The sequence below is a fragment of the Delphinapterus leucas genome, chromosome 17 (genome assembly GCF_059928025.1).
Source record: "Delphinapterus leucas isolate spDelLeu-1000000601 "Yukka" chromosome 17, BTC_Dleu_Yukka2, whole genome shotgun sequence".
Taxonomy (NCBI): domain Eukaryota; kingdom Metazoa; phylum Chordata; class Mammalia; order Artiodactyla; family Monodontidae; genus Delphinapterus; species Delphinapterus leucas.
This window is the reverse complement of record NC_143145.1, coordinates 81,324,393-81,468,571: the sequence shown is the minus strand read 5'-3', so window position 1 is coordinate 81,468,571 and position 144,179 is coordinate 81,324,393. Positions and strand designations below refer to the sequence as shown.

Sequence of the window (144,179 nt, the reverse complement as noted above, 5' to 3'; positions counted from 1 at the left end):
GCGCAGCGGCTGGGCCCGTGAGCCATGGCCGCTGAGCCTGCGCGTCCGGAGCCTGTGCTCCGCAACGGGAGGGGCCACAACAGTGAGAGGCCCGCGTACCGCAGAAAAAAAATACAATAATAATAATAGTAAATATGATAGGGTAGTTGTGAGGATTTAATTTGATATATACGTAAAATACTTTACAGTCCCTGGTACTTTATGCTCAGTAAATTTTAGCTCTGATGATGATGACTTTTCTGAGCAGCAAAGATAGTAATTGCAAGAGTGACGAGCGCTGTGAAGGAGACAGAGAGTGGAATCTGGATGTTCATCAGATGGATGCAACTTAACCTGCGCACGTTTTAGTCTTTTTCCTTCAAAGGCCACAGCCCAGTCAGCTGCTCTCTGCTTTGAACCCGAGAAAGGTCAGACAGAAATGAATTTCCCGGCACAGTGAAAAGCATGTTTACCATGATTTAGCGGGCCCGAGGAAAGCTGGCTGAAGGTAATGACAGGGCTTTTATGTACCCGAGACAGGAGCTATTGGAAGAGAGGATTCAAGGTGGTTTAAGGAACACTTGTGCACATTGAGGTTTGACTTCATTTTTAAATATTTGTTACTGTTGAATTCTATTAGTTTTGAATAGGCAATACATTCATAGGGTTCAAACATCAAATTACTATAGAAGATATGAAGCGTAAACTCTCAAGAATATTCCCACCTCACCCACCTCGTTTCCTACCGATAACCACTTTTATTTCATTTTTGTTTTTCCTTCTAAAGTTCTTATGCCAATACAAACAAATATGAACATGTATCCTTATTTTCCTTCTTTCTTTCACGAAAGGAAGCATAGTGTAGCATACTCACTTTCCTTCACCACTGTCTTACACGTTGCTTTTAATTTTAAAAATACATTATGCAGCTTTTTCCATAACAGTAAAAGCCTTATTTATTCTCTGTGTTCATGTGCACTGTGTTTTATTATATGGACGTCTTGTCATCTAACCAGCTCTGATTGATGGCTACTTGACTTGCTTTCAATCTTTTGCTGCTACAGAAATGCTGCAGTGAATGAACGTGTGCATATACCCATGAGTATATCAACAGGACAAATTTCCAGAAGTAGAATTACTGGATCACAGGATAAATGATTTTGTAATTTAAATAGATGTAACCAAATTACTTTCCATAAACTTTATAGCAACTTGTATTGTAATTAGCAATATCTGGGAGGGCCTAATTCCCCATGTCTCACCAATTATACCTGTCAAATTTAAATAGATGTAACCAAATTACTTTCCATAAAGTTTATAGCAACTTGTATTGTAATTAGCAATATCTGGGAGGGCCTAATTCCCCATGTCTCACCAATTATACCTGTCAAATTTTTAGACTTTGGTGATGTTTTCATTTTCCGTAATGGATAATAGTATCTCTAATTAGTAGTTCTTATCTATTTAAGGATTATTCATGTTTCTGTTTCTGTGAACTCATTGTTCGTGCTTTGTCTTTTCCTTATCAAATTCTAAGAGCTCTTTTTATATTAGGGAGATTTGCTTTTTGCTATGATTTGAAGTACAAATAGTCTTCCCCTAGTTTGTCGTTTCTCTTTGACCTTACTCGTACTGTTAATTTTTCTCCATGCAAATATATTCCCTCTTTTTGTAGTTGAGACTATCAATTGTTTCTTTTATGACTTTGGAAAGATTTTCCCACTCTAATGTTAAAAAGAAATTTCCACTTTTCTTCTGGTACTTCCCATGACTTCATTTTTACACTTAAATCTTTGACCTGTTGAGAACTTATCCTAGTGTATGTTGTGAGACCTAATTTTGGTTCCAGTTGGCCACACAGGTGTCCCAACATAATGCCATTGAAAAGTTCATCTTTTCTCCACTGTCTTTCTTATATACTAATTCCCATATTTGAGTGTTTGAGTCTTTTTTCTGAACATTCTATTCTGTTTCAATGCCCTGTGTATTCATTTCCATTACTTAGTTTTTATACTACATATATATACTACATATTAATATCTGATAGAGTTATGCACCTTTATTGCTCACCTCTTTCTGAATTTTTCTGGCTCTGTTTCTTTATTTTCCATATAAATTTTAGAGTCAGTTTGTCTGGTTTCCAATTAGAGGTATATTTTACATATACATATATAGTTTTACATATATATAAAATTGGAATTTTTTTGTTCTTTTCCTAACTTTGACTCATATTAATTCATTTGTTTTTATTCTTTCTTTTTTCAGTTTTACTCGAGACTACACATTTTCTTTGACTTTGTTCTCCCATGGGTTCCAATATAAGTGTTTTCATTATTGTTGCTCTGGAGAGGACCTGCAGTTCTGATAGCATTTCATTTTGACACACAGTTACTTAAGAGTTTTAAAATCTCCAGAAAAAGGATCTTCTTCTTTTCTTATTTTGTTAAAAGTTTAATTTTATTTCTGTCTACTATTTTTAGGTTTTGGAATTTGAGGTTTTGTTCATGGTATAGGTCAGTTTTTGATGGGTGCTTGAAAAGAAGCTATAGTTATCTTTGTAGGGTCTTGAATGTCACATGTATCCTGTTGATTTTGTAACAATCACATGTATCCTATTGATTTTGTCAGTCTTCTGCATCATCCCTTATTTCATGCCCATCTAATCTGTTTTGGACAGAATGAAGGAAATTAGTCTCCTACGAACAGTGTTTCCATTTGCCCTTACACTGCTTGTTATTTCTAGTCTTTGAAAATTGTTACTATGGTATTTGGTTCACAGTTATTCCTTTTATGCCTTTATTGTGAATTGCATTCTTTAACATTATTAACTCTCCTTCTTTGGCTTCAATTCCATTTCATCTTAGGATAAAATCGTGGCTCCTACTTTTGGAGTAAAAGGAGTTTATCTCACAGCACAGAGCTTTTCTTTTAATAGGTGAGTTAAGCCATTTACAGTTAATGAAATCTGACATTTTGTACTATTGTGTTTATGGTTTATAGTGTTGTCTTTCAGTCTGTGTTTGGTTCTTTTGCCTTTTGTTTTGGTACTTCTGCTTTTGAGGAAGCATGTTTGTTGTATTTTTGTTCTGTTATTTCCCTGTCTGTAATGTCCTCAGACTTAGACCATCTCTGCGGGCTTACTTGTATGGACAGTGACAACATTGATGACTCGTGTCTGTTTCCCTCTCCCCTCCTCCACCCCAGTTTAAGTCAGTGGTATTTTTAATACTTATCTTTGTTCTGTTAAATATGCTTTTACCTCTGACTTGATTTGTCTACTTTAGATAATTTCCTGTGACTCTTAGCATTTCCAAATGCACAGTCCATGGGCTTATTCTACGTCCTATCTGGGTAGTCTTCCTACACCTCAAAGACCTCCTTTCTCTGCAACCACAAAGACCATATTTGTTTCCTTGAAAAATGGCCTTTTTGTGGGTTTCTCCAGGCAGCCACACCTTTTTCTCCCTCCAAGCTAACTGGGCTCAGGAGGCTTCTGTGTCTCGTGCCTCCTGCCCCACACCTGGTGACCCTCTCATTTTGCTACATGTTTCCGAGTTCTGCCGTGGCTAGACCCTCCTCAGCACTTTGTTCCTTCTTTCCCTCCCAACTCTCGTAAGCTCAGCCCTGTTTGATCTCAGGAGTTTCACCCCAACTTTTGCACTCCACGTGGCCATCTGCTCTTCAGAGAATCTATTTTGCTACGTCCTTCTGGGATCTGCCACTGATAGGTCCCTGGGTCCTCCCCTGAGCTACGCACACGGCTCCCTGCGTTCTTTCCCTACAGGGTGTCTCCAGTCATTAGGCATCACTACTGACATTTGGAACCTGTACATTTTCTGCGTCTCCTAGTGTCCCTGACTATGTGGTTTACAAGGTCCCTTCCCTTGTTCTCTTTGTCACTCTGAATGGTTCCCAGGAGAAGGGAAGATATTTGAGTCTAAGCTTTGGCCACATTCATTCAGGGAAGTGAATTCTGGACTTTAATATTTTTAGTAGGGATCCTTCTATAGCTGTCAGTCTGGAATGAGGTATTCAGCATAGTTAGAATCTTCTTTTAACACACCTGGTAGAACAAACTGACCCACTGTGATTTTTTTTTTTTTTTTTTATCCATTGTATTTTAAACTTGCCAACATGAACTCCTGTTGCTACTGTACACAGAGGGAAGCATTTGTTGGTGTTGGTCTATGGCTGGTTTGTCCCCAGCTTCATAGACAGAGCTGGCAGCACTGTACCAATATTATACACAGTCATGACGGCTCCCTTTTGCTTCCCTCAAGAACAGTTCTAAATCATGACCTCACTCTGTAGACCCTCTACCCTTAATCACTCTTAACTGAAAAAAAATAGAAGTCCACAAATGAGAACTTCCCCAGTCCCCTTCTTCCTGCTTACAATCTTACCTGTGGTAGCAGTTGTCCTGCCCTCTTTTGCTCACATCCAGGAGGAGATGCTTTCTCTCCAAGGCTACAGTCTCTTTCCCTGGGCATTACTTTTCATTTCTTCCACAAGTTCTTAAACTTCATCAGTTATCTGTCTCCTCTTGCTTCTTTCACAGATAAATTCACTGCCTTTATCCTAAAAGTAAACTAAACCAAATCAACAATTTCAAAACATTTCTGTGTACCTTACCCTTTTAAAGGTTTCTGCTTCTCTCTTCTCCTTAACAGTCCAAACACAGCTTCTACATCAAGCCCTTACTGAAAGTGCTGTTGCCCAGTGGAAGTCAGCTTTGTTCTAATGACAAGGTCCAGGCACCTCATTCTTTTAAACCCGTGTACCAGCAGCCATGGCCTTGATTTCTTGGATGGGCAGTCTGGCTCTCCTTGTCTGCTCTCCTCCATCCCAATGTTAAATTTTACTGTTCCTCGGGGGTCATCATTTCTTCTCACATCATATAATCTTTCTTTGTTGTGTCATCTACTTTTGTGTCCAAATAACAGGAAAAGGGACTCAGTTTCGAAGTATTTTAAAGTATATTTAAGTATTTTATTTTAGCAAAATGTTTCTACTCATGGAATGTACAAGTGCAAAATATCCCAAGAACTCATTTAAAACATTATTCCTTTAAAAATAAATTTATCTCAATTTGTAAATTGTTATGTGTGAAGGTCATTACAAACAAGTAGCTGTTTTGGGGGGGGAGGAGGAGGGAAACAAATCTTTTTTTAAAAAAGTTTTTACTTATTTGGTATGGGAGCAAGTAAACTGTTAATCGTTTTAGTTTAGGTATGGAGCATATTATTTGAACTTACAGAAAATTTTGGCATTTTCCAATTCAGTTCTGTTTTGGACAAAGTGGTTTTTATCAATAACAGATTTGAATAAGTGCAATACTATGGGACTGTTGAAGTATCTGTAAAGGGATAAGGTTAGGTCCTAAGTACCACCAGGACTACTAGACTTGTAGCTCTGCTGTTTGTCTCAGAAAAAGAATTTGAGACGAAAGGAGTTTTTAGGAACTTTATTTTCTAAAAATTCATCCTACCTATATGTTTTTTCGTACATCTTGACTTCGTTAAAAATGAGTAGAAACAAAGACAAAGGCTTATCTGGATGCAGGTTTAGAATCAGCCCAATTCAGCTTTTAAAGCGCGAAGGTCCACCAGCAGGAGTTCGGCACTTGGCCGCTGCGAAGCCCTGGCCCCCCAGCAGCGCTGTATGACGTTCTCCAGCCTCTTTCCGGGGATGGAGGCGGTGAAGACGGCCGCTGAGAGGGCCGGGCGAAGGTCGTAGGCCACCACGGCGTAGAGCACGTGCTGTCGCTCCCCCGAGTAGGGCGCCTCCCGGGTGGTCATCTGCCAGAGCGTGATGGCGAAGGAATAGATGTCCGCTCGGGGCGTGACGGGCTCTCCTTTCAGGAGCTCCGGCGCTCGGTGGGTGTAGGTGCCGCCCAGGTGGTGAGGGGCCCGCAAGCACAGCACATCTTCCAGCCTCACGGAGCAGCCGAAGTCACCGATTTTGCAGACGTCCTGCTCGCTGATCAGAATGTTGGCCGGCTTGAGGTCCAAGTGCACGATGCTCTGTGAGTGAAGGAAGAGCAGGCCGCTGACCACATCCAGGGAGTACTTGAGACACTTTTCCAGCCCCAGCTGCTCCCCGGCGCCGCAGGCAGGCCCCTGGTCCTCGGGGCAGCCGGTGGCGCCGTAGATGACCTGGTGCAGAGTGACGTCGCCCCCGAACTCCATGATGATGGTCCCCAGGCTGTCGAAGCCCGCGGGCGCGCGCGTGCTGGCCGCCACCACGCGCACTATGTTGGCGTGGCGGAGCCGAGCGATGTTGAGCTCGGCCCAGAAGCTGCGCCGGGAGGCCAGGCGGTTCTTGGTGCGCTTGCTCACATGCTTGATGGCCACGGGCACGCCGTGGTAGGTGGCCTTGTACACGGAGCCGAAGCCGCCGGCTCCCAGCCTGCGCAGCAGGCACACCTGCTCCCAGTCGATGGAGCACCAGGCCAGCCGGCGCGGGAGGCGGGGGGCCCGGGGCGGGGTGCCCCCAGCCAAGAGCCTGCCTGCCGGCCCCGGGAGCTCGCAGGGGCTGCTGCAGGGCCGCGAGTCCCCCGACGGGGACAGGTCGCCCGGCAGGCGAGGGCGCCGCGGGAGAGGCGAGGGCATCCCTCCGGCCGCGTGGACCCCGCCGGGGCGCCGGTGAGCGGGCAGGGCAGAGGAGACCCCGCGGGCCTGCAGGCGTCGCTGGCTGCCGCCGCCTCTGCTCCACCCCAGCGTTTGTCTCCTCTGCCTCCTCTGTCTTCCCCAAATGAGCCCCATCTGTGCTGGTACTCAGCGAGGGATTTTATCAGATGGGGAAACAGTCTGAACGAAGCACGACAATCCCATTCAGATGAAAGCATTTCCCTTCAACGCTTAAAGTGCATTCGTATAAAAAGAAGCCCTGGAGAAGGGTGCACCGGATAAACCGCCCCGAGCGGCCCCAGGCCTCACCCCTCTTTTACACAATTTCTTTAATTATTATAAAGCAGGCTTCTTCCCCCCAAGTCTCATCCGCTGAGCGTCATCAGTCCTCAGACTAAAGAGACCACAACAGTGCAATGAAATGTTTTCACACTTTGCAGGCTATAATGATTGTCAGTTTATTCTCCAGCTGCATTAAATCACTTCCAGCAGTTATCGGCAGGAAGAATTGAAACACGAACAGCTGACATTTGTTGAACCGATTACCGGGAAAATTAGGTGCAACGTTCATATAGGGATAAAAAATGGTAATCTGAAAGTAATCGATCCAAACAGAATCACTGATACAGGTCAAAACACAAGCCCCCTAAATTCATCGGAGAAAGGAAAATGCAGCTTACGTAGCAAATTAGCAAGATTTTTTTTTTCACATCTTTATTGGAGTATAAATCCTTTACAATGTTGTGTTAGTTTCCACTATACAACAAAGTGAATCAGCTATATTCTTAGCAACCTATCAACTCCCTAGCAGTCCTTCAGGTCCACCCAGCCAGCTCACTTGCAGAAGAGATTCTAGGCTTCTCAACAAATGACTTACAGAAGTTTTGAAGCAGTTTTGAAGGTAGAGGAGGAAAAAGCACAAAAATGATTCAGAGCCGTGACCAGAGCTTCAAATAATAACAAATATGAGAGAATCCCAGGAGAGGAAAAATCCGAAAAAATAAGAGCGGCACAGAATCATATAATGTGCCTCCCTATAATGTGGAAAAACAGATGTTGAAATTAAATCCAGGGTCGTGCTGTCCAGCTGTAAGTTCTTCCGTTCTAATTTTTATAATAAAAAAACAATTTTCATTCCATACCTTTGGAACAAAGACTGACAATGTTACGCTGTTCGAGAAAAAACAAAGGAAAATGAAAGGATCTGCCTTTTGAAAAATCAAATGGTAAAGTTCTGTCCTGACTTACTGCACTTAGAGCATGTAGGTGATGTGTAACCACATTTTTCTAATGATAGGTCTATGCTTCTGAGGATAGGTCTATGCTTCTGAAGTATATTTGTTCCAAGAAGATGTTAATAAACACAATCCATTTACATAAGCCATTGAAAGTCCTTTGAGCCCTAGGATAAGATTTCTGTTCTATCAATATATTACCCCTCTGACTTAGCATGTGTTATCACGTATAATATTCAACCTGTTTGAGCCTCAACCTTTTTACTTAAGAAATTAGGATAATTATTAAAGTAAACTTTTTTATTTTGGAACAAAGTTTGGGGAGCCCTGTCTGGAGTAATAACAAAAATCTAAAAAATGTAAACTATGAAATATTTTAGTAGAAATGCAGTTGTGTCAAACCTGACATATGAAAGGATGGCAGTGAATAGAGAAAAATAAGAAAGTAACAAAATTATATTCTATAAGTCTATACTGCAAACTCTATTTAATAGCCATCGTATAGTTGGAATTATAATCTAGGGCTCTGAAACTGTTATATGGTATCGGGAATACTGTGAATATTAGCCAGATAAGAGCAGTAGAGTGCCTTAACCTTCATGGTATTATACACAATGCAAAATGATGTGACTTATTATAATGTAATCTTTATTTTTAAGATAACAGCATAAACAATTCATTCTTCACAGTTTGACTTTATTATTTACATAAAATGTAAGGTATTAATGAAAATAATGGTATTCTGTCCATTCACAAATCCCAAGTTCATTAGATCCATCTTCTGCCAATACGCCCAGGAGTATTTAATTGAATATCCAATCTCTGGGGCCAAATGGCCTGGGTTTCTTACTGTCCCCCGGTTTCCTTGTCTGCAAAATGAGGAAAATATGACTACCTCAGGATTGTTGTCAAGATTAACAGAGTTCCAAATACTATCAGGGCCTGATTAGTAATACCTAAATGCTAATTATTATTTATGAAACTCATAAAAAGATGTATGTGGGATTATAACAATAAGATCTGTCAGACAGTATTGGTTTAAAATGTACCCTACCAGGGCTGAAGTAACATCATTTTATCATGTTAAACCAATTTAAAGTTTAATTAGAGTATTTTTTTCTGCACTTAAGTTTTGTTTGAGGTTAAAGGCATAAGGGCATGTGGCCTTATTGTTATACACTAGAGATTTGGAGGGTTCACACTGATCTGATCAAATGCGGTAACTTTGTCATCCTGAAATAAATTAGGCAAAGAATAAGACGTGTTGAAAACAGAGGATGCACTGTCTCCCCTAGAATTGCAGATGAAACACAGGGAAGTCGAGGGACTGGGCACCTACAGGTAAGAAAAGGCTCTCAGGTTCTAAGAGTAAATGGAGGCTTGACATTTTCTGCTCTTTGACTGACAGCCTGGCTGTGAAGAGATCCTTCAGCATCTGGCAAGCGACAGCATATTTATCACAAGATGTGACAACAGGTGACAGAATTAATAGCTTATTGAATTTCATTTCAATCACAGAGACTGAGGGCAGCGCTGTTGGAGGAGTGTCTGCATACAAGTATTACATGCTTTAAAGATTTTGTTTGAGAGCCTCTACTTGGGGTAAAAATTCTGATATCATTTTGTAATAATAGTTATTATATATTATCTTATTTTTTTTTAAAAATTATTTATTTGTTTATTTATTTATTTATTTATCTGGCTGCTCTGGGTCTTACTTTCGGCATGCAGGATTTTTGTTTCCACCTGTTGAATCTTTAGTTGTGGCATTCGGGATCTAGTTCCCTGACCAGGAATAGAACCCGGGCCCCGTGCACTGGGAGCGCAGAGTCTCTTTTTTTTGAATTTTTTGAATTTAATTTTATTTATTTTTTTATACAGGAGGTTCTTATTAGTTATCCATTTTATACATATTGGTGTACATATGTCAATCCCAATCTCCCTATTCATCACACCACCACCACCGCACCACTTTCCCCCCTTGGTGTCCATATGTTTGTTCTCTACATCTGTGTCTATTTCTGCCCTGCAAACCGGTTCATCTGTACCATTTTTCTAGGTTCCACATATATGTGTTAATATACGATATTTGTTTTTCTCTTTCCGACTTCACTCTGTATGACAGTCTCTAGATCCATCCACGTCTCTACAAATGACCCAATTTTGTTCCTTTTTATGGCTGAGTAATATTCCATTGTATATATGTACCATATCTTCTTTATCCATTCGTCTGTCAATGGGCATTTAGGTTGCTTCCATGTCCTGGCTATTGTAAATAGTGCTGCAATGAACATTGGGGTCCATGTTTCTTTTTTTTCTTTCTTTTTTTTTTTTTGTGGTATGTGGGCCTCCCACTGTTGTGGCCTCTCCCATTGCGGAGCACAGGCTCCAGACGCGCAGGACCAGTGGCCATGGCTCACGGGCCCAGCCGCTCCGCGGCATGTGGGATCCTCCCAGACCAGGGCACGAACCCACGCTCCCTGCGTCAGCAGGCGGACTCCCAACCACTGCGCCACCAGGGAAGTCCCCCATGTTTCTTTTTGAATTATGGTTTTCTCTGGGTATATGCCCAGTAGTGGGATTGCTGGTTCATATGGTAATTCTATTTTTAGTCTTTTAAGGAACCTCCATACTATTCTCCTAAGTGGCTGTATCAGTTTCCATTCCCACCAGCAGTGCAAGAGGGTTCCCTTTTCTCCACACCCTCTCCAGCGTTTGTTGTTTGTAGATTTTCTGATGATGCCCATTCTAACTGGTGTGAGGTGATACCTCATTGCAGTTTTGATTTGCATTTCTCTAATGATTAGTGATGTTGGAGCATCCTTTCATGTGTTTGTTGGCAATCTGTATATCTTCTTTGGAGAAATGTCTATTTAGGTCTTCTGCCCATTTTTTGATTGGATTGTTTGTTTTTTTAATATTGACCTGCATGCGCTGTTTATATATTTTGAAGATTAATCCTTTGTCCGTTGATTCGTTTGCAAATATTTCCTCCCATTCTGAGGGTTGTCTTTTTGTCTTGTTTGTAGTTTCCTTTGCTTTGCAAAAGGCTTTAAGTTTCATTAGGTCCCATTTGTTTATTTTTGTTCTTATTTCCATTACTCTAGGAGGTGGATCAAAAAAGATCTTGCTGTGATTTATGTCAAAGAGTGTTCTTCCTATGTTTTCCTCTAAGAGTTTTATAGTGTCCGGTCTTATATTTAGGTCTCTAATCCATTTTGAGTTTATTTTTGTGTATGGTGTTAGGGAGTGTTCTAATTTCATTCTTTTACATGTAGCTGTCCAGTTTTCCCAGCACCACTTATTGAAGAGACTGTCTTTTCTCCATTGTATTTCCTTGCCTCCTTTGTCATAGAATAGTTGCCCATAGGTGTGTGGGTTTATCTCTGGGCTTTCTGTCCTGTTCCATTGATCTATATTTCTGTTTTCATGCCAATACCACATTGTCTTGATTACTGTAGCTTTGTAGTATATAATGAAGTCAGGGAGTCTGATTCCTCCAGCTCCGTTTTTTTCCCTCAAGACTGCTTGGGCTATTTGGAGTCTTTTGTGTCTCCATACAAATTTTATGATTTTTTTGTTCTAGTTCTGTAAAAAATGCCATTGGTAATTTGAAAGGGATTGCATTGAATCTGTCGATTGCTTTGGGTAGTATAGTCATTTTCACAATATTGATTCTTCCAATCCAAGAGCATGGTATATCTCTCCATCTGTTTGTATCATCTTTAATTTCTTTCATCAGTGTCTTATAGTTTTCTTCATACAGGTCTTTTGTCTCCCTAGGTAGGTTTATTCCTAGGTATTTTATTCTTTTTGTTGCAATGGTAAATGGGGGTGTTTCCATAATTTCTCTTTCAGATTTTTCATGATTAGTATATAGGAATGCAAGAGATTTCTGTGCATTAATTTTGTATCCTGCAACTTTACCAAATTCATTGATTAGCTCTAGTGGTTTTCTGGGTGTCATCTTTAGGATTCTCTATGTATAGTGTCATGTCATCTGCAAACAGTGACAGTTTTACTTCTTCTCTTCCAATTTGTATTCCTTTTATTTCTTTTTCTTCCCTGATTGCCGTGGCTAGGACAAAGTTATGTTGAATAATAGAGGCGAGAGTGGACATCCTTGTCTTGTTCCTGATCCTAGAGGAAATGCTTTCAGGTTTTCACCATTGAGAATGATATTTTCTGTGGGTTTGTCGTATATGGCCTTTATTATGTTGATGTAGTTTCCCTCTATGCCCACTTTCTGGAGAGCTTTTATCATAAATGGGTGTTGCATTTTGTCAAAAGCTTTTTCTGCCTCTATTGAGATGATCATTTGATTTTTATTCTTCAATTTATTAATATGGTTTATCACATTGATTGATTTGCATATATTGAAGAATCCTTGCATCCCTGGGATAAATCCCAATCGATCATGTTGTATGATCCTTTTAATGTGTTGTTGGATTCTGTTTGCTAGTATTTTGTGGAGGATTTTTGCATCTATATTCATCAGTGATATTGGTCTGTAATTTTCTTTTCTTGTAGTATCTTTTTCTGGTTTTGGCATCATGGTGATGGTGGCCTCATAGAATGAGTTTGGGAGTGTTTCTTCCTCTGCAATTTTTTGGAAGAGTTTGAGAAGGATGGGTGTTAGCTCTTCTCAACGTTCGATAGAATTCACCTGTGAAGCCATCTGGTCCTGGACTTTCATTTTTTGGAAGATTTTTTTTTTTTTTTTCCGGTATGTGGGCCTCTCACTGTTGTGGCCTCTCCTGTTGTGGAGCACAGGCTCCGGACGCGCAGGCTCAGTGGCCATGGCTCACGGGCCCAGCCGCTCCGCGGCATGTGGGATCTTCCCGGACCAGGGCACGAACCCGTGTCCCTGGCACCGGCAGGCGGACTCTCAACCACTGCACCACCAGGGAAGCCCTGTTGGAAGATTTTTAATCACAGTTTCAATTTCATTCCTTGTGATTGGTCTGTTCATATTTTCTATTTCTTCCTGGTTTAGTCTTGGAAGGTTATCCCTTTCTAAGAATTTGTCTGTTTCTTCCAGGTTGTCCATTTTATTGGCATAGAGTTGATTGTAGTAGTCTCTTAGGATGCTTTGTATTTCTGCGGTGTCTGTTTTAACTTCTCCTTTTTCATTTCTAATTTTATTGATTTGAGTCCTCTCCCTCTTTTTCTTTCTGGCTAATGGTTTATCAATTTTGTTTATCTTCTCAAAGAACCAGCTTTTAGTTTTATTGATCTTTGTTTCTATTTCATTGAGTTCTGCTCTGATCTTTATGATTCCTTTCCTTCTACTTACTTTGGGTTTTGTTTGTTCTTCTTTCTCTAGTTTCTTTAGGTGTAAGGTTAGATTGTTTATTTGAGATTTTTCTTGTTTCTTGAGGTAGGCTTGTATTGCTATAAACATCCCTCTTAGAACTGCTTTTGCTGCATCCATAGGTTTTGGATTGCCATGTTTTCATTGTAATTCATCTCTAGGTATTTTTTGATTTCCTCAGTGAACTCTTGGTTATTTAGTAACGTGTTGTTTAGCCTCCATGTGTTTGTGTTTTTTACGTTTTTTTCTCTGTGATTGATTTCTAATCTCATAGCATTGTGGTCAGAAAAGATGCTTGATATGATTTCAATTTTCTTAAATTTGCTGAGGCTTGATCTGTGACCCAAGATGTGATCTATCCTGGAGAATATCCATGTGCACTTGAGAAGAAAGTGTAATCTGTTTCTGGATGGAATGTCCCGTAAGTATCAGTTAAATCTATGTGGTCTATTGTGTCATTTAAAGCTTGTGTTTCCTTATTAATTTTCTGTCTGGATGATCTGTCCATTGGTGTAAGTGAGGTGTTCAAATCCCCCACTATTATTGTGTTACTGTCGATTTCCTTTTTTGTAGCTGTTAGCAGTTGCCTTATGTACTGAGGGGCTCCTAAGTTGGATGCATATATATTTATAATTGTTATATCTTCTTCTTGTTTTGATCCCTTGATCATTATTTAGTGTCCTTCCTTGTCTCTTGTAACAGTCTTTATTTTAAAGTCTATTTTATCTGATATGAGTATTGCTACTCCAACTTTCTTTTGATTTCCATTTGCATGGAGTATCTTTTTCCATCCCCTCACTTTCAGTCTGTGTGTGTCCCTAGGTCTGAAGTGGGTCTCTTGTGGACAGCATATATATGGGTCTTGTTTTTGCATCCATTCAGCGAGCCTGTGTCTTTTGGTTGGAGCATTTAATCTATTCACGTTTAAGGTAATTATCAATATGTATGTTCCTGTTACCATTTTCTTAATTGTTATAGGTTTGTTTTTGTAGGTCCTTTTCTTGTCTTGTGTTTCCCACTTAGCAAAGTTCCTTTAGCATTTGTTGTAGAGCTGGTTTGGTGGTGCTGAATTCTCTTAGCTTTTGCTTGTCTGTAAAGCTTTTGATTTCTCCATAAAATCTGAATGAGATCCTTGCCAGGTAGAGTAATCTTGGTTGTAGGTTCTTCCCTTTCATCACTTAAATATATCATGCCACTTCCTTCTGGCTTGTAGAGTTTCTGCTGAGAAATCAGCTGTTAACTTTATGGGAGTTCCCTTGTATGTTATTTGTCATTTTTCCCTTGTTGCTTTCAATAATTTTTCTCTGTTTTTAATTTTTGTCAGTTTGATTACTATGTGTCTCAGCATATTTCTCCTTGGGTTTATCTTGCCTGGGACTCTCTGTGCCTCCTGGACTTGGGTGGCTGTTTCCTTTCCCACGTTAGGGAAGTTTTCGACTATAATCTCTTCAAATATTTTCTCGGGTCCTTCCTCTCTCTCTTTTCCTTCTGGGAGCCCTATAATGCAAATGTTGTTGTGTTTAATGTTGTCCCAGAGGTCTCTTAGGCTGTCTTCATTTCTTTTCATTCTTTTTTCTTTATTCTGTTTTCCTGGCACTGAGTTCCACAATTCTGTCTTCAAGATCACTTATCCGTTCTTCTGCCTCAGTTTTTCTGCCATTGATTCCTTCTAGTGTAGTTTTTTATTTCAGTTATTGTATTGTTCATCTCTGTTTGTTTGTTCTTTAATTCTTCTAGGTCTTTGTTAAACATTTCTTGCATCTTCTCGATCTTTGCCTCCATTCTTTTTCCGAGGTCCTGGATCATCTTCACTATCATTATTCTGTATTCTTTTCTGGAAGGTTGCCTCTCTCTGCTTCATTTAGTTGTTTTTCTGGGACTTTATCTTGTTCCTTCATCTGGTACATAGCCCTCTGCCTTTTCATCTTGTCTGTCTTTCTGTGAATGTGCTGCAGGATTGTAGTTCTTCTTACTTCTGCTGTCTGCCTTCTGGTGGATGAGGCTATCTAAGAGGCTTGTGCAAGTTTCCTGATGGGAGGGACTGGTGGTGGGTAGAGCTGTGTGTTGCTCTGGTGGGCCGAGCTCAGTAAAACTTTAATCCACTTGTCTGCTGATGGGTGGGGCTGGGTTCCCTCCCTGTTGGTTGTTTGGCCTGAGGCCACCCAACACTGGAGCCTACCCGGCTCTTTGGTGTGGCTAATGGTGGACTCCAGGAGGCCTCATGCCAAGGAGTACTTCCCAGAACTTCTGCTGCCAGTGTTCTTGTCCCCACGGTGAGCCACAGCCACCCCCTGCCTCTGCAGGAGACCCTCCAGCACTAGCAGGTAGGTTTGGTTCAGTCTGGGAGCACAGAGTGTTAACCACTGGATCACCAGGGACGTCACTATCCTAATGCTTAATTACAGTGTAGAATTCCAATTTTAAGCCTTTGGGTGTTATATTTCTTTTTGAGCTTGACTATGCTTTAAAAAATTAGGTGTATTTGCTTAAAACCCATTCTTATAATTTTAGCTTTATACGAATACATATATAGTTATATACATTCCACCAAAGGAGTAAACACAAAGTTGTGTTTTACAGCGCCCCAGTGCTTTTTGGAAGTAAGGCAGTTTTTAAGTTGGTAAAAACAGAATTGCTTACAGTCTTGTGTGTGTGTCTGGATGGATGAATGGATAGATGATAGGTTTTGTATATATACATGTAATTCTTTTTAGTGATTAAAAATTGCCTTACTCGCTATCTCTTATTAGATTAAAACTTTAAAAATATGACTTTCTAATCTATTTATATCTATATAAAATATATAATATGTCTTCTCAATGCCTCTTATTAGATTGAGACCTTTTAAATTTGAAATGCAAACAATTCCTTTCTCACCTGACCTTCTGCAATCTAGACTAATCTGAGGAGAGATTTACTTCATGTTCATGTATTCTGAAAGACTTAACTGTTCTATAATGGACAAAAAGAATGTTCTCATTATTTCTAGGGCATGCCTCCTCAACAGCATGAGGATTTCAGTGCTAATGCTTTAAAGCTTAATCTTACATGAGATAAAGAACTAGTGCTCTTATAGTGACGATCCTGGCACCACTGGCCCACATGTTTGGAAGTGGAACATCAGGAAACTTGGAACTCCACACAAGATGATTTTAGATGAATCTGGCGGAGGAGGAGCCCAAGTATTAGAAGGTCTTTAGGGCTTGTTGAGATCGGGGAGCCTGGGGTACAGTCTCAGTGGGTCCTATTTGGGCAGGAGGTGGAGAAAGAACCTTCTGGAGGGCTTCCCCTCAATATTTCTCTCAACGTGTTTAGTGTGGTTTTGGCCGCTTTCTTGGTAGCTTGTGTCAGAGCCTCGTCTCCTCTTTCCGTGATACTGTGAATCAATCTGGTTGTCATGGTGATTTCCCTGGTTTTCTTTCAGATGTTTCAGTATATCATAGTCCCAGGATTCATAAAGGGGAAATTAAAATTTGGGGTCACCTCTAGTGTGACTTGTGGATTTTAGAGACCACTCACTGTGATGGGCTGGTACTAGCAGAAGAAAGCTGGAAAATCCTTTCTTACATTCAGACATAGTGGTGCCCATGTTGTGTCAATCTAGCCTAGGAAGGAAAACAGGATATTAAATCCCTTTATTGGCTGTCACAGGAAAGATATAAAAAGGGTGTGTGTGTGTGTGTGTGTGTGTGTGTGTGTGTGTGTGTGTGAAACAGAGGCTAGACAAAAAGATTTAATTTCTGATTCTTACCTGAGGCTAGAGGCTGCTGAACTCAACAGAGTTGAGTACTGGGTCCTTACGTGGTGACCTAAGACAGCAAAGGGCAGGTGGGGAGGGGAAGACAGAGGCTTCTAAAGGTCAATTCTGCAGCCTCACGGCTGAGCTCAGGCCCCCTGCTGCAACAAGTTCTGCTGACCATGCTGAATTCTTGTGGAAATAAAGATCACGGTCTCAGACTTTAAGATTCCATCACTTACTACTAATCTGTACTCAGAACGAAGAAATAGAGAAGCATACACACATCAGGGGCTTAACTCCATGGCCTTCTCTGGACCTTTTGCTTGCTCTTTTAATCACCTTTTTGTGAAACAAATGCGAGGAACTTAATTTAGCAACTTCAGCAACCCACTTACTTGGGCAACTCAGAACATTTCTGAGAATTATTTTTGCGTGTGTGCAAGGGTCGCCTATGAAACAATGAAGTATGTGAAAGGGGGTCCCTGTGTCATACGGGAGTTGTGGGTGCTTCTGGGAGGAATGAGTAGAATCTTTACCTAAACATTTCCTAGAGCTTCAACTCAGGATACCAGCGAGCACTTACTAAATGCAGTTGACCCCTGAATAGCATGGCTTTTTGGATGTGCAGGTCCACGTAAATGTGGATTTTTCCCAATAAATACATTCTACAATACTACATGATTCATAGTTGGTTGAATCTGAGAACGTGGAACCTCAGATATGGAGGGATGACTGTAAAGTTATACGCGGAGTTTTGGCTGCATGGGGGTTGTTGCCCCTCACCCCACGACGTCCAAGGGTCAAGTGTATATGTTCCTTTATTCACAGAAACATTTGATTTTAGGCTTTTGTATGTATTAGATCACTACTGTATAATTTTAAACTGTCCGTGGACCGATCGACTGGAGGCTGATTTGGGGTTTATATGTCCCAATTAACACTGACACATTTCAAAGACCATTAATTTACAAATTACCAAAAAAGAACAGCATGGTCTCTTCCAAAATTGAGTGTGATCCCAGCTCTCGCCTACAGACAATGTCCAATTACATGACCAGATGTTATTAATAACTTGCCGTCATATTGGCCCCCGCATTCAGCCCAACCCAAGGAAGGGGGTGGCTACACAATAATTTGTCCCAGATGACCCCATAGAAGATAGCAGACAGGCGGTAACTTGTGTTATTTTCCACCAAAAGGAATAGTGTTGAGTTGGCACGTTAGCAAGCGTGTTGATCCAGGTGAAGTAGAATCGTGGCTCCAACTTTGAACAACAGCTAAAGTCAGAAGAAGCAGGGTCAGGGAAGCATAGTAGAAGATATGAAATTACTATAAATCTTCATTTTGTTCAATTTTTGTTTTTGTTTTCTGGCCATGCCGTGTGGCATGTGGGATCTTATTTCCCCGACTAGGGATCGAACCCTTACCCGCTGCAGTGGAAGCGCCGAGCCCTAACCACTGGACCGCCAGGGAAGGCCCATATAAATCTTCATTTTAAATGGCTTTGGGTTTTAGATTGTATTGTCCCTTGCTCAGTTCTATGTTTCCAATGCTTTTAACTTATGCTTTCCTATTGTTTGGTTTGTTGCATAATTAACCCTACACTCTATTTTCCATGTTTGTACACTGACCCCCAATCAATATATTATCAATGTAATAGATAATTATAATACTTGAATCTAGTTTAGGACATAAGTTTATTTATTTTAAGATTTTTTAAATATTTATTTTATTTATTATCATTTATTTTTGGCTGCATTGGGTCTTCGTTGCTGCGCACTGGCTTTCTTTAGTTGTGGTGAGCTGGGGCTATTCTTCGTTGCAGTGCGGGAGCTTCTCATTGCGGTGGCTTCTCTTGTTGCGGATCACGGGCTCTAGGCGCATGGGCTTCAGTAGTTGTGGCACGCAGGCTCAGTAGTTGTGGCTCCTGGGCTCTAGAGCGCAGGCTCAGGAGTTGTGGTGCACAGGCTTAGCTGCTCCACGGCATGTGGGATCTTCCTGGACCAGGGCTCCAACCCATGTCTCCTGCATGGGCAGGCGAATTCTTAACCGCTGCGCCACCAGGAAAGCCCTAGGACATAAGTTTAAATTCCATTGCACCACCTTATGACACAAACTGGGGAGTGTATACATCAAATTATCATTGCTTTTGGTGGTGTTACAGGGAGAGAGAAGATTGCATTAGCCGGATTCATAAAAGCTTACAAAAATTAGGGGGATTTAGGATAATCTTTCAATACAGAAACAAAATTAGGCATAACATTGACACAGCAGGAATAGCCTCATTCAATTTACTACAATACACAGTTAACCACTGTATTAGTTGGCCTTCTCAGGTTCCCCAAAGTAGTAGAAACCAACTTAAGCAAAAAGAAGTCTATTGGAAAGATTTTGCAGGGTCACGGACTCAGTAGGAACCTGCAGAAGCATGCTCAGCAGTGGGCAAGAACCAGGACTTTTCTGCAGAACCAGGAAACATGAAGCACTGTATCAGCCTGGGCAGGAAAGCAGGGCCAGACACCAACTGTTGGGCTGAGTGTCCCTCAGTCATTTTTGTAGTCTTAGGATGGAGCAGTCCACAGGTCAATTTTGTTCACTTTTCTCCCCTCCTGGTGGTACAGCATGGGGAAAACTAGAACATGAGGCTTTGGTTCCCTCTGCGGGAAGCAGGCACCTGGATATACTGTTTCAATCAGACCATGAAACATTGTGGGGAGAAGTAATTTCTCAAAAGGAAAAGAAACAAACTTATGGTTGCCAAGGGGGGAGCAGGGGTGGGGTGGATTGGGAGATTGGGGTTGAGGTATATACACTACTATGTATAAAATAGATAACCGGGCTTCCCTGGTGGCGCAGTGGGTTGGGGGTCCACCTGCCGATTCAGGGGACACGGGTTCGTGCCCCGGTCCGGGAAGATCCCACATGCCGCGGAGCGGCTGGGCCCGTGAGCCGTGGCCGCTGGGCCTGTGTGTCCGGAGCCTGTGCTCCACAACGGGAGAGGCCACAACAGTGAGAGGCCCGCGTACAGCAAAAAAAAAAAAAAAAAAAAAAAAAGATAACTAATGAGAACCTGCTGTATAGCACAGGGAACTCTACTCAGTGCTCTGTGGTGACCTCAATGGAAAGGAAATCTAAAAAAGAGGGGATGTATGTATACGTATAGCCGATTCACTTTGCTGTACGACAGAAACTAACACAACATTGTAAAGCAACCATACTCCAGTAAAATTAATTCAAAAAAGGAAACCAATGTGTTGTTAGGAAAGTCTAGATATTGTGCAGCCAAAAGGTGACAGGTTTCCTCTACACTCTCCAGGGGACCTGTCTCTGGCAAACCCAGGGCAATAAGGGGGGCACGGAGGTAAAAACTACCCTAGTGTGTCTACGTCCTATGTTCAGCTGTGATGATGCTCAGTCCTCTGGCACCCTCGTGCTGTTTCATGTTTATAGTTTGGGTTGCGGGAGAGGATTCTAAAGACTGTTGCTCTAATAACGATCCCTTCCAACTGTGCTCTCCACCCATTCAGACTTTTCAAGGGTAGTCCTTCAGGATTATAATAAATCAGTTCTTATGCTACTCTTGGGAAGGGGAAGACTATCACAGGGTAGCCACCAGGCATGTCTGAGCCACTTGGAGTGTTAGCACAATTTAGTCATTTGGGGCACCTACTTCTCCATAAGTTCCAATGGTTAAGGGGTTCTTTTTATTTGTTAGGGTCTCCAGGCCTTTCTAATCATCATATTCTCTTTCTCTTGGCCATAATGATTGATTCAGTGAGTCTCAGTTTAGGGAATTTTCTAGAGCAGTGAAGAAATAGTACCTTTGAGAGAATGCTTACCTGAGAGAGAAGTGAATGCAGAATAAAGCAGAGATGGAGGTCTATGAACAATGTTTGAATGCTTACGAGTAATTCTGCATGAAGCAAGCACTTCTCATGGACACCTCATTTATGTGATTCAGAAAATAAATTACATTTGGGGAAATGGTGGGTGTCAGGATGTCCCAGGAGTGATTGAGATAGAATTTCCCTAAAGGTCGGTGAGATGTGAGTTCACCACCATCTCGCTTTCTCACTTGCTACCCAGGGGCAACCCTGTTCAACTTGTAAAACTGTGTATTTGGGATTCGCCTCCTGTTCTGGCATACACTGCCGCAGCTGTACTAGGCTGGAGTGGATGGTTGGTCTAGCCTAGCACATAGCTACCGTCTTGGGTTTGCATTTTACTTTTCTTCTTGGAATTCTCTTTGCCTCTCTCTTGGTTTGGATGGACTTTTTCCTGAATCCTATGCCTTCGTCATCTGCTTTATTTTCTTGTTTTGGTGGAACACATCCTCCAGTAACTTACTGAGGAAGCTTACGTGGGAGACAAATTTTTTCAGTCCCTATGTGTCTCATGATGTATTTTACCCTGACATTTGATTAATAATTTGTCTGGTCCAAATTGTATATTGAAATAGATTTTCTCTCACACTTTTGAAAGCAGCTGTTAAGATGTCCAATGCTTTTTTTCTGGGTGCTCTGCCTGTAACTGATTGTTGTTTGTGGAAGTTTTTAGGATATTCTTTGAATTAGATATCTATTGTTGCATAAGAGATTACCCCCAAACTTCGTGGCATTTATATCTTACACGTATTATCTCACAGTTTCTGTGTGGTTAGTAATCTAAGTGCAGTTTAGCTGGGCCCTCTGGCTCAGAGGCTCTCAAAACAATCAGTGTTTCAGCTGGGGCTGTAGTAACGTTTGTGATAATCAACATAATTTTCTTCTGCTTTCACAGATTTCTCATCAGAAAGTATGCAGTCTAGAAGGTAGGGGAACAATCTTTAAATTGCTGAGAATAAAATTAGGCATCAATCTATTAATCTTTAGCAAAAACTGCTCAAAATGTATAAGAATAGATGTTTTCAGGCAAACAAATTGGAGAGGTTTTGCTTCCTGTAGACCTGCACTATAAAAAGTGTTGATGGAAGTACATTAAGCAAAAGGAAGAGGATACCATATGGAAACCTGGACATGCATAAGGGAGTAAAGATGATCAGAACTGGTAAATATGTGGCTAAATGTAAAAGATTCTTCTTATTTAAAAAAAGTTTCTTTAAAATACAATTGAGGGTTTCCCTGGTGACGCAGTGGTTAAGAATCCGCCTGCCAATGCAGGGGACACAGGTTTGAGCCCTGGTCCGGGAAGATCCCACGTGCCGTGGAGCAACTAAGTCCATGCACCACGACTACTGAGCCTGTGCTCTAGAGCCCGTGAGCCACAACTACTGAGCCCGTGTGCCACAACTACTGAAGCCCGCGTGCCTAGAGCCCATGCTCCGCAACAAGAGAAAGCTCGCGCGCAGAGACGAAGACCCAACGCAGCCAAAGATAAATAAGTATTTGAAACAAACACTACAATTGAATGTTTAAATTTGAATAGATATATAGGGAGAAAATCTTAATCTGCAAAAAGAAAGAAATGGAAAAATAGTAAATGAATTCAGCAAGGTGGCAGTTGCAAGGTCAGTATACGAGCAACTCTTTTACAATAGCATCAGCAAACGTGTCGATGGTGATAAGTTTACCAAAATGTGTGTAAGATCTCACACTAAAAACTACAAAGTGTTGCTTAGAGATACTAAAGGAGACCTAAATGAATGGAGAGATGTACTGTGTTCATTGATTGGAAGACTAAATACTAACATGTCAGTCACTGTTCCTTTTTACATTGATTCAGTGCAATACTAATCAAATTCCCAGCACTTGTGTTTAGAAATCGATCGTCTGATTTTATTTATTTATTTAATTTTGGGCCACGTTGGGTCTTTGTTGCAGCCCATGGTCTTTCTCTAGTTGCGGTGAGCGGGGGCTGCTCTTCCTTGCGGTGCACGGGCTTCTCATTGTGGTGGCTTCTCTTGTGGCGGAGCACAGGCTCTAGGCACATGGGCTCAGTAGTTGTGGCATGTGGGCTCAGTAGTTGCAGCACGCAGGCTCAGTAATTGTGGCTCGCAGGCTCTAGAGCACAGGCTCAGTAGTTGTGGCACACGGGCTTCGTTGCTCCGCGGCATGTGGGATCTTCCTGGACCAGGGCTCAAACCCATGTCCCCGGCACTGGCAGGTGGATTCTTAACCACTGCTCCACCAGGGAAGCTCCTGATCATCTGATTTTAAAAAGTATCTATGGAAATGCAAAAGATCTAGAATAGCCAACATAACTTTGACAGAGAAGAACACAGTTGGACAGTTGACACTGTCTAATTTCAAGACTTACCAGAAAGCAAAGTAATCCTGACTGTGGTACTGGCATAAGGACGGAATATGGATCAACGGAACATAATAACAAACTCAGAAATAGGTCCAGCTACGTAGAGTCAATTGATTTTTGACGAAGTATCCAAGGTAATTCAAGGGTGGAAAAGGTAGTGTTTTTAAAACATGGTATTGGAACAACTGGATATCCATACAGAAAAAATGTGACTTTGATCCTTATTTTACACCGTCCACAAAAATGAAATGGAAATGAATCACACTGTTCCTACTGGGTTTGCTGTGGTAAATAAAATAAGTAAGCTTTCTGCCCTTGTGGAGCCTGTGGTCACCGCTGTAGTCACGTCAGCACCTGGCTTCTACTTTCGCTTCTTTTATCTCAACCCTCCTCAGTAGGAGACCCTACTACTCAAGGCAGTTAAGCAACTGCTGTAATGGAACTTTGGAGCTACCTCTAATACTGTGCTATGAAAACAAAATAGGATTTTACCAACACTGAATGTTGGTCAAGAGAGCCACCCATTTTTAAAATGACTTTTGTTTTAGGTCCCTTTAGAAAGACATTGCAGTGAAGAATGCTCATCTAAAGTTAATACATAGATTCAGGGAAGGCTTCCTTTTTTTTTTTTAATTTTTATTTTATACTGCGGTGTGGTTGATTTACAATGTTGTGTTGCTTTCAGGTGTGCGGCGGGGTGATTCAGTTATACATATGCGTGTATCTATTCTTTTTCACATTCCTTTCCCATTTAGGTTGTTGCAGAATACTGAGCAGAGTTCCCTGTGCTCTACAGTAGGTCCTTGTTGGCTATCTGTTTTGTATATGGTAGTGTGTTTATGTCAACCCCAAACTCCCAATTTATCCCTCCCCCTCACCTTTCCCTTTTGGTACCTATAAGCCTGTGAATCTGTTTCTCTTTGTAAATAAGTTCATTTGTATCAGTTTTTTTTGGATTCCGCATATAAGCAATATCATATGATATTTGTCTTTCTGAACCACCTTTGCCATACTGGATGGCATGTTGCCGTCTTCATCAATGGGAGTCTGTAAACTGTGCAGTCAAGGTGAGAAAGGAAGTCAGATTCAGAGTGGGCTCAAGGTAACAGGTGGCTTTGGGCATGTTCAGGGCTCATACGTAGGTTTCACTGTCCTTGTCCAAAAAGGAAGAATGGCCCTTGACGATATCTGTGGTCCTCTAGCAGGAACGTTTACTGGGGCTATGTCAATAAAAATAAAATATGAAAAAAAATGAATCACAGACCTCAGTATAAGCACTAAAAATTTTATAAGAAAATATAGGATAAAATCTTCACAGTCTTAGGCTAGACAAAGATAGGACAAGGAAATCAGGAGTCAATTCAAAAGATACCATTAAGAAGATAAAAATGCAAGCCCTACAGTGGGGAAAAAAGGTATTTGCAATAAATATGTGCGGTATCCTTCTGGCTGTAGGAGATGAGTGTTTTTATTCTACTTAGGGAGCCCCAGGCCTTCACACTTACAGAGTTCAATTGCTGCTGAAGCAATCCCAGACGCTTCATCTTTTGTCAAAGAGTCCACTGCCTTTAGCAACTGCCACCCGATTCAACTATTCGTATAGTTACCATTTACTCCGTATTTCGGACAGGATACTGGCAGGGTACCCAGGACCATCCCAGTTCATCACAGGTAAAAGTTTTAACAGTTGCTCTGCTACCGTATACAGGAGCCCATCTGCCTCTCGCTCTTACCAGGAGTCCTAACTCGTTGCATTTTGAGGGGGGAGGGCCCAGTGCCAGGAGACCACTACTGACTCAACTGTGGCAGGGTGGGCTCCCTGGGAGACGGGCTGACATGGAGATTGTTGTGCAGGATGTTCTTTATAGAGGGTTCTTTGGACCCGTGGAAGCAGGAGGGGCCCGAGAGATAAGCTGGGCTGTGAGGCAGTCACATGAGGTTGCTCCAGAGCTGGGATGATCCTGCAGAAGTGTCCCAAGTTGAGGAAAGGGGGGCCAGGGACTTGTTCACATACACTGACCAGTTACTGAGTAAGGACTCCCCTCGTGGAAGGGGTGTGATGGTGGGCAAGCGGGGGCTTTTCCACTGAGGCGGTCCTGAAAGAAGGCTGACAGTAGAGGGGTCTCCTGGCACATTCCGAGTCCTGAAGAGGGCTACAGGCAGTGCCTTAGTGTCCCCTAGACACCACGCATGACAGATGCGCTCTGTGGAAGACACACGTTCTTCCAACCTGGTTGTCAGGTCATCCCACCAAGTCTTCTAGAAGTGGAGGGATTCTTGAGCACAGCCTGAGTGCTGAGTTACCTGCACTCTGTTCATTCATTCAAAGTGTCCTGGGCCCCACAGAGTCCATAACTAGGCACATATCTTGAAGACATCAGTTTCACCAATGATTTCTTTCCTTGTATCCCTTAACAAACCTTTGGATGTATATTTCCATCATAATCTTGATGTGCTAGTTCTCTAACTCTGCAATGTGAATTCCGGATTAGGGTACTCCAAATTCTAACTGTCCCTAAGGAGAAAATTGGTGTTTTTATAACCCTGTGCTGTACCGCACTCTCTAGATATGAAACTCACAGTTTATGCATTAGCAGTTTGGAGTGAATTCCCCTACAGTAATGTGATGGCAGATCTACAGGCCTTCAGAAGTTAGAGTCAGGGAGATGCTTCCTTGGCACCCTTTCCCCCAGTGACAGCTGATTGTATGGAGTTCTCAGGACTCTGCTGAGTAGGGCTCCACCTTTACCTGGCTAGTTGGATCAGGGGCAGGTCCCTAGGCCTTACACCTTAGAAGGATGGAACCATTAGGAACAAGGGGGGAATGACGCAGGTGCCCAATAGCCGAGTTTTCTCCTGGAGCTGACAAAGTAAACTTAGGTGGGTTGCTTAGCAGGTGTCCACGTATGGTGGCTGCTGGTTACTCGATGGTGGTGGCTGGGAAAACAGGAAATTTGAAACTCGGTGGTTACAGAGAGTGTTCTTAAGAGCCCGGGATTCATTTTATAAGAAGCATCTCATCATCTCTCCTGATAGAGCTTGGAAGTGTTGGCTCTCCAACTGCTGGATTATGTGCTTAGATTGGAACTTCCCAAGGGATAATGCAGATCCGTGAGGAGATAACGCCAGAATTGCTCATCCAGCTAAAGAGGCATTTGAACAGTGCTGGCACCAACTGGAACAATTCTCAACCTTTGAATAGTGGTGGCCCAATAATGTGGCCAGCAGGGAGTGCCAAAGATCTGGCAATCCACCCTCTTCCTGTTCTGAAAGCAAATGCCTATGGGGCGTTAGAGGCTGAGCAGAAGCCCAGATCCAGGAGCTCTGACTTCAGAAAATCTCTGCTTCTGAGGAGTAGAAGGGGACTGTAAATGTAACACTTGACCCGGGAGGGTTGTCTGCTCACTGATGAATAAAACTCCTGTTTTCTCCACGATGCTCAACAATTATTTGAATTGAATTTCTGTAGACTTTTCGAGAGGTCTCAGAAAGATGATTAAGTCTAAGACTCATGAAATCTCATTAGAGAGTGATCAGCTAATGATATGGCATGTAAAACTTAGAGCCTTTATCCATCCCCCTCGCCCTGCACTGTAGTGATGAGGAAGAATCAGGAAAATGAGTGTGCCTAGACCCTCGCACTCAGAACAGGAGCCTACAGTAGATGAATCCATTGTAGCAATTTGTTAGTTCTCAGTATTGGACTTGATGAGTAGGTATTAACTTATACATAGAGCTGGGGAGGGCAAAGCCAGAGCTGCCTTTATGTGTAGTCTGTGGTTTAAACAAATTTTTTTAAGAAACAAAGTTTATTTCTCATTCAGGCAAAGTCCAGGGGACTCTCAAAGATAGATTTCCTCCTTCCAGGATGTTTCAATATTATGGCATTTAAAAAAAATGGAAGTATAGTGGATTTACAGTGTTATATTAGATTCAGGTATACAGCATCGTGTTGCTTATACTCCATTAAAAGAAGTTATTAAGGGATAATGGCTATAATTCCCTGTGCTATACAATATATCCTTGTTGCTTCTCTATTTTATACATAGTAGCTTGTATGTCTTAATCCCATACCCCTAATTTTCCCTCACCCTTCCCTCTCCCCTTTGGTAACCGCTAGTTTGTTTTCTATGTCTTTGAGCCTGTTTCTGTTTTGCATATATATTTGTTTGTTTAAGTGCTATCATACAGTATTTGTCTTTCTCTGACATATCACTAAGCATAATAATCTCTAAGCCCATCCAAGTTGCTGCAGATGGCAGAATTTCATTCTTTTTTATGACTGAGTAATATTATATATATATATATATATATATATATATATATATATATATATATATATATAGTTTTAACTTTTGAATGAACGTCCCAAGATATTTCTGGGGCATCTACCAGATTTTATAAGTGAATGGAAAAGTAATGGGGGCTATTCATTATCTAGAGTTGCTGGTTTAGCACAAGAAACACAAAGACTGAGGAGCGTGACCCCTTAGGGCGGGTCCAGGAGGCACACAGTTGTCCCTGGACAAACACCGATTCTGTCAAACATCCATGTGACGCATGAGGTTTTAGTGCTACGCCACTGACTGACGCTGAAAAAGGGCCACCACCACCAACTGGTCCTTAGTTTTATTAATGACAGGAAGTTTATGATTTAATAGCAATTATAAGAGGTTTTAAAAGGATTATTCCCCAACTTTTACACCACTCAGAACTTCACTGGGATTCATCACACAAGGGTGGTGACACTACAGACACAGCAGTGCACACTCCCCCTCTGCTCTTTGACCTGGGGGGAAGACTGGGGGCGGGGGGAGAACCACGGAGGATGCTCAGGGCGCTGTCCTGTTGAGTGCAAATCCTGAATTTAGCCTCCCTGATTCTGTAAGTCCTTATTACCCATGTGGATATCAGCTTTGAGGGGTCCTAAAACGAGGAAGGAGAAGGAAGAGAATTCAAGTTCATCCAATCAGAATTGTGCAACTCCCACATTAGAATTCTTGTCCCTTTGAGGATCCTGAGTTACCTGTTCCCAGATATGTGAGGTCATGTATCAGCATGAAATGCTTTTTACTGCAGGTAACAGAATAGCTAATTAACATCGGTCTAAGTAACGAAGGATTATTTCATGTAACGTGAAATATAGAAGGAGATGGTCAGAGCTGTCAGAGGACTTAATGTTACGTTAGTGTGCCAGCTTCAGCATCACAGCTATATCCGGGCAGGATGTTGGAAAAGGCCAGCCATGTCTGTCATTTTGCTAGGAAAGCAGAAGCTTTCCCAGAGGGAGCTTGGCTTTTATCCTTACATGCCTCTCATTTGCCACAAACAGTGTTGCCTGACTACCATTAACTGCAAGAAAACACCCACCCCTCAAAAACAACAACAACAAACAAAAAAAAAAAAAACAAAGCAAAAAAACCCAAGCCAAAACAAAAATGGATCCATAGCTTTTTTTTCTTTGCCTCTACTCCAGGAGTAGAATTTTTGTTTAATAAAAAACAACTATTTTGCAAAGCATAACAGTTTAGTGAGAAGAGTGGCATTGTTTAACATTTTTGCAAGTACATTTAACTGAAGGTCAGGCTTAATAGAAGACAACCAGATTCTCACACCTGCTTCTGCATTCAGTGTGTTGTGAGATGTGGTTTTGGATGAAATACATGGAGAAAACTAGTGTCACAGAGATGTGCACAGTTGCATTTTTTATTAGTGTTTTCAAATAATTGTGGATATTCTACTTTGATACTGTATCCAAACTTAGCAAGTGGTAGTTTCTTACATGTTAGTTGCCATGTGGAATTTGAAACTGTAACAATGTACTTTTTGTACTGTATTACATTAAAATCCAATGGTATCTCTCGAACACTGAATGGATCTTTCACCCAGGCATGAGCTTGTAACATTGGTCATTTGAAAAAAATAAGAGTTCACTGAGTTATGCAAACCTTACAAATGTTGACACATTTCATTACATAATACCAAAAAATCACGTTTGTTAATATCACCCCCGATCTCATCATACTGGGAAGCCACCAAATCAAGGTGGTAGATAAAACGTTTCCAAAATTTCACTTTTCTCTTGAAAGCAAATTTTATCAGAAGAAACAAATGCCGTCAGTTGTTTTTCTGGATGTGACAGGCTTGCTTCATTCGGTCTTAAAGACAGTGTCTGACAAATACCCAGGATCCCATGCAGGAAACATTGCATTTAGTTGTCATGGCCACTTAGGCTTCCCTTGCCTGTGGCAGTTCCTCAGACTTCCCTTGTTTCTGATGACCTTGACTGTTTTGAGGAGTACTGGTTAAGTATTTTATACAATGTCCCCCATTTGGGATTTGCCTGGTGTTTTTCTCATGATTAGATTGGGATGACGGGTTTCTGAAAGGAAGACCACAGAAGTCAACTGCCATTTTCATCACATCATTTTGAGGGTACGTAATATCAACACGACTTCCCCCTTTCGATGCTGTTCTTTATCATTGGCTGAGGTCGTATTTGTCAGGTTTCTCTACTATAAAGTTTTTATTTTTACCCCCTTTTCCATACTATACTTATTAGAAAGAAGTCCCTAGGTGCAGCCCTTTCTTAAGGGGCAGGGAATAATGTGGTTGTGTTTGGATTTTTCTCTCCAAGAGATATGTCTATTCTCCCCCACTTATTTTTCATTCACTCATTTATTTATATCAGTAGGTAGTCATGGATATTTACTTTATACTTCGGGTTATAATCCAATACTACTTTATCTTCTTGCTAAAATTGTTCCGGCTTTTTGGCCATTGGAAACTCCTTCAATTGGCTACTGTTTCCCTTTGACATACCCCCATCATCATGGAGCTTTTCTTTCTATTTTTGAGCACTAATTTACTTTCTGACCCTACAAGATGCTCTAGGTTCATTTTAAATATTTCCCGTTCCAGTCCTAGAATCAGCCACTTATCCAGTGCAATTTATTTCTCTAAATTTATTTTTTTATCTTTTTAACTTTAAAATATTCAGAAAAAATAAATGTACAGTTCAGTGAATTATTGTAAGGCACACACCCTTCCAGTGTTGCGCTGGAACTGGCTCATACAGCCTCCTAAGAGCTGTTTGTGTAATCTCTTCCCAGATCCACATAAAATGACATCATGTTGGTAGCTTGAAATTGGCCATGGTGGTAGTATTTACATGATGGAAATCAGAAACTGCTACAAGTCAGGGCTTTCTTTTCCCCTTGGAGAGTCAGTTGTTAAATACCAGCATACCACTGCTCGTAACCACCACCCCAGGAAAGAAATAAAACCACAAGCTAATAAATAAAACTTTGCCTGCCACCCCAGTAACCCTCCATGTTTTCCATCACAGCCCTCTCTCTCCATAAGTAACCACTACCCTGACTTTACAGTAAGCACTTCCTTGTGTGTGTCTGTGTGTGTGTGTGTTTTAATACTTTTTATCATCCATGTATCCATCCCTAGACACTATGGTTAATATCACACATTATTAGGACTTCCCTGCTGGTGCAGTGGTTAAGAATCCGCCTGCCAATGCAGGGGACACGGGTTCGAGCCCTGGTCCGGGAAGATCCCACATGCCGTGGAGCAACGAAGCCCGTGCGCCACAACTACTGAGCCTGCGCTCTAGAGCCCGCGGGCCACAACTTCTGAGCCCACGTGCCACAACTACTGAAGCCCGCGCGCCTAGAGCCTGTGCTCCGCAACAAGAGAAGCCACCGCAGTGAGAAGCCCGCGCACCGCAACGAAGAGTAGCCCCCGCTCGCCTCAACTAGAGAAAGCCCGTGCGCAGCAACGAAGACCCAACGCAGCCAAAAATAAATAATAAATAAACAAATTAAATAAAAATCACACGTTATTTACACTGATGTATATTTAAGGCCTGTAATCTACAGACTGACTCTCCATCACTTTCTTTTCTTTACAATTTATCTGTTGAAGCAAGTGGGCCACTTTATCAGTAGACATTCCCCCATCTGGATTTTCCTGATGGCATACTTATGGGTGTATTTCAACCTGTTTCTTTGTCCTCTATTATTTACCACATCAGATTGACATTGATAGGGTATCCCACCTAACACATTCTCTTCAAGTGTCCATGAAATATATCAAGACCACATCCAAAAAACAAACCTCAACAAAGAACTGAAACCAAACAGAGTGTGTTCTCTGATCACAATGGCATTAAACTAGAAAGGAATAACAGAAAGGTAACAGGAGAATCTCCAAACACCTGGAAACTAAGTTACACACTTCAAAATAACCCAGGTGTCAAGCGGGAAATCTCAAAGGAAACTAAAAACAACAACAACATTGAACTGATATGCATATAGCATATGAAAATTTGTGGGACACAACTAAAGCAGTGCTAAGAAGGAATTTTTTTTTTTTTCTGGTAATGCCACGCAGCTTGTGGGAATCTTAATTCCCTGACCAGGGATCAGACCGAGGCTCCAGCAGTGAAAGCACTGAGTCCTGACCGCTGGACCACCAGGGAATTTCCAGAAGGAAATTTTTAACACCAAACGCTCACATTAGGAGAAAAGTCTCAGATCAGTAGTCTACATCCTCACCTCAAGAACTTAGAAAAAGAAGGGCAAAATAAATTCAAAAGAATCTTAAGGAAGGAAATAATAGAGAGAAAAAAGCAGTGAAATGGTGAGCAGAAAAGCAATGGAGAACATCAATGGAACAAAATCTAGCTCTTTGAAAAGATCAACAAAATTGACAAACCTCTAGCAAGACTGTCATATAAGAGAGAAGACACAGATTACCAATGTTAAGATTGAAACAGGGAGTATTACTATAGACTCTGCAAGCATTAAAAAATAAGAGATACTGCAAACAACTCTCTCTATGTAAATTTGGCAAATTAGATGAAATAAACCAATTCCTCAAAAAAATACAAACGACCATAATTCACTCAATATGAAGTACATAATTTGAATCTGGAATACATCAAAAACTCCTCAAAACCCAGCAGTTAAAGAACCAAACAATCTACCTTAAAAATGGGGAGAAGACAAGAAGAGACATTTCACCTAAGAGGATATGCAGATAACAGACAATCGCATTCAAAAACATGCCATTAGGGAAACTCAGTGTCAGGACAAGTGCTCACTATATCTCCCCACCCTGCTTTGCTTTTCCCCACAGCATTTACCATCACAATATGCAACATGTATTTATTTGTGTGTTTATTTATTGTCTGTCTCCCTCCAGTAAAATGTCATCTCTGTGTGAGTGGGGACTATGTTTTGTTCACTGATTTTCACTGGCTAGAATTGTGTCTGGCAGGTGGTAAGCACTCAGTAGATATTTATAGAATGAATGAATACATGCTTTTGCAAGTTTAGATGGAACTAAGCTATGAGTTTTATCCATGGGATGCTGGTCTTTTCAAACAGTAGTTTTAATCACTTTTCCATTCTTGTATATGGTATTTGATTTAGTCCAATTTTCTGCTCCTTCTTGAGTCTTAGTAATTAATATTTTGTTAGAAAATCATCCATTTCCTCTAAATTTTTTGTTAGAAAATCATCCATTTCCTCTAAACCTTCAAAATAACTTCATTAGATTTAGATGTATTAGTCTCCTACAATCCTTTTATTCTCTTATCTCTTTTTTTCTTTAGCAAGGATCACCAAGGGTTTATCTACCTTATTGATTTTCTTTTGTTGCAGAGCATTAATTTTGCATGTATGTTTTGCTAATTTTTACCTCATTGAATTCACCTTTAACTTATTTTATCTATTTACTCTCTTCTGACTTACTTTATTGTCCTTTTCCCCCAAATCTCTTAAGTTGATATATTAGTTAGGATGAAGGCTAAATTGCTGTAGCAAGGGGGTCCCAAAACTTCTTTGTTATTTTTCTTTCATGGAACAGTCCTGGGTAGGTAAGTGGTCTGTTCCATAAAGTCACTCAGGACACAAGCAAGTGGGAAAACCCTGCCATTCTCTAGGGCAGGGGTCAGCATACTACAACAGAGGGACAATTCTGCCTGTTGCTTGTTTCTGTAAGTAAAGTTTAACGGCAACACAAAAATGCTGATTGCTCTACATTTTGTCTATGGCTGCTTTTGAGATACAGTGGCCACCATGAGTAGTTATGACAGAGATCAGATGACCCACAAAACATAAATTATTTTCTCTTTGACCTTTTTCAGAAAGTTTGTTGACACAGCTCTAATGCAGTGTCCTGTGTGCACAATCAAAACTGGGTCACCACCCTGCCCTCATTCCAGCTGGTGGGGAGGGGAAAGGAAATGTGGAGAAGTCAAGCCCCCCCGTAGCTACACGTGGCACTTAACACTGTCACTCATATTTTATTGGTGAGAACTTGGTTACATGGCCACATCTAGCTGCAAGGGAGTCTTGCGGGTGTAGTGTAGTTGGGCACTAACTAGACACGCCACGTTCCTGGCTACTGTTCTTTTACTGTGGCAAAAGGAGAGAATGGATTTTGGAGGCTAGCTACCAGTTTTCCCCATAGATAAACACCGAGTTCCTTTATTTTCTATCTTTCTCTTTCAATAATGAAGAATTTTCAAGTCATAATTTTTCCCCTGCACAACTTCAACTTTGACTCGGGGCTTTGGATATGACACATTCTTCTTTTTCACTGGCCTTTTTTGGGTAGTTCGTAATTTCAGTTTGGATTTCTTTGTTAAGTTCAAGGGATATTTAGGATGACGTTTCTTAGTTTTCAAGTAGTTACATATTTTTTCAAGTCATATTTTTGTTATTTATTTCTAATTTTATTAACAGAATGTGGCCCTAATATTTATCCTTTTGAAAATGCGTTTACACTTTATTTATGATCACTTGCATAAGAGATTTTGTAATACCTGGACATACATATGAGGGTGTATGTATTCCTTTTGCAAATGACAAAGTTTTTTTTAATATATACATCAAGTTTGATTATATTATTTTATGTCCTTATTTTTTTCTTTTATATTTCATTCTGAAAGAATTACTAATCTCTCTCATTGTAATAGGATTTTTGGAATTAAGTTCCTGCATTTCGAATAGTTTCCATTTATATATTTAGCTGCCATGATTTTTGGTGCAACAAATTTATAGCTATTACATCTTCCTTTTAAAATTGTGCATTTCATATTACTTTCTCTTCTTTTTCCTTTTTGAATGTTTTAATCTTAAGTCTATGTGTTCTGATATTAATAATGCTACTTGTGATGTCCTTTTTGCTTGTATTTATTTAGTACCTATTTCTCATCTATTTTTTTCCTAAGAGTTACTTCTTTTTTTGTATTTATTTAGTATCTATTTCTCATCTATTTTTTTCCTAAGAGTTACTTCTCTACTCTGTAAAATGAAGATAAAAAAAAAAATGCCCTTCCTTTTGTGAGGATAAAAGAAGATAATGGCTGTGTGAGTGTTTGTAAACTGTAAAGAACTATACATATGAGTAGTATTCTTTCTGCTCCTGGGCCTAATAATCTGCCTATGTTACTGGGAGAGTCAGATCCACTCTATCTATCTATCTATTTACCTATCTATCTATGTTTTTCATCTTTCTATCTTTCCATCCTGGTTATCATTCTAACCAATTTAATCATTAACTAGTGGACTCTCTCTACTATTCCAACATATATAGATAACTGTACCAGGCACTTGCCAATTTTCATTGCCGACACAAGGAAGAATATTTATACTAATACTATTTTTCTATATGGCAACTTCTAGGCAGCCAGACGTCTACAAGCCAGCCCAGGGCACTCAAAGTTGTGTGTCCAAAGAGAGGGACTGAGCCAGGGAAGGTTTATCATTTCACAACCTAGCCTTATAGGTCTCACAGCAGCATTTATGCTGCATTCTTTTTCTTAGACGTGAGTCATTGAGGTCAGTCCATATTCTAGGGAAGGGGAATTAGACAGCATCATTGGATGGGAGGAATATCAAAGATGTTGTGGACATGTTTTAAATTTGCTATAATCTTCTCTCTGGTCTCAAATTATTTACTTTTTCCCCATATGCAGATTACATATAACCTTCCCAATATCCCTAAAAATTACAGCACAGACTCAGGTTTGAGGTCAAGAATCTTGTTATTGGAACTTCCCTGGTGGCACAGCGGTTAAGAAAGAATCTGCCTGCCAATGCAAGGGACACAGGTTCCTTCCCCAGTCTGGGAAGATCCCACATGCCATGGAGCAACTAAGCCCGTGCACCAGAACTACTGAAGCCTATGCTCCTAGAGCCTGTGCTTCGCAACAAGAGCAGCCACCGCAATGAGAAGCCTGCGCACCGCAATGAAGAGTAGCCCCCACTCGCCGCAACTAGAGAAAGCCTGAGCACAGCAACAAAAAGACCAACACGGCCAAAGATAAATAAATAAATTAATTAATTAAAAAAAAAAAGAATCCTGTTATCTAAATCTGGTCCAGGTATGTATGTGGCTCCCTGGGGACGGTGTCTCAAATGCAGCTCCTTGATACAAGTCTCCACGTACAGCTCCTCTCAATCTGAGATCTGAGAACTAAAACGACTAATGATCAGCACCCCAAACCTCCAACATACAATGGAGGGACGGGCGTAATAACTGCTATATGGGAGAACAATTCTCATTCATAAAGGGAAAAATAGGAGGCACACAAGGAATCACCGGTCTATACAGTTCTGAAATCCAGCTAGGCACATGTTGCTTTCATTAGGGCTCAGCCCACCATCTGGGGTGATTCAGCATGGCTCTAGGTTCTTGGTCCTGCCTTCTGAATTAGTCTTCCTTTTTCATAAAACGTAGCTATGTTGGCAGCGGAGGAAATTTTGTAGCCTGCTTCTTGCCCAAATTGATTTGAGGGTAAAAATCCCTTTTCATTTCTACTGCCCCTGTCCCTTTCAGTCACATTGATACTATTTCTTTTAAACCTTTGTGGGTTTCCTATGAATCAATTCATTAAAACATTCACACCCTGAAACCTTGTTGGCTGGGCTGCAAGTGAGGCTGCTGAGAGACAACAAACTTAAGATTCTTAGAAGCCCTTCTGTTTAATGGAGAAGGTCTGTGAGACACGCACTTCTCCATTTTGTATTGTCTCTGTCCCTTTCATGTCATGCTGATACAATTCCTTTAAAAACGTTGTGGGTTTTCTATAAATCAATTTACAAATCCATTCCATGAAAAAACACTCCATCCACAAGAGTCACTGAGTTCCAGTCAGGCTGTTTAGAGACAACAAACTTAAGATTCTTAGAAGCCCTATTGTTTAGTGCAAAGGATCTTTCAGGCATGCCCTTGAGAGCCGTCGAGGGCATTTTGTCTGGCTGAATGGTTCTCTGAGGTACCGTCTTAGATCTTTCTGAGATATTAACAATGGAATTATAGTCCTACTTTGAATTTGATCTTCTCTCTGAGCCCTTTGTCAAATTGAATATCTTGGAACGAATGAAAATAATAATAGTTTTATTTTGAAGCCAGCAAGTCCTGGATCTTGTAGATCTTTCCTGAGCTTATCTCTCTTTTCTCTTATTTTGTGGTAGTTCGTTATAGCAGCAACAGAAAACTCATCCAGTTACCAAGGCTCTTTAGTTTTCTTTAATATGAAACAGTTCCTCAGTCTTTCTTTGTCTTTCATGACTTTGACACTTTTGAAGAATATTTTATAGAATATTCCTCAATTTAGGTTTGTTTGATATTTCCTCATGACTAAATTCAGGTTATGAAATGTTGGCAGGAATACCAGTGAAGTGAATGCTGTTGTGTTCTTCCCAGCGTAGCACATTAGGAGGTCTATTGACTTGTCCGATTACCGACGAGGTTCACTTTGATCAGTTGTTTAAATAGGTGTCCACTGGTTTTTCTAATGCAAAGTTACTCTTTTTGTAATTAATAAGTATTTTGTGGGAAGATACTTTAATCCTATGTAAATATCCTGGTTTTCATCGTAGCTGAGCCCCCACTACTTCACACCCATGGATGATTCTCATCTGAAGTAATTATTACTCCGATAGTTGCCAATGCATAGTTCTCTAATTTCATTATTCTTTCTCTGCAGTTATTACTTGTTATTACTTCTCTAGTTATTTATATTTAATCATTTTATTTTTATCACCATAACCTCATATATTCTTGTCAGTCCATGGATTATAATTTATTACTGTAACTATTTATTAATGCCCAAGTTTCCCAAATTAGGCCACTGGGTACCCATTCACGTTGGCTCCTGTGTCATTTTTCACATGGTCTTTATCATTCTTTGAACATTTCCTTATTTTCTGGTAAAAGATATTCCAGGATCATCTTGTATTTTCCTAGCCCCAGGTCGTAGAAGCAGCCATTTTTCCAAGGAGCTCCAAACGTTCTGGTGGAGAATGGTACTTAGAAACCAAGATCTGGGTGTTACTGTGCTCATTGCTGTAAGTATCACTACTTCTAAGCCCTCTCAGGAGGCAAGTTAGGAAACATATGCGTGAGTGTGTGTGTATTTACATATACATACATCTACCTGTATACCACACACACATACACTCTACAGAGTTTGTTGTGTTTTCCTTGTCTTGGTGGAACAGACATTTTGGTAGTCCTGTCCCAGGAGAACTTCTCATGTTATTTTGGGAGTATAGTCTCCCGAACTCTCAATTTCTGCTTTCTTCTCTCCTGTGGGTGCCCGGATACTGGCTCTCCTGAAACTACAGTGATAAAGGGCACAGGCCCTGGAGTCAAATAACCTGGTTTAAATCCTATCACTTCCTAGCAAGTCAATCTCACTGAGCCTTAGTTTCTTCATCTGTAAAATAAGGACAGTAATAGTACTGACAAGGGAGGCAAAGACACATGATTTTCATTATCTTCCCAGAATTTGAAATTTTGAGGTAACACATGAAACTTTAAAGAAATTTCTGCTTGTAGCCTTGCACGTTAAATTATGCCTCTTCCTTCCAACAGAGCTGGCTCCGGTGGGAAAACTTCAGATACCTGAAAGCAGAAGGAGCCCGGGATTGTGTCGGGAGGCCTGGGCCCTGGTCTTAGTTGTGTGGCTCTGTATAGCAGCTGTAACTGCCTGGTCCCATCTGTAGGAATGGGGGGAAAACCTTAGAGGTCTATTTTGGTTTTGATTTTTTTTTTTTTTTTAAAAATTGATTTTCACTGTGTGTGTAGAATAAGCAAACAAAAAGGTTCCCCTTCAGTGGTTTTTTACTCATTGGCCTAACTGCTAAGGAGAAAAGGCAAATTAAAATTTAAATAAGATCTAAGGAGATTTCAAAATGATAATTTCTGTTAATGAGAACTTACCCTAGTACTTGATGAAATAAAATCTTAAGAACCCTACCAGGCTTCCGTGGTGGCATAGTGGTTAAGAATCCGCCTGCCAATGCAGGGGACACCGGTTCGAGCCCTGGTCCGGGAAGATCCCACAGGCTGTGGAGCAAGTATGCCCGTGCGCCACAACTACTGAGCCTGTGCTCTAGAGCCCGTGAGCCACAACTACTTAAGCCCGTGTGCCACAGCTACTGAAGCCCGTGTGCCTAGAGCCCATGCTCCGCAACAAGAGAAGCCACCGCAATGAGAAGCCTGCACACCGTGAGGAAGAGTAGCCCCCGCTCGCCGCAACTAGAGAAAGCCCACAGGCAGCAACAAAGACCCAAGGCAGCCAGAAATAAATAAATAAGTAAATAAACTTTTAAGAAAAAAAAAAAAAGAACCCTACCTACTGATGCTTATCTCTAGTCACTCAAGTTCCAGGAAGTTTAAACAGAGCTAAAGACTCCATAGTTAGAAGTGTTAAAGTACAAAGTTACAAGAATTGGGATCCTCAAAAGCTCTCTAGGGCTTCCCTGGTGGCGCAGTGGTTGAGAGGCCGCCTGCCAATGCAGGGGACACGGGTTCGTGCCCCAGTCCGGGAAGATCCCACGTGTCGCAGAGTGGCTGGGCCCATGAGCCATGGCCGCTGAGCCTGCGCGTCCAGAGCCTGTGCTCCACAACGGGAGAGGCCACGGCGGTGAGAGGCCTGCGTACCACAAAAAAAAAAAAAAAAAAAAAGCTCTCTAATTTTGGTCCATTGCAGTGAAAGCATTTAGAGTGGTTTATTTCTGAAGAAATGGCACTGTATTGTAGAATTTGCTCATTTTGATGCAGGAGGGCAGAACAAAATGTAAGGTTTAAGTATGATCACACAATCTTTTTGGCCGCGCCCTGCGGCATTTGGGATTTTAGTTCCCCAACCAGGGATGGAACCCGTGGCCCCTGCATTGGAAGCGCGGAGCCTTAACCACTGGACTGCCAGGGAAGTCCCCACGCAATCTTTAGTATGTCAAATAAGACTTTCTATAGAACAAAGATAACCCAAGCATTAAAATTATCCTGTAAAATTTTTTCTAGGTTCAACTTCTAAAAGAGTATTTCTTTTAAACTATGTGTCCTAATTGTTAAGATGGTTGAGAAAGGTAAGAGCCATCATTGCCTTTCAGGCAACAAATATGTGTTGATTTTCTGCCGTGTGCAGGGAACCACGTGGACAGGGCTTTCACCTCCAGGGCTTAAAAGAACTAAAAAGGACAGACACATCCCTGAGAAGATCTAATAAACGTTCATAGGGAAAATAATATACTTTTCAGTGGGTGAGAGCAGAGAAGGTATTGTGAATGGAAGAGCTATCATCAAGAAAGGGCTAGAGGATGCTAAGCTCTTGGCATGTGGCATTCACAGGCAGGAACAGAGAAAGCAGGCATTCCAGGGATGGAGAACAGGACAGAGGGATGCGTCAGCACAAGGAACAGCGAGTGACTTAACATGAAAATGACAGAAAGAGGAAGAGGACCAAACGGGCGGACGCTGTCAAGAATGGAAGAGAATTTTCAGGGTCCTTCAAATCACTGACTAGTACTAACCTGAAGCTCTTTTAGTAAACATCCAATTTAGGAATAACTATGGAAATAGCATATGAAAGAATTTATCATAGAAAATACAACAGTAAGTGCACTTTACTCCCGTGAGAGATAATGTAACTTAGAAAACTAGGGATGAGGTGAACTCAGCTGCCTGTAGTCTGTAAACAAAATGGTCTTCGAGATGCTTATAAGGGTGTATATTACAGCCGATGATCACCACTAATTCTGGGTGGGAAAAGCTGACATAGCTTAAAATCTTAAATAGGGCATAGCTTAGGCTATTAACCTACTTCCACAATGAACATTCCTAGGGCATGAAAGTCTGGTTACAGGAGCCGTCTTAGAAATGTCACCAGGTGTGTGTGGATACTAATAACAGATCAATTATGTGTTTGTAGAAACAGAGCAGTTTTGCAAGAACGACACTTTGAAAGGGGCCCCAAGAAAAAGATTAAAGTTCTCTAATTACAGCTAGAATAAACCAAAAGTTAAACCTTTGCAAAAATTCTACTACCATAAAACAGGAAACTTCCACAGCTTATGTGAGGAGCCATGGCACTTCCAACTCTCATCTCCCTCAGGATCTCAAGACCTTGACTAAGGTATTACTATAAATGGACCATGTTTTCAAAAAAGATTCAATCTACAAACGCTTCCACTTGTGCATTTAGAATAAACATTGGTTTACATGCCAAGTATGCCTCTCTTGGGCAGAACAAGATTAGCCTGTTTACATTTTTTTTTTTTTTTAAAGAAAACTTGCTCAGTAGGAGAAAACCATTTTCATCTGCAGTGATGGCAACCGACAACAAGGTCCTACAGTACAGCACAGGGAACTATATTCAGTACCCTGTGATAAACCATAATGGAAAAGAATATGAAGAATGTATTGGGTTGGCCAAAAAGTTCGCTTGGGTTTTACGGAAGATGTTACAGAAAAACCCGAACGAACTTTTTGGCTAACCCAATATATACATGTATAACTGAATGACTTTGCTGTACAGCAGAAATTAACACAACATCATAAGTCAACTACACTCCAATAAATAAATTTAAAAAATAATTGCAGTCAAAATAACAGTATGGAAAAGGAGAGTCTGAGAAACCCTTTATAGGTACCATCTCCATTAAGCACTGTGCTCGTTTTCTCTTTCTTTTCTAAAGCAGTCGGAAGCTGGGAATTTATGTTCTCTGCTATAACAGCATATCAGAGCGAAAGATGTTTCTACTTCTTCCAAGGTAAAACCAGCACCTCTAAAGAACGGCAATTGGAACTAGCTGTGGTAGTGTTTTCCAGAGAAACTGAAGCAACGGGGTATGTATACCACAGAGATAGAGATTTATTTTAAGAAATTGGCTCACATGACTGTCGAGGCTGACAAGTCCGACACCTGCAGGGCAGGCCAGCAGGCTGGGGACCGGGGGAGAGCTGGATCTTGCAGCTCGAGTCCCCAAAGGCCGTTTGGAGACAGAATTCCCTTTTGCTTCGGGGAGCTCACTTTTTTCTCTTAAGGCCTCCAACTGATAGGATGAGGTCCACCCACATTATGGAGGGCAGTCTGTCTTATTTGAAGTAAGCTGATTATAAGTCACACCTGAAAAAACGCCTCCACAGCCGCATCTAGACCAGTGTTTGACTAGACCGGGCATCCAGTCTGGGTACCATGGCCTAGCCGAGTGGACACATTAACCATCACATTAGCCAAGAGTCAAACCTCCGCAGGATGGACAGATTTATTATTGACCTTGTGTTGAATAGAATGCAGTCAAGACCTTCTGGGTCTTCTTGTTGTTTTGTTTTAGTTTTAGGCTGAATCGCCAATATTTGACCATTTTTGATCTACAGAAATGGGTAACTGGGTACAACTCAATACAATATTTACACTTTCCCACAGCTGCAGTGATGCTGTCCTCTTCACTCTGATGTTTGATCAGGAAACAGCCTTCTTTCCGTAAAGCTGATGACTTCTTTGGAACAGCCCTAGGGCTCAGCATGAGGCAGTGCCTTTTGCTTAAGAAATGCTTAATTAAGGAAAAGTGGCAGCAAAACTCAAGCCGTCTATAGCCAGACTGAACCTTTTCCTCCCCTTAATGGTGAACCATCAGTAGGAACTTTTCAGTTAACAAAAACATGAATGAAAAAGTCTTTTAGACCCACTGGGGTCTCTGGTGCAGTAAGCAAACTGCATTTCTAATTACTTTTCCATAAGTGAGAATATTCCTTAAGTGAATTAATCCCAAACATCCTTTTTCAGAGTATTCTAACTACAAAAAGCGATAGCATTTTTCTTTCTATAAATAGTCCTTGAAATATTTCATATGTGTGCATTTAAATGAAAATGTATTTAGTGTTAATGCCAAGAATTAACAAAGTAATGCTTTTAGATTTGCTGGAATTAAGTATGTAAAAAGAGGAACTGCAAAATTTGGGGTCACTGTGCATTTTCTTTACCTCTCTGAAGGTAGACAGCCTTAAGACAGGAAAGCCAAAGGTAAAGAAAGAATTTTTTCCTATCATACTGAAAAAGGCGCTATGAGATACCAAAAAAACAAAAAAAATTCTACAGTTGGTTCCTGGCCAGATTATTAACTGAATTTTCAGAATTAATGTCTCTCTTTCGAAGCTGCGTGACTGTTTGATGAATTTTAGATGAAATTGTGTGCTCATGATTTTGGTCCAGATGAATATAGTCAAGGGAAGCTTTTCAGCAAAATTTTAGACAAGTAGCCCAAAGGGAACTTCTAAAAAGATAATTTACAGGCAGGACTGACAGACAATAAGGGCTAAAGGAATGCTGAATGCCAGTTTTATCTCAGGTGAACAAGAAACATGATCAATTTATACATTCCTACAGCCTTTGGGGGGTTTTTTGAGTTCTCACCTGGATTAAAGTTTTGATGCATGATGTTTTGACTTTTTTATTTACAGTTTCTGTCCTTCCTTTAAAGGTACAAAAGTTATAAAACGAAAGAAACCCTAGAACTTTACGTTTCATTTCAGCAACCAAGTATTGTCCTAGAGGCAGCTATTAGAATCTTACATTTATCGAATGAGAAAATATTTAAAATTCAAAGGGAAAAACTGTTATACCAAATAGAAATTTATCATCTATTAAAATTTCAGGAAGATCTACATTATCTAAAGCCATTCTATAATTTTTATTCATACATTTTGTGGAGTTCACATATCTTTTTCTTACAGCAAACATAACACTGTAGGCCACAAGAAGCGGCAGCACTCTTGTTTAATTAGCAGCAAATTAATATTTTATATCTGGGTAACTGGACAATAAATAGCTACCCCTTTGGGTGTGGATGTTTAAAATGTACTTATCGCTGCAGCTTCATAATGTGACTGCTAATTTACAGAGCTTATACACACACACAAAATACGATCTTTGTCTATATTTTATACAAATACAACAGTAGTTTGTGAATACATTTTAAGTACATGATATACATGATAAGCCACTTGATTTCCCATATCACAGAATAGCGATTTGAAATGCAATAAAAATATACAAAATTCAGCCTGGAATGCAGAGTTTTTCTTTTCTATTTTGACTCAAAACTTTATCATTAGAACATTTTTAGAGTACTAGTCCAAACACTTTTTCCATCAGCTAAAAATACAATCTCAGCAGTCCAGCTTATGTTCAGGCATGATGCAATCCATTTCCGAATGGATTCCCAGTTTTCGTTAAATTCAAAGGGCTGTTAGTAACATACAGCATGTTCTTCACGCCACACCATATCATAAAGCCCACGTTTCGTTCTGAGTTATAGTCACCTTGTGGACAAAGCTGGGTTTTGCTCTGGTAACATCTGCATGTCCGAGATTTCCTTTTGCAAGTGCACATGAATACATTGTTGTGGGTGGTGTAAAAGTCTTGTTAAAGACAAATGAAGTCACAGTATAAAAATATATTGTACACCTTTACGCCTAATGTAGTCCTTTTTTTCCTATGGATAAAAAAGACACGACTGAATGAGACAGAGAAGTTTGTAGCACCATGAAGAGTTGTATCCCAAGTTACATTAGCAGCATATGATCCAACAGAATATTGAAGGAGTGCTTCTGAGAAGATACACATTCATTCTGGTTCATCTGTACCACTGAAGCTTATACAATGAAGTGTTTTATACATTAGCAATAGTTCTGTTATTTCTAAGCTAGATAACTTATCAAAAGACACTGCCTTCCATCCTCAGAGGGCTGACAACGTTGGAGAAGGGCCTGGGGGGTGATCTGAGCGTGCCTTTACCATTGTGGGTGGGATCATCTCGATTTAGATGATCAGAAAGGAGCTCTGTATGGGTTTTTAGCACAGAACTACACAACACAACTTATGTGGCTCTATGGGATCACAGCAGACTATCTGTGTGGTAGACAGCTGCTGACGCAGTATGAGAAAAATAAGACAAGGTCAACGTAGGCACTCATTTCTCAGAGATAACAGTCTGCCACTGCTAATGAAGAATACTCAGTATCTGAAAGATCTCCAACGCCACATGGATCTCAGTAGGCTAGAAGCAACTTGGGTGAACTGGTTTTTTTTTTTTAATTTACATACTGGGAAGACAGTGTGTTTTGAGACACGTAAACCTTGTAAAAAAATAAACCATTGTAAAACCTTATGAAAAGACACACACTGATTCTGTGCAATATAGCAAATTGATAAGAAAACACTGTAAAAATGTACCTGTTTAAAATACCATCTACCATTTTTGAACACAAAGCATTATATATCAAAGGCCTACATATATATCATCTAATGGCACTTGAAACAAATTATAATAAGTCTTAAAATAAAAGGCATAACCTATAAGAAAGTTTCTGTAAAGGTTTAGATTCGTTTTGAAAGTGCTATATCTTGTAATATGTGTAGTATAGAGGTTGACCAAGCTCTATTTTGTAAAAAAATATTGGCCTATATATGTGTATTGCTTTCTAGATGAATGATCCTGAAAATATGTACTCTTTAACATTCATTATTAGCTTCATAAAGCAATCAGCTCTGGCTCATGTTTCAGTCAGTATATGGTTTTTAAAAACCGCTACTGTCCAAATTAACACAATATGTCACTATATTCCACAAGTGACTAAGAATAGTAAAAGCACAAGCAACAATTAGGCAAAAATACACAGCTTGGAAGAAACACGAAATGAAATGAAAAAGCTGCACGAAGAGTAGTGCATGATCAGCCAGGACAACGTTCTGAAAAATGGAACCTGCTAATAGGATTTTAAGATGCACATTGTAACAGTGACCAACAGCTATAAAGATGGTATTTGCATCCATCGGTGGAGAATATTGCTTACGGTGTCAAGATCCTTCCACACTCATGCTTTCTGTGTCTGGTGATCTAATTTGTACAAACACATGGAAGGTCAAACTGAATGAGGTTCAATATCTTGTCTGAGGTCCAAATTCTAAACTGAAATATTTTTACTTAATGATAATCCCTTTTTTTTTTTTTTTTTTTTAAACCAAGCAAAGGCACTGCTAGAAATTCCAGGGATGATGATTCTGGCCACCGGAGAATGAAAACAGCATTGGCAACGATTATTTTTAATCACATCCAGTTGACATAAAAATGTGTCAATTTTTTTTTTTTTTTTTTAGGAAAACAAACAAAAAAAAGAGCCAGTTCGGTGTTACAGCCTTGTCAGACCATTGTGCAATTAAAATAAATGAGTCAGCCTCATGTTTAATATAGATTCTCTCAAAAGGGGTTTAGTGACCGCTACAGTCAATTTAAAAAACAAATTAGCTGAATTCCCTCTTACTTGGAAGTGTTATTTCAAGTCTGTGGGGCAGCAACAGGCAAAGGGGTGTACATATGAAAATATGAGTCCACAATTTTAGCACTGGTGCCCTGGAAGATATGCCTCCACGTATTTGAATTCCATGCAGGGCGAGAATTAGGCTAAAAATATACATACCTACGTGGCGCCATTCCCCATTTCCAAAATGCTTTATTTAATAAATCATGGTACTCCCTTTTTAATTTTTTTTTAATTAGCAGTGAAATACAGCCTACTAAGGCCAACGTCTCAGTTCGTTATTCTGACTTCTCTTTAAGCAAATTTTAGACAAAATAAAGTAGTGCTTCCACACTTGTATTTGTGATTTCTATTTAAAAATAGGTTTTCTATTTATTTGTGCTCTGTCACCAGATTTCTTTCTCCTGTTTTTTTTTTCAATGGTGATTAAAGCAATATTGAACACTAATCATTCAACTAGTGATTTAAGTAAGCAATCTGTTTCATAGAAACTAAAGGAGGCGGAAACAAAGCAGAGCTAAACGCCTACTTTCAGAGCAAATATTCCCCTAATCAAAAGCTTAGGAGCAGTTTGAAAAATTTAAAAATGTATTTCCTTATTAACATATATAATTTTAATGCCTTTGGAACACACTTTTTTTTAATAAAATGTAACTTTTAATAATAAAATTTAAATACATACGTATAAAAACTACTGCTCCTAGGATTAAAAAAAACAAACAAACAAACATAGGAGCATGATAAAATAACAGGAGCCCAAGCTCCTTAAGAGCCACTTTGATTCTATGAAGTGCGACGTGTGTGTACATACATATAATATATATAGTGAAACCCCCATTTACATTATTACAATTTACATGTCTCCACAAATTATACTACTCCCCAATATTTTAAATAGTGTATTCTATTCAGTAATCCGCACTCATTTTTAGGAATTCTTGGTAAACATCGAAATCTGCAGTGATAATTGGCCCTATAAAAGGGAAAAGAAGCTTCCACATAGGGCAGATGAGTGCTCAGAAATATTTTTCTCTCTCTTTTTTTTAAAGAGATATATACTCTTCTATAAACCCTCCCTCCTCATACCCACCCCAACAGACAGGGTCCCCAAATAAGGTGTTAACAAGTGCTTACTAGATATGTTTCTTAGGTTGATGCCCCAACTGATTATTAGCAAAACAGAATAATAATTCGACCTCTGGGAACATATGCTGGTTGCCTAACATGAAGAAAGCCCATAGTAACTGCTGTATTCATTGAACACAATGTTCTCGATTGTTCTTTTCACAATCACTAAGATAGTGCTTGTTTTGCTTTACTTTTCTCCCTCCCTCTACAAATTCAACTTATTTGCAACGTTCCTCCTATTTCCCAGGGACGTGTAAAAGTGGGGTTTTACTGTATATATTTTTAGTCGCTTAAGACTTTGTGGTCATTCCTCAAATAGTTTTCGAATGCATTTAACATTAAAGTCTCCGTCCAAAAATAGCAAGGAAAGATGAATTAACACTGAATAAGAAAGATGCCATGGGAGCAGGGCTGTTGTTTTGTTTTCTGTTTTTGGTGCTTAGGGACCGCGAACTGCCTCAAATTCAGCAAGAAGTGACATAAGCGATGTGCTTTGACTTGACTCCTAAGGGATCTCGTTTCCACCCTGGCGACAGGGGACACGATCCCCAGACAAGTTCCCAGGCAGAGCTGCAGGTCTCTCATCCGTCTCCCTGCCTAGGGTCTCTCACCCTAGAAGCGGAGACACGTCCCCTCCGCCCCCCTCCCCCCATCCCCTACCGGGATAAACACACCTGTGTTCCCCAGCGGCTCTGGACTCTGGACCGACTGTACAATGACAATCCAAGGAAAACCGCTGGCTGTGCTTGACCTACCCTCTGGCCATGTAAGGTGGAAAAGACGAAAGAGATCCATCCAGAGACTGACTGAAGACTCTGACGCCATACACTATTAGTGTGAATCGAACGAAAAGAGAGCAAGAAGTATAAAACGTGGCAAACATCCTGTGTAATAAATTAAGGCCAACTCTTAAGTAACGTGGAACGCCGTGTCACCTTACTAGGGGTCTCTTTTTGCTACAGATACTGGTGCTTTGTGTTTCGGTTTTGTTTTCCTTATATGTGCATAATAAAGACGGCAAACATTTGAGCCAGACGATAGCAAGTCTTCAAAATATACTGACCTGAAATTATGGTCTATCTAAGAAACATATGTCATGTCCCCAGACTGGATTCTTAATTCATTTGAAGCTTTTGATTATTAATCCATTTAGAGGCTAGTAGAAATTTTACAACTCTCAGGTCATTCATATACATTTTAGAAAATTTAACTCTCTTGCAAAATTTTTTAATGAGCCAAATGTCAAAAGGTAGAGCCATTGTTATTGGACAAAAAATGAAAAATTTAAGATCTAACAGTAATTGGAACACGGGGTTGGTAAGACTTTACTACTAATAATGGCTTTCCTGTATGAGAAATCATCTTAAATTGTGACAGTTGGCAGTGAGTCAGGACAAAATACCCAGGTAAACATAACTGAACACAAATGGTTCCCAAGCTCATTTAAAAAGCTAGTTTCTATTTTATACTGGCTTAATGAAAACTGGTACTATACAGAAGCAGAAATTTTTATACTGTCTGCAAGTAGGCACTAAAATAAAAATGGTCACGGAAGGCAGGGCTACACACACACTGCTGTAACGGAGCCGCATCGTGGAACCTACTGAAAAGCTTGGTGGAAACGTGGCAGCGTTGTGCTTGTGCTTAAACTACTGGTGAAAGCTGCTGACAGCGAGTGCAGAGAGCCCAGACCTACGGTGCCGGCAGGATCCGGAAGTTCCTGGGTTTGTGGCGGGAGCTGAGCCACAGAAGAATGTGCCTCCTCCTGCGGAGAGCTCACCCCAAGGCTCCCCACCGATATGGGGTTATAGGGGGGACCGCTTAATGGTATGAAATTAAACAGCTGAGAAAAGTCCAACGCTGCTGTGTTCAGGGGCTCGCTGATAGAAATCGAGCTTTTTGACAGGGAGAGGTCCCCCGTGCCGTCATCCAGCGACCCGATCTGCGGCTCCAACGCTAGTTTAGACGACGATGCTTGAGAGTCCTGGGAAGAGGGGGGCACGCTGCCTTGCAGTTCCATCAGGTAGCTCTCGATCTCCCCCTTCAGCGGCTGTTCCTTTTCGGGGATGGAAATGGCGTATGAGGTAGAACTGAACGGGTATTTGAAAGAAAGGTGGTGAGAGGGGTGGACAGCATCCATGTCTATTGGGCACGTCATGCCCAAAGGCAGGGTTGTGATCATCTGGTGGGCAGATCCCGAGCTCTGCATGGACTGGAACGGAGTGTTGTAGAGGTTCAGCTGCAGTGTGTTTGTGAACGGCTTTGACAACAGTTCGCTGGAAGGCAAGGACATCACCGGGAGGAGCTCGTCCTTGATGGGCACGGAGACGTTGCAGGTAAAGGGATCCAGGAAGTCCACGGGCTCCGTCTTGACCTTCCGGAGTTCCTGGTTGTGACTCTTCTTCATGTGCCGTGTCAGGTGGTCCTTGCGCCCGAACCTCTGTGCACAGTACTGGCAGAGGAAGTCCTTCCTTCCCGTGTGCACCACCATGTGTCTGCGCACGTCTTTGCGCGTGTAGAAGCGGCGGTCGCAGTGCTCGCACTGGTGTTTCTTCTCCTTCACGCCCCCCGACGACTTGCCCGCGTGGGACTTCAGGTGCTCCAGCAGCACGCCCGTGCTCTCGAACGTCTGCAGGCAGACCTTGCAGGTGAGGTCGCCGCTCGTGGCCGCGTGCAAGGCCAGGTGCCGCTTGAACCCGAGCTTGGTGTTGTAGTTCTTGCCGCACTCTTCGCACGTGAACGTCTCTTTGTTGGGGTCGTGTGTGTGCAGGTGATTCTTCAGGTGGTCCTTCCGGTGAAACATTTTCTCACAGTAATTACACTTGTGGGTTTTCTCGGGAGAGTGCGTGGCCATGTGCCTTGAACACAGACATATTCTGTCAGCATCACGACAAAAACCGCCCGACCTCACTGTTCAAACGGAAGCTAAGCTGCTAGGCTAACCCAGAACTTCCCTCGGCTCGGACACTCTTTTAACTTAATACGCATCTGCTACGAGGGTAGTTACCACACCTAAACACTGCAGAGCTGGAGCCGTCTAAGTCGCCACTTTAGTTTTCACTGGTTTTTAGCGATTACGAACGTTAACGAGCAAGGCTGAATATACTCACGTTAATGTCCACACCCTTTTCTTGCAATTTCTTTTTTGTACAAACGGAAATTCTACTCTCATTAAGCATTGCATTAAAAAAAAAAAATCCAAAAACACTAACACATAAAAGTCTGTGACTCAGAATGCTAAAACTAGCCAACGTCTAATCTACTTAACATTTCTCTCTGCAAATCAGCGGAAAGATGTGGATACAAATATATACGTTTACAATGGCTTCAAATGGCCAACATAATAGAAAATAGAATCTGAAAGACAAATAGAGTTTAATACCTTTGTAATTTGTACTTAGAAACAAAGGCTTTCGTGCAGTCTTGTTGTATGCACTTGTAGGGCCTCTCTCCTGTGTGAGAGTAGGAGTGGACCTTTAATTTCTCAACACTGTTAAAGGCCTTGTCACACAGTTGGCAAGGAAAGTTTTTTCTTGGTTTGGTTTCACCACGCTTACGTTTCCCTGAAGGGACTTTCTGGGTATCTCTTACTTCTGACAAATCACCAGGAATGACAGTGGCCATCGCAGCCTAAACCAGGCCTTCTTGTTGGACACTTGGGAACTGCCCAACTCCACTAAATGATTTAGCTTTAGGTGGCTTCTCAAGTTTCATGTGGTCGTAAAAGAAAGCAAAAAGGGACTGGAAAAAAAAAAATAAGAAACAACTAGTTTGTAACTAGATTTAATTTTTAAAAGTTTTATTTGCTATGTGATGCTTTTGAATTAAAAAAAAAAAAGAAACCATAAAATGGATTCAGCTGGTCTAATGTAATATCTGTAGGCTTCTTTATATTTGTCAAAACACATATTAACGCATTGCTCAGAATGAACAGTTCACAGATCCCCTGAAATCCCACCTGACAAACGTCGTACTCAGGGAAAGCAGTCAGGAACTCTCGGGAAGCATCAAGACATGACACTAAAAGTGGCATTATTAAAGCTTCACTTTTTACAAGGGACTAGAGAACATAAATCTCGCTAAGAACATAAAAATGTTTCCGCAAATATTTTAATGTCTAAAAATCATTTGTGCAATAATTTGTGCAAGCCAGGTCTAGTCACGCTCTGTGTTATAGGAAAATATAGATTAGCAGCCGAAAACTCTTTCAGGCACCTTGTGAACCATTTAGTCCAGGGAAGGAGTACTCAAGGCACAGACACCAGAGGCCTGAAAGAGTTGAACGCATCGCCCAAATTGAAAATTGATTCTTTATACCAGTGTCATCACACACAGAGGGATTTCTGAGTCAAGAGCAGAAATGACTTGTCTTCGTAACAAACATGCATTCTTGAAATGGTAAAACCTTTTGGTGTCACATTAGATGAGGATCAGGGTTCCCTGTCTCTTGGGTGGAAGCAATGATTTGGCTGAAGTAATTTTCCCCATCGTTTTTCACATCACAGAAAACGATGCTGTTCTTTGGGCACCCGAGGTGAGTGGAAGAGCCAGAGCTGGGGGACCAGAGTCTCTGACACACCTGTGACCCGTGTGAGTGTGAGCACACCAGTGGGCCTTGTGGCTTAGAGCACAATACCTGTGCAGGGATGCATCAGTGTAGAGGTGTGTCAGGTTGTAAAAGGTGTGTCAGAGTTTCAATTCATTATCGGTGCTGTGAGAAGGAAGGAAATGTATATATTGTATGGCAAAGAGTATGTCTACCTAGACAAAAACTTAAATTGACTGAAACCTTTGAAAATTTGTGGACAAGAGATAGGAAATATTATCAACTGTATTTCTCAGAGGAAGAAACCAACTCCCCAAAGATCCAATTGATATAAACAAGTTAAATGGTTCCTCAAGGTTCATGAATGCTAGTTTTTAGCAAGGTATTTATTTTTTAAGAGACACAGAAATAATACCAGCAACCTCTTTGAAAAAGGTCTGATTTTAAATTGAAAACTGGCATGTGGCTAAATGACTGTCATCAACTGCTAATCAATTGGATTCCTCATCCTATTACATATTCAGAAAACAAGGAAAACCAATTTCTTTGTTTCACGTGTGTTTTGGCATCAGACTGACACTTGCCCCCGCGAGCTAGATGGATGATCTGACTTTTGCAGATTCCAGTTATCCTTTTGCAGGAGCTCCAAATTTAACCTACATTTTTGTAAAATTAAGTGTACATTACAACAGATCCTATTGCATTTTAATGTAGAGGCTATCGTTAAACAGGCAAAATATAGCAATTATCCACTCATTTGATTAAAGTGTACAGCATATGGGTAAATTAATTGGTGTCTGGTTCACACAGCCTTTCTTCTTCAGTAGGTAGATACAGGCAAGGCCTTGCTACACGCTGTTCAAATTGCCTACGTCTCCTTTGCAGTTTAAAACTGACATTAACACAATTAATGCAACTGACATTACTACTGCTAACACAGTATGTTCCCTCTGGTTTTAGATTTTTCTGCATCTCAAGGACTTGTTCTTTTCCTGTTATATTTTCATTCAAGAGACAGCTTCTCTGCCTCTCTCAGAAATATCTATACAGCTCTTCTGCTGTAACCAGTAATGACACTGTAAATTGGTATAAAGCATTCTGCCAAAGCAGGAAGAAAGAATAATTTTGACTCTCTTGTTTCCTAACATGATGCTTCTGTGCACCTACTTAGAACACTGGGAAATAAGCTGATAAATTTTTCAACTGTAAAATCAACATGGAATGCGAAGTATCTAAATCCCTGTATACAGCTAATATCTGAAAATATTTCAAAGACTGGTCGTATTTTGCCATTATTGTGTTCTGAGACCCAACCATAATTGGGCAGAGAATTCCAGTTGAGAAAAATAACAACTTCTAAGTTATTGAAAAGAATGTACTAAAAGTGCACCATGAAACAACAAACATTTGATCATATGAAAATTGGTGATCCTCAATATGGAGTAACAAATGAATTCTGTTATCTTTGGATGTACAGACTGAGCAATGAAGAATTGCAGATTTCAAATATTACACTTTTCTAAGACCAGCTGAAATTTTTTCATGGCTAACAATATCTTTTATCTCAGTATATTACAAAACTCAAATTACTTATAGGTGCATTTAAGAACTACAGGATAAACATAAAGTTGCGAGCTCAACATTGAATAAAAATCCAAATTCATAATATTCATAGCAATCAAATACTTTAAAGATACGTGCATAAAACTATAGTGATTTCTGTTCAATGCATACCTGATGACAGATGGAAAAAGCGTCAGACCTTGATCTTAGCCAGTTCCATTGACTCTTCGTGGAAGAGAGCGGAATCCAGTCCTTCCCATTTTGGCCAATCTATGAAACAAAAAATAAGAATGGACTACACTCTAAACGGAACCAGTCCGCAAGTGATGGAAAATACAGGATCAAAGAATGGCAATTTCATGACACATGCTTTCATTCCGTACTCTGCTGAAGAGTCATGCATTAATTTTCACCAATTGCAAATCTTTATTAGTTCAAAGCACATTTACATGACCAAATTAAGGCAGAAACAAAAAGTAAAACAGTATTACCTAGATAAATGGCATTTGGTGATGCTGAATGACTCCCCACTTCTTTCCCAAATTCAATTTAATTTTTTAAACCTAACTCACCTACTGAGAGAAATGGATGTTAGGGTTACTATTTGTAAACCAAACGGATCCAGTTTTCATTAAGCTAAATAATATTCGGGAAGAGACAAGCGCAGTTCTCTCCCGGGGAGAGCACACCTGTAGCCTGACAGCAGCCAGCAGGCTCCAGAGGACAGCACCTCCCAGGCTCACACGGCACGCGCCGGTGCAACGTGGGCTTCTCTGGGCTACACCTGTGTTACCTGCGATACCCGCCAATTTATTTCTCAGAAAGCTGCAAGCGCTGCTGAAATGTAGCAATAACTCTGTGCTCCTTAGATTTCAAAAGCATGCAAGGGAAGTTAAATATAGGTTTGCTACAGGAGAAGGGGCGTCAGGAAGAAAGCATCATTTGGTTTTAAGAGATCATTGTTGAGAAATCTTAAAATATCTTAAAAAATGCTATTAGTAGCATGATCCTCAGTAGACTAAGAACGCGCATAGAAAAAAAATCTAACAATTCTGACTGTACACGTAAATGTGAAAAGAATAATGGTCAAAAAGCGGAAAAAATCAGAATTATCTGTTATAGAGAGTACAGGGTAGTAAACCCTGAATAGTTTGAAGATGACCATTCAGAAATCATGATTATGACAACTTGAGAGGGATAATACAAATCAAATAGTTAGAATAAGATTCACCAATGACAGGTTAAATGAAAACAATTTTATTTAACATTCTAAACACGAATCTAATTAATTTCCCCTGAAATCAAATTTTCACATACTTTAAGAATTTGATGATGTGTAAATAAAATATTTAATAGAGGGCATTCAAGCATCATTACAAAAATACTAAGGGTATATTTGAAAGCAGCATTATTCTCATAGTTTAAAAGACAAGAAAAATAAAAATTTAGACTAATAAAGGATGTTTAAAAAGTTAAAGCAAAAGCTCAATTTTTTTTGTAAAGCACAGGACATGCATAAATGGAAGAACTGAATTCTGCACATCAAAATTGCAAAATAATAAAATTAACTTTGTAAATACTTACTTGCCCAGGGCACATACTAAGTTTTGGGTAGGCTAATTAAGAATACGAAAGCCTATTTTGTGCATTATGTTATTTTGATAATGTAAATACCTTACAAGTGGAGGGTGTTTTCATCTCTATTACCTCCCTGGAATTCAATGGACCTGAGAGGTGGATGCTTTTATCACCATATCCATTTTAAGGTGAGAGGCCCAGAGAAGCTGACCATCTCGACAGCATATATGTGGTCAAGAAGGGGCTAGTGCCCTACGTCACTCTTATCCTACTGCATTCTAGGAGGAGGGCTGATTGGCAAACCAATTTGAGAGTGGATAAATCCTGTCATTGCACCTAAAAGGCGAGAACAGGTGACAGTACCTATTTCTCTATCAGAGCTGCCAATACGATCCCCAAAGAGAAACACATTTAAGATTTAAAAAGCTTCTTTTAAATAAAGACAGTTGGTAAAGTAATCTTTAAGTAATTTAAATAGCAGTTAAAAGAACAACTAGTATATCTGTCTTAGTGGCTAGTGATTTGGGTAGAAAAAAATCTAAAACCAAAGTTGACTAGTGAACAATAAACTTACATATTTTTTTCTTTTTTCCCCTGACCAATATAAATTTTATTGCATCTCAAATATATCCATAAAAATTTTATTTACGCTTACTGTTCAATGGCGTTTGTAATAAAAATCCTTTAGAGTCAAAATGTTTCAGTACAGTTTAAAATTGTATGTCTCTCGATTTGAAATGTTACAATAGTCTACAAATTACCCCAGTTACATATTTTATAGCTTGAAATAAAATAATAGATACCACTTTCATTCATTTTATCACAAAACATAATTCCAAAGTCATGGTTAATTTCCCTAAATTCAGCCTAATTATTCTGAGTTCTTATGAGTGGCTAATTATTTTCCCAAACAAAGGAAACCAGAAGCTGTTTAGAGTTCATTATTATTTGGCTTGGTATAATAAACATAAATACAGTTTCCATTCATGGAATCCTAACTAAAATGTCAACTAAAATTACCTGTGTCTTCTCTTTTATACTGTTAAGAAAAACTTTTCTTTCATTTATTTTTAACATCTTTATTGGAGTATGATTGCTTTATACTGTTGTGTTAGTTTTTGCAGTATAACAAAGTGAATCAGTTATATGTATACGTATATCCCCATATCCCCTCCCTCTTGCGTCTCCCTCCCACCCTCCCTATCCCACCCCCCTAGGTGGTCACAAAGCACCGAGCTGATCTCCCTGTGCTATGCGGCTGCTTCCCACTAGCTATCTATTTTACAGTTGGTAGTGTATATATGTCCATGCCACTCTCTCACTTCGTCCCAGCTTACCCTTCCCCCTCCCCGTGTCCTCAAGTCCATTCTCTATGTCTGCGTCTTTATTCCTGTCCTGCCCCTGGGTTCTTCAGAACCATTTTTTTTTTTTTTTGTAGATTCCATATACATGTGTTAGCATACAGAATTTTTTTTCTCTTTCTGACTTACTTCACTCTGTATGACACACCTTAGGTCCATCCACCTCACTACAAATAACTCAATTTCGTTTCCTTTTATGGCTGAGTGATATTCCATTGTATATATGTGCCACATCTTCTTTATCCATTCATCTGTTGATGGACATTTAGGTTGCTTCCATGTCCTGGCTATTGTAAATAGAGCTGCAATGAACATTTTGGTACATGACTCTTTTTGAATTAGGGTTTTCTCAGGGTACATGCCCAGTAGTGGGATTGCTGGGTCATATGGTAATTCTATTTTTAGTTTTTTAAGGAGCCTCCATACTGTTCTCTATAGTGGCTGTATCAATTTACATTCCCACCAACAGTGCAAGAGGGTTCCCTTTTCTCCACACCTTCTCCAGCATTTATTGTTTGTAGATTTTTAAGAAAAACTTTTAAAAAGCATTGTGACTACTATTCTGAAAAGTCTGCAACAAAATTTGTACTCCAGTTTTTCTTTTTTACATATCGAAGACTGGTTACTATGCTTTTTCAAATAATTAAAGTTCTTTGTCTTGATCTAAAGAATCATGAAGCAACATAGAAAATATACATCTACCCATTTCAAACTGCTCTAAGATGAAGTAACACTTCAGAATACCTGCCCAGTTTTTGCTGGTACCAGAACAGATGTTTTTTTCCTAGGGCAACTTTGCATACACAAAAACAATAATTAAAGGGGATACAGTGTGTGTACGCGCACACACACAGGTTTATTATCTCCGTGTTTTACATGCTAAAACGGTGACTCACACACAAAAAAATAACAAGGAAAATGAATCATACATCAGAGCGTCTACTAAAACGAATTCCCATGAGGATGCTGGCAACAGAACAGGCCTGAATTAAAACTGTTTCTGTACTTAAAATTTCACAGTTCTAAAAGTCGTTTCTCTAAGAGCTGTGAAGTTTTACAACACTTACCTGCGTCAATAATTCTTTCATATTTAAGTTAAAACTCAAGCATATACTTTGCAAATTAAGGGCAAGTGCCATCATACTCAAAGCTTTATTCTCCTTCATGCTAATCATAAAACACCATTAGTAAACAATTCACAAAATGTCAACATTCGATTAAAACATGCTTTTCATATAGAGTAGATAGGTGGGTTGCAAAAGGAAATTTACCAGTAGTTAATACTTTACTTTACATGTATAAAATACAATAAAGCTTTGAATAATGCGAAAGAAATTATTTAACACGATAACATAACTGCAGTCAATTCTGAAGGGCAACAACACACTTAGAACGCTTCTTTGATCCTGTACGATAATGTGGACATTTTTACAGCATTCAATTTTTGTAGGTCTGTAAAATCACTTATTAATGAAAGGAAAAAACATATCTTGCAAGTATACAAATCTAAGACAGCATTAAAAGTAGACTGTAGGCAGCGTTGGGGCAGGAGCTGTGTTAGTTTCATCATTCACTATTGTTTCCCATAAAAGGAAGTCGAATTTTTGTTGAGTGAATGAAAATAATTAAAGCAGGACAAGTGCTTTCCAGCAAGGAAGTGAACTATAGGCTCAATCCCCACAGTAGACACAGGACAGAACACATATATCTAAGTTCAAGTAAAAAATAATACAGTGTGGATACAATTTGGTCCAACACACTAAATTAAGTCACTAGAAAGGGACTCCCTAAACCTAACAGCTATTTGTAAGGCCTTAGATTAAAACAAGAGGAACTGCAGGAAAAGCTGTCTAAAATACTCGTTTTGTTTCAGAAAAGAAGCATCCTCTGATTGACCTCACTGCTGAGGAATCAACTAGTACAAGTGTATAATACCCGCTTGGTCCACATTCATTCCTAATAAAAATTTCTAAAGTGCAAACATGCCTGGAGCCTGCGTCCATGACTGGCATAGAGCAGGAAGGATGGCTGGATGGTTAGGTAGTTAGAGAGGCTGCTGATGCCGCAAGGGGACAGGAAGGAGAAGGGCGCCCGCCCAGAAGCAGGAGACATGGCAAAGAGCGGGGCTGCACCTGACCTGACCCATCCAAGTTGTAAGCAGGTACCCAAATGACTCATACCCGGAATACCCAAAATGACAGAACTTATCTTCCTACGGTAGATGTCGTTAACTGATATCAATCAACTATAAGGATGCCTTTTTAGAATTACTGTATGTGATATTTTCAACTTTTGAGCAATTCATTAAAAGGCAGTTCTAGGACAACACTTTTGAAACTTACCATGCAGTTTAGCCTTACAATATTTAGAAAGGCTTATATTTAATATACAAATACTGAAAGCCAACAGAGACGTGAAAGGAGTGGCAGACCTATTTGTTTTTAGGAACCAAGAGGAAAAAGTCAATGAATTCCAAAGTGGAATCAACAAATTCCAACGTTAGTTCTCTTATCTGCACGACAAGGAGGTTCCTTTGGGGGCCACCTGGAGCCTGGGTGTGGTTGTTTATTTCATTTTCTAGCGTCCCCAGAAAAATGAAGAGACAATCTGATGAAGACGGATTATTCAAACACATTTTATCTTTCAATTCAGAAATGTTTTCCTTGGTTAATTATTTTACGGAGCAAAAATGTCACGTTAGGTTATAAAGTTTTTCTTCTCTTTTAAAAGCTCTTTTAAGGATCCGTAACTGAGAAGTTAGGCATTTCCTTTTAACTCCTATGTGGGAGATTTTTCCTCCTATGGTTGTATATTCATTTCAAAATAAAAAAACCTGAAAACTACAGATGGGTGGTATACCAGGGTATTTTCATTCTCTTCACATGGGCAATTAGTATTTGCAAACAGGAAATGAGAGCAGAATGGTGCAAAAGAAATGATGCCAGAGAGGGACAGAGAGAGAGAGAGACAGAGAGAGCACAAAGAATCGCAATTACATCTGAATACAAAGTAAGATTGCTTAATCACACGTTAACTATTTTTAGAGGTTTTCCTCTTTTTTCTTTTTGTATAAAGCATTTCCAAAATACTGGTGCTCAGGCTAGGATTATAAGGTAGGCAGCTCGCAGTTCAGCTAATCTGAAAACTGCATGTGTCCCAAATTATGATGAGTTGTTTTTATGTTTTTCTTACCACTGACCCCTTAAATTACTGGGGCTTTAAGAAAAACGCTTGACACCAACTATAAAAATGTTCACACTGAAGGACCCCAAACATTTGGAGGGCGTGCCTCTGTTCATAAATGGCTAACTGCCTAATGCTATTAAAATCGCAGATAGAGCATCTCCCAGGCCTCAAGTTTGACCTTACCAAGCATACACACTCAGTCTGTCTCTACCTATACATTTAACAGGAGGCAGAGATAGCGCACCATAAAACAAGAGGGGCGAGGAAAGAAAGTTTCACCTAGTTACAAAAGCTCATGCAAAGAACTAGTTTCAAGCCATCTCAAAGTCAAGTGCACTTTAAACGTAGGCCCATGCGGTTGGTACACGAGACAAGGCATAACTGTTGTGAGGTGTGTGTGTGTGTGTGTAAAATCTTCGGGAGCACCAGACAACGTAAGGACAGAGGAACCCACACCCAGGGGAGGCTCTACGTGTGCCATCACCCTGTCCTCCCCGAGCTGCACCCGTGTGACTGTCCAGGGCAAGACCACTTCTACTGATTCCCACAGAGTTGAAGGTGAATGGGATCCGCTCTGGGCAAGACTGTCAGGTCAGGGGACCTGTGCCCTCCCCCCAGCTGTGTCACAATCAGAAGAGAACCGAGAATTATATCCCTTGACCGATTTTACTTGAGTGAGGATAAACTTTTTCCAGAATGAAGTTTTTCAGAACTCTACCTCTCTGAGCTTTTTACCTCTAACATGGATTGTAAAACTCATGTTTCAATTACCTGTCTCTCCCCCGGGACCGTAAATTCATCTGCAGGGAGACCGTCAGTCACCCCACATCCCTGGCATGGTGCCCTGGCCTGTGGTGACACTGGATGAGTATTTGTGGAACACACTATAACCCCTTTAAGGAATTTCAGGAATCAAAGCAAGCACGTAAACATGGTTTAGGGTTCTGGAAACCTCAAATGAGTTTAAAAGCAAGCTGAGAAGACAAACCCTATAGGATGAAGCCGTTAGTTCTGGCACAGGGGGTGGAAACCTAGGGGAGCACTGCAGCCCCTGGGAGGCCGTGGGTGTCTAAAGCTAGGGAGACGTGGGCACGTCCACTCACAGGCCCGCGGGGGACCCGACGGGCGGGGAGGCACCCCCTGGGCGGCACTCAGTTGGCCTAGATTTTCAGAACGTTTCTGCTGTCAAATGTTCTGCTCCATAGCTCAGCGAGCACATGGAACCTGTACTCGTTATGACTTATTGTCGGGAAACGAATGGTTTTATGGGAAAGAAAAAGGAACAAAGTAAAGTTCAAAATCTTTAAAGAGGATGTTCTTCCTGTGATATTAAATGGGGGGATGAAAACTGAAGATGGCAGAGAAAATGTTTGACTAGTTACAGATACAAGAGAAATGAAAAAGGAGAGAATCTGCATAAACAGAGTTGGCTAAGTAAAAGTAATGAAAACATTTTTTCTTTCTCTAACTGCTCAAAAACAGCTTCATTCCAAGAGAGTGTAAAAACTACAAGGAAATAGAAAAAGAAAAAACTCCATAACCCGTAACACTAAAAAACCATGAACATCTTCATATATAATTAAAGAATACTTACAACATACGAACAACTAACAGTCTATTCTGACTTGATTCTCATGCTTACTCTTCATAGTGTGCTGAGATTAGAGGATTTCAACCAGCTCAGTTTATGGGCCTTTTATCCGGTCAGAACTCTGTCCCTCTGCACTGTGAGACCCTGCCTGGCTCTCAGCCTCGGCTGCATCCTCCTTTCCCGGGGTGCTGCCCGCCTGCCGTCGGTGGAGTTCAGGGCCTCGAGCCCATCCTCTGGCCCGGGCCCAGGTTCCTAAACCTCCATCCTGTATTTGAGGTCCCACTGACAAACTTACCTGGTACCAAATCCACGTGTGCCTGGATTTCCAAGTATCGCTACACCTCGATCTGTGCCACTGAGCTGCACCTTACAGGCTGGGAAATCTAGAAGCCCGAGTTGTCCTCTTTCCGACAAGGCCAGCAACCTGCTGCTGTCCCACTGAGGTCCTCGTTCTAGCATCTGCCACATCCCAGCCAGCGGAACGAGCTCCCACCTGCCCAGAGTTAACCAGACCCTTCCCAGTGGACAGAAAGAGATACAGTGGTACCACGGGATAATCTATCACGCTGGGCAAGACTCGGAGAGGGAAGAGCTTAAGAGTTTATCTGCGGGTGATTTGGGGAACATGGACCAATAGCTTTTGCAGCAGCTCTGCGTTTTGTGCACAAGGTAAGGAAAAAGTGCTCGTTGCCACGATTCCAATCCTTCCGTTAGACTCTGTAACTATTAACGAAGTCCTGTTAAACATGATACATTTTGATGGACCTTAAAATAGTAAGTGGCATGCTTATTATGTGGCAGGCTTTTCAAAGCTTTTCATGTCATATCTTAGATTATTGAGAAGCTGGAATAAGTGATCACTTTGAAAGCCATGCCATATAATGATAAAAGCCACCTACCTGGGGCCCTGCTCCAAACTCTAGCAAGGCAACCTTATTAATAGACCATCACAGAATGAAGCATTCTGGGTGCCAAATACGGTCAAGGCAGCACCAAGAGGCAACCTAAAAAGAAAAGAAGAGTTAGTTTGAAATTCCAAAAGTCAGACCCAGCTTGGTTAATGGCATATGAACCAAATTGGTTTTTTTAATTCATTATCACTTATTCACATCTTTATACTTCATTGGAAAATCTATCTCAAATTCTGTTAGGAACAAATGTGAAGCAAATAAAATATTTACAGTATGTTGAAAAATGAAAAGTAAACAAATCAATATCCCTAGATTTATATACTTCCCCTCAAATCACAATGAAATTATCTGGGTTGTCTGTATTTTTATTTGGTAAAATATTATTCCAAGTTTACTGCTGCTTCTCAAAATTGCTGCTTATTTTCTTCATTTATACTCTAAACACATCCATGATTTCCTTTGTAACACAGTTTTGAGAAAAACCTCTTGGGTTGTATATTTTGTTCTGAATAACAGGTGAGGGAGAAATCCTGCTGGACGAGTGTTTCCCTCAGGCTGTGCGTTCACAGGGAGGGGTGCAAACCACGAGCACCCCGAAGAAGAGGCTGAACAAGGAGAGGGGCGACCGCCCAGCTGCTGAGCTGCTCTTCACGATGAGGCCACCACTGGTTTTAAAGTGAATTCGCAGGTGGCAAGCAAGTCCATCTTCAACACAAAGAAAACCCCAAATGAATTGTGAAGCACCCAATGTGTGCTCGTCCTGAGATCCTTATGTTGTGCAGGTGATGAAGACCTACACCTGCAGGCGCTGACCAGGAAAGAAAGGAGCCCCAGGAGCTCTGTGCAGAAACCACGTGCTTCACTTCCCCGGACCCGGGGTCAGCGTGCAGCCACATGTGACCACCCCTCCAGTAAGACAGACAGCTGACACCAACGTGATAACTGTTACTAGCCTCTATCCCATGTGGCACCGATCTGAATCACTGGGGTTGCAAACACACGGGCCCCTGTTCTCGAGGTGCACAGGAGCTGCAGCTACAGGAAAGACGCCTATGTCAGGGCAAGCAGCGTGACGGTTAAAGTAAAAGCTGCCCTAAGGCGGTATTAGGGTGACCACTCGACAGCAAAAGCAATATTGTATGGTATAAAAAAGTGACAGAAGATCAGAAAAGGAGAAGAATACTGTGGACTTTTGCCCTGAAGGATGTACAACACAGATGGGAAACGGGGTGTGGGTAGCATGCCAGTTAGCCAGGACTCACAGGTCACCCCTGCGGATTACAGAGTCCAAGGTGACCCGTGACGCACAGTTACAGCCCGTCCTAAGGGTTCAGATGCGAAAAGTGCAGGGACTGTCGCGCTCATGTACTAGCGATGAGAAGCAAGTGTGAGACAGCGAAGGGGTCCACGGCACTGAGAACAAGTACGGGGGAGGTGCAGGGGCGGGGACTTCAATGGGATGCAGGAAACGTGCTGGATGAGCACACAGCACAGAGCTGAAAACCAGCAAGAAGAAGCCTGTCCCAGAGAGAGGCCGCCTGTGAGCCGACAGTGTTGACAAAGGACATGCGGGGCGGGGGGCTGGGGGGGTGGCAGAGCTGGCTGAGTCGCCTCCTGTCACTCAGGGCCAACCCCGTTACCGGTCGGCTCACGGTGGAGCCTCCTGACCACCACGGTAGGACCAAACCAGGCCATTTAGAGGCCGAGTGGCAGGCAGAGCGTCGAGAAGGAAGGAAAAGGTGGCACAACCCACAAAAAGACAGAGCTGCTAAGGGTTCCGGAGCGCCCCTGCCATTGCTGCACAGAGGTCACCACTCAGGCGTGAGGACACCAGCCTCCAGCAAGGAAGAGTGCGGGGCGGGGCGGGCGGTGAGAGGCCGGGGCCGGGAGGACGGGACGCACCTCCACGTGGGTGCCAGCGGAGGGCCAGCAAGGGACTTGCAGCGAGGAGGAGAAAAACGGTAGGGCGCTGGTTAGAGGCGGCGTCGGGGTGCCTGGTGGGAGAGAGCAGAGAACGCTGCGGGGCTGAGGATACAGAGGCAGCGGAGAAACGGAGACAAGGCAAACCACGGCCGAGAAAACGGACACGCTTTCCTCGTACATGATTGCAGACCTAAGAGAGATGCGCACTCACCAGGCAAGTTTTTTCTGGTGAAAGGGGTAAGCGATGTAAGGAGTTTGCTTAACTTGGCCAGCGTCCACAGAGCCCAGCGAGAGGGGTGCATCTGGTAAGGAGGCAGGGAGAGCAAGGCGCTTGGCCTGGGGACAGCAGCCGAGGTTAGAGGGACCCTGCGGAGGACAAGAGAGGGGTGTCCAGGGGCATCCCTGAGGCTTTCACAGAAACACACTTGCCATAAAAAATTAAATTTCTTAAGATACAAGGACGTGATGCACAGCACAGGGCATAGAACCAATATTTCATAATAACTTGAAATAGATTATAATCTATAAAAATATCGAATCACTGTTACATACCTGAAACCAATACAACATTGTAAATCAACTATACTTCAAAAAATGATTTTAAAATTAATTGAAAAAATTAAGTGTCTTAGTTATTGCTGTTGGGAGTGTAAACCATTGAAACTTTTCTGGAATACACTGTGGAAATAGGTAGTCAAAGCTAAGCGTACATGTATGGTGACCTGATAAATCATTTCTAAAAGTATAAGGAAAAAAGCCGAGAAACGAAGATTTAAGTACAGGCATATTTTAAGAATAAAAGTTGATAATGTCTAATAAAAGGGGTAAAGTAGCATATGTCTATATGATAGGATAACTACACAGCCATTAAAAACATGCATTTAAAAAACATTAAGTCACATGATTAAACACTGATATAACACTAAAATTTTTAAAAGCAGGACATGGAATATACTCTGATTCCAATTTTGTAAAGTCACACTTAGAACTACTCCGCCCCACTCCGCCACAATACCTTTAAATGTACCTCGGTAAGTTATTAAAAAATTAGCAAGATGTAGGCTTTATACTCTTCCGTATTTTACAAATGTCTTACTTTTATAATTAGAAAATATCTTTTTACAAAAAAAAAAGAGGTTTTTTGGGGGGAAAAAAAAGAACTTGGATCCATACCTCAGTCCATATACAAATGGATCATGGACACAAACTTAAAGCCCAAAACTATAAAAATGCGAAGAGGAAACAAAGATAAACATCTTGTGACATTCAGTCAGTCAAATATTCCTTGGTTACAATACTAAAAGCACGACCCATAAAATAACAAATTGATAAATTAGATTCCATCAGACTTTAAAACTGCTCTTCAAAAGGCAATGTTAAGAGAATGAAAAGACAAGCCACTAGAAGACTAGAAGAAAAACTTTGCTAAGCATGTGTAAAGAAGTTGTATTCAGGCTATACAGAGAACTTCCAAAACTCAACAATAATAAAACAACCCAGTTAAAACATGGGCAAAATATGTGAATCGACATTTCACCAATAAAGATAATGGATGACAAATAAGCACATTAAAAGATGCGCACCATCACTGGTCATTAGGGAAATGCAAATCATACCACAAGGAGATGCTGCTTTCTACACACTAGAATGACTACAATTAAAAAAAAAAAAAAAAAAAAAAAAGGACTTCCCTGGTGTCGCAGTGGTTGGGAATCTGCCTGCCAATGCAGGGGACACGGGTTCCATCCCTGGTCTGGGAAGATCCCACATGCCACAGAGCAATAAGCCCGTGCACCACAACTACTGAGCCCGCGCTCTAAAGCCCGCAAGCCACAACTACTGAGCCCATGTGCCACAACTACTGAAGCCCGCCCGACTACAGCCCATGCTCCACAGCAAGAGAAGCCACCGCAATGAGAAGCCCGCGCACCGCAACCAAGAGTAGACCCCGCTCACCGCAACTAGAGAAAGCCCGCACGCAGCAACGAAGACCCAACGCAGCCAAAAACCAAAGAAAAAGTGACCGTCTGATTGTATCAACTGCTGGTGAGTATGTGAGACAAGTCTAACTCATACCGGCAAGAAGGTAAAAATGTACAATCACTTTTTAAAAGCTTGGCGGTTTCTTAAAAAGTTAAGTACGTGACACAGCCATTTCACACCTAAGTATTTACCCAGGAGACGTGAGAACAGATGTCTATACAAAGATTTATACATGCATATTCATAGCAGCCTTATTTGTAACAGTAAAAAACGAGATACAACCCAAATGTCCCTCAGTGTGTGAATGGATAGTCAAGCTGTAACAGGTTCATGCAACAGACTAATAACCAGCAATGAAAAGGAATATACTACTGATACACACAGTAACATGGATGAACCTCAGAATAACCACGCGGAGTGAAAGAAATCAGGCAGAAACAAAGAGGACATATTGCGTGACTCCATTTATATATGATTCTAGGAAATACAAGCTAATCTGTAGTGACGGGAAACAGCTCAGTAGTTATTGGGGACTGGGTGGGATCGGGGGGCATCACTCACAAAGGGACATGAGCAAACTTTTGGGAATGACGGTTATGTTCACTATGTTGGTTGTGGTGATGGTATCAGGGATGTATGTCGCAACCTGGCAAACTGTACACTTTAAATATGTGCGGTTTATTAAATATCAATTATACTTCAATGAAGTTATGAAAAAGGCCAAGTTTTCGTACTGAGAGAAACTTAAAATTTATGAGGCCAAGAAACAAAATCTTCTTATGAATTTACTGAAGTTCGCAAAAAAAAAACAAAACCCCCACGTTTCTGTGAGATGATAAACTCATGACTAAATCCTTTATGAGGGTTATGACTCAAAATGGCTAAAATCTTTTCTCCCCATGCGGAGGGGGAAAAAAAAAAAAGATGAGCGGGCTACTGGCCTAACTGTAGGGTCACACTGACTCCTTACTAGAAAGGATAGATGTCGAGGCAGTTTTTAGAGCCACATTCTCAGCTGCCGCCCTTGGAGGAGGCCAGCGCAGCTCACCTGTCCCTTACACACTGGCACATCACACTCCGTGATTTAAAGGCTCCAGGAATACACTGGAACTGGAACTGAGACCTACAAATAATAAACAGTTCTGGGATAGGTTCCATTTATCAAATACCAAAGGAAGTACTCACTGGAGAGTTTCACTTCAGCCTGGGTACAGATCTTTTAAATATGTTAATTAGTGGTAGCCTTAAAAATGAAAAGTGTCGTGCTGACTAGTAGGCCTGCCTTTGAGTCATTAAAAAATTAAAGTGACTGTTGAGCCAAGACAACAAAAGTATGAGTAAGAATTAGCCAAGCCTGGGCAGGTATGGCAGGTAGGGAGTTGGACACTGTTGGTGGATCTGGATAACTTCAGGCAATTGGTTATTTTTGGAGCCAAGAGTGACAGAGACAGAACGAAGCTGGAGATGGTGGAGGAGTCCTGTACGACTCATGTTATCGAGGGCTGAACATTTTAAATTATTCTCATGGGGCTTCCCTGGTGGCTCAGTGGTTGAGAGTCCGCCTGCCGTTGCAGGGGACGTGGGTTCGTGTCCCAGTCTGGGAAGATCCCACATGCCGCGGAGTGGCTGGGCCCGTGAGCCATGGCCACTGAGCCTGCGCGTCTGGAGCCTGTGCTCCGCAACAGGAGAGGCCGCAGCGGTGAGAGGCCCGTGTACCGCAAAAAAAAAAAAAAAAAAAAAATTATTCTCATGATTTACAAATTCTCCTAAATGTAGGTGCCTGAATAATGTGCTCCCCGCACCCCCATCCCCAGCCACGTTTTTAGATTATGCGCCAAACAGCCAACCTTCTGTGTCATGTTGCCTTCCGAAACAGAATTAAGTGGTGATTTTCCTATCAACCTTTTTAGGTTAGCATTTTTTTTTTTTTTTTAAAGAAGTGTGACCTTGACCCTGCAATCCCACTCCAGGGCATATATCCAGAGAAAAACATGATCCAAAAGGATACATGCACCCCAATGTTCATTGCAGCACTGTTTACAATAGCCAAGACATGGAAGCAACCTAAGTGTCCATCGACAGAGGAGTGGATAAAGATGTGGTACATATATACAATGGAATACTACTCAGCCATAAAAAAGAACGAAATAATGCCATTTGCAGCAACATGGATGGACCTAGAGATTGTAATACTGAGTGAAGTAAGTCAGACAGGGAAAGAGAAATATCATATGACATCGCTTATATGCGGAATCTAAAAAGAATGAATTTATTTATAAAACACAAACAGACTCACAGACTTAGAGTGAACTTCTGGTTACCAGGGGAGACGGATGGGGGGAAGGGATAGTTAGGGAGTTTGGGATTGGCATGTACGCACGGCTATATTTAAAATGGATACCCAACAAGGACCTACTGTAGAGCACAGGGAACTCTGCTCAATGTTATGTGGCAGCCTGGATGGGAGGGGAGTTTGGGAGAGAGTGCATACATGTATATGTATGGCCAAGTCGCTTTGCTGTGCACCTGAAACTCTCACAACATTGGTAATCGGCTCTACTCCCACATAAAATAAAAAGTTAGAAAAAAAAAGAAATGTGACCTTCCTCAATTATAAACTCACTTTAGCCTTTGCAGTGTTTGCTGATAGGTAATTAACAAAAAGGGAGGCCTTACACGGTTCAGAGCCAGAGTATGGGGAACAGTGGCACAGAGGCAAAGGACTTGCTTTTTGAGAATCAGAACTGGGTTTGAATCCTGCCGGACCCTTACCTAAGTGTAATTTCGGACAATTTAGTGTCTCTGCAGGATGGGGATGAACGCCGTGCGGTCCTGTGAGAATTCACCAAGGGGACGTACCTGAGGTCTCTAGCAGGGCTCTCAGGGCTCAAAATGCAAAACTCTCCTATTCGGTGGGTGACTCAGGAGTTAGTGATGCCCCCAAACGACCAGACGTGCACTTGAAAATAAGGGTTCTTTTTTTTTTTTTTTCTTTTCTGGCACAGGCTGCTACATAGAATCACAGCCAACAGAATCTTTGAAGGACAGACAAGTGCAGGACTCCAAGTGAAGAACACTAACCCGTCACATGTGACATGAGATTCATATTTGGTGAAGCAGTGTACTTTTGATCGTCTCGTCTCTGTGAGAGGAGTGGAGTGTAGCCTAAATCTCATGGTGGTCATGGGCACAGATAATCCCATATCACCGATAAACAAAACCAATCTGCATGGAGCCAGCAGTCACTTTGCGAGTTGTGTTGAACGGCATTTCAGGGAATATGTGACTGCTGACCTTCCGGGGATGGTGGACTGACCCCTGCTTGTGGCTGAACTGTGGTCAAAGATTCTAATGTGGAAACATGACGATTACTAAAAATCAGAGAAAACAGCTACTTTATCAAAGTACGCAGTAAACCAACATTCCACACTGTGAATGCTGCAGCGTGGGAATGTCCCTGTCACATGGCATCTCGAATTCGTCCCCTCCCCTCATTCTGCTGAAACCGAAGCAGGGTTGGCAAGGGTTTGGGAACTGAATGCAGTGCTGCAGAGCCAGGCGGGTGGAGGGATTAGAAAGGGAGGGAAGACACAGGAGGAGATGGCAGTCCACATGTACTCAGGGAAGGCTGACCCCACCAAGGAGGCTGCTCCAGCAGACAGGAACTCCCCCTAGCTTCAAACAAGCAACTCGTGATCTCTGAGGTTTCTAAGTGATCATACGTGCATTCCTCTCACACTCCTGCTCATCCCGTGCAGAGGAAATGTTTCGAAACACTAGATGTAATTTTAACTCAGTAATTTACACTGGGCCCACCTTGTCAAGCTCCCTCCAGCAAAAATGCAGTGTTTGCCAAATTTATCTACAGGTACCTGTCACAACTCTGGACTTGCCTGTTTTCTTTTTATTTTTAAAAACTTTACTGGCATTGATGGAGTGGGAGTTTTGGATGAGCAGATGCAAACTATGATATACAGGATGGATAAACAACAAGGTCCTACTCTATAGCACAGGGAACTCTATTCAGTATCCTATAATAAACTGTAATGGAAAAGAATATGAAGAAGAATATATATGTGCATAACTGAATCACTTTACCGTCCAGCAGAAATGTACACAACGCTGTAAATCAACTCGACTTCAATAAATTAAAAAAGCCAAAAACTTCACTGGCACTGATCCTGAACATGATGGAGTGATGATATAGAGACCTGAGTACGTATTTCTTCGTGTATTAACCTATGCAACATTAACATGCCTTGTGGCCTTTCTGAACCTTAATATCTTTAACTGTAAAGAGAACACAGTCAATTCTTGATTAAGTGGGATAACTGAGAAGTAGGGTCACAAGTGGCCAAAGAAAATCATGAAGAAAACAAAGTTAGTCACAACGGCACACTGACTGGTGGTCCTTTTGCTTTTTAAACTGAAACCTACTTGGATAATATAAAACTAGGGGTCAATCCACGCCGGAGGCAAGGGGAAAAAGGGGCTTTGGGGGTAGTAACAAAAAGAGCAAAGAGACTCCTGGTTCTGTCTCCAGTATCTTCTACGGGGTCCCAGCGAAGGCCGCAGGGTAAGCACCCTCAGAGCTGAGATCTTGCCTTTTCTTATCTGCTTCCATATGCCTCCTACCTAGAAGAGTGGATGCACAAAGGAGGTGCTCAAATATTTGCTGAACGAATAGGAGGAGGAAGAGAAGAAGAGAAGGAGGGAAGCCTTCCCTCCTGTTGGCCACATGGACCTGTGAAGGAACACGGTGGTCCACCCTCCATGACTGCCTTTGTGAATGACGACGAATAGGTTGAATGCTTTAAATCTGAAAACTCTCTCGGGTCTCCCTCGGGGCCCAGCAGCCAAGAGCACCTGCTGTCTGTCTTGGCTTGGCCCAAGCTCCCCGACACCAGGATGCTGCAGTCACTGTGCCACCTGGTGGTCATGCCTAGAAATCTCGTCTTCCTCCATAGAGGAGGGCAGTCCCCCCACCTGCACAGAGGGGGGAACGGGATGTCCGAACACACTTACCGATAAATACGCACGACTGTACATAAACTGGACAACTAATAAGGACCTACGGCAGAGCACGGGGAACTCTACTCAATACTCTGTAATGACCTATACGGGCAAAGAATCTAAAAGAGAGTGGCTGTGTGTATATGTGGAACTGATTCACTTTGCTGTACAGCAGAAACTATCACAACGTTGTACATCAACTATACTCCAATAAAAATGATTTTAAAAATGTAAAAAAAAATAATGTCTCTAAAAAAAAAAACACTGGGGGTGAGAGAGGTGAGGTGTGGGCCTGTCGAGTGTGGCTGGAGAGGCTGGAGTGTGGCCCAGAGCGGGGAGCAGGACAGGGGACAGCGCCCGGCCTGGGGAGAAGGGGCTACGGGGAGGCGTGGTCACTGCTTTTTGCCTGGAGCCAATGGTACCTTAGGGAAAGGCAAGGCTAGGAGGAGACCAGGAGATTATGAAGGGCCTGCGCTTTAGGAAGCCGAGTAGGTGAGGGAAAGGCAGGCTTGTGATTACGGGGTCAAGGGGACCAGCTGTGAGCCCTTGGGTGAATGACTTACCATTTCCCAGCTTGGGTTTCCTCAATTGAAAAGTGAGATAATTAAACCCTACAGGGTTGTTATGGGGAATAAGTGATGTCGTGTGTAGAGCACATACCGCAGTGACCAGCACTCAGTAAGGGCTACACTATCCATGTTAAGAAACAGCCAATCAGGTGAAGACCTTGAACGGCAGCTTATCTGACAGACGAGGGAGAAGCCGCAAAGGCTCCGAAGGGCAGGTGAGGACAGAGCGGAGGCCCAGCAGGAAGGCCACTTACAACACAGGGCTTCGAGGAGGGACTCCTCCTTTACAGGATGGACGGAAGAGGGTGGCCCGCAGAGGGAACGTCCTTGAATAGGAGGAAAAACCAGGAAGACAGTGATTCATGCAGACAGTGGTCAAGGTAAGGACCACATCCTACTCCCTTTTGTGTGAGTGATACGCAGGCTTTTAGTAAAATCTTGGGAAGAACTATGTCAGGGGATGGAGGAACCGGGATGGATCACTGAGGTTGAGGAATCAGCTGAACCTGAGAAGTCCGAGACTCCCAGCACGTATTGCTCTTTGGAGAAATGGCACCAGCTGGAGGGCGAGGGGTAGAAAAAGAGAGAGAACCTTCCGTCACCACGTGTTGCTTGTTTTTACAACAGCAGAGGCTTGACGCGTTAAGGGCTGACGGGAAGGACCAGGTAGAGAAGCAAAGGCTGAGAGAAAGAACAACGGATGAGAGGGGATGGCACCCAGAACACAAGAATACACAGGAGGGGGCTTCCCTGGTGGCGCGGTGGTTGAGAGTCCGCCTGCCGATGCAGATGCAGGGGACATGAGTTCGTGCCCCGGTCCGGGAAGATCCCACATGCCGCGGAGCGGCTGGGCCTGTGAGCCATGGTCGCTGAGCCTGCGCGTCCGGAGCCTGTGCTCCGCAACGGGAGAGGCCACAACAGTGAGAGGCCCGTGTACCGCAAAAAAAAAAAAAAAAAAAGAATACACAGGAGTATGGGGTGTGTGCAGACGCCAGACCGGGACACCCGGGTGCAGGCAGAGGACAGAGGGGACAGAAACTAGGGCTGCCGCATGAAGAGGGGACCCCGGGGCACAGTCTGCAAGGAGGAGCGGGCGCCGGCCACGTGGGCAAAGGAGGTGAGAACGTGCCTGACGACCAGCCAGCAGAGGACACGGCCTTTCAAAACATCCCAATGCAGATTATGTTGAAGTTGTTTCTGAAGATTATACTGATGCTCAGTTTCCCCCGTGTGGTTCTGCCTCCGTGTGGACGTATCAAGCCCTTTGCCACGGAAGAGCCCCAGGCAACGCCCATCAGTCCCAAGGTGCCCGATTCCTTTAGAACAGTGAGGGGAACCTGCCAACGTGAGCACGGGCACAGGAAACCAGGCTGCTGAGCCTGGGGAGCTGCGGCAGTTTGGTGCTGGGGGGCGCGACCCGGGGAGGGAGGGACAGTCCCGAGGCAGGGCTGGCCGTGGCCGCGCTGCGGCACCAAGTCACGGAGGGGCAGGCCTGGGGCTCCGCTGCCGCTTGAGGACGACTCTGCACTCACGTGCGGCCGCCCTTGAGTCACCTGGTCACAGAGGCCAGCGGTTCAAGGGCCAATGACACGTGTCAGAGCGCTATACAAACGGGGGGTATTCTTCGGAGGTGCTGTAATTTCAGAGCATCTTGATTAGGACGTTTGAATGTTTCTAAGACTTTAGACTTCTAACCGACGTCCCCCCAGATAGTTAAATGGCAAAAGGTACCGAAAGAGGTGCCAATCTGAATCCTTACGTTTTAGTAAAGGAATTGTTGGGTAACGTGAATAATTACTCCCTTAATTTATGTGTTTTGCAAATTCCGATTAATTCAGAGTTTGGCAGGTGAGTTTCTCCCCCCTCAGCTTCCCATGAGCTTGTAATATTAATACACAGTGATCTTTCATTTAAGCTGCAACATCCATGACCTAAAACAGAGGGGGAGCAAGAGAAAGAGAAGGAACCCAGGTTCTGAACACCCAGAGTGTGGTTCCACATGCACGCGCACCACACACTTCATAACGGAGGTGGGCGCTGTGCCTGCCCTCACTCAGGGCCAATCTCTCAGGCAAAACCACAGCAGGTTGGGTGGCTGAGATTTTTGGCCCAGGGAAGATTAGCAGCCTCAGGTGTCAAAGGCAAATCAATGACGGCGGCAAGAGGGGACAGCTAAGTGGGGAAAAGATATGAAAGATAAATACACACGAGAGAAATAAAAAAGCATGGACGGTGGTCAGGGCCACGCTGGGGAGGGCTGAGGAAATGCGCATTCCCACGGCGACTTCCAAAAGTCAAACTGGCCACGCGACTGCCGAGCAAAAGACGGCACTTATCATTTTCTCCACTCATTCATGCCTAAGAATTTATCTGAAGAAAATAACCTGAGACGCACATAACAATTTATGCACAAGACCATCCATCACTGCATTACGTGAAGACTAGAAATCAACTACTTGGCCGACCACAGGGACGACTAAGTAAAATATGGTGCTCATTCAAAGGATGCTTTGAATTCAAAGGTGCTCATTCAAAGGAGTCCAGCTTCTGAGGAATATGTAGGAGTAACACAAAAGTACACGGGAAATAACCTTTATATGGTGTTAGGATACAAAACAAGGAAGATCCCAATTCAGTTTACAAAAGTATTACACAGGTTGAAAGAAAAAAAATACCAGAAGGAAATACCTGTTAATATTGAACCACATTTTTGACGATGTGAACGTCAATATTCCACCAGAAATAAGGGATCACATATCTAGATTTACCACACATATATCAATGTCATTCTTATTGCTTGTAGCACTTCATTCAAAATTTACTTCTTCCACATTCCAGCTTCCCCACTTTTCTTTCTAGGAGACTTCAACGTGTTTGGAGGCAAAAAGCAGAACCTGATTCTTACACAAAATGAGGGGCCACAGAAGCACGTCGAGTAACCCGACAGGGATGCAATTAGCAAAATCCAGACTTGTGGGAAACTCTACGGGACAAAACTAAAACCAAACCGAACTGAAAAACCCACTTCTTCAACAAGGAAATTTTAAGAGGTGGGGGGAAGGGAACAGGTAACCTGGAGGTCAAAATAGACTTGAGAGATATGTCAACTGATTATATAAATAGGCTTATTGGATTTGAATCATGCAAATTGTTAAAAAAAAAAAAAAACCTAAGAGACAACTGTGGAGATTTGAACACTAACTAGATATTTGATGATATGAAGGCATTATTGTTCTTTTGGGATGTGACAGTTGTATTGTGATTATATCTTTAAAAAGAGTCTGTACATTTTGTACATACCAAAAATATACAAGTGATATGAAATAACTTTGTATTAAATTAGTGGGCAGGAGAAGGGGTGGGTGTGGGTAGGAGGACCTAGTCACTGAGGTGATAACTGCTGAAACTGATTATGGGTAGGCGAGGATGCATTCTACTGTTCTCTCCACTTTTGATTTTTCAGTATTTTTGAAATACTCTATAATAAGAACTTGTACAAAAAAATCTCTGAAGGCAGCACTAAACTTAACCTCCACAGTAAACCTATATGTGATATACTACAAACTCTGTGGGTGCTTAATAAAACCTGGCTGATGGTGACGAAGCCAGAAATGATTTACATGCAGTTTCTGACTCTCACAATTTCTGTGAAGGACGGAGTTCATGAGATCGTTTCTGAAATCCTGACACAGGGTCACAGGCCAACCAACCATTCTACACACTCTACTGAAGCCAGACAATTACTGCTCGGAGTCTGAGAGGATGTAAAAGTAACAGGAACAAATACCTTTATTAGTCATGGCCTTTCAACTATGTAAATTATTTTCTAGAAATAAATATTCTGGGAGAGGGTTTTCAACATTCAGGCTTTCAAGCAATCATTTAGCATACAATGACTGGGTCATTTTTAACTGTAATGAGGGTAGAGGACAAATCAGTCTAGCAAGATCTGAGAACTGTGTCGGGCCGGGAGGGGGCTGGACACATTGGCCCGAAGGTGGCAGGTGCCCCACAGGGGAAGGGCCCCGAGTCACAGCACAGGGGAGCACCTGCCGGGCTTGGCGATGGGGTGTGTGTGTGTGGTGCGTGTGCACAGACATGCTCACGCACGTGGAAGCCCCACGTGGCGAGGTCTGGGAAAGGAGGTGAAGGTACGAAGGTCTGCAGGAGAAAGGACGGCGGGATGGATGGAGGTGGCAGAGTCCAGCTTCCACCTGCTTGGTCTGGAGAATCTTGAACATCTCCACTGGCCGGAGAAAAAGAGCCAGTGGGGTGAACACATTTCCATGCTCAATGGGACAGGAAAAGAGATGGTGAGCCTTGGGCAGGAGAGCACAGCTGCTCGGCAGCCAAGAAAAGGGGGGATGAGGGGGCAGATATGGGGTTGGTGGTCAGGGAACAGGCTGCTGACAGGCAAGCCCGATAGACTCAATCTTCTCAGTGAACCTGGGCAGAGTTACCTAATGTCTATTATAAATTCTAATTAGCTCTCTATTAGACTATTAGCTATTAATAGGTTAGTATTAATTAGAACATAAAATAATAGATATTCCTATTCTATCAAATATTACAGTAGAATATAAATAAAAGGAAAACATGAATCATGCAATAAATTAATACTTGTCTATTACTAGACCATTGGACTCTTAGAGGTCCTAGATCTATTAGAGGAACTATTATCGCTGTTACCATTGTCAGGTAGAATTTCGCAGAGCTGAGTCGACAGGGCCGATAGACAATGAGAACCGTTTGAGCACGTATCTGAACCAGGTCCTATGCTGAGTCTTTTCCGTGCATCCTCTCATTTACTACTTGTACTTGGCTACTCCTCTGAGCCTCCTTTTCTCCCTCCTGGAACTCAAGGAGCTCAGCACCCATCTACGGCCTTGTGATGAGCCTGGAAGGAGTGGCCAGGTGTGAGCGCGCTGGCTGGAAGCGCGGAGGGAGCGCCTGGTAACGCCAGGTGATTGCTGCTGTTCCGAGTTCCCCACCTGGCTCTCCACGGGGCTCCCACAGAAGCTTCCAGGCTCCCTGGACCCCGTGATGAGATGGGAGCAGCACAGGGAGGTAGGTGGCGGGCGAGGCCCGCTGGGGAGGTGAGGGAGGCCTGGCTCGCGGTGGGGACAGGAGTCAAGCCGGGAGGGGCGGCCCCGAGGAGCGATGGGTGGGTGGGAAGCCGCGACCTGAGACTCCGCTTCGACTGTTTTCAGCCCAGGAGCTGGCATCTCCCGAGGCTTCCCGCGCGCTCGCTGGGCAGAGGTGAGGGGCGATTTCATGACAAGCAAGACCCAGTTCCACGAATGGGCGACAAGGCCACCCGCCACTGCAAGCCCCAGCTGTGCACCAGGGCCGGAAGCCGGTAGCGAGCAGAGTCCCGGCCACAGCCATAGCGATCCTACTCCCGGACTCGGGAGACGGTTGCGATGACACGCACGATACCCTCGGAGAAATGCAACTTGGATGGGAACGTGCGGCAGCGTTCAGTCCTTTACTGAGGTTAAGGGCACTGAAGTCTGGCATTCCGTGTGCAGCTGTGACCTGAGGGCGGCCTGGCGTGAGCTCCGCACAGAGGTCAAGTGATAACGTCCGCTCAGTGATTCTCTCCAAGAAAACCCAGGGGGCGTCAGAACACGTCACCCCCGACCCGGAGCCCCGGGTGCGAGCGCAGCCACGGGAGGCGCGGGTGAGTTGCGTGTCTCCGTGACTCGGGGGGCTCTGTGCGCGCGCACGTGCTCTTCCTCAGCGGGTGTCTGTGCGCCTCTCCGCACACCATCTCTACGTGTGCACGCACGTGTATGCACGTGCGCCACGTGCCAGCTCCCTTTCGAATCTGTCTTGCTTTCCCAACTGGGGGCGTAGACACGTCTCTCCCGCTCTGGGTACGTGTGTGTCCCGCTCTCCTCTCTGGGCGTCTGTCTCCTGCAGGGTGTGTGTACGCGTGTCTCTCCCAGGCTCCGGGTGCCTCTGTGGGTGTCCAGCTCCTCCTGTGTATGAGGGTGAGTCTCCCTTCACATCCTGGTGTGAGTGTAACTCTGCCACCTCCTGCCTGTGTGCGTGTGTCTCCCTTTCATCCCCCCAAGGTGAGCGACCCACCCCTTCCTGATCTGTCTACTGACCCCCCTTTCTGGGTGTCTCTCTCCCCCACCTTCCACCTTCTGGATGCGTGTCACTGCATCACCAGTCTCCCCCCAGCCCACCCCGTGGGAGCACGGATCTCTCCCTGCTGTGCGTCTGTCCCCTCCCTGGGCCTGAGCTGGTGTGCTCTCTCCTCCCTCCGTCTCTCCAGAAGTACAAACAATAATTTATAGACCGAGAGATACAGCAGCCCCGGTGTACGCGTCTCCCCTTGACCCTTGTGGCTCTGTGTGTGTGCCTCTCTCTGGGATTCTGGGTCTCCCCCAGTTCCGGGTGTGTGTGCATCCTCCCCCCAGTCTGTCGTCTGTCCTTCTCGGGGGTATGTGCACTTGCCTCTGCAGACCCACTACAAAGCTGGCCTGCTGGTGGCGGACAGGGGGTCTGTGTGTACGCGCCGGAAGGGCCCAGGCGCAGGGGGGGCGGGGCACCTGGCTCAGAGTCTGGCACGGTACCCGGCCTGCCAATCTGCTGACTCAGGAGGAGACGGGGCAAAGCGTCTTGTACACGGGCGTGGACGTGGACATGTCCCAGGAGCGGACGCTGGTGGAGAAGTGGGCACGGAGGGAGGAGAGCGGGCCCAGGGGAGCCCAGGGCCCGCGGAAACGACGGCGACTTGGGCCGGGCGGGGAAGAGGGGGCACCGTGCAAGCTGCCGGAGGAGCGGGGAGGGGGGGGTGCACGACGCGTCTCCTGCTGCAGGAGGGCCGAGGGGGGGACAAAAAGTAAAAGGTGCCACTGGCTGTGGTACCTGGGGGCTACTGATGGATGCTCCCTCCAAACACAGCCTCCAATGGGCGGGGCAGGGCAGCTCAAGGAGGAAGCGGTGAAGGGAACGGAGAGCGGAGGCCACTCTTCCAGGGAGCCTGGCAGCGACGGAAGGACGACGCAGGAGGGGGTGTGAGACGGCAGAGCGCTTCTAGAATATTCTGTTTCTGCCTGGGGAGGAAGGGTTGAACGCACCGTGTAGGTGGAAACCCCAGGATGGGAGAGGCAGGGGCAGGAACGAGGCGAGGGGCCCAGCCCGCCGCTAGGCCGACTCTCCCCAGGCCGAAGGCCACCAGTTCAGAGCCGGAGTTAATGAGGCCCCGGGCGGGGAGCTCCTCTGTGACCTGGGGAGACGGCTGAGGGGAGCCCAGGAGAACGTTAGGTGCCGGGAATCCGTGATGAGAGGGCTGAGTGAAGGGATAAGAACGGAGGCCCAGCGAAGAGATGTGACGTGATGGCTTTGCATCACCACAGACCCGGCTCTGACCCTCAGGGGTCGATCTCTCAACAGCGGAGATCTGGTCCACCCTGACCCCAGCTTCCCCTTCCACCTCATCTACCAGCGTTCTTTTCACTCACGACACGCTGGGCCCCCGTCACAGGGGAGCGCCCAGCGTGCGCTGCAGGCCGGCACCCTCATCATCCCCTCGTTCTTGGTTGTCCCCCCCCCCCACAGGCAACCCGACTCCCTGCGCCAGGACCACGTCTGTGCCAACTGAATCCTCCCACTGGCGGTAACTCCTCCTTCCCCTACGTGTCCACTTCGTTTTGTGTCTCTACGACAGAAGTACTAAGCCTACAACAGAAGTTCCAAGTCAACGTGGAAAAGGATGGTTTCCTGACCAGGGGCCTGAAAGAACGGTAGGGCCGTTCACAAAAGGACTGAAGTCTGAGTTGCCAGTAGTAGGGATGCTGAGTTTGAGATGCCAATCGTCCATGCCTGGTGGTTATGTCCAAGAGGCCCCTGAAAATCAAGGTCTGGAACTTGCTAGTGAGAATGGGCTTAGTGAGAGAGATCTGAGTCACCCTCCCAGCAGTGGACCACCACTTCAAGCCTGGATTATACTAACGTTTTTGTAATGCTAGTCTCACACCCACGGCCTCGATTCATTCTGGATTCTGAATCGACTTAGTTTTCCGAACACCCTCCCCTGCTCAAACAGCTGCAGTGCCTTCTAAGGCACAGAGCGCAGATGCCTCGGGCTGGCAGGCAAGGTGGCTCGCAGTCAGGCCGCAGCGCACCTTTCCAGTCCCACTTGCGCTGCCCCCTAGCAAACCATCCTCTGCAGTCGGACTGGTGCTCTTGGAGGCTGAGGACAACAAGCACACTGCTGCCTCCTACCCCCTGCTGAGACGACTCACTTCACTGGCGTGTCTGCCCTCCTTCCTGCCTATTCCTGACTCACGCCTTGTTCAAAGCCTACCTCAAGTGCCACCTCTCCCCCTCCCTTGAAGACCTGCAATTTTTACTGTCAATATTTTCAGTTGTCATGATACAGAATTACATTATTTATTGAACGGAAACTATTCAAACATGCAAAAAGAGAGGCTCATTCTGAAATCAGAAGGCTTTGCTGTAAATGTGTTTGAAAGCAAAAATTAGTAAAACTGTACCTATTTAAGGTCGTCAAAAAAGAAAGTTTAGGGACTTCCCTGGTGGTCCAGTGGTTAACACTCCGCACTTCCAATGCAGGGGCCGCAAGTTCGATCCCTGGTCAGGGAACTAAGATCCCACGTGCCGGGCAGCGCAGCCAAAAACAAAATAAATAAATAAAATAAATAAATAAAAGATAGTCTACTATGTTTAAAAAAAAAAGGAAGCTTAGGTTTATATCTTTAAAAATCTCCTTAACTTAGTAAATTCATAAAAACTATCCCCCTTATCTATAACTTTTAAAAATTAAGTGGACACGCAAGCACTTTCTAACTTGAGTTACTCAGTGTCAACTTTATGACTGAAATTTTTATTTTTACAACAAATCCATTTTTAAAATAAATATTTAAACTTCAATATGGAGATAATTTAGGTTTACTCTAGCAAATTAATGTATTTAGCTTCTATGGCTTGTCCAGTCTAAAGACTTACTCATAAAAAGCAACAGAATTCCAGTTTCTGAAATCATTACTGCTCCTTGCATACACATTATGCCTGCACTTCCTATCTCACAAGATTGCTGTAAAAATTAAGTGAGATAATATAGGTGAAAACAGAGATTGCTATCCAGCCGAAGTATTTTATGGCTGACGCACAGTCTTAATACTCAAAATATTTGGGGTGATATAATTTAAAAGTCATGTTGGCTAATGATTCGGGGAATAATTTAACCAATCAAGTTTAGTTTCTTTTTCTTTTAAACAGAAACAGTCTCTTTTGTGCTCATTTTTGGTTTTGCTTTTACTAGGAAGAACTTTTAACTAAAACTTGGCTAAAAGAAAAGATCTTATAATATTTCTCATCTTTAAAGGATCAAACGCTCTGCTTTCATATTTGATTAATTTCAAGCTGTATTTAGAATACTAGTCCAATTCCGCGTTTAGTGAAGTGACAGATGAAACAGATAAAGGTATTTATCTGTAAAAATTCCCAAATTTTGTTTTTGGCAGTTGAACACCATACTTCTGAATTGTGTAACCTTTAAAAATCTAGGTTTAGTACAGCGTTAAACACAGAGCACAGTATCCTAAAATATCTTTAAAATTTATTGTAATATGCATGCTTATTTTCCAGAAGTAGTTTTGGACGTTATCGCTTAATAATAATAATTTAAAAAAAAAACCCACAGAAAATTAGTGCAGAGTACCGAGGCACTGCCATACACAGGGTGGCAGCACTGAGAGCAAAATACGTGCAAACAGCAGAACACTTGGAATGGCCAGCGCAGGCATACAAGTGTGCCTGCAATCTGATTATGCAAACACTTCTTAGACACACGGGTATTATGGTTTTAATTAAGAAATTCCTTTTAATTCTGGCAGAGGTATCATGCATTTTAGAAAAGCTCTTGTGAGTCAGCCTCTGAATATGATCAATTGCATTTCTCTCAAAACAAATTGCTTTCTCGTCCTCTTCCTTCACTGGCTGATAAAAGGTGAAATGGGTATGATGAAATTTAAGCGTCACAGCAGACCCAAGGTTTAAGTAGAGCAACTGGATCTCTAGTATGTTTTTTTGTTTTGTTTTTGTTTCCCATTGAAACTAAAACAAAACCAAAACCAAAAACAGTTCATCCATTTCTCCTACCCCCTACCCCTTGCCTCTGGCAACCACCAACCTGCTCTATAAACTTGGGGTTTTAAAAAAATTAATTGATTTATTAGATTCCACATATGAGAGAGATCATGTGGTATACATCTTCTTCTGTCTGACTTCTTTCATTCAGCATTAACACCCTCGAGGTCCATCCATGTTGGTGCAAATGGCAAGATTTCATTCTTTTTTATGGTTGAATAATATTCATATACATATGCACCACACACCCACCCACCCACCACATCTTCTTTATCCATTCATCCACTGATGGACACAAATTGTTTCCGTATCTTGGCTATCGTGAATAATGCTGCAATGAATATGCGGGTGCATATATCTCTTTGAGTTAGTGTTTTTGTTTTCTTTGGATAAACCCCCAGATGTAGAATTGTTGCATCATATGACATTTCTATTTTTAATTTTGTGAGGAACCTCCATACTGTTTTCCACAGTGGCTACACCAGTTCACGCCACCAAGGGTGCACAAGGGCTCCCTTTCTCCATATCCTCGCCAGCACCTGCTACTTCTAGTTATTTTTTTGAGAATAGCCATTCTAACAGCTGTGAGGTGATATCTCATTGCAGTTTTGATTTGCATTTCCCTGACAATTAATGATGCTGAGCATCTTTTCGTGAGCCTGTTGGCCATCTGTATGTCTTCTTGGGAAAAATGTCTTTTGCCCATTTTTAATTGGACTGTTTTTTTGCTTTTGAGTTGTATGACTTCTTTATATAGTTTGAATATTAGTCCCTTATCAGATATATGATGTGTAAATATTTTCTCCCATTCAGTAGGTTGTCTATTAATTCTGTTGATGATTTCCTTTGGTGTGCAGAAGATTTTAGTTTGATGTAATGCCACTTCTTGATTTTTGCTTTTGTTGCTTTTGCCTTTGGTGTCAGATTAAAATAATCATTGCCAAGACCCATGCCAAGGAGCTTACTGCTTAGGTTTTCTTCTAGGAGTTTTATGATTTCAGGCCTTATGTTTAAGTCTTTAATCCATTTTGAGTTAATTTTTGTGTGTAGTGTAAAATAGTCATCCAAGTTCATTCTTTTGCAAGTGGCTATCCAGTTTTCTCAACACAAGTTATTGGAGAGACTGTGCTTTCCCCACTGTGTATTTTTGGCTCCTGTGTCATGTATTAATTGATCATCAATGCGTGGGTTTATTTCTGGGCTCTCTGTTCTGTTTCATGGATCTATGTGTCTGTTTTTATTCCAATACCATACTGTTCTCTAACTATAGCTTTTTGTATAGTTTGAAATCAGGAAGTGTGAGGCCTCCAGCTTTGTTCTTCATGCTCAAGATTCCATTGGGTATTCCAGGTCTTTTATGGCGTCAACAAACAAACCGTTTGTTCTATTTCTCTGAGAAATGCCTTTGGAATTTTGAAAGGGATTGCAGTGAATCTGTAGGTTGCTTTATAATCTACAAACAAATATGGACATTTAACGATATTAATTCTTCCAATCCATGAGCATGGGATATCTTTCCATTTATTTGTGCCTTCTTCAATTTCTTTCATCAGTGTCTTAATAGTTTTCAGCACACAGGTCTTTCACCCCCTTAGTTAAATTTATTCCTAGGTATTTTTTTAATGCAATTTTAAGTGGGATTGTTTTCTTAATTTCTCTTTCTGATAGCTCATTATTAGTATATAGAAATGCAATGTATAGATATTTTTTGTAATGATTTTGTATCCTGCAACTTTACTGAATTCATTTATTAGTTCTAATAGTTTTTGGGGGGAGTCTTTAGGGTTTTCTATATAAAGTTATCATGTCATCTGCAAGTAGTGACAATTTTATTTCTTCCTTGCCAATTGTCTTTTTCCTGCCTAACTGACCTGGCAGGACTTCCAATACTATGTTGAATAAAGGTGGCAAGAGTGGGTATCCTTGTTTTTTCCTGATCATAGAGGAAAAGGTTTTCACCACTGAGTAGGATGTTAGTGCTGAGCTTGTCATATATGGTCATTATTATGTTCAGGTATAGTTCCTCTATACCTGATTTGTTAAAAGTTTTTGTTCTTTTTTTACCATAAATGAATATTGAATTTTGTTAAATGCCTTTTCTGTATCTATCGAGATGATCATATAATTTCTGTCCTTCATTTTGTTAACGTGACGTATCATACTGATTTGTGGATGTTGAACCATCCTTGCATCCCTGGGATAAATACCACTTACTCATGGCATGTGGTCCTTTTAACGTATTATTGAATTCAGTTTGCTAATATTTTTTTGAGGATTTTTGCATCTATGTTCATCAAAGATATTTGTTGGCCTATAATTTTCTTTACTTATGGCATTCTTGTCTGGCTTTGGTATCAGGGTAATGCTGGCCTTGTAAAATGAGTTTGGAAGAGTTCCCTCCTCTTCTACTTTTTGGAAGAGTTTGAGAAGGACTGGAATTGCAGGCATACCTCGGAGATATTGCAGGACTGGTTCCAGACCACTGCAATACAGCAAATATTGCAAAAAGCAAGTCACATGATTTTTTTTGTTTTGTTTTCCCAGTGCATTTAAAAATCATGTTTACACTATACTGTAGTCTATTAAGGGTGCAATAGAATCGTGTCTTAATAAACATTGTGATTAAAGAGTACTTTATTGCTAAACAATGCTAATCATCATCTGAGCCTTCAATGAGCTGTAATCTTTTTGCAATGGTAACATCGAAGATCACTGATGACGGATCACCATAACAAATATAATAGTGAAAAAGTTTGAAGTATTGTGAAAACTACCAAAATGTGACACAGAAGTGAATACTGTTGGAAAAATGACACCAATAGACTTGCTTGATGCAGGTTGCCACAAACCTTTAATTTGTAAGAAACACAGTATCTGTAAAGCACAATAAAACGAGGCATGCCTGTAATTCTTCTTTGAATGTTCGGTAGAATTCACCAGTGAAGGTGTCTGGTTGATCCTGGACTTCTTTGATTGTTGGGAGGTTTTGATTACTGATTCAATCTCCTTACCAGTAATCCATCTGTTCAGATTTTCTATTTTGTCATGATTCAGTCTTGGTAGACTGTATGTTTCTAGAAATTTGTCCATTTCTAGGTTGTCCATTTGTTGCTGTATAACTGTCTGTATAACAAAGTGAATCAGCTATACGTATACATATATCCCCCTATCCCCTCCCTCCTGCGTCTCCCTCCCACCCTCCCTATCCCACGCATCTAGGTGGTCACAAAGCACAGAGCTGATCTCCCTGTGCTATGTGGCTGCTTCCCACTAGCTACCTATTTTACGTTTGGTAGTGTATATATGTCCATGCCACTCTCTCACTTCATCCCAGCTTACCCTTCCCCCTCCCCATGTCCTCAAGTCCATTCTCTCATAGTAGTCTCTTATGATGCTTCGTATTCCTGTGGTATTAGTTGTGCCAACTCTTTCATTTCTTATTTTATTTATCTTAGTCCTCTTTTCTGGGCGGGGTGAGTCTAGCTAAAGGTTGTCAATTTTATTTATCTTTTCAAAGAACCAGCTCTTAGTTTCATTGATCTTTTCTATTATCTTTGTAGTCTCTATTTCATTTTTTCTGTAATCTTTGATGTTTCCTTCCTTTCTTTTTCTAGTTCCCTGAGCTCTTTTTCTAGTTCCTAAAATATCCCTAAAAGTTAGCTTGCTTATTTGAACAAGAAAATATAACATCTATAAATATTTACGTACCCAACATAGGAGCACCTAAATATATAAAGCAAATATTAATGGACCTAAAGGGAGAAATAGACAGCAATACAATAATAGAAGGGAACTTTAATACTCAACTTACATCAATGGACTGATCACCCAGACAGAAAATCAATAAGGAAACACTGGCCTTAAGTGATATATTAGACCAGATAGAGTTAACAGGTATTTGCAGAACATTCCATCCAAAAGCAACAGAATACACATTCTTCTCAAGCACATATGAAACATTTTTCAAGACAGATCATACGTTAGGCCACAAAACAAGTTCCAATAAATTTAAGAGAACTGAAATCATATCAAGCATCTTTTCTGACCACAATGGTATGAAACTAGAAGATAATTACATGAAGAAAACCAGAAAATTCACAGATATGTAGATTAAACAAAATGCTGCTGAGCAACCAACGGGTCAAGGAAGAAATCAAAAGAGAAATTAAAAAAAAAAAAACAAACCTTGAGACAAATGAAAATGGAAAGGTAACATACTAAAATTGATGTGATGCAGCAAAAGCAGTTCTAAGAGGTAAGTTCATAGCGATAAATGCCTAACTCTAGAAGAAGAAAAGTTTCTATGTAGTATAGATTTAAAAAGAAAACCTGAGCTAGATTAAGAGTGCTTCAAGGTAGGAACTTCTTTTAAGAATAATACGATCTAGGGAACAGGAATTCTCTTATTAAATAAAAGCAGTTAAAGTTTTGAAATAACTGTCTTAATTAGGTTATATTGTCCAAAAAAGAAAGGGTTTTAAGGAAAACAGTTACACTACTTAAAAAAAAAACAAAAATATACCTGAGTATTAAATGCTTTAATGATTAAAAAATTCAAATACAATGAATATTCAATTGATGTAGATAAAATCAATACTAAACCATTCATCTCCATTTTGCTTTGAAAAATAACTATAATAATTGAATATGTTATGATTTTTGAAGTGATTTTGCCCATGTATTTGAAAAGTACATTTTCATTAACTGTCAAAGGATAGATGTTTAGGAACTTCTTTAAACTGCCAGATTTTATATGTGTTCACTTTTGTTTACAAACTTTGAGGTACACAAAAATAGATTCGGGTACAGAAACAACTTTCAACTACAATTCCCTGTATTTCAGCAGTACATCAAGTTATCCTGTTAAATACTTAAAACCTTCATTCTATGTCTAATTAAAACGATTACTTGATAGTTTACTTTCATTTTGATTTGGGTAAACGATTATGATAATATATTTGCCCTGTAATATATTTTAAGATGTGATGTATACCAAATTATTACTAAGGAATACCTGTCTTATACAATTTTCTTATAAGAAAGCTAAAGCAAATTACATTAGAAGCTAAACCTGATATGTGTACTTTACACAGGGCATAGTTAAATCAGTTATTTGTTTGCATGGCAGCAGCTCTGAGGATGCTCAAATTTTATGAAGCAGGATGCTCAAATTTTATGAAGCAGGAAAAGAAAAGCATAAAATATCACTAACTGCTGTTAGAGGTGTGCCTTACACTCACAGGCATTTTGCTGGAAACATTTTAAACTATTCCAAATAAGAACTACTAGGGCTGCTTCCACCACTCTTGGTATAATCAACATACCTATTTTATTATATATCTAATGCTATTTTAGTGCTGAAACACTGTGCATTTGAACAGTAATTTTCAAGTAAAATTCTATTAATATTAGAAGAGAAACATAATTGAAACTGAAATTTTACCCAATTAAATTACTTCAGACAATAACAAATTAGAAAAACACATGAAAAACATTTTCTCAGTTTTATTTAGAAAATAATTTTAGAAGTACAAGGGAAGCAAATTCATGTTTGAGAGGCAGCTTATAATCAGATATGATGATCATATTAATATTTATTTTTTAGGTTATAATAGATCTTACCCAAATATATAAAGTGACAACCCTCCCATAAACTGTAAATTTAGAGCAAATTTAGTTTTAGGGTAAAGGAGCTAATTTCTCTTCTTTGGAATGGAACAGTTATAGAAACTGTTTGGGAATTTGCACAAAGTAGCTTAAAAAAGGTAATGCTCTCTTATATAAAACAGTATTTTCATTTCATTGCCTAAACTCGATAAAAATAAAACCTTTTACTATAACTCTTTTGGAGTATAATGAAAAGTGATGCGGGCTCTGTGTAATTCCAGCATTAAGACAATACAAGAAAATAAAATCAAGTTATTGAGAAAATCTAGCAGGCTAAAATTCAACTGGTGCTATTTTGAACCTGCACATTTGAACTACCTCAAGCTTTCAGGTTCAATTTCTTAAAATTCTTCTGATCAAGAACAAGTGAATCAACTTTTTGCTAAAGTATCTTCAAATGAACAAAATTGACTAAAACATTTTTCTAATTTTGCCTATTAGACAAAGGGACTAAATTCCTCGTTCTCTAATTTCTAGTTTAACAGTCTCCAAAAATGTATCTCAAAATTAAAGGCTCTAAGGTCAAACTATTGATTAAAAAGACAATTTTTTTAAAAGTCAAGTGGCAGCCCTTTAGTTGTAGCATTTCATCTGAGAATTAACATTCCCATATTCAGAAACTAAAAGATAGGATATCATAAATAATCAATAAACACATGTGCAATTCCAATACAGGTTTGAGAAAATAATTCAAACATTTAATATCTGAAAGCCTCAAATGAGTCTCTCACTCTCAAAAATAGGTAGCGCTCAAGACTCTGCAATGACAGATCATCACAATCTGTAGAGACCCATGAAGAAAAGATGCCTCCTCTACCCTCAAAGTATTTTCTGATATTGAAGGAAAAGCCCACTCCTGAACATAATACTGTAATAGGTCTAGATTCTCCTTCAGAAAATCAATTGCTAATTAGTAAATGGGAAGGAAAATTCCTTTAATTGTCAGCCTACACCTAAAAACATTCCAGAAATTAAGAAGTTTGTGAATGTTCTTATCTTTACCTTGTGAGAAGCTTTTGAAATGTTATGAAGTCTGTAAGAAATGATTTAAATTGCCCTAAAAAAGTCCACAAAGTACACTGTTCTTACACTACGGTTTTAAAATTTATTTCACTAACTTAACGGAAAGTTTTAAACTTTCTGACGAAGAATGAAGAAAATAATTTTCAACAGTTTCTAAGATTTTTCAGAACACTTCACTTAGGTACACATTTAAAATAATCTTTAATCTTTTAAAAAATAACAAAAAATCGTTTTTCCTTATTTAAAAATAAAGAATTCCAAATAACCACTACATATTATTCTTAGAATTTAATTTAGTTTAATACAAGTCTAAAGATATGGAGGGAAAACTTTGGGGGAAACTATTTTTAAAAGGTTATAAAACCAGCAATTTGTATTACAAATACTCTCTTATAGATCCCCCAATTATCACTCTCATTTTGGGGGGGCAAATTTATTATTATTTGCTTTGTATTTAGTTATTCTTTATTCACAGAAGTCAAATTTTAAATTTACCACGATTTTTATTTAATCTGATATTCTCATCCACTAGTTCTTCCCCATTAATTTTGGACATTTTAGTCCATACTTATATTCTTGTAATACACTTTCATTATTGAAAACTCATTTTTTTTAAGACATCAAAAAAGAACACTTTTGCTTTCTAACACATTCATATTTCTAGGTTTTCTATGTATTTAGATTAGGAAAAGTTTTCACTTAAAAAAAATACAGGGAAACATTTCAAGCCAGTTGCTCCTCCTATTAAGCTAGGACATAACTGCCTGAATTCATCCATTCTGTGCAGGCATATACCCGTTTCTTAGGTTGCCATCTCAAATCCCCCCCCCCCCCCACACACACACTGTGGTTAGTTTTAATACCATGACCCTGCAGTAACTCTGTTTACAAGACATCCAGGGACTTATAAACACTAACAATTTTAATGCAGTACCACATCACTTCACTTTTTAAAAATGAGATAATATTTGTTTTCTGAAATTGTGATTTTGTTTTCTGATAAGCATTAAAAAAAAAGAGCAAAAACCTTAACACTTTAACAACAACAAATACCAGTACATACAAAAAATCAGAAAACAAAAATACCAAAGCACCTTTGGCAGTTCCTCACCACCCATACCCTTGTCAATACCACCCTTGGTGGACAAGATGGAGACAGGTGGGCACCCAGACTAGAATGCAAATGACTGGGCAGTAGGCCAAGTGATTTAAAAGTAAAAATCAAATCATGGCCCTGCAATCATTTCTGCCAGGCTTTCACACATGTATATTTCTCATAACTTCAAATGTGAAGTACACACCAATACTTTCATAAAATGTTAGGTCTCAAATTTTGCATTTAATTTGTCAAATTAAATTTAAAAATTAAATTTGCTAATGAGATATAAAAATTGCTCTGTATAAATGAAAAGCAGTAACACAGTAGATGTCAGGTTCAAGCTTTTCAAAAACAATTAGGGACTGAAATACATACAAAAGTAAAAATCAGTTGCCTCCAAAGTGGTCTTATTGTACAATGGGAAAGAATTCCCCTGCATGGATTCTAAAATCATAGTTAACTTAACTGTTCATCAATCCAATGTACCCTGCCCTCACATTTAACTTATTTGTAAATACTTTTCCAAGGCTACCTAAACAGTTACTAATTGGTTAAATATGCTGCCTACATTAATTCCTGTTAAAATTAAAGAAATCAAAGGTCCATTTTTGTTCTTTTGCAGTGTCTGATATATTTTTAAAGTATTTGATGTTTCAGATAAGGTGTTTATCAGGTTCTTAAAGCATTTAGAAAATGGCTCAAGGGACAATTTTTAGCCCTTTTACCTTTAACATATTCATTATATTGGATTGTGTTGAACAGATTCAGTTGTTCCTTCCTTCTTCTGAAACTCTTCCCTACTCAAATAACTTAAGAATCTAAGACATTATCAACATAAAGAGGACAATTTGTTATTTATTTCCTATACATTTGGAAACACATCAAAAAGAACAAGTATTCCAGGCTGTGTAAGTAAAGTTATTCAGTAGAACTTTTTTCTTTTTTCTTGGGTGTGTGTGTGCATGTGTGTGTGTGTGTGTGTGCACGTGTGTGTAACAGGTAATTTTTTATATATATTATTTTTCCAAAGAACAAGATTCTAAATAAAAAACATTAAAACATTCCTGGAAGGAACCAATATTTTGATTACACAGCTTAAGGGGCAAATGATTATCAAAACAAAACTTCAAAGATCGCTATAGATACATGTTTCAGTTCTCAGGCTTTTCAAATCTCAAAGACAGGAGCATTGCATTTCATTCAGCAAATAACAATTTAATCCTTACAAAGGAAAATTTCCAGAATACCAAACCAAAATGTATACAGTGACAACCAGGATTATGTTAAAAACAAAGGAAAGAAAAAGAACACCTTTGTATGATATTAAAACAGAGAGTATCCTTAAAATTGGGAAACTATGTTGATAAAAACATATTCATTAATTTATTTAGCTGTAAGATGTCTGTTTATTAAAATATTTCGGTTATAATAAATATGCAGGTATTGAATTTTATCAGAATTAGCCCACATTTATAAATCACCTTCCACAACAGCTAAATACCTGATAGAATTTCGAACAGCAAAATGAGGCATATAAATTTCAAATAAGAATCTCAGCCTATGAGGTCTCTCTAATTCTAACTGAAATAAAGATTTTGAGTATACAATAACTTTAGCTTATTTCTGTAAATTGGTCCAATTTAATGGTAGCTTCAGAAAAAAGATGTTCAACAGGTAGTATTTCTCAGGCATTAAAAAAGCTCAGTACAATCAATTCAAAGTAGCAATCATGCTATGCTCTATCTAAATAAGGCTCTCTGAGGAATTACAGGTTTATACTTGTGCGCTCTGAGTGCATTTTCTGATTCAGAAAAGTAACTAGTTGTGTAAAACCCAAACGTGAAGTAAGTTTCATACCATTCTTTGTGAGATAGGAAAAAAAAAATCACAATACCAGCACTTTTATTTAGGTTGACAGTAAACTAATCATAACTTGAAGTGTCCAAACAACCTCAATAACTCAATGGTCTAATGCAACTGGAAGAAATACTTTTCCTTCACTTTTACAGAAACTGAATTTATTGATATTAGTATCTAGTTTGTGAAAGTGGCAACTATTCAAGATCTAAAAGTCTCACTTATTTTAAACACATAGCCGAATTCTGACCATTTATAGTCAATGTAACTGTCTTGAGCCAAAATAACAATGAAAATGTAAGATAAATTTCAAAGGTTTTATAAGTATTAATGGCATTCCAAAACCTCTGGAAAGATTATTTGGCGGGGGGGGGGGAGTTTCTCTTCTCCTTTGACAGTTTAATCACTTTCCAATCAATTTTGATTTAACAGTGGTTCATGGGATTAATTTTTTAATGAGTTCTTAGAAAGTTGCAATTGCTTCCAAAATCAGAAACCACACTACACCAATGTAATGCTGTCATGGAGATGTTTACAGAAAGGTGCAGATAAGAGCTCAGAGGTGAACACAGGTTAACATACACTAGACTTCAAAATAATAATTTGTTTGTACAGTACGGCAAGACAAAATATTCTGTATAAGAAGTCTAAAAATCCAGCCCTAATTTTAATCCATTTCTATAAATCATAAAAACAAGGGAAAATAGGCATCTATTCCAGAAACTTCATATACCTGTGGAAAACGGAACACAAGTAAATTCTATTCGAGATTAACCTTAATCTCCAATAGAGGACAGCAAACAACCTACACATTTTAAATTTTGGAAATACTGTGAAAATCTAAGCCATTAGGCTCAATAGTAGTTTATGATCAGTAAACATTTCCTGTTAAATAACACAAATGAATTCAACCTAAAAGATGCAAACTGGTAGGTCACAGGGCTTTAAAACCCTTCCCTTTCAAAGGCGCAGTTACAGCACATGCATGTATAGGATGGGGTTTTAAAATGGGTATGCGTAAACTTTTCCATGGTGTTGGTGTATGTGCTTTTTTTCCCTTAAAGAAATGTCTCCTGCTTACAGTGTAAAAGAATCTCCACCACTCTGTCTGCAGTTTTCAACCAGAAGTCCTCAATGTACCTTAAGCCAAATTGAATATTAGGTATTTTACAGCTTTTACAAAATGGCTGTAAAATTCACATTATGGGCATACACAGCTCTTTGATCTCACTGCACAGAATTCATAGCTGTTCAATAATGCTATACCATTACACCACACACCTTAAACTATTCCCATTTTTCCACAATTCCTTCCAAAATCAGCTTCCAAAGCACAGCAATGTAACATGCAAAGTTCCTGGGAGGGCTTGTTACACAAAAGAACAGCTTGGATACAAACTGATCTTCACAATATCCATCTTCTGTTGGGCTTGCTTATCCCTCCTTTCCCTCCATCACTGCTAAAGGTGGGTGCATTTGAGTAATGGAAAGAGGAGACTCTTCCATCACCACACCCTCCCAGAACCTCTGCTTCTGGTCCTCATGCAGGGATTCTGTGTAGGTGATGAAAATCATCAGAAAAGAGAAGCTGTCCCTTTAAAATGCCCTGCTCTGTCCCATATCCCACGTGGAACCAACATCAGCAGCACTTTCCCATTAACTTCAATGTGATGCAAGAGGCACCATCCTTTTCTATACGTAAAACCAGAAAACCTCAGCTGAACATTCCTTCCTGAGGATGAGCACGTGAAGCAAACGTGTCAGGAAGGGATAAACCCAGCAACTGCCCACCCCACCCCAAAAGGTGCTCCAGTCTTGCACACCAGCCTCTGTGTGCAGCATCACCTCTCTACCCCTCCTCTGTAGAGCCTAGTCTGAAGAAACGAGGGAGCCACCAACAAAACCTGAAGCATAAATGCGACGAAAATGCCATCTAAAGCCGGAAAGGTTTATTCTTCCAATCACACATATTAACTCTATTAAGAAAATGGCATCACTTTTTTTTCCAACGGAGGGGGGGGGGAACCCCGCAACGATCATTAAAAGAGAGTTATAAAATAGCAAATATAGTGTTTATCTTATCTCAGATCAGTCCACATTACCAATAAGTTTAGCAGTTTCTGCACTACCACCTCCCCCCTCCCTCCCCCTCCTTCTCGAGCATCGGATTTTCACGTTTTCTCATTGTCGGTTGAGTTATAAAAGGCTTTTGCCCTTCGAAAGTTTTAAAAAATAAATAAATATTAACTCCTTGGTCCCTGCAAAGTCAAAATGGGCTTCAGGGGAAAGGCGGTTCATCCTTCTACCTTGAGCGAGAAAAGGGGGAGCATCCCGGATTTTTTGGGATTTTTTTGCGATTTTTAAAAAATTTTTATTTGGTTATATGCCTGAGTTCTCCCTCCATTTTGGTTGTTTATGATACTGACAACAAGCTGTCCCTGCTCTGTGCAGATCTCCTGCTTTCATTTACCACCCCTCCTCCCGCAGGCACACACCCCGGGCTCACACCTCCCCGTAGACCCCGCACCCCGACCCCGACTCGCCCACCTGAGGAAAGGGCAAAAACAAATCCGTTTCTCCAAAAAAGAAAAACCTCTTTTGAAAAAGGGGCAAAGTTCCCCCAAGTCACTCAAAGTGCCCCCCAAATATTGCCGACTGCGGGTTTCCGCCAGGCCCTTTGGGAAGCGACCTTCCCCCGGGATGTTTTGGTGGAAAATGCGGAGAGTTTACTCGTAAAACTGAATTTATATTAATTTTTCCCTTATTTTTCGGGTCTCTAATGTCTTCCGCTCTCGCTGCTGCCGCTGCCGCTGTCACAATATTCACAGCACCAGAGCGGAGGAGGAGGAGGAAAACTTTTCAAACTTTCCAGACCCTGAAGAAAGGGTTTTTTTTTTTTCCCACCGACCTCACCTTCGGGTCTCCAGCCGCATCGCCCCCTGCCCTGTCAGCAGCGACTCCGGGAGTCCTCGCACCCCCGCTGAATGATTTTATTTTATTTTTTATTATTATTTTTCTCTCTGGGGTCCTGAGCAGGGGCTGAGAGTAGCACAAACTTTTCCTCCTCCTGCCGCCGCCGCGGCTCCTCTGCCCCCTCGGCGAGTCCCATAATTTAAATAACCCTGATATTTCTCCCGCTAAACGCCTCTCCGCCGCCCCGGACCCCGGGAGAACTCACCGCGGGGCTTTAACATCCTCCCTCCGGCCCGTCCGCCGCCTTTACACCGCCCGCGGAATTTCTAATAATTTTTTTCTCATATTTCGGGCTGGACGCGGCGGGCCTGGAAATTGTTTCCTTACGCCTCTTTCCAGCAGCCATTGTAGTGTATGCGCTGCCCCTGCAGCCCAACTTGCAGCTGCCGCCGCCGCCGCCGCCGCCGCCGCCGACGTCGCGCCCACCGCTGCCTCCCCCGGCCCGCTCGGCCGCCGCCCCCGCCTCCCGCCGGCCCGCCCCCTGCCCCCGCCCGCCGCTGCGCCCGCCCCCCCCGCAAGCTCCGCCCCGGGGTCGACCACTGGACGCCGCCGCCGCCGCAGCTGGGCCCGCCGACTGGCCTGCCACGCCGCCCGTCAAGCCGAAGTGTTAAGAGGCGGGCCGCGGCGCGGGGGGGTCGCGCGGGGCGGGGCCGCGCGCGCCGCCCCGCCCACTCCTCCCGCCTCGGCCCTCCTCCCGCCGTCCGGGGGCGGGGCGAGGCCCGTCCGCCCCCGCCGCGCCAGGCCCCGCTCAGCTGTCAGTCAGGCGGCGGCGCGCCCCGATTGGGCCGGCGGCCGCCGGGGAGCGGGGGCAGCACGTTGGGATGCGCGCTACTTAAGGTCCCGCTGCGTGAGCCATTGACGTGTTTGGAGCTGGAGACGGCCTGGGCGCTGCTGGTGAAGCGGCGGCCCGAGGTGAGTAGTTCCCCGCCCTTCCCTCTGCGGCGGCTGCCGGGCTGCGGGAAGAGACTGGCGCGCCTGGGCCGCCGCGGGGCCCGCATCCGCTTCTCCGGCGTGACGCCGCTTCCACCAGGCCTCGCCTGGGCGCGGGCCCCTTCCCGTCACATCCTCCCCGCAACACGGGCCTTCTCGGGCCGGGGACGAGGAAGTTGCCCCCTGCCTGGGCACCCCCGGCCCTTCCTTCACCCTTCTTTCACCCTTTTTCCCAGCCTTTGGAGCGTAAATGCCTACCCCTGCCCCCAGTTCCCTGCGTTTTCCTCTCCCCCTGCTCTTCTGGGCGCCGTCGAAGGTGAAGGTCGGGGCAAGGTGGGTTCACCTGCGCCCGCCCTCGGGGGGCCGGGCAGCTCGTTGGAGGTAGCGGGGCCTGGGGCTCGCCTGGCTCCGGAGTCTCCGTTCGCCTTCCCCGCCCCCTCCGCAGGGCCACCGCTACTTCCTGACCCTGCCTGCCTGCACCCAGCCGTGGGTTAAAGGCTTGAGGGCCTCGCAGGACGTGTTTCAGCTTCCCGACGGTTGCCCTGCGGTGTGGGAGGGCCGCAACCCCTGCCTGGGCAAGGACCAGCACGGGAGGGGTGGGCTGGACGGGTCAGCAGCGTTCGCGTCCCCCTTCCCTTGCAGAGCTGCTCGGAGTGGCGACCTGAACCACTGGGTGGGAAATCAAGAAATACTTTTTAAAGCAGTTTGCCCTTTGGAAAAGATTTTAGGGCTATTCCTCAAACGTGCTGTGCTTTTGCGGCCCCTCTCTCAAATCGTTGTTTTCTTTCTGACTGTCCCCTGCAAGTAGAGCTTCGTCACGTTTGTTTGGTACCTTCAGAAACTAAGTAGATAAGGCCTCGCTGGCGGAACACTCGAACTTGACTTCAGCCCCGCTCCTCACTGTAAACTGACATTTCCTCTTCATTTCCAGTTGATAACATGAGGATTCATGCAAAGAAGGTGACAGTCGGAAATCCAAACTTAGATTGACTTGTATTTAGAATCCGGAAGGGAGAGGAAATGAAAGGTGGATACGCTCCTACAGCAGACCTGATTCGGTATATGTGATGTTACCTCGGTGTTATTTGTAAAGAATTCCTGACCCCTGACAATGATAAAATGCGAAGCAGAACACTTTCACAGGAGGCAGGCAACCTTTCTGTCTGCGTCTGATCGTTGTTGAGATTATATCCAAGGCATATGAACAGCTAAGCAGAGTTCTTTGCTCTCACAGCATAGGACAGATGTAGAAAGCAAGGCTGTGAATTTACTTAGTGCCCTCACCTCTCATAAGAAGAAGTGAAGGCTGCAAAGGAATTGTATTCAGGAGAGGAAGAAGCTTCTACATATAGTTGAACAGCATCTTGAATTTCCTTTTTGCTAAGATGTTTCTGCTAGCTAGGCATACTCATGTATTGGTCAGTGAAGATGATAAAATAGAAGGATTACTTAGTGGGTACTGAAAAGACCCCCGAACGATTAGACTTTTTTCCATCCTTCTTTGCAAAGGTTATCTCCTTTAGCCTGGACACCGTGATCTTTCTCTTAATAGAGAAACGGAACTAGTTGACTCAAGATTCAGAATACCTTCACTTTTCAGGAGCTGGTGGGGTTTGATTGTTTTTCCTGAATGTACTTTATTTCTTTTAACATGACTGATATGTTTTGATGATCCCATCTTGGGCAAGGAAAGTAGAAACCACTTTGTACAAAAATTCTGAGCTCTGTCTGGTTATACTGATGCAGTTTTTATTCAGTGGTGTTTTTGGTAAGTCATACTGCATTATTTGCTGGCTTCTCCTTTGACCTCTAGGTAAAAGACAGTTAAGCTAGAACACCATTCAGGAGTAAGTTCCTTAAACTTAGTGCAGAGCATTTAAAAATATTTGTGGGTGGCTTAATCGATAGTATGCCAATACGTTGAAATAAACAAAAAATTACCTTTTAGTAATTAAGAGTTAGTTGATTATTTTTTTTTAGTTTCCCTTGTAGTTCATTTCTATGACATGTCTTTGAAGATAATAGTATACCAATTTCAATTAACTTCATTATAGAGAGTAGTTGTCCTGGGATAGAGTCGACATACTTGTTATATGAGTATACGACTTGACTTGGAATCACTAATTGGCCCTTAGAGAACTGTGGTCATCTTTAATGGATAAAGGCTTCTTCAGAGCTGTATCTCTGTATACGGCTTTAGTTGGAAGATGAATGCTCTACGGTAGCATTCCCTGACTTCCTTCAACCCTGGGAAGTACCAGCTAAATAGAAGATGCCCCTGGAAGTTAAGTTTCAGATTTTCTTTTTTTAACTTTTCAGAATGTCAACTAAGTAATAACTTTGTTTTGTTTTTGTTTTTGGTATATCAGCCACCCCAGGGCCGGCCATGGAGTAGACATTCACGTACGTTAGTTAACAAATGTTTTTGCTAAAGTTGGGTTGTACTAAAGTATTCCACCCTTATTTTGTGTGCTAATCCATATATAATAAGGAAGTAATAGAGTGCATGCGGTATTCTTAGGTTTCATCAATACATTTAATTGCTTAACCTTTAGAAATAGGAGTAAACTAAAACCAAATTGTAGCTGAACTATCTTTCTTTCTGGACATTGTAATCAAATTTCAGTAGATGCACTTTAGGAATTTAAATAAGGCCTTTGTGCTGAGGCACAAGTCAGTGCAAAGGAGAATCACATCCAAGTCTTTACTCTGAAAATACAGAGGTTATATGAGTTCCCCACTGGATAATCATTATGGCAGAATTAACTTTTCAAGTACTTGTGGAGCTGATGAGATTTACTAGCTTATATTGTCATCCACTGTGTAACTCTTCCCCAACATCTGCCTGCAGGAAGAAGACAGGTAGGATGCCTGTGGTAGCTGGAAGGCTGAGAGATCCTGACATAAATCCTTGCTTGTTGGTAAGCCAGATCGCTTTTAATTGTCGCGAGTATTAAGTTGGAAAAACAGGCTTCTTCTGATTTTGTGGGCATCAGTTTTCTGCAGTTCTTAAATAAAGTTATTTCTGTACGAGAAATATTCCTGGCCTGTGTATCCTTATTTCACTAGAGCATTTTTAGATATTCATAATCTAGCTAACAAGGATTCATCTCTTTTAAGTTTCCCTAATTTGTATAACATCACTGTTATACTAGACAAGCATGTGTAACACAGAGGAAATTCTTGAGTCCAAACATGCAAAGATGGAAAGTAGGTATTTTTAAACGGTCACTGAAATTTATGTTTTGATAGCAATGCCTTCATCATGTCCCTGAGACAGCCTGGCTGAGAATGAGGGTTGATAACTGAATTAGGCTATTTAAAGCCTGAAGGTTTTCACAAAGGTATCATGTAAACAAAACATTTTGTTGTAATGGTAAAGCTTTATTGGCATTTATTTGGTAAGATTTAGCGGTTCTTACTTGTGGCATTGTCACCCTTGAATAATGCAGTCGTTGGACTGGTGCTATGAAAATTATATTCCCGATCCTATATGCATTTTCCAAATATACACATTCATTAAATATTTGGCTTAGAAGATTAGCTTTGCTACACATATGAAATCTGTTTAACGGCTTTACTAAGTCTCTTTAGCTAGACCATGTTTCTTAGATCTGTGAAGCAAGTTACCTTCCCCTTTATTTAAAGCTTCCCTTTAGCTGGAGTCTCGGAATCATGCCTTTCACTTTGAAGTTTGTTCTCCAATCTACTTCCAGTTCAGACAGCTGAAATTTAACTCCCAAATGGCAGCTACCCTCCTTTGAACTCTTAGCCCTGTGTTGCTCCTTGTGGTTTTGAAGTGGTATTAATGATAACCTATTAAAATTGCTTGCATAATTGTGTACTTACTTGCGTAATGGAGCAAATGATAGCCAAACATACGTTGAGATGAATGTCGTTAAGTTACCTTGCAGACCAGTCATTAGCAACTTACTTAGGTTCTCAAAACCACCTTAACTCAAACATTCAAGTCCAAGCGAGAACTTGGAGGGGCGGAGAGCTGCCCTCCGAGTTGGGAGACTGAGTTTTGCTTCCACATACAGCAGTGATTCCCTCCCCGCTCCAGCCCGCCTTGTGTGGCTTGTGGGATCTTAGTTTCGAGACCAGGGATTGAACCCAGGCCCCGGCAGCGGAAGCAGCGAGCCCTAACCACTGAGCCGCCAGGGAACTCCTTGCACCGTGATCTTGAGCACGTTGCACCTTGCCTCGGCCTCTTCATTGAACGGTTACTGGGTTAAGTGATCTCAGTCAGTGCTTCGACTCAAATTCCTGTGATCAGGTGTTCAGAAAACTGACGCCACTGTGAAAAGGAAGATGTCTGCTTTGAGCAGAACGAATGCTGGGATAGTTGGAAAGATAATTCTGTTCCTGTTCATTATCTGTTCGTTCAAATGAACAAAAAGGAACTATTTCACATTACCTGCTCTGGGGGGGAAGCAGCTTCAGAAGTTTGTTTTTTTTTAGATGCCATTCCACCTCTTAAATGATACCTATCTTACCTATTTAAGGAATCTGATGCTTCTACCAGATGTATGGATGAATATAACTATGACAGAGAAAGGTGTTCCACTCACTTCTTGAAGTACAAAAACTGCCGGAAGTTCTGGGTAAGCCTAGTTTGGTTACCTTTATGTTGATACTCATCTGTTCGGCTTGAATCTGAAGCCTGAAGTTTGTCAGCACCCACAATCCTTCCTTAGTGATGGCTGTCGGAAACGTACCTTTTTGACTTTATCCTCCGTGTGCCCTAAAGGATCCTTGGGCGCTCTCGTTAGCTGCCTCAACCCTCTGCCCACGTGTAAGGACGCAGCTCTGATAGAGGTGTGTCTTCCTACGTGCATAAGTGCCTGCGGCCCTAAAGTGATAGCCTTGTTACAATTGGAGTTTTCTGGAGGTGAGCGGAATAGGTGGCTCGCCCCGTCACAACACGCATCAGGCTTCCTTTTCTCTTCTTCCTCTCCCGCCATCACCCGTGGTCCCATTTTTGGCGGACGTTGCCATATAATTTCTGTTTCTCTGAGCACTGGATCCAGCTACTTCCTGTCCCTCTGCTAGCTTACCTGTTGGTTTCATTTGGCAGTTATTCCGTAGCTCCTCTCGATGGGCCTGAAGTTACAAAGTGTGTTCTCACCCCAGTTACAGTTAACATATTCCTGTGGGACTAATCACTTCCGTTTAATTGAGAATTGTCTGAAAACGGTACCTGGAGTCCTAGAGTTCATTCTTTGTTGTTGTTTTTACGTTTCCTCTGCAGACCACAGTAGCAGGTTACTGGCAAGTGATTAGCATTTAGTACTTGACTGATTTTGGTTTTTCTTTTTTGCACATACACACAGAATTCTGTCATGATCCAGAGAAGACGGGATGGAGTGAAGCCGTCTATGCCTGCAGCAGCAGAGAGAGACATAATCTTGCAAGCAATGGGCAAGATGCCCTATTGAGTGTTTGCATTAAAGTGGTTTATTTAACTCAGAAGCACATGAATACGTTTAATAAGTGGTTACGGTAACTTCTTAAGACCTTCCAGGCCTTACCCAGACAGATCTCAGATTCCACCAGGGGAAGCCCTGTGTCCTCTGTGTTTGCTCTCAGTGCCATAACAAGAGCAGGCCGCTCTGGCTGTGCCGTGTCACCGAGTTTACAAGACTTCCTGAAGGCAGGGGAGCGTCAGGGAAAGAGTCCATGAAGAGTCGAGCTTTTCCGCTGAGTTTCGAAAGAGAAGTAAGTCGGGAACGAGGAAGGACTTAATGGGGGCGAAAGGGAAGCAGTGCTTGTGATGTGAGTGACGACATGATGGAGGGAAAGCTGGAGCCACATCTGGAGAGCAGTGTGTAGACGGTTCCCCCTGGAGGGTGAGGTGGGGGACTGAGTGGTGGGGAGAAGACGGGAAGGTAAGTCCAGGGTGGCTGCGTGGTGGGCGTCTAACCCCAGTGTGTTAGATCCCTGCCCTGACTTCACTCACGTACCTCGGTTTAAAAAGGTTAGGGGAGCAGGGGAAAGGCAAGGTTGGCTGAAGTGTCATGAAAAAGAACTGGCTGTCTTCATTTTCTTTCTTTAAGGAAAGGCTTAGTCAAAGGATTCTATAAAATCTATGAATACCGGACAACCTTGTGAAGGCGTAGTATCCTTGAACCACAGTAATGGAAAGAAAAGGTGATACTTTCAGAAGTAGGATCTCTGCTTGCAGGGTGAGGTGGACCAGGGGAGTCTGGGGCTCATCAAGTGAGTGCAGCACCGGGTGAGGCCGGAGCTCAGCTTCATTTAATGATACGAAAGCAGGAACGTTCAGCATAGTGACCGGGTGGATTGTGGAGCAGCCCTCAGACTCACCGCCTTTTAAAATCCAGTTTGTTTCATTTACAGAATTGTAAAAGATACATTATTTGATAAAATTTAATGTACTTATAAAGTCAGCAAAAACAAATCGTTTGTGTCCCTTGTTTTCATCTGGTCCTGGAGCAAGAGTAGTGTTTTAACGGATCCTGACAACAGACTATCCTTCTCGTTGGTCTGAATCCAAAACCCAGGTCAGATGGTTTTAAGCCATATGATCTTGATTTCCAAATGTGATTCTATTTGAATAAAAGATGGATTCTTTCAGAAATTCTTTGATTTGTACTGATTGCTCTAAAATGATGGGTTAAAATAGGAGCTGACAAGAAACTAATACATACTGTGTAAGAAGCATTTCAGTACTTTTAAGCTTGTTCAAGGGTTTGGAATTTTAATGTCACCCTTTTAAAGGTACATACCAACAGCAGCATTCATCCGGTAGCTATTTGTCCTGGCCTAGCTCTTTTTTTTTTTTTTTTTAACAGCAGGTTCATTGAGATGCAGTTTGTAAACCGTATAAGCCGTCTATTTAAAGTGTACAATGTGATGGCTTTCAGTGTACTGACAAAGTTGTGCAGCTGTCCCCACAATGGATTTTAGGGGGCATCACCCCAGAAAGCAAGCCTGTACCTGTTAGCACACAGTTCCTTTCCTCCTAACACCACCCTTCCTCCACTTCCCCAGCACGTAGGCAACCGCCAACGTACCTTCTGTCTCTAGAATTGCCTGTTCTGGACATTTCCAGAAATGGAGCCATGCAACATGTGGTCTTTGGTGGCTGGCTTCTTTCACTTAGCCTCATGTTTTCAAGGTCCGTTCCTGTTGCGTGTATCAGCACTTCATTCCCTTTCACTGCTGAGTAACCTTCGATTGTATGGCTGCACCACCTTTTATTTACACACTCATCGGTTGATTGGTATTTGGGTTGTTTGCACTATTGGCTGTTTGATGAGTCACGTTGCTTCTTGAACTTCTGTGCACGAGGTTTTGCATGGACGTTAATTTCTTTCTGGATGTATACCTAGCAGTTGAATTGCTGGGTCATACGGTAACTGTGTTTAGCCTTTTGAGGAACCAGCAAAGTGTTTTCCAAAGCGGCAGCACCATTTTGCAATGTATCAGAGTTCCAGTTTCTCCACATCCTCATTAACCCTTATTATCTGCCTTTGGTCACAGCCATTCTCGTGGGCGTGAGCTGGGGTCTCACCGTGGTTTTGATTTGCGTTTCCCTGATGCCCAACGATGCCGAGCATCTTCGCTTGCGTGTTGGCCACTTGTATATCTTCTTTGGAGAAATGTTCTTCCGGGTCCTTTGCTCATTTTTAAATTAGGTTGTGTATCTTTATTACTGAGTTGTCAGAGTCCCTTACATACTAGATACAAGTCCCTTATAAGATACATGGTTTGTGAATTTTATCTCCCATTCTGTGTGGGTTGTATTTTCACCTCGTGGTGTCCTTTGAGACACAAAAGCTTTTAATTTTGATGAAGTCCAATTCATCTTTCGTTGTAGCCTTCGGTGACATATCTAAGAAAAGGTCCAAAGGTTTACATCTACGTTTTTTCTAAGAGTTTTATGGTTTTAGCTTTTATGTTTAGGTTTTTGATCCATTTTGAGTTAATTTTTGAATGTGGTGTGAGGTAGGGGTCCAGCTTCATTCTGTTGCACACGTGGCTGCCCCGCCTGTCGTCCCTGCCTCTTTTGTTGAAAAGCCTGTGGTTTCTCCTGAATTGTCTTGGCACCTTTGTGGCACAGCAGCTGATGGTGTTTGTGAAAGTGTTTCTGGACCTCAGTTGTGTCCCACTGATCCCTGTGTTGATGTCTGTGCCAGTCGTGCACTGTCCTGATCACTATAGTTTTGTAGTGATGGTGCAGCCCCTCGATGATTGGTATCTATAGGTGTGTTTTCTATGAAGTACTTTTGAAGACAGACTAACTGGGGATTTCTGATCAGCAAACTCTTAACATATGTGAGCATATGGCTCTACCCAGGTTCTACCCAGGCAACACTGTTCAGTTCTAACTTTGTCTTCAGTAGTTTGCTAACTTCTTGTTTACACCTTTGCACACACCCTGCTGACTTTGGGACACTATTCTTGTAACCTGGTTGTTAGAGATCTTGTTGCACCACTTGAAGGGACAGAGTCCCAGGGGTTTCCCTCGTCATCACTGTTAAATTTGCCACTCTTTTAATTTCTCTTTCTACGATTCTACTTTGGGAGAGGTGAAGCTAATAAATTAATTGTGTCAGGACGTGAGTAGGTGCCTAGAGAAATTTGGGAGGCAGGCAGGCCTTTGGAAGCAACTGTCGACTAACAAGATGCATAGAAGGTATTTTACCGTGTTCCCGTGCATCTCACGCTGGTAGGAAGCGTCTCATCGCAGGTTCCATGTGTGTGTGGTATGCAAAAGCAGTCCTCTTGAGAATCACTGTATCTATCTGAAAGCTCCTGGAGGATGCAGCAGTGTCATTTGTGGTTCTGCCCATAACGTCTGGCAAGCGTCTAGTACGTAATAAAGGATCAAAGCTGTGTATGTGTTTGCGGAGGGAAGGCTTTTAAAATTGAACACAATGAAAAATTTGCAGGTTCAGGGCTTCCCTGGGGGAGTAGTGGTTAGGAGTTCTCCTGCCAGTGCAGGGGACACAGGTTCGAGCCCTGGTCCGGGAAGATCCCACATGCCGCGGAGCAACTAAGCCCGTGTGCCACAACTACTGAGCCTGTGCTCTAGAGCCCGCGAGCCACAACTACTGAGCCCACGGGCCACAACTACTGAGCCCGCGTGCCACAACTACTGAGACTATGCTCTAGAGCCGGCGAACCACAACTGCTGAGCCCGCATGCCACAACTACTGAGCCTGCACGCCTAGAGCCCGTTCTCTGCAACAAGAGAAGCCACCACAATGAGAGGCCTGCGCCCCGCAACCAAGAGTAGCCCCCGCTTGCCACAACTAGAGAAAGCCCACGCGCAGCAACGAAGACCCAACGCAGCCGAAAATAAATAAATAAATTGATTTAAAAAAAAATAAAAAGGAAAAACACGCAGGTTCAAGCAATGCCAACGGGTTTACAGTGTAAATAAATCTGCCCAGGAGCAGCCAACGTCAAGGGTTTTCACGGTTTTATATGTATGCACGAGCATATCTGTATATTTGTTTATTTGTTTTGCACAAAAGGCACATCATAGTACATGAGTGGAGGCCCTCTGCTTTTCTCACTTAGCAAGATAGTATGGAACAATTCCCCATGCGTGGTTACAGATTTACTCTAGTTCTTTCATTGTGCAGGTACACCGTCCTGGAACCAGTCTCCCACTGAGGGGTCCCCTCTTAGGAACGAGGCGACAGCTGCGGTTCTTTGCTTGTTCCGTTTTTATGTGTACGCTACGTGTGTAGGAGTGGAAGGTTTCAGTAGTTTGCATCGTGTAGATGTTGCTAAACCCCCTCCCACAGGAAGCGTACTCCCACTCCCAGAAGCAAAGCCTGAGAGTTTTCGTTCCTCACGCCCTCAGTCCCACTGGGCACTTTAAAACTTTCATCCTTGTGAGTTGATGAGTGAAAAATGGAATGGGCGTATTTATTTCCTTTGCTCATTTTTTTTTTTTAGATTGTTGGTGTGAGCAATTTGGGGAACTCTTGGTATAGTAAGGGAATTACCTCTTTGTCAAATATATTCTGTATATTTCTCCCAGTTTGTCTTTTAACTTTGTGTTTTCATTTCTGAGCAGTGTTTTACATTTTAAGGTAATTAAGTAGATCAGTCTTTTTGCCTGTGGTTTCTGGTGGTCAATAAACACTAAATGAATCCAAGTACAAGCACTGCACTTGCAGTTCACTTCTGCTCAGCAAACATCCGCCAGGTGCCCGCAACGTGCAAAGCGCTGGGGTAAGCGTGCGGGAGGAGCCGGGCACCGCCAGCCGCAGGGGACTTCAGGATGCTCCCGGAAGCGGCCAGGGCAAGCTTCCCAGAGGGTGAGTGGCCTCGACAGACACGAAGGGGCACGTCCTGTTCACTGACTAGAGCAGAGTAGGTGAAGGGGATGCGGCAGGGGCTCTGGACAGGTGGGCTGGGCTCACGTTGTGTGTGGCCCTGAATGCTGTTCCCGGGACTTAAACTTCCCTCTGTACAGAAAGAAAAGCTCTGCAGCGTTCTGAGATGGAGAAGGTCAAGTCCCGTGTGTGTTTAGAAGGATAGTTCTGGAGGCGCTGAGACAGAGGTTATCACAATGACCCTGGATCCCTGCGACCATCTACACTGTTGCCCTCGGGAATCCTCGCCCACCTCCAGGTCCTTGGGACCGCAGCCCACAGAACCTCCCTAAATGCAACCCCAGCAAGCCCCCTGCTTAAGCTTCCCAAGACCTGCCATTACCTCAGGATAGACATCCACACTCCTTCCCCTGGTTGCCAAGGTCCTCTAGATCTGGCGACATTTGTAAAGGGTGCAGCCTTGAGCAGGATGCGGAGGATGTGTTTTTGAACACACGAGGCCCAGGCTCTGTCCTCAAGGACCTTAGACTTCAGAGAGGGAGGCAGACGGGAATGTACCCGCCACTCCTTCCAGGCACGGTGTCTTCCCCGCACCATCGCTGCCCCTGGGCGGCCCGGTCCTCCCCGCCGAGCGCCCAGGCCTCCTGAGGCCACAGTCAGGTCTCAAAGGGCCTTTAGCCCCCCGCCCCCTCTGCAGCCTCCCTGCTGCCCCGGTCAGGGCCCATCGCTCCCCCCTCACCGCCCCCGCCCCCGCACTGCAGTGGTTCTCACTTCATGAGCTCATATGATCAGACGAGGTAGAACCAGGCAAATAAAGTCACCCGGATGGGCTTTTAATTTTTCACCTTTCGTTTTTATTTTGCAGAAGCAGAGTAAGAGAAATGTCTCCTAAGTGTGAAATGCTTTGTTCTGAAAAGGAGAGTGAAAGAGGTGAACCGGTTGTGCTTTGAGGTATGAACATAGGAACAGCTTTCGTGGACAGGCACCCGCATCAGGAGCCGCCTCTGGCGTTGGTCGTGTCCACACTCGAAGCCTGAGACGGTGGGGCTGTGCGCTCAGATTCTGTCTTTATCTCATCACTGCGTTTAGAGACCACAGATATGTCAGCTCGGTACCGACTCGGATTCCTCCACCAGTTCTGACCGCCCTCCCAGAGAAGGAAGAGAGTCAGGACTGTGTCCCGGCCCGTCTTCAGGGTGGACAGGATGAGGAAGGGGCAAGTGTAGGGCGTTGAGATGGGGGAGGAGAGGTGAAGTGAGCACCGAGGGTGAAGGTCGTTCACACTGCAAATAAAGCTTCCAACGCCAGGGCCTAAACCAAAAACCTCACTTCATACCCGGAAGCGAGACACAGCACGATGTGCAAACGGCACTGCATTTGCAGTCACGGTATCCAGGTGTGAGTTTGGGCTCCATCCCTTACTGCCCGCACAGTCCTGAGCAAATCGCTGACCCTTCTAGAGCCTTTCGTACTGTGAATACGCCCTAACTGTCCTGTAGGTTGTTGTGAAACCCAAAGCAGAGTTCACGTGTGTTGTGCAAGTAGGTATCATTAATATTATGAATATTTGAAATGCACTGATAGAGCTAGTGGATTTGTATGTAGTCAGCAAAAGCCTGGCTGATGTTGGTCCCCTCTGAAAACCGCAATATCAACCACTACAACCTTCTTAACTTGACCGCCTCCCTACAAAATACCCCCAAACTCCATCTCTGCTAGAAGAGGTTGCAGGAAGCCAAACTGATCATTGTTTTATTTCACGCCTTCACTTCCAGTTTTATAATGTAATTTGGCCCAGAATGTTCTCTCCTCTAATTTTCTTCTCACATGCTACCGCTATCCTAGTCACCTCATGTATACCTGAAATCTCTAATAAGCAAGAACAAGTACAAAAAAATTCATTTTGGGGGTGGGGTCAGATTAGAAGAACAGGAAATATTTACCAAGTCACTCGGAAGAAACTCACTAGGCACCGGTATTCAGGGCCCGACTTGCATGAATAGAATTGACCGCGGGCCAGATGGTCCCTCTGCCGGCGCACAGGAGCCCTCTCCCTCTTCTCTTCCAAAGCTGTCCTCTGTTCCCTTCAGGAATCGCGCTGGCCTCTTGGTGGGTCAGCTCTGCCTCACACTAGGCCTAGTCCCACGCCAGAAGCGGCTCTGCACCTCCTGGTGCCTGGGCGCTAAGTGCAGCTCTAGTCCGCTCTGTCCGTACGTAATTAGATGCTGGTTTCCATCATGTCCCTGACTGTAGACCTAGGCTGTCCCCGTCACATCCTGCACTAAACTGCAAAAGCAGGGACCACCATGATTCCTCGTGCAGCACCTTGCAGTTTGCAAGGTATCGTCAGAAACACGGTCGTATTTAACTCGCAGCCCACCCCTGGGAAGCCGGTGGTCTTCCTGGCTCGCAGATGCAGGAGTGAGACTTGCAGCTTATAAACTGCGTTTTGGTGCAGCTGCCTCCCTACCCTCGCATTTCTCGCGCGTGGACCCGGGCTCCTCAGCGTCTTTCCTCTCCTTTGCAGCTCCTGACTCTGCCTAGTGTTCCAATTACTATTCATTTCACCAACTAGTACTTATTGAGTCTTGGACACAGATAAAAGGCTTCAGCACGGGATGTAAAAGTGAATGAGGATTTATACTCTAGGGAGAAATTTACAGATTAATCAGTGTCTGTGACTGCGTGACTGATTCTTTACTTAAACTTCTAAGAAGTCTCAGATGTTTGGTGCCGGGTGCCCTGTCAACCCTACCTGCTTCTTCTGCTCTTGAGGTGACAGTGGGACGTGACGTTGCTGAGATGACCGTGCTCTTTGTCGAGAAGAGCACGGAGGGGAGGCCAAGGTCTGGGTCATCTGCAAAGCAGACTTCTTTCCTGGATATAAAGGTGGGTTTTGTCATCTTGTTGTGCCAAAGTGCTTCCTGACACATACCTGTGCCCCTTAGAGACTGGGGACTTGTGGCCAGGGGTTGGGGCGTTTTCAATTCGTGGTTCATGGGCTGGGCTGCTGGAGTTGTCATCTGTCTCCCTGCTTGCTTCTCCCTTTCAACGTAGATGTCATCTTGTAGAGCAGCATTCCAGAGCCTTGACAGCTTCTGTATGTAATTCCCACTCTTGAAGAATGTCTTTCACAACCTCAATAGACTATATTTCTCCACGTCTTGGGAAAACAAGACCGAACAACGCCAAGAATAGCAGCAAACCCCGCCTGGTTAACTCTCCTGAGTCCTGTTCCCGGGTGGGCGCGGCTCCCGCCCCCCATGGCCGCGTGGCCCCCGAGCTCCAGCACAAGAGGGCTTAGGACAGCGTTTGGGTCAGTTACCTGTATGTCTCTAGAAACCCCTTTATCTATCATTTGGGGATGGGGGTGGGGTGAAGATGTGGAAAGCAGAGGAAATCAGGGACAGGGTGGGAGGGGTGCGGCTGGTGGTTGAAGGTGAGGGCTCCGCTTTGTTCTGGCTCGATTTGTAACCCCACTTCCTTCTAGCTGTCTTAAGCTGTGGGCTTTGGATAATTACTTAGATGCAGAAACCTCAAGTTCTGCAGCTGTAAAATGCCCACATTTTATAGTTCCTGTGAGCATCGAGTCAGATGATGTCTGTAAAAAACTTAGCACAGGGCTTCCCTGGTGGCGCCGTGGTTGAGAGTCCGCCTGCCGATGCAGGGGACGCGGATTCGTGCCCCGGTCCGGGAAGATCCCACATGCCGCGGAGCGGCTGGGCCCGTGAGCCGTGGCCGCTGAGCCTGCGCGTCCGGAGCCTGTGCTCCGCAACGGGAGAGGCCACAGCAGTGAGAGGCCCGCGTACCGCAAAAAAAAAAAAAAAAAAAAAAAAAGCTTAGCACAGTAACTGGACCATAGGAAAGCACCAATAAGTGCTATAGCTATTTTTATTCTGTATCCCTCCCTTTTGAGGAGAAGGAAAAGTAAATCTCCTCATGAAATCTCCATTCAAGGAGATTAAATTTTGAAAATTAGAGCCCTTATACTTTGATTTTTTCTTCGCGGGAATAGTAGATCAATACCACTTATTTCCACGTTGTTGACCTCCTCGTGCTCTCAAAAGAGCATCCTGGTCTTGACTAAGAGTTCCTTAGAGCTGAGTGATTGCAAAACTAATTATAGTAATTCTACTATCTGGGTATCTTTAAGGGAGGGGGCCAGCTGCGTAAGATTGCACGATTTGGCACCAGTAATCTTCAAGGAGGCAGTAGCATATTTACAAAGAGAGTCTGACTGTCTTCTAATTTGAAGAGACTTTCCTCCTGAAATGTTTATGGCTCTGAAGTTTTGAGTACTTCTCTAAACGATAAAACAAATGATGGGATGGATTTACTTAGAAGGGGTGAACAACCGAGAGAGAACGCATTATATATTGAAACATGGGGCTCTTTGAAGAATATGGGTCAGACTGGACGAAAGAAATGGTTTTGTTTAGGTTAAATAAAAGTTCTGGGCCACTGGGATTACGGAAGGATGTAGAGAGTGCAGAAGAAAAACATGGACAGGGTTTAAAATTTTGCCAAAGCTTTGTACGTAGAGATAAGGAAAGTAAGCAAGGAAAAGATCTAGCAGTCTATAGGGTATGCTTTATGACCTGAGCATTAGAGAAATGTCCGTCTCTTGGCATCCATTCATTTGTACAGCAAAAGCCTTTTTGTTTGTTTTTCAGCAAATACTTAATCGAGTACTTACTATGTGCTACACTGTCCTTGGAACTTAAGGTTCATTACCAAACAAGATAGGCAAAGACTTGTGCCCTCATGGGACTTCTATGACTGAAGAGGGTGACAGAGAGACTATGAATTAGCAATAAACACCATAAATGAGCTAGTGTATTAGAAAGTTATAAGTGCCGTGAACAAAGGGATTATTAAGGCAGGAGAAGAGGGGCGAGGGGTAACGGACGTCGGAGGGGGAGCGGATGTGGATGTGCTGAGTATGCTCATCCCTCCGCCAGCAGTTGGGGCCACCACGCAACGGGTGACTTTGCTTCTTGCTATTCTGACTTTGCTTTTCTAATGGGCGTCTCCTGGGTTTTAGGATATGGAGGTAAAAGAGGTCATACGAGTGTCCCTGGGAGAGCAGGAGAGCAGGAATAGGCACTTAAAGAACCTGGAATCGCACTTATTGAGGTAATGGAAATGCACAATGAAAAGTAGTGTTGAAGCTTCCCAGGGTCCAGGCAACCAAGGACGACAGGGAAGGCAGGACAGTGAGTGGGTGCCATGAACTCAGAAACCACACGCAGCAAGGAGCGAGAGCTGTTGTCATACGTAAAATAAACAAAGGCTCTGCAGGAAGGTTTTGGATTCAAAAACGCTTTGGATTCTGGATCTATAGAGTGCTAAACGCCTTTGAAGAAAATCTCTTCCCACAGGGGACTCTAAGATCCCAAGTGAGAAACTCAGTTACTGCCTGCTGACGTGACTCCCAGCACCTACATGGCTGCCTCAGGTTCTCTCTTTCCTCCAGGACGTGGCACCACGTACCCCTGGTCAGGCTCAGAGCTGTGGTCAGGGGCTGGTGGAAAATGATCAGGATTCTCATTTGAGGTTGGAGGAATGTCATCTCAGGTAGAGGGAAGGAAAACTTCTTTCCCTTTGAGGAAACATGCTGTGCCCTGTCCTAGCTGCCGGGGACCTTGCTAAACACTCTTTAGTGGACCTTCACCTCTGACAGAGGCAAGCAAACGTGATGAATCTGTCTCAATTGCGGAGGGCGCCTCTAAGCCAGAGGGAGAATTTGACCGCCTCTGACCTACTGCTATACATTTATGCCAGAGTCGGGCCCCGCTCCCCAGTTCCCAGCCTTGGACTGAAGAACCGGGTCCAGAGAAGTGGAGGAGCGAGAAACCCTGTGGCAAATTCCAAGACCTTCCCAGGGCCACCCTGCAGCCCGCCCCTGAGTGTGATGGCCCAAGTGTCTGCGTATCCGAGGACATGATGCGACCAAGAATGCTCTGACCACCTACCTAGGTCAACACGGTTTCTCCCTTCTGATGCTTCAAGCTGGTGCTTGAAACCTCACCAAAGAATTAAGTAGCACTTCTTAGAGTACGCTGGAGGCATTGGTGTCTCCCAAAAGGAACCGAATGAGTGAGAAATTCACCTCTACGTTCAGAACACCCTACATAGCCCACCCACACAAGACGTTGCCCAAGTCAGAATATTTCACAATATTCCACCCAAATTAAAACAATGGAGACAACCAGGGAGAGTAATAGGAACTGTGTGCTGTAACCAAAGGAAGAGAGAGCGGAGTCTGTGTGCCCACAGACACATCAGTGAAAACTAGGCGGCCGACATTTTTGCAATTTTTTCCCAAGTTTGGGAGATTCTTCTGCAGCAGAGTTTCTGGCCATCAGGAAGGGGATCACAGGAAGTGTAAGAGACACGTGTGAGACAGAGAGAAGGGCACAGAGCCGGGGGCACGGAAGCATCTTTAATTTTCACTTGAAGCTAAACATTTTTGTAGAGACTGTCAGAATTTGCTGGCCTCACGATAGAACTGCTACAAGTTGCAATTGTTCCATAATGTAGAAACAAGGGAGTGTTCCACAGAATTGTGTTTTTCCCCTTTGGTTCTCCTTGCTTCTGTGCAAAAATGTTAAAAAAAAAAAAAGTATACTTGCTGGTTTATTCTAAACAAATTCACTTTGGCACCCAGGTATTGCTCAAGCAGCCAACTTAAGTACTTATTTTTAAAAGTGTATTTTTGACTTTAAACACTTAAATCCATTGTGGTCTATCATGTCAATATATATTTTGGCTTGCGCACAGCTCTGAGAAGGCCTGGTAACATTCCTTAAAGGAGTCTCGGAAAGGCTCCTGCTGCAGAAGCATGGCCTCCCTGTTTCCAGTGCAGATAGCTGTGCATCCGAATACCTTCCAGCAAGTTCTGAGACGGCCTGTCCTCCTTTCTGGGAGCCAAATTCAGGCCGCGACAGTGGAGGAAATGTACCAACCAAATGAGTTGTTTTTCAGTGAGTGCAAACAGAATCCAAGAGCCAGTGTGTGAGGGGAGCAGTGAGCTCACATCTTGAAATAAGAACAACTTAAATTTGTACAACTTCAATTACAATTGGATCCAAGGTTTTCCTCATCTCATCTGCAATAACCACCTTGGAAGACAGGAGGGGCAGCTACTAAAGAGGAGGAAACAGATGAAAAAATATTCGACGATGGTCCAGGCCCATAATATTCTATCCAAGACAGTAGCTGGAGGAGCGTTTCACATACAGTATGTTTGGTTCTGTTTCAACTTAAAATCCAGTGCACATCTCATGTAATAGTGCCTCTCGAGAATAAATTGGACTTCAGGTAAATACTTAAAATACTCAAGAGTGTCAGACCAGTGTAAAATTTTATATTATAAATATTGGCAGGAATTGTTATTGTTTTTATTAGTATCCCAACTATTAAAGTAACACATGAAAGGTTTTTAATAAGTCCAATGGAACAGTTCAGGAGGGAAAAAAAATGTTTCCCTGTCTGCACATCACTGGATGCCGTGCACTCCCAATTCATCCGGAACATTCTTTCAAAGCTTCTTGCGCTGTTCAGAGAAGATGGGTATTTGTAATGAGCTCCAGTCAAAGATGGAAATATTAATTCTGCCAAGAACATTTTCCAGAGATATTCCACTGTTAATAATTACAAGTTGTCTCCCAAATAAAGCAGTATTACTACCACTCCTGCTACCATTGCTGCCGCTGCATTTCCACTAATGATAACAACAACTAATATTTTTTAAATGCTTACTACACACCAAGTGCTGTGCTATGTACTTTTGTGGATATGTTGCATTTTTTCCTCATTGATTCTTCATAACAACCTTCATCCTCAGAGAAGAAAAACCTGTGACTTGAGAGGTTAAATAATTCTCTCATAGTCACATAATTAACACGGGATGGAGCCAGGATTGTTACTCAGGCAATGTAATTTCAGAACCCACAAACCGAAATTTTATGTGACATTCCCTTCCGAACAACTAATAATTAATGGTAATGATAATAACAACCGTAATATCTGAAATGTGTAGGTTGTTGGTCATCAGACTTGTTTTTACAAATGACCCAAATGAGATTTGAAGAGGTGAAGTGATCTGCCCAAGTTCCCACGGCCAGTAAGTTAAAGAATAGAGATTCAGATTCAGGCAGTCTGATTTACAAAAACAGGGAAATTGAATCCCATAGTTCTACCACTTCCCCTTCCTGGGAATGCTCTCACCAATTAAATTGTAGGTGTAGATTCTCTCATATGAGGGCCTGGGATCCATGTCCTTTGAAATTCCTCTGGAATATTACAGATTACTAAAGAACTTGAGAGACCTGGAAAGGTGTAGAAAAAAACCTGCCAGGTGATTAGGGAGGTTTTATTGACAGATTCAAGGAATGACATTCTTTTCTGTACTAAAGATGCTTTCTACCAGATAAAAAACGTTATGTCTGTTTTCACGAGAAAACGTTGCAAGGCGATGTGTGACGGCAGGTGCACTATCTCTCTGGATTCCAGGGCTTTGCAGAGAGTGGTCCTTGCCCAGAGGAGGGTGAACTGCAAAAGCAGCGCTCTCATCTAGCCTTGCCAGGGTCTAGGGATTAACACAAGGGGTGCTGTGGAAAGCTCACTGCAAGGCCAGCAAAAGGCATGATGCTTGCTTGTTTTGTTCCATCCCATCCCACAGTGGAAACCACCATCACCATGTCAAGTAATGAAAGCTATCTTTACTATTGCCGATAGCGATAATGCAAGGAATTAGCTTCTATCATGGAGTCCCCCCTTAGCTTCTATCATGGAGTCCCCCTTAACTGCCCCCTTCTCTGGGCAAAACCAGAGAAGAGACATACTGTGGGGTGTTCTATAAGTGGACTTGGCTTTTTTCTTGAACATGTTCATTTGAGTTCAGAACATGTACTGGCTTTCAAACTTTCCAAATTTCTAGAGGACACGTTGATGGAGATACATGCCCCTGGAGCAGTGTGGAGCCCTTCACCTACTGCCGTTGCAAAAATTGAAAACACCTGGATGGTTGCCAGAGGGACCCACATCAGGGAGGCAGGCAGAAGGTGTGCATCTTGGATGCCATCCCAGAGCGGTGGAATGACTCCAGTACTGCAAGAGGTCTCCTTGTACATGACCTGCCTAACCTGACAGTCCCAGGGGTGAAGTGTATACAGGGGTGAAGCCTGGCCATGGTTTCAATAAGAGCACCAGAGACCAGTCTGATACTGACTAGTGAGAAATGTTTCCCGGACGAGGATGTGTGGCAGTGGGACACCCTGCCCATCAGACATTTTGGGAGTGAACCACCGTTCTGTGTGACCTTCGACAAGTCACTCAACCAGCCTGGTCTTTACTCTCTTTGTGCAGTAACTGAAAAGTTGGTGGCCATCAACCCTTCTCCCTCTGAAATGCTCTGATCTCTGGTCTAAACTCATAGACCATGCTTGGAGAACCATTGATCTACTGACCTAAAAAACTGACTGTATTTCCTTCCTAAGCTACTGAAAGTAAAAGGAAGAAAAGCTTACTCATCGCTAGAATTTGGTTTCAGAGAGATTTAATTACAGCATTTGGAGATGCTGGTAAGGGTCATGGCCAACTGTGTTATTAAGTGATTACTCATCTCACTGTACAATTCCTAGTCTCTAACTCTATTCCACCACTATGTGTAAGGAGAGTCTTATTCTTCCATTCTCTGCATCCAGGTCCTAAAGTAAACCTATGTTGTTCATAACCATCTTTCATTCTGCTGCATTTCAGAATTTTTCAGCTCCTGATTTTCTATCTGATTATTTCTACTTTTCCCAGCTATAGATCATAGTCCTTCAGAATTAAAAGTGATTTTAGAAGTTATTTAATCCTGCCTTTGTTTTACTTAATTGAAAATTGGGAACAGGAAAGATTAAACAATTTGCCAAAGGCCTACAGCTGGCTAGTGGCAGAGTTCCGCTCAGGATCAGACGCCTGACCCTTGCCCTGCTGATTTCGGTGAGACCCAGGACGTTCTGGTTCACTCGGAGCGCAGAGCCCAATCTGATCTAACTTGAGAGATTTGCACACTGCCACCTGGCCTCGGAAGTGCCCAGGTAGAGAGCCATAGTGTGAGATAAATGCAGGGGTGGAGGGGGGAGAACCAAAGTGGAGTTGGGGACATTTGGTCTCCTTTTCAACTGGGTAGAAGGTGAACTCTAGGGATGAGTGACAGGAGAAGGGATTTTACTAGGTTAAGCAAAGCTTGGATGTCTTCAAATGCAAGAATATTCAGCCAGACACTTCATTATGTATTTCGCCCAAATCTCTCCTCCCGTGAGGTTTTTTGGCGAATGTGCACCACTTTGTTGAAAGTGCCAGACACAAAAGGCACACCCCAGCTGCTCTGGTGAGAATAGATCGGGAGGTGACAGGTAGAGGCGGGGAGCCCAATCTTTGACCAACAGATGATGGCGTCTTGGAACAGGTGATGGTAACCACACAGAGGGGACAACAGATGCATGACAGCAAGGACAGGGGAGGAAAACTGTCATCATGGGAATGCCTGCAGAGTAGGGAGGTGGATTGTGGGTGATTTTACTTTCTTTGTAAATATTCTTTTTTGTCTTGGTACATGTTGTTTCATTAAGAAAAGAATAAGTAAAAATTACTTTACTGGTTCTTAGCCTGGGACGACTTTCTGGCTACCATTTTTTAATGGATTACCTTTTATTTTGAAACAATTTCAAACTGATAGAAAAGTTGCAAGAATGATCCAAAGGACTTTGACAAACTCTTTAGTCAGATCCACCAATTGTTAACATTCGTTATGTTTGCACATTCTCTCCCCCCCTACACATGAAAATTATGTATTCTTTCTGAATCACTTGAGAGTACGTTGCCCTTTACCCCTAAATACTTTAAGTGTATATTTCCTAAGAACAAGGACATCCACTTAAACAACCATGTACAACTATCAAAATCAGGGAACATTACATTGATACATTATTATTATCTAATCTGTAGACCTTATGCAAATTCCACCAATTGTCCCAGTAATGTTCTATATAGCAATTTTTTCCCCTGGTTCTAGATCCAATCCAGGATCACACGTTGCACTGAGTTTTTTCCACATCTCTTCAGTTTTCTTTTATCTGGATCAGTTTCTCCTTTTTTCTTCCATGACTGTCATTTTCCAAGGGTACAACCCATTTATTTGTAGAATGTTCTCCAGCTTGGGCTTATCTGTGATTTCCTCACGACTGGATTCAGGTTGTGCTTTTTTTGGAAAGAGTCCTATCTAAGAGCTATTGTGGCCTTTCCGGTGCATCATACTAGAAACACATGATGTGATTAGTAAGTATCGCTGACGAGGTTAATTACCGGTGATGTTAACTTAAGGGTAAGGCTATATATTTCAAATAGTAGATGTTTTTGTTGTCTTCAGCTCAATGTAGTGTCATTATTAATAGATAGTTTGGGAAATATTTTAAAAATTAACATGGGCTCACATTTAATCCACATGAAAGTTAGGTGTACCTACAGAACAAGGGATGAGCATAACTGCAATACCAGGCCAGGTTCAATCGCAATAAAAAAAGGCAGATTAAAGGAAAACTTCAGGTACAGGTAAACAGTGACATAAGCAAGAATAATAACGTGTTGTTTTCAACTTCTGCATAATGTATAATTTCTAGGGAATCATTTGGATACATATGTTTTCATATCTGTCGACAGAATCTAAGCAGCAAATGTAAATTATAGCATTTTGGGGGACATTATGTATGTTTGTGAAATTCTCCTTGGATGACTTATTTGGCGCGAATGAAAAATGAATGGATTCAGACTGATGGTCCTATAGTACTTTGCTCATAAAGACTTTGGGTTTTTGGATGCAATATACTTTATTCGTATGAATCCATTTAGAAGCTATTCAGTATCTGAAAATTAATCTTAAAGGATATTGATGGCATAATGCTTGACTTTCCTGCAGAAAAGCAAGTGGATTTCTGTGGCGTCTTCTGTTTTGAACTACTTTTGTCAGAATGTGATTTACCTCTTACTGGTGGTACTGTTAAGCATAGCAAATGGTGTTTTGTTTTAATAAAAGTTTTAGCTGTAGCTGAACCACTATGGGTTTAGAAAGAACGGCTAAGATGCTTGCTGCAGAGTGGACCCTGCAACTCTTCAATTTGGGAGTGGAATGATTCTTTTTTGTAGTAAATCAGATTTACTAGTTATTCTACCTTCCCAAGGACAGCAAGAAGAAAAGCAGGAGTGAGGGAAAGTGGATGGAAATGGAATTCAGGAACATCAGCGCTCCAGTCTTAGATGGTGCAAATAAAGGGAGTCTGACTGGGATAATACCTGTTTCCATAGCTGTGAACTCGGTTCTTCTTTGGAACATTGTATATAGTACTGCATCCTGAAGCTGCAATGCTGCCCAAGGGTGAAAATGGCAGTTGGTCTATGCTGCCACCTGGTGGTGAACTGCTGCTCTGCCTCGCTGGTGAGTCAGACTCACTGGCCCTGGGCTGGTCCACCAGCTAACATGCAAAGTTGGGGATTTGGCCTGTTGGTCCACTACGCCCAACACGAACTTCTTAATTCTTTTGGCGTTCTTTTCTCCTCCGTGGATTATGTCTCCCATCCCCTTAGAAAGCTTGATTCCCTTCGTACTGTCTCTCCTTTTCCATCAGTCCACGAAGGAGAGCCAGAACAACTAACATTTCCTGTGTTTGTGGCCTTGGCTGACATGAAGCTGTTCTGTGAGGTTTGCTTATCAACTAATTGGACTTAGTGATCAAACTGTGCAGTACTTGAAGCGTAAAAAAGTTTTCTTTTTGTTATCCATTGTATCGAATTTACCACCGTATGAGTGGAAGTTAAGACTTTATGTCGTTTTTGTATGTTGCAATATTTCTTCAAATAATTCTCTCCTATAAAAAAATGAAACCTGCAAAAAAGCACATGGGGTAGAGATAATACATAATCATGATTCCCTTTTACAGATGAGGAAGCATGTTTAATGATGGCTGAGCCCATGTTTCATCATTGGCCTGTCTGTCTAGAGCCTGAACTCTTATTTACTATGTTGCCTTCACACTTATGTGTGAAATTGAATAAAATATCACCTGTCCCGTGGAAATTTTTTTTGGTCTTTATTCATAAGATTTACATCTTATGAAAAGATGTCAAGCATTAGTGAGCAGGTTGCAAAAATATTTAGGGGATATAGGGAGCCCTTAACTAAGGCCCCTTAAATTTGCCTATGATAAAGGCAGTCGTGTTTCTGGGGTAGCAAATCTGATCTGAAGAAAATTGTGAAATTTGTGAAAGTCCAATGAGATAATGCACGTGAATTGGATCTGGGTATTCTACACCAAAATTAATTATTGTTATGTCATAATATTGGATAGATTCCTAGTTAATGTTCACACATGACCAAAGCAATATATTTGGTAAAGGGGTAAATACCTATTTTGTGATGCACTTGAGTTGAATATAACTTCTTTAATTTGAAGAATAAAAAGTCTGATTGATTTTAATGCAAGACTATTTTTTAGAATACTCAATATTATATTTTGTATTATTTTTTATCATAGACTTTAACCAAAAATAATAGTCAACCAACCAACCATTCATCCAGTCATCAAAGTACAAATTCTTATCAAACTTATGAACATGATTCCTTACTAGTCACCATATTTCCAAGAACGTCTTTTTTTTTTTGGCCAAGCTGCGTGGCTTGTGGATCTTAGTTCCCTGACCAGGGATCAAACCCATGGCCCCTGCAGTGGAAGCAAGGAATCCTAACCACTGGACCATCAGGGAAGTCCTGGTCTGGTATTTAGATAGATAGAATATTTAGAATTAAAATGTAGACTTTAATATTCTATATTCTATTGAATGTAATATTTTATAATTAAAATATAGAATTTATATTTTATATCCTATTGACTGTGTTTAATACTTTATAATTAAAATATAGACTTTAAGTTTGTGGCAAGCGGTAGGTGTTCCATAAACACTCCATTCTGTAGGCTCCACCTTCTCACTGAAACCCTATTTCTATCCACTTTGTCCGGCTCTACCTTTTTGATTTGCGAGGATCCCAGAGTGGGATACTGAGCTGTAAGAACGTGTAGGTTCTGCCCTGTCTGGAGGTATCTGGAAGGACCCCCCAGAGATGAACTAACATGAGATGCTAGAGGGGACATGGGCAAGAGTTTCTTGAAGAAGCCTGTTTCTTTCAAGCTTCAGAATAAGAACGGAGGGGGCCGTGGTGAAGTCAGTCAGGTGGGGCTGTGTTGCTGATTGTTCCACAGCGTGTTACCCGCCAGGCCCAGAGTTTTGAGGAAAGGAGGCTGTGGCACACACACTGAGCAAGGCCAGTGGGACCGTCCGCGTGGGGCACCGACAACATGGCGGCATTGCCTTCTTCCAGACAATGGTGGGAGCAAAGGCTCTGAGTCAGACACTGTGGCTTCACTGCTCCCAAAACCATTCCCAGTGTCCTCTCCCTTCCTCTGCGGTGGGCTGGAAGGCTCAGCACTCCCCTTTCCAGATTGCTTTGCTCTAGATCTTATAGTGGCGCACTATTCATTTGTACAGTGAAACTCACTTGTCTCCCTGAAGTATTCCTTAGGATTTTCCCCACAGAAGCTCAATGATGTTGAGCACATCCTCTGGGCCAGTTCCTTTCTAACGCAGAAGAAAGTGTTTCTGAAAATGTGTTCTGCAGGTTATCAGTTCCATTGGAGATCTCAAAAAAAAAAAAAAAAAGTGTTAGGGATAAATAAATTTGGAGAGCACTGAATTTAAAAAGTTAAACAACTCTGTCTCGTCTGGTACAACATCTACCCAGTCACCCAAGCGAGAAATCTGTGGGTTGTTTATTACATATTATTTATAGTATATATTACATATTATTTATATGTTGTAAATAATATATAATAAAATAATATTATTATTTCCCTTCTGCACCTAATCCATCTTCAAGTCCTATTAATTTTATTTCCTACATATTTCTCCATTTTTGTCTCTCTCTCTCAATCCCTATTTCCCGAAATATCCTATTACGGGTTCTGCCTGCCTCTTTTTTTTTTTTTTTTGCGGTACGTGGGCCTCTCACTGTTGTGGCCTCTCCCGTTACGGAGCACAGGCCATGGCTCACGGGCCCAGCCGCTCCGCGGCATGTGGGATCTTCCCGGACCGGGGCACGAACCCGCGTCCCCTGCATCGGCAGGCAGACTCTCAACCACTGCGCCACCAGGGAAGTCCCTGGCTGCCTCTTCTAATGTCTCTCCCAACCCCCAGCGCCACCTGCCAGAAGCCTGTGGGGGAATGGAAATGTCACCATATCTCGCCCTGCTGACAACCCATCCACTCCTCACTGGCACTTTCAGGTTGGTTTTCTCTGGGGCGTTAGAAGTGCTGCAAGAAAAATTCGACACAAAACCTTGTATAAACCAGTTTAAACAGAGTTCTTTACCTCTCAGAGCTCTTAACATACTAACTGAACATTTTGACCCTTTGAGAGGGGATGTGAGATACAGCCTTTCCCAAATCCAACTGCTTGTGCCGTGCCCTTTCTCCAGGGAAGCACCACAGTGATTAGTATTACAATGTAAACATTTTGAGAAACACTTCCTATAGATATTGCTTTCAGACTAATGGGGATTCACTCAACTCTGCTTCCCCCATCTTAAGAATCAGTTTCTCTTTTGATGCTGCCCACAACCATTTTTCTTGGCTAGATTGTCTACTTTTCCCTTATGACACAGCCTGGGCAAGAGGGGACAAAATAGATCTGAGCGACGAAGAGATTGGCCTTGGAATTTCAACAACTTAATAAATGTATGAGCTCTGGTAAGCTTCTTGCGTTTCTTCAAGTCTCCTTTCTTCATCATTAAACTCTGTATAAAAACCTACCTCCTAGGAATGTTTTGATTAAACGATACACCATGTACAAGGTGAAAAGTTTAGTGCCGGGCATATAGACACTGCTCAATAAATGCTGTTCCTACTTGTTTGAACTTTCAGGGGATCTCAGCAGGAAGGTCATGGAACAGACTCTTTATTTGGTTCAGCCTCCTCTCTGAATGTTAACTAAGTCTCTTGTACACGAGGAAGGCCCTTGAGAAAATACAATGTACAAAGTATTAACCATCCTACGGCCACAGGACCTAAGAAGTGGGTTTCGGGTGGCCCTCTCTTCACTGTCCGGGTGATTTCATCTGCTCCACCGTGTGGACTGCAATGCCAGGCCAGGGATGCCTTCTTGCAAAGGCTCCAATGATGCATTTAATTGCACATTGTTTGCATTTGTGTTAAATAAGGTGAACACATCTGGCCATTGCCTTGTGTCAAAAATCCTTTTACCCCCTGAATTTATGAACAAAACAAGTAGTAGTTTTTGTTTGTTTGTTAATAAATAAGAGTCTGGACTTTGCAGCTGTGCTATCCATTAATTTCTATTTTTTTAATTTTAATTAAGGACATCTAAGGAAAAAACACTGCAAATTTTAAGGAAAATATGACCAAAGTTTGATGTATTTAAAAATGGGCACAGGATTTATTGAGGCAATATAAAGTTTTCCTAAGTAACGTGTTTAAAATAATCTAGAAAAATACTTGATAAGATATGCAGCGGACAGAATAAGAAGTTTGGTAAGACAATTCCTAGGAGCAATTTAAAAATAAGAAACCTCTGAAGCGTTCACGTCTCTGTTATGCTCCATTTTCTCAGTAGATGGCACCCTTCTCCCACCTTCAAAGCTTTTACTTACACTAAGGTGTAAAGGGCTGACAGTCCATTAAAACAGTTACAAAATCCTCTTTGGGTCTTAGCTAAATACATACATATGGCCCTATGACACTTACAATACTTGCACATAGAATGGATTGCATGGCTAAGCCAATATTTTAACTACAGTAAAGAAATCTACTGCTGTATTTTATATGAATATATTTGCAAAATTCAATTCTTCCGTTCCCCTCTTGGTGATTCACTACCATAATCCCAAATATCCTCCTCTTTCCAATATTCTAACATCACCCTAGGCCTCTTAGTCTAGACAGGTGACTCAACTACTATCTTATCAAAAAGATCAAGCCATTCATTTTTTTCACTGTTTTATTTATTCAATCTACAATCATTCATTCTGTACCTTCTATATGCCAGATACTGCTAAGCTCAAAGAATGCAAAGATGCATGCGTTTTGCTCCTTGCCTTTAGCTCAAAACTTATTTGGAGGAGACAGAGAGAAACATAATCACACTATGTACACAATTATACTTATTACAATAGTAGAGATATGCACCTGTCGTTATGGGAGCCCAGAGAAAATGGATCAAACTCAGTCCGTGGGAGGGAGTGTGGGAGAGCTCCCTGGAATTAACAGTACCTATGCCTAGTCTTAAGGGATAAAGTGGAATTAGTTCAGCAGATGTCAGGGCAGAGATACATTCCAGGTGGAGAGTGTTATGGGTGAAGGAATGGAGGTGAAATATGTCATAGGTGTGTGGGTACTTTTCCAAGCAGCTCAATCTTAAACGCTAGCAGTGGTTCTCAATCTTGGCTGCATATTAGATTCACTTGGGACTTTCTAAAAAATACCAACTTCTGGACTTCATTCCCAGGTAGTCTTTCATTCATCTGGAGATGCCTAGGTGCTGGTGTTTAAAAAAAATAAATTTGCTAGGTGATTTTAACAAGCATCCAGGGCTGGGAAACACTTTTTTGCTGGGGAGAGAGTGATGGCAAATGACCCGGGAAGGTAGACAGGAGTCTTCACATTTTATATGCAGGAAGCTTGTTAAATACATAGATCCTGGATCCCCGAGTCTGGCTAAGGTGCATGGACTTCCCTGTTGTTGTGTGGTACTGTTAAAGAGGTTTTATTTTGTTCTGTTTGGTTTTTTGGTTGTTTTTTTCTTTTTTGTTTTGTTTTGTTTTTTTTTTTTTTGCAAGGGACTGAGATGGTTTTGGAATTGCTTTTGAGAGGAGCCACCACACTGGTCCTGAGGGAAGGACACTGATGGGAGGGAGACCGGGAGGTAGTTGAGAAAGCGCTTGTAAAACTCCAGTGGGAGGATAAGAGCCTGACCAAGGGTGGTGGCCATTAAGGATGAAGGTCGGGGTGTGCGATGGTGGGGATGCCGGAAGTATTTGGGATGCCAAATTGCCAGGACCTGGTGACTAGTAGCAGCTAAAAGAGAAGGACAGGGCTAGATTAAGATCTTTAGGGACCCTAAGTGTTAAAAATGAATCTGTTGCCTCATTGTACATATTTTTAAAACAAGCTATAATGGTCTATATAACGAGTATGAGAAAATTCAGCAAAGTTCTGTTTTAGTTTTGTTTTCCTGTAGTAAGTGTGTGTGTGTGTGTGTGTGTGTGTGTGTGTACAATTTCAAATACTGAATGCTTTCCAAATATTTTTTTCTGGTGTCTTTCCATTACTGGTACCTTGAACACATACTAGATCTGACTATTGGGAAACTGACTACCAAGAGGGAGAATAAAGGATCAATTCCAGGGTGCCGGGGTGGGTGGTGGTTCTATCCACTGACACAGAGAATACAAGGGGAGGGGGTCCTGTGTTTTTGTTGTTGTTGTTTTGGTTTTCTTTTGCAGGAAGGGATTTGTGCAGACGTCCATCAGGCTTTTAGAAATCCAGGTTTAGGGGCAAGGGCTGGGCCTCAGATGCTGGTATGGGAGCCATGGACCTATTTGTGGTTGCTAAAAGAATAAGAGGGATGATTTTTGTTTTGTTTTGTGAAATAGACTCAACTGTCTGTCTAACCATGGGAGGCGCCTAGAGTGACGACTGCTCTGACACAGGCAGAAACCCTGGGGATCACGTGCACTTCAGAGGCGGTCAAGAGAGATGTGAAGAACAAAGAGAAAGGTCAGTGAAGTGGAAGGAAGGTTGTGATAGGGGCCAGGTGTCAGTTCAGGTGATAAAGAGGACAATTATAAGTAACAGACTAAAAAATGTTCATTGGTGATAGTATTATAAAGGAATATAGGATGATGCTGGTGGAATGCAAGGAACCTGTTGATTTGGGGGAGAAAGGCATAAATCTTTTGAGGGAAGTAGAGGGACAGACCCTGTGATCAGAATGGGAAACTGAAACCTAGGGCATCAGGGACAAGGCAATCTGGCAGGCAAATGTCTTAGCTTGGGCTGCTATAAAAAATAAGCTGGCTCTCTTCTTCTTATAGGGACACTAATCCTACATTGTGGGCTCTGCCCTCAAGGCCTAATTACCACCCAAAGCCCTACCTCTGAATACCATTACATTGGGGGCCTAGGATTTCAACATGTGAATTTTGAAGGGACACATTCAGCACATAACAGTGAGCTCTAGGGAAGCCCACAAACAAGGGGGTTCCTCAAGTACCATTGATGCTCGAGTACTGGATTAGTCATGGGGACAGCATCGTCTGAGCTACCCCAAAGGGTGGTAAAATGGGGGGTGGGGGATGGATCCATGAACCAGGGAACCACGTTCAAATTCTATGAATGAGGGAAAACTTGGGGGAATTGTTAGATATCAGAGTGACAGAAGGTGGTTTAAACTGAAGATGTAACTTATGGGAAAACATCGTTTCCGCTCAAAGCTGGAGGAGTAATATCCTAGAATCTTGTAAACTAATATTTGTTGAGTGCTTCCTATATGCTAGGCACTATTTTAAGCTTTTTTTAAAACCTATATCAACTTGTTTAATGGTCACAGCAACTTTATAGGGTAAATATTGTCATTATCTACATATTACAGATGAAGTTGTAAAAAAGTTAATAAACAGAAACCTCAGTTAAATAGCGCCAGGAGACCAGCAGGGGGAGCTCTCACACCCTGTGACTCTAGCGGAGCAGAACAGGAAGAAGCCCGACTCCTCTTTTTTCCTGGGAGGACTCAGCCAATGACAAGCCGTGGGCTCCGTTTAATGCATCCCTCTCCACTTCTTTTCCCCTCCATAAAAGCTTCCCTTGCCCTGCAGGGACTTGCTGTGGCTGCCGTGGTTGCCCACCCCAAGCTGCAGTGCTCTGCTATCCCAGGGAAGCCCTTCTTTGCTGGAGAAGCATCTGGCGGTCTGCCTATTTTGGGTCAACGTTTTGGGGGCCTGGTGGGGGCACCAGAGAAGACCACTGCCAGCTCCGGGGCCAGTGAGCAAACAGGTGCAGGACCCACAGTGGACCCCACTGAGGTCATGGTTTTTCTCCCAGACCCTGGAGTCTTTCTCCTCAGTCTGAACCTCCACCCTCTTTGCATTTGAAGCTCTCTGGGCTTTAATGGGGATCTATTTTACGGTTTTGTTTTCTTCTGGTGAAGGCCTTGTTCTGTATGAGCGTACTTGTTTGGTACTTTGGTCTGATTTTTGTAGCATTTGTTTTACTGAAACTGACCCAGTTCAGCTGTCAGCCCATGCCTTTGGAAAAGGAGCTGATCTATAGGCCCTGGTGAAAAGCCCTTGACCCTGCTCCTCTGGGACCAAGCTGTTGCCTTAGAACTGGCTGGCATTAGGCCTGCAGGTGGTTTGAGATGTCTGAACTCTTTAAGCTGCTTGAATTGAGTCATTTGAGCTGTAATGAGCTAGTTAGGTTGTTTGAAAATTATTCTTTTACTCTAGGAAAAAAAAAAAAGAGAGAGAGAGAGAAAGGGGATCCTGGTTATCTAAAGATTTTGAGCATGTGCCCCCCTACAGGGATTCTCGCTGATTTTATGTTTAAAAACTCTGGTCCTACCTCATGCCCATTTCTAACTAAATGGACCCACCTGACCACAGGCAGATTAGCACATCAATGGCTATGATGGGGAACCTTGGAAATCCCCAAACCTAATCTTCTTAAAACCAAATTGGACATCTAGAGGTCTAGAATTTCTGGAAGTGAATGGAATGCCTATTTCGAATGGTATTTTGAGGCTTCTAAACGTTATCAGGGGTTTGCCTCTCTGTAAAATGAGATTTTAAGATTAACTGAGGCAAACTAATGATTAAAGAAAGATAAAATGGCTCCTGAAGTGTCAGGCTCTTCTTCCTTGGCTTCTTTTCCTCAGACCCCACCTCCTCCTCCATCTCAGCTCTCTCCCTTGTCTCCTTGTGGTCACACTCTGCCTGTCATACTATCTTTCTCTTTCCTTTCTTGCCACTTACACCTCCTCTAGACCCTCAGTTCCTCCGTACTAATCTCTCTCCAAACTTCCCTTTCTCTCTGAAACTCTCCCTACATCCTTTTCCTCTTAACTAATCAGAAACTGTCCCTTGAAAATTAAGACTTCTCAGCAGCCAAAGGCTAAACCCTTGATTTCTTATATTCCTGGGCTAAAGCTGAACTGCAAACCATAGACATTCTCCCAAAGTCACCGAAGAGCCTCATAGATTTGTTGAGGAATTTAATTAGTCATTCAAACGGATCAAGCTGGTTTCTCTGACTTACAGCATATGCTTGTCAGTGAAGATCAGGCCTAATATTGGATAAAAATTGTCACTTGGGAAAATCCTGGACTCTCCAGAATTACACCTGGGTGACCAGCCGGCTAGCTTATTATATGATCAGGCTCAGGCAATTGCTAGGTGACTACACTGGGCAATTCCTAGGGCTTTTCCAAAGTCTGTTGATTGGAACAAAATTCAGGCTTGCGCACAAAAATCTGATGAATCTGTTTATGAATATTACGATCGACTTCAGATTGCTTTTAAAGAAAATCCTGGTCTTCCTTCAGATGTTGATTCCCCCGGGTAGCTTGAACTCTATGTTAATGGGAAATTAGTAAAAATTCTAGTAAAAAGAATGGGAAATTACGTCCACTCCAGACTTAGTTATTTTGGCAAACCAGCTCTCTTGCTCTCTAAATGAATCACCAAAAGGAAGACCGCCAAAATTCTTAATCTTCAACTCCAGCAAATGAAGTCTTCTAAACAAAACCAAACCCTCCTAGTTTCTGCTATTGTTGCAAAGATCCAGGACACTGGAAAAGAGATTGTTAGAAATTTTAGAGCTTTAGACGCCTTCAGCCTTCTAACCAGCCTTTCCAATGTCCTCCCGTTCACAACGGTAAGGCTCTGAGGAACTACAGGGGCTTTTTCCAATTCTCCCTTTTAATTGGCTTGGAGAAACATTTCCCCAGATCAGGGATGAATTTCGTCCAGTCCTAACTGGCACCGGAGCCACACTCTCTGTGCTCAACCCCGCTGTATAAAGTAGCCCCTGCCTCGGAGAACTAAAACAGTTCAAATTGTGGGTATCTCTAACAAACTTCAAGAGGTTCCTGTCTCTGAACCTATTCCCTTTTGTTTAGGTCCTTTGAGAGATACACGCCACTTTCTCCTTAGTTACTCTGCCCCTAGCCATCTGTTCGGCCAAGACTTCTCAGAGAAGAATCATGCTGGGATTTCTTTCTCCCAAAAGGAGAAATAATCCTAGAATTTGACAGTAGTCATCAAAGCAGCCAACCAGGTGAATTAAATCACCCTTTGATTTAATTTGTTCCATCTCTTGTGGTACTAGAACTGATTCTGGAAACACTGATCATTTGGCCCTGTTGACCCAGCTACCACCCTCCTTACGGGCAAAAGCTGCAACTGATATGGGCAAAATTCACAGTGCACCTTCCGTCAAGATTCAAACAGAGGCATCAAAATATCTTCCCAGAATTAATCAATACTTGATAAGTAAAGAAGCCTTTCAAGGTATACAACCCATAACAGAAGATTGAAAGTCTCTCAAGGCCCCATTATCCCAGTGCTATAGCCCCTGTAACACTCCCATATTGCCAGTGAGGAGACTGAAGGGCTGAGGGTGGAGGTTTGTCCAGGACCTCTGAGCAGTAAACACCTTCTTAGCCCTCAACACCCTGTGGTTCTAACCCTCAGACTTTACTACCATCCATTCCCACCAGAAGAAAATTCTTTACTGTAATTGACTTATGCAGTGCCTTCCTTAGTATTCCAGTTGACAAGGTTACCCAATACCTTTTTGCCTTCACTTGGGAAGAACAACAATTCACCTGGACAGTAATGCCTCAGAGTTTTACTGAGAATCTTCTTATTTCTCACAAATCCTGAAGGTTGATCTGGGTAATGTAAAGCTCCTTAGAGGTTCTACTTTGTTGCAATATATGGATGATTTACCTCTCTGCTCTCTTTCTCAAGCCTTCTCACAGGAAGACAGCATCTACTTGCTAACACTTTTAGCCTTAAAGGGACATTCTGTCACCAAAGAAGAATTGCAGTTTGCCCAAATCCAGAGAGACTTGATGATAGCCATTCTGACAGGTATAAGGTGATATCTCACTGTGGTTCTGATTTGCCTTTCTCTGATTCGTGATGTTGAACAGCTTTTCATGTGCCTGTTGGCCATCTGTGTATCTTCTTTGGCAAGGTGTCTATTCAGGTCTTCTGCCATTTTTTCATCAGGTTATTTGTTTTTTTTTGATATTGAGCTGTGTGAGCTGTTTATATATTATGGATATTAACCCCTTATTGATCATATCATTTGCAAATATTTTCTCCCATTCAGTAGGTTGTCCTTTCATTTTGTCAATGGTTTCCTTTGCTGTGCAATGTTTTTAGGTTAATTAGGTCCCATTTGTTTATTTTTCCTTTGTTTCTTTTCCCTCAGGAGACCACCGGGGGAGAATATGTTATAGTGGGATGAGAAAGGAGTTAAAGATGGGACACTGAGAACAGCAACATGCAACAGACAGCATTTTATGGACTGAATATTTGTGTCTCTCCCTGCCCCCAATTTGTATGTTGAAATTCGAATCCCCAATGTGATGGTGTTTGGAGGTGGGGCCTTTGGGAGGTGCTTAGGTCATGGGGGTGGAGCCCTCATGAATGGGATTAGTGCCCTTATAAGAACAGACACAAGAGGGCCCCTCTACCCCACCCTCTCTTTTTCTCTCCCTCTCCCTTGAGAGGGTACAGCAAGAAGGTGGCTGTCTGCAAGCCAGGAAGCTGGTCCTCACCAGACACCTGATCTGCCAATCTACTGGCACCTTCATCTTGGACTTCTCAGCTCCCAGAACTGGGATAAATAAGTTTATTTTTTAAGCCACCCAGTCAGTGGTATATTTTATTATTGCAGCCTGAACTAAGAAACAGGGTGCACAAGTGAACTGGCATGGAAGATGGAGGAGGGGCTATCAGAAAGATGAGACTTGAGTCAGGAGAGAGTGATGTGCTAGAGGGATATCAAGAAGAAATACATCAGCAGTAGAGAATTCAGTACTTGTGCAGGATGCAGAAGCAACATCTACACCCAGCAGAGGAGAATCTTAGGGTAAAGAAGGAACATGGGAACAATCAGAACACAAACTACACTCTCAAAAAAGTGTTTTAGACTCTGTTAAGCTTCCTGATTACATTTCTACATGACCCATGAATCTACTGTGTGTGTGTGTGTGTTTGTGTTTGGGGGAAGGATCACTGCATTTCCACATCCCTCAGATTTCTGTACCCCTTGACTAGAGTCCTCTCTTAATGTATCATGAATAATGTTTGTTGTTGTTGTTTTGGCCATGCCATGCAGCTTGTGGGATCTTAGTTTCCCAACCAGAGATTGAACCCGTCTTAATGTATCCTGGATGGTTGGGAAGTGTGATTCTGAGCCATGAGGTATATACAGAATATTGCCCAATTTCTTCTCTTTCAAGTCTCACCCCTGCTGTCGGCAGCAACAGCCTTAGCTCACCTTTCTCCTTTGGGGAGTGATTGGCAACTTCCTGCATCTGCCTAGGGTTGATTTTATTTTGAATTTGCCTAATTTGGGACAAAATGTTCTTTCCTGATTGTCTCACAACTAGTGTCACATGAATATTGACACTGTGCTCATTATTTGGGTTGTGCTGGCCCCCGATCACCGATGAGCCATTTCCCAATGCACGTGAGTCCATGCGTGACGGTGGAAACTTGGAAGATGAGATTTGTCAGTGCTGGTCTAGAACATGGCTGTAGGTTCCCTCCAAGGCACAGGTGTGCTGTACGTGGTATATGGAAAAAAATGAAGCTAAGCAAATGATAAACTCCATGTAACTATAAAAGTCTAGGCTTACAACACAGATTGTTCTCTAGGTGAACAATCTTGTCCAAATCCCTTTAAAGTGTGATTCTACATCCTCTGGTTTGACAGCTCAGACACTCAGGTGCGTGCCTTTTATCTGTAATCATGATTGGACAATGTCGGTGATGTTTGTAATTGTCAGGTATTGCTCAACAGTGCTGCAGAACAAGTCATCCCAAAGCTTAGAGTTCATAAAAGTAGGCATTTATTAATGTATTCACACTGTTTGATTATAGGTCTCAAGTCATTGGGAGGCTTTGCTTCAGGCTATGAGTCAGCCCAAGGCCATGCCTCTTAAGGCATCTGATTAGATCACTTCCAGTGATCACATCACTTCTTCTGTCCAAATCAAGATACATGGCCAAGCCCAAGGTCAGTGGAGCGTGGAAGTGTGCTCTGCCCCAAGGGGAAAGGGGAGGGGAGTGAATAATAAATTCATCCTTCTGAATTAAATTCCGACTGAACAGAAATCTAATCCTTCGTGGTGCTGGTGCTCAGATCGGAGAATGTTTTTAACAAATGAAATTCAGAAAAGTCGTCTTTTTTTTTTTTTGGCTGTGTTGGGTCTCCGTTGCTGCACGTGGGCTTTTCTCTAGTTGTGGTGAGCGGGGGCTACTCTTCATTGCAGTGCGTGGGCTTCTCATTGCAGTGGCTTCTCTTGTTGCGGAGCATGGGCTCTAGGCGTGCAGTCTTCAGTAGTTGCAGCATGCAGGCTCAGTAGTTGTGGCTTACGGGCTCTAGAGCACGGGCTCAGTCGTTGTGGCACATGGGCTTAGTTGCTCCACGGCATGTGGGATGTTCCTGGACTGGGGCTTGAACCCGTGTCCCCTGCATTGGCAGGCGGATTCTCAACCACTGTGCCACCAGGGAAGCCCCAGAAAAGTCGTCTTTTAACGACTTTTAAAAGACGTTTAAAACCTTGTTCCAACTCTAATGAAATCCCCTGAGAAATCTCAAATCATTACCTTAAAAAAAAAAAACAGTATTCCTTGCTTTCCACATATTCTTAATAAAATGAGTAAACTTAGAAGGGGGAAGAAACAATTACAAACAATCTAATTCATCAAAATTCTACTCACACATAACTGCAGTGATACAGGTATTGTGAATCTGTAACAATACAAAAAACCATTTTTTCAATTTGCATATTTTATGATATATGGTATTGTTATCTAACCTTCTAGACTGGTCAGGAGGCACCGCTGACCCTGCCAGGATGGAATGGATCCAATGTAATCACTTACCATGAAGGGCCTGGTTAGTCTCCTTGAGGGACGGTGTTGTAATGGAGGGCCCAGCATCCGTCTCCGAAGCCGCTGCTAGATCAGCCTCAGCGGAAGGGAGCATGTGGTGAAAGGCAGCCGTGCTGGGACATGCCTGGCTTCCTTCTCTGCTACCATGGCTGTTCCAGTCTATGGCCATTGTACAAAGACTGGGGTAGCTGAGGACAGAGGCTGGCTGATGTCTCCTAGCCAAGCCATCCTGTCTGTTCAGTTTAACGTCTCTGCTAAAGGGATGCTCTGCGGTGGACATTAACACGTGGTAAAAGACCCTCACATGCTACGGCCACTCCCATAGGTTTATCTCCTGCCCCTTCCCCAGACCTTCTTGTCTCTGATATCCCAGATTTGCTCCTTCTAGGTCCTGATCACCCACCAAGCCATTTCCACTGCATGAGTCTGTGTGTATCCTGGCTATGAACCCCCCTCTCTTACAAAGGAGATGGCTGGGTACACCGCCTGGACCCCTGCACAATTGGGATGGTTTCCATCCCACTCGGTCTCCTAACACCCTCCCCTTCCCCCGCCAGGGGGTTGAGGTGACGCATCGCTCCTTTGTTGACTTGTACCAACACTGAACATCCCCGTGTGAACAAAGCTTGGGGTTTTCCTCTGTCATTTGGCCACAGGGGACTTCCCGTATGTGTGAGCTGACAGAATGGAACTCATGCAGCAGTGTAAGGTGACAGGGAGCCTGAGTGGCCTGTCTGTGCCCCTTACTTGTCCCTTCTGGGCCTGTCAAGCTCGATCCTGGATATACCACTTCCATCCTGTGATAGACTGAAGCTGGCTTTGCCTGATCCTATGTCCTGGTGAGTGGGACGGTCCTCATTTAACGTGGTATTCTGCTGCATAGAACGTGGAGTTCTTGCTGCATAGTTACTTGATGCTCTACAGCCAGATGCTTCATCTCTACCAGGTCCCAGCTGGACCCAGGAGCTAATTTCCTACTACGGATGGTGCGGTCTTGCTCCAGAAACCAGGAAGCGTGCCTGCATGTCTCCTATTGGATTTCCAGTATCATGGGATCTTCTGGGTCGTATGGCCCAGGTAGCGGGGCTGCTTATCCCACAGCTTATACAGCTCTGCTGCAGAGCCCTTTCTTATTCTAGGCCAGTGAAAACCCCTAGCCTGACCCAGCACTTAGTATGGGTTGGTTGCTAAAACCCTGCACGGCAGTGAGGGAAGCTTTATAAGGAAGGGGAAAGAGCAAAGCCAGGAGTGGGCAGGTAAAGTCTTACCTTGAGCCCGGCTCCGTTGGGGTGCAGGGGGCACTCTGGAGCTTAAACTGTATCCTGAGTCCACTCCTTGTACCCTGAGTCAAACAAATACAGGCCCTGAAGGTGGGGCATTGGCTCAGTCAGGCAGGAAGGAGTCTGGGGAGAAGGTCACAAGCCTCAGTTGCTAGGAGTCCCGTGCAGCAGCTGGGGTGGGTGTATCACAGGGAAAAAGGGGTCTGGGTAGGGGCCCCCTGGCAGAGCTCCTCATTACAATTTGAGAGATACAGGAAGGAGAATTAGGGACAAAAGAGAACTTGATAAAGTTTATATACTAAAAGATTTTATACCTGTGGAACTATAAGTGTTTAAGTGTATAAACTTTATACTTAATGAAGAAGCTTTACACACATTCCTCTTAAAAGCAATATAAAGCTTTTTTTCTTTGCTGTAAGGAAGGCTTTTATATTTATGTATTTGGACTTGTTAGCCCTTCCTTTGAGGTTTAACTAGAAAGGCTTCCCCTACTCCAAGGCTCTATTTGAATTTTCTTATGTTTTTCTTCCAATACTTTCATGTATTTTGAATTAAAGTTTCTCATGTTTTTCTTTATGAATTGAATTTATAAATTGAATATTCTCATGTTTTTCTTCTGGTCCATTTACATCTTCTATTTATTTGAAGTTTGTTTTACTGTTGTGTAAGGTATCTAGTTTGTTTTCCTATTGTCCCAATTCCATTAATTAAAAATCCCATCTTTCTACCACTTTGCTGCAGAGCCCTTTCTCACTCTGGGCCACTGAAAACTCCCAGCCTTCCACCCACTCTACAAATAGGTTGGTTGATTAATACTGAAATAAAACCCAGTTAGATTTATAAATGAACTTTTATACACTTGCTCTAAAAATTTTATGCAGGAGTTAAGATCTAAGGTCCATGATAATTTAAGTCAACCTTAGAAAGAATGCATTGATGACTTTTCCACCAGACATTGAGAAAACTAGAGGCTTATCAATTTTGTTGATCTCCTTTGCTGCTTCCTCTGGTTTTGAGCATTTTTTATGATTCCATTTTATCTCCTCTGTTAGCATTATATTGATTTTTTTCTACTGTTTTCCTCTTTTCAGTTTTATTGATTTCTATTCTATTTTTTACTGTTTCTTTACTTGTGCTTTTACTTGAGGTTTAAATTGCTCTTCTTGTTTCTGGTTTCTTACAGTGGAAGCTTAGGTTGTTGTCTTAAGAGCTTTCTTCTTTTCTAATTGATACTTTTAATGATGTAAATTTCCCTGCATACATTTTGGTAAGTTGTATTTTCATTTTCGCTTAGTTCAAAATATGTTTCATGTTTAAGTTTCTCTTGAGACAGGTTATTTAGAAACATGTTGTTTAATTTCCACATATTTGTGGGCTTTCCAGATAGTTTTCTGTTACTGGTTTCGAGTTTAATTCCACTTCGGTCAGAGTACACTTTTATTTTTTTTTCTTTCTGTACGCAGGCCTCTCACTGCTGTGGCCTCTCCCGTTGCGGAGCACAGGCTCCGGACGCACAGGCTCAGCGGCCATGGCTCACGGGCCCAGCCGCTCCGCGGCATGTGGGATCTTCCCGGACCGGGGCACGAACCCGCGTCCCCTGCATCGGCAGGCGGACCCTCAACCACTGCGCCACCAGGGAAGCCCAGAGTACATATTTTGTATGGTTTCCATTTTTGTAAATTTGTTGTATCTTTTATGGCTTGGTATGTGGTCTCTCTTGGTGGATGTTCCAGATGACCTTGAGAAGAATGTATATTCTGTTGTTGGATGGCATATTTTATACATGTCATTTAGGTCCACTGATAGTGCTGTCCAGATTATCTGTATCCTTATTGATTTTCTACTTGCTTTATCTATGCATTACTGATTGAGGGATATTGAAGCCTCTAACTATAATAGTAGATTTAAAATTTCTCCTTTCAGTTCTATCAGTTTTTGCCTTATATATTTTGACTCTCCGTTGTTAGACGCATACACATTTAAAATTGTTACATCTTCAGAGAGAATTGACCCCTTTATCATTAAGTAAGGCTTCTCTCTATCCCTGATAAACTCCCTTGTTCTGAAGTCTGCTTTGTCTGAAGTTAATATAACTACTCCAGCTTTCTTTTGATTAGTATTATTATGGTATATCTTTCTTCATCCCTTTACTTTTAGCCTGAGTCTTTATATTTAATATATAAATTATATATGTAATATATAGTTGAGTCCTGGTTTTTTAATCCACTATGACAATCTCTGTCTTTTAATTGGTGTATTTAATCATTCACATTTAAAGTGATTATTTATGTAGATGAATTAAGGATTTCTACTGTTGCATTTGTTCTTTGTTTCTTTTTTTCCCCTCTTTTTCTGCCTTCTCTGGTTTTCATTGAACATTTTATATGATTCTATTTTGTCTCCCCACTTATCACATTGATTATACGTCAAAAATTTTTTTAACAGTTGCTCTCAAGTTTACAATATGTAGTTTTAACTAATCTAAGTCCACTCTGAAGTAAACCATATAGTGTTGTGTGGCCTGCAGGTACCTTATAACAGAGTATTACCAATTCTTTCCTCCTATTCTCTGTGGCATTGCTGTTATTCATTCCACTAATCTACACGCTATAACCATATAATACATTGATGCTATTATTCCTTTAAGCACATAAATATCTTTTAGGTCAATTAAATAATAAAAATAAAAAGTTTTGTTGTACCTTCATTTATTCCTAACATTATTCCTTTCTTTATATAGATCCAAATTCAGACCTATATAGCATTTTTCTTCTCTCTGAAGAACTCCTTTTAACATTTCTTGCTTATAAGATAGGTTTACTGGTGATGAATTCCTTCAGTTTTTGTTTGTGTGAGAAAGTCTTTCTTTCTCCTTTACTTTTGAGAGATAATTTTGCTGGATATAGAGTTCTAGGTTGGTAGTTTTTTTCCTTGAACACTTTACATATTTAAATTCCACATTCTTCTTTCTCACATAGTTTGTAATGAAAGCACCCTGAAATTCTTATCCTTGTTCCTTTAGCTGTAAGGTGTTTTTATTCTTTGGCTTCTTTAAAGATTTTCTCTTTTTTTTGTCTTTGATTTTTCTGTAGTTAGCATATGATATATGTGTGTGTGTTTGGTATTTATCCTGCTGTTGTTCTCTGAGCTTTCGGAATCTGTGGTTTGGTGTTTGTCATTAATTTTGGAAAGTTCTCAGCCATTATTACTTGGAATATTTCTTCTGCTTTCTACTCTCTTTCTTTAGGTTCTGGTATTCCTGTTATGCCTATGATACACATTTGAAATTGCCCCACAGTTCTTGGATGTCTTTTCCCCCATCGTTTCCTCTTTCTGTTTCAATTAGGGAACTTTCCATTGACTCATCTTTAATTTCATTGATTCTTTCCTTGGCTGTGTCTAGTCTACTAATGAGACCATTAAAGGCATTCATTTCTGTTATGGTGCTTTTGAGTTCTAACTTTTTTTTGATTCTTTCTTAGAGTTTCCATCTCTCTGTTTACATTACTCTGATGGGTGTTTTCCAACACCACCAACTGAGTTGGGAAGACTACCACACTCACAACACTTCTGACACCAGATGTGTGGGGTTTTTTCCCCCACACAAAGCAATTTTCCAGTTCTCAGTGGACACTGACCAGGTGTCTTATAAATTAACACAGTTCTGACACTATCTACCTGGAGATAGCATCTGATCCTACAGGTTATGGACTCAGTCCCATAAGACTGCCCCCACTGCAGATGCCAATTGTAAGCACAGGTTGTCACCTGTGTTTCTGACCAACTGGCTTGACACTGCAGGTTCCCATGACTCCTTTTTCCAGTTTGATTAATTTGCTAGAATGGCTCACAGAAATCAGAGAAACATTTACTTACATTTATAAGTTTATTATAAAGGATACAGATGAATAGCCAGAAGAGGTCCATAGGGTAGAGCTGGGAAGGGTCTCGAGTGCAGGAGCTTCTGTGCCCATGGAACTGGGGGTGCCCATCCTCCAGCCATGGGGATGCATTCACCAACATGGAAGCTTTCTGAAGGCTGTCCTTTGGGTTTTATGGAGGCTTCATTACATAGGCATGATTGATTACATCATTGGCCATTGGTGACTGATTCAACCTCTGGTCCCTCTTCCCTCCCCAAAGTTTCCCAGGCAACCAGCTTGCACCCTTACGGGCTTTCCAAAAGTCCCCTCATTAATATAAACTCAGGTGTGGGTGAAGGGAACTTGTCAGATGAATAATAGGGCACCCATTTCATCTTTATCACTCTTATCACTTAGGAATCGTGAGGGTTTTAGGAGCTCTGTGCCAGAAATGGGGAAGAGGAATATATATATCTCAATATAAGTCACAGTATCACAATTATGTGCATGTTTGAGCATGTTATCTACTTTTTCCATTAGAGTCCTTAATATATTAATCATAGTTATTTTAAATTCCTTGCCCAATAATTTGAACATCTGTGTCATATCTGAGTCTGGTTTCGATAATAACTTTGTCTCTTTAGACTGTTTTCTCTTGCTTTTTGGCATGCTTTGTAATTTTTGGTTGAAAGCCAAGCATGTTTTATTGGGTTATGGGAACTGGGGTAAATAGGCTTTTGGTGTGAGGGTTGATGTTAATCTATTTAGGGGCTGGGCTATATTTAATGTTTACTGTAGCTCTACGTGCCAGAGGTTTCAAATCCCTCCATGGCCCTTGTTTCTGTCTCCCCTCTGGTGTTTGGGTTTCCCTAAGTATTTCTCTTTAGAGAGAGAGCTTGTATGTTGCAATGTTTTCAGCTATAATCCACTGTTATTACACTGGAGCTCTGTTGGTGTGCAGTAAGGTGTGGGGAGAAGGGTAGCAGTCTACAAACTTCTGACTGAACCTCACCTTCTAGGGGACCTGTTTCTCAGAGCTGTAATCTTCATAAATGTTTTCCAGGAGTGTAGCTTTTTCCCTGTCCGTCTTCTTTCCCTGGATGCAGTGTTCCCAATCCACTTCCTGGAAGCCCTGGCCCGACTTGACTATTTTCTCCTCTTAGGTGAGACAGTAGAGCTGGAAGCGGGTAGAATGACCTTCGTCCTGCTGAGATAAGGCTTTGGCAAAGTTCTTTCCCCTGGAGAGTGCTTTGTGTGGGGAAGGCCCTGGGCTTCTTTCACAATGATCCCTCTTCCCCAGAGCCAGGAAGGGATCTTTCTCAGACCTTCACTGTGAGAACCTGCTAGGATTCCCAGAGGTAAACCCACGTAAGTGTGAGGGCCCTTAAGACTCTGATTCCCAAGAGTTTCTCACTGTCATATTAGTTCATCCTCAGCCTCTAGCAATTTGTCAGAATTGCCATTTAAGTGTTCGGACCACTTTATAGCTCCAGTGGTTTCTGCTCCAGGTAAGTAGCTCTTGGCTCCGTCTCTCTGAACCAACTTCTCCAGAGCCTGCAGTGGTGGTTTGCCCTCAGTTTTCTTCTTCTTCTTTTTTTTAATGTTAATTTCTTTTTATTGGGAGGTTTAAATCATTAAACTAATGACCTCATCCATATTTTGCAGCAAGATAATAAACCGCATGCAGCTATAATCACATTTAACACCAAAACTACACAGAATTTGGTATAAAAGATTCCATTATATATTTTATTATTTTTTCTTAAAAATTTTCATTATAGTATAGTTGATTTACAATGTTGTGTTAGTTTCAGGTGTACAGCAAAGTGATTCAGTTTTACATATATATGTAATATATATCTATAAATTAAATATATATATATTTTTTCAGATTATTTTCCCTTATAGGTTATTACAAAATACTGAGTATAGTTCCCTGTGCTGTACAGTAGGTTTTGCCCTCAGTTTTCTGATGGGTCAAAGAAAAGTAATTTATTTTCAGTTTATCCAGATTTTGTTGTTTAAGATGGGAATGATGACTTCATGTCAGAAATGAAACCTGACATTTAGAAGACGAAACCCAACGTTCGGAAGATGAAACCTGAAACCAGAAGTTGGCATCTATCAGCTAGTCCTGCGTGCTTATATTTAGCACTGTTTTTTAGAAGATAAACGTCCTTACCCTCCATGTTTACAGCTTTGTGGCTTCAGCCAAAATTTTAAGATGTCAAGAAAATGTTCCATTTAATAGCCTGTAACATATATTAAATATTTGCATACCTAGTACATAGTACTTTGCAAAGTGACTGAAACGTAATTTTTTGAAAGGAAGAAAGGAAGAGATAGAGAGACAAAGAAGTTAGAAAGGAGGAAGTCAGAAGGAAAGAGAGAACAAATAGGAACCATAAGGAGAAAGAGAATTAAGATCCAAAGTTTATCCAAAATTATATCAACATAAGTGGCCTACGTATACTGAATAGTAACATGAATAAAAATCAAAGTAGAACATTATATTTTCTTTTTTTTGCTATACTCCCAAAGGCAGGCAAATTCTTTTAGATAACAAAGAATTAAAATATCTATTCTATAAAAATCCATAGCTCCAGGACTTCCCTGGTGGCGCAGTGTTTAAGAATCCGCCTGCCAATGCAGGGGACATGAGTTTGAGCCCTGGTCCGGGAAGATCCCACATGCCGCGGAGCAACTAAGCCAGTGCACCACAACTACTCAGCCTGAGCTCTAGAGCCCGCAAGCCACAACTACTGAGCCCGCGTGCCACGACTACTGAAGCCCACGTGCCTAGAGCCTGAGCTCTGCAACGAGAAGCCATTGCAATGAGAAGCCTGCGCACCACAATGAAAAGTAGCCCCCGCTCGCCACAACTAGAGAAAGCCTATGTGCAGCAGTGAAGACCCAATGCAGCCAAAAATAAATAAATAAAATAAATTTATATATATAAAAAATCCATAGCTCTAAATAAATACTGAAATACCCTTAACAAACAGGTTAAAAAATGTCAACGGAAATGTGTTATAAAGAGATTTCAAGTGGTACCAGACTCATTGCTACAAACTAGAAGTTTAAGGTCAGAGTTTACATAGGGGACATAGTAGAAACTGATGTTTATTGAGTGTTGGTATGTACCAGACCCTACATTAGGCATTTTATCACTGTCAACTCATTTAATCCTTGTAGCAGTCAAAAGAGGAATTACAGCCATTTGCAGAATTGGAAAAGGGTTTCAGAAAGTTCAAGTCACTTGACCTAAGTTGCATAGCTAAACTGATTCGAAACCTCTTCTACGACTTGGGAGCGCCTGTGGCCAAGATTACTAATGCCCATTTTCCCACACTTAGAAATCTCTGCTGTTATTAGATGGAGTCATGGCTGCTGTAATCAAAGCTACAATCCCCAGTCTCACTTGCATCTAATAATGTTTGAAGAGAGTGTTATGTGGCTGTTTCTAGAAATATCCTTTAAAGGCAAATTGGTGCCTATGTCATTTTCATCCTTACCCTTCCTACATTTGCTGCCTGGAAGGTTCTATGATGGCTGCCATCTTGGCGGTGATGGTGGTGGCCACACTGCAGGGATGGCCGAGTGAGGAGCTGTCCGTAGCCCAGGTCCCTGGAACTTCATAGAGCAGAACCAGCAGAGAAGGTATCATCCACTCACCTCTGGACTTTCACACAACAGAGAGAACACACTCATAGTTCCTACCTCACTGTTATTTACGATCATTATTATAGCTGAACATCATTTTAAAATTAATATAGAACTCAGTACCTTGTCGAGCAGTGCTGCATATGGCAGAAATGAAAATATGTGGTGCAAGTTCAAGTTCTCAGGTGGGAGGTGGCAAGGGCTCAGAATCGTACAGACTAGAAATCTGGTAATCCGTGTTTGGCAGTGGAAACATTTAGTTCAAACTGACCTTACTCTACCTTGAAAGCTCTGTCACCTGCTGGGGGAGATTGTAGCATGAAGGGAAAAGGTAAGACAAATTCAGAATTTTGCTATGACTTGGATGTTTCTGCTGCTTTAAGTGGAGTCGCCCAGAGTTGAACCCAGGCTGGAGAGCACCTGTGTGCAAACGGAGGTGTGAGGGAATAAAAGTCTGTCCCAGGAGGCCCTCTCTACCTACAATCTAGAGCCTCGGATGGTTGAAACAGCCAACACCCTCTGTGTCTGATGAGAAGCCCTTGGAAGTGTGGATTCCAGACAATGGCCTTAGCAGAGTAAGACTGTGGTCCTAAGCCTTTTTCCAGCACCTTCCATTAAAGGTTGTTTGCCAGACATGGTATCCAGCACAGTAGCAATCATCAAATGATAGGTTTTTCCCCTAAAGCTATGCTTCAGATGGCCCCAAGAGAGTCTTTACTAGATGCGGAGGAACGGGGGGAGAGAGAGAGGCAGGGCATAGATGCCAGTAACAGAGCAGAGCCAGGACAGAGCAAAGTTCTGGACTTTGCAAGACATGCGGTGAGTGGGAAGGGCTTTGAGGTGGAGTGGGTCTGTGGGTTCCATCTGATAAGAGGATACATAGATATTTAGGGAAGCCGACTGTGACAGAACTGTAAGTTGACACCAACACCTGTTTTTATCCTTTCCTACAGTGATATAACCCCTGATCTTTAGCTGGTTCATTCAGGGCAAAACGGGGACCACACTTAGCATCCATGGCAGGCTGGTTTAGTCATGTGACTAATTCTGGCTGATAGGATGTGGTGTTTGAAGCCCTGACTCTTAGTGTGATGATATTTGGAGATGGAGCGTTGGGGAGGTAACTAGGGTCATTAGGTCATGAGGGTTGAGCCCTCGTGATAGGGTTAGTGCCCTTATAGGAAGAGGAAGAGCATGATCTCCCTCTCCATGGCCACACATGGAAGAAAGGCCATGTGAGAACACAGTGGGAAGAGGGCTGACCGCAAGCCAGGAAGAGCCCTCACCAGAAACTGAACCAGCTGGCACCTTGATCTTGCCCTTCCCAGCCTTCAGAACTGTGAGAAAATAAACATTTGTTGTTTAAGCCCCCCAGTCTGTGGTATTTTGTCATGGCAGCCTGAGCTAACTAATACAACATCACAATGTAAAAACCAAGCCCCCAAAACCTCCCCAAACCATGGTCACACATGTTCCCCAGCCAAACTCCTTCTAATAGCAAGCGTTCTTCCTCATTCTTGAGCAGCGTGCCAACTACAGGATGATGCCATCCGGAGGGCAGCGTGCCCACTTCTGGGGACAGCCCTTGTTTTCCAGCCTTTCCAGTCTTAAGGCCTCCTTAGGTGTTGGGCTCTTGATCATGGCTTCATTAGGATTAAATTTCAGATGGAAGCTGCTCGGAAACACACGCTGAGGACACTTGCTCCTCGTATTAAATCAGCTTGTTATTTGTTACCCTCTAGAATCCTCTAATTTACATGTGGTCTCTTCTGTGAACGCTTCAAATAAATCTGAATTCACTTAGACAATTGTATGGGTACTGTAAAACCACAATTAAATTTCAGGACTTTGTAGTCATCCAGCCAAGATGCACTCCAATTAGAAATAATTGCTGTTAACGCTGTTATGATGTGGTGCTGCCCACTCTGCCCCAGACCTTTGTTCTACAAAATCCCCTGAGAGTCTCTTCTTTATTCTTCAACTAAATAGATAGGCGCCTAGAATATACGCTTTTGGAATTGTAATATAGGAGCAATATTGTGCCTCTCTCTTAATTAACCTTGTTAACCAAGGATTTGGAACATGAGTTGGTTGGCGTAAGCGGGCCTTTGATCCTCTGAATGCATGTCTCTGGTTGAGGAGGAAATAAAACGCTTTTTCTTCTTCGGCATACGCCAAATACCTTTATGATTCTGGTTTAATGAAATAACGTGTGTAAAGCGCTTAGCTTCGTGCCAGGCGCGTTAATATGAGCTATCGTTTTTAGGATCACAAAAGGAGTTTTTAAAAGGCTTTCTGAAGGGACAGGAAATACAGGGGCGGAGCTGTCGGAGCCATGCAGGAAGCTCAAGAGAAATCAGTCCACAATGAATCCCAGACGCCGCATTCCCTGAGACGGTTGCTCCTCTAAGAGAATCTTACCCCCAAGATACTCAAACTCTCATTTCTTTTGACTCTCACAGCGTCTTCCAGGATACTTCTCATCCCTTCCCACGCTCCACCAAAGGATGGGAAGAGACAACGGCTGCTCTTTCTCTTGCAAGGTAGGTGCTCCCACCAGCCTGGGAAGGAACTCCAGGGATACGGTAATTAACGTGTTTCTCTTAATCGTGCTTTTATAGTTAATCTCCAAAGCGTGAAACAGTTGGCCAGTTGATTAAACTGTAAGCATACAATAGATCTGAAATGAAGGCAGCCCTGAGGAATGCAAATGGATAAAATTTTTCATTCTGTGATAAAAACACTTCACAAGGACCCCAACTTGAAATACTAAATGAAGCACTTGAAATTACCCACGTGAATATGATTTCTGGCTCAATAGGGAACAGGTCATCTAACTCAGTAGAATATCATTTCTTCAGGGTGAGAAGCAGCCATTCTTGAATCTCTTCTAGGAAAGAAATGTGACCCTATTTAGAGTGTGGTCTAGAATCACTGCCCCTCGGGTCACCCAGGGAATGTGCAGGAAGGCTCCCTGACACAGTGGCCCTGGTGCACCCTCAGCAGGATACCCAGGGCTGTAGAAGCAAGCATTTGTGTGGCTGCTGTGCAGAGGGGGACGTGGGCGGCTGGCCTTTCTACACCAGGTGGCACAGTTTCAACAAGGCCAGGGCTGAGAGCAGGACAAGGGGGAATCCAGAGCTCTGTGTCCTCTGGAGAGAGGGCACCCAGTTCAGCACTCACCCATCAGCCCTCATCTCCGCTGCCCAGCGCGGGCTCAGCCACAGCCAGCCCCATTTGAGCCACCTCCCCAAAGACCAAAGCGAAAGGCAGTTCACGAGAGAAAGGATTATCTCACTTTCACATCTGTTGCAAGCAAATGACAAAAATGGGCTGTTTTTTTTTTTTTTTAATTTAAAAAACTCAACAGAAAAGCAGTACGCAACATTATTTTCAAAGGCATTGGTTGAAAATACTAGTCCGGACAGCAGACGAAGAACTTGTGGTTTCCAGATACATTCTGTCGGACAAACACTTCTTCATTGAAACAGACATTGCGTAGCTTTGGGTATCAGGTGACATCAGCCAGAGTTGGTCTTTAGTCTTTCTTCTTATGGCCAGAGAAGCTATCCATTGAATTAAAGACACCCATATACTCAGCCAAAAGCATTCCAAGCTTGAGGGGCAAGAAACTAAAGAGAACACAAGAGTGAACTTTCCTGGTTATAATTCATGAAAGCATCTTTACTGGCTCCGCTGAAAAGCAGGGCCACTGACTTGTTGCAGAAGAAGTCATTCACACACGCCCACCTGAATGTCCCTGCCTCATGGTCACTCGGGGCTTGTCCACCACGTGGGAGGACACTGGCCCAGGGTCTCTGTATCTCTCCTTGCTTTATTTACACTATTCAGTCTCCAGGGCCTCACTACACTCTGTAACGATGGACAGGAAGCCGTGAAGTCCTGTGGAGTCGTGAGCCTGGCTTGCATCCC

General features: G+C 42.4%; 4 protein-coding genes across 16 annotated transcripts in view; 1 reads left to right on the top strand and 3 right to left on the bottom strand.

Moving 5' to 3' along the window:
* Positions 1–5,266: 5,266 nt before the first annotated feature.
* Positions 5,267–6,735, bottom strand: MOS (MOS proto-oncogene, serine/threonine kinase). Its single transcript, XM_022556889.2, has one exon. It carries the CDS (start codon positions 6,588–6,590, stop codon positions 5,550–5,552), a length of 1,041 nt encoding a protein of 346 aa, XP_022412597.2. The 5' UTR covers positions 6,591–6,735; the 3' UTR covers positions 5,267–5,549.
* A 35,549-nt stretch (positions 6,736–42,284) lies between these two features.
* On the bottom strand, positions 42,285–94,316 carry PLAG1 (PLAG1 zinc finger). Of its 4 annotated transcripts, XM_089899140.1 has the most exons (5): positions 94,088–94,316; positions 61,636–79,757; positions 53,192–53,290; positions 50,294–50,652; positions 42,285–49,769 (listed from the first exon to the last, which is right to left on the bottom strand). In XM_089899140.1, the coding sequence occupies exons 4-5, from the start codon at positions 50,533–50,535 to the stop codon at positions 48,512–48,514; spliced, it is 1,500 nt and encodes a 499-aa protein (XP_089755266.1). In that variant the 5' UTR covers positions 50,536–50,652; positions 53,192–53,290; positions 61,636–79,757; positions 94,088–94,316; the 3' UTR covers positions 42,285–48,511. The 4 variants fall into 4 exon arrangements, with proteins under 4 accessions (XP_089755266.1, XP_089755265.1, XP_022412531.1 ...); XM_089899139.1 differs by lacking the exon at positions 61,636–79,757; XM_022556823.2 differs by lacking the exon at positions 94,088–94,316 and having other exon boundaries at positions 61,636–81,533.
* A 353-nt stretch (positions 94,317–94,669) lies between these two features.
* CHCHD7 (coiled-coil-helix-coiled-coil-helix domain containing 7) lies at positions 94,670–100,287 on the top strand. Of its 7 annotated transcripts, none has more exons than XM_089899148.1 (5): positions 94,670–94,794; positions 95,049–95,145; positions 97,664–97,733; positions 99,321–99,419; positions 100,149–100,287. In XM_089899148.1, exons 2-5 carry the CDS (start codon positions 95,063–95,065, stop codon positions 100,251–100,253), a joined length of 357 nt encoding a protein of 118 aa, XP_089755274.1. In that variant the 5' UTR covers positions 94,670–94,794; positions 95,049–95,062; the 3' UTR covers positions 100,254–100,287. The 7 variants fall into 7 exon arrangements, with proteins under 7 accessions (XP_089755274.1, XP_022412521.1, XP_030619391.1 ...); XM_030763531.2 differs by lacking the exon at positions 95,049–95,145 and adding an exon at positions 95,744–95,870 and having other exon boundaries at positions 94,672–94,794; XM_089899150.1 differs by lacking the exon at positions 94,670–94,794 and adding an exon at positions 95,744–95,870 and having other exon boundaries at positions 95,059–95,145.
* A 43,275-nt stretch (positions 100,288–143,562) lies between these two features.
* The window catches only part of LOC111165821 (epidermal retinol dehydrogenase 2), a 13,491-nt gene continuing 12,874 nt past the window's right edge, over positions 143,563–144,179 (bottom strand). For 3 of the 4 annotated variants that reach the window (XM_089899142.1, XM_089899143.1, XM_089899141.1), the window contains one exon: positions 143,563–143,878. In XM_089899142.1, coding sequence (XP_089755268.1) covers positions 143,785–143,878 — 94 coding nt within the window. In that variant the 3' untranslated portion in view covers positions 143,563–143,784. The remainder of the gene's footprint in view (positions 143,879–144,179) is intronic. The other variant, XM_089899144.1, reaches the window with a different exon arrangement.

What these genes read in the sequence shown, in the direction of transcription:
- CHCHD7 (XM_089899148.1), top strand. Translation starts at nt 95,063, where the DNA reads ATGCCTACCCCTGCCCCCAGTTCCCTGCGTTTTCCTCTCCCCCTGCTC. An exon ending in AAGGTGAAGGTCGGGGCAAG is followed by an intron (nt 95,146 to 97,663) that starts GTGGGTTCACCT and finishes ATCTGCCTGCAG; the next exon opens with GAAGAAGACAGGTAGGATGC. An exon ending in AAAACTGCCGGAAGTTCTGG is followed by an intron (nt 99,420 to 100,148) that starts GTAAGCCTAGTT and finishes ACATACACACAG; the next exon opens with AATTCTGTCATGATCCAGAG.
- PLAG1 (XM_089899140.1), bottom strand. Translation starts at nt 50,535, where the DNA reads ATGGCCACTGTCATTCCTGGTGATTTGTCAGAAGTAAGAGATACCCAG. An exon ending in TCTAAGTACAAATTACAAAG is followed by an intron (nt 49,770 to 50,293) that starts GTATTAAACTCT and finishes TCTGTGTTCAAG; the next exon opens with GCACATGGCCACGCACTCTC.
- MOS (XM_022556889.2), bottom strand. Translation starts at nt 6,590, where the DNA reads ATGCCCTCGCCTCTCCCGCGGCGCCCTCGCCTGCCGGGCGACCTGTCC.